Consider the following 144179-nt stretch of genomic DNA (forward strand, 5'->3'; position numbering starts at 1 on the left):
TTTTGAAACACACTAAATCGACCTAGAAGCCAGACTTGTCAATTTTGGTAACATTTTGTCAGCTCTACGGAAAAGCTAGACAGATAGAATGCAAACTAGCAGTCCTAACTGTTCAAGGGGTCATGTCAGCTCTTTAAGGTTGAAGCCTCCGAAACCAACAGGAACCATGAAATAACTTTTGGAAACATGGAATAACCCCCAACCTTGGATACACTTGTGCATGTGGTGCCCTGTATCCCAATGACACCTACTGGCCAATGTTGGCATTTCAAGGGGTAACATCCCTCTCTAGGAAAATACAAGAGGAAACAAACCAAATATATACATTTAGGTTTGAATCCAAAAGCACCTAGAGGCATTCTAGCTAGGAGAATCCTGCTGCAGTTATGCTAGTCTATTGAGAACCAGGTGTTTTTCTATCAGTGTTGAGAACGCTTAATCATCCGATCCTGTAGTTTAAAGCCATTTAACGCAACCAAGTCTGCACCCCCATGATATAGTGCCCCCGGGGGCTTGACTCAAGTGAAAGACCATCCACATAAGCTGTGTCTTTAATGTCATTGGCGACTTTTACAGTTCAGTTCACTTTCTGACTTGTACTATTTATCTTCACTGTCTTGAAAAACTGAAGCCTAATACAGATTCATGTTCAGTCAAAGATTCCCCTCACTTACCACACTCCCTTCACCCCAGGGAAGACATAAACACAACATTTGCTGAATCTAGCGGAAGGACATCGTTTCTAGGTGTGAGCTAAGTATTCAATTTTATCTATTTCAGCCGAGACTATTTGACCTTTAAGGTGTTCACTGTTGTTCACAGAGAGTGAAGCTGGAGGAACTCTGATTCTAGGAGGGGCTTGCTCTTCTCATAATGGCTTCATTGCAGCTCAGGTACTGATCCTTCAAAATGGATGCCTGAGCGGAGGGGATGGAAGGGCAATTGCTTGCTAGCTAGGCCCAACCTGGGAAAAGTTTTACCTGGGCTTGGTGAATTCTGGTCGGAATGGCTTGTGAATGCCCCTTTGGACGTGTGGATTCTCACGACCACTTCCAAGAACAGTAGCGTTTTGATCATCTCTGCCATGTCTTCTCTTTCAGACGTCAGAAACGTTGGACCCATTCTTGGAGAAGAGAATTGAGGAACTTCCTCGAGTCCACGTTGGCACTCCGTATGTTTCTGCCAGTATCAGCGAGGTTCAATATGTCTCATGAATGTCTTTTGAGCCTGGTATCCTCTACAGCTGTCTCCACGCCAGTATTCTCCATTGTAGCAGAACATCTCTCATCCATCTGTTCGCATCTCTCCTCAATCCGTGCAGCCAGCTTTTCGGCCAGCTTGTCTTCGTGTCTCCCCTAAAGTCGACTTCACCAGGACTGGGCAAGTCTGAAAGTACCTTGGAGCCTGACCAGTAAGCTGATGACAGGCAGATCTTCCACTGTCTGCCCTTTCAGTTTCTGGAAACTGACCTGTGAACTCAGGTCTTTGGGCAGCAGCAGTATCTCGAACTTACACAGCTTCCCGGACCAAACACCTAAGCCAAGCTCCACAGAGGGCGGCAGCCCCTCCATCACACTGATCCACCCACAGAACTCTGCCCGGTTACCTAGGATCCAACAGCCACAACAAGCCTCGCGGTACACACCAACATTCCACCTGGAATCCAACCGCTAACTGCCATCCCCAATGGCTGCTGCATCTTGTCAGTGTTGGGGGAGGGGCTGCATCCGACGAGAGGTTCCTAAGGTAAATGTGATTCTACCCACTAGCGTCCCATGGGCCTTTCTTCTTCCCTCTTTCCTTTTGTTCAGAGCTCTATGCACCGTACCAATGGAGGGAAGTGTGTCCCTTTTCAGTTGATGGTTTCACACGTCTTTAAACTTTCTAACAGTTCACAGTACACAGGGACCCACTAAAGGAGACTTATGTTCCTATAATATCCGTACACCCGGAATACATATGCGTCGCCTGATTTCTGCTGAAACACCCACACTCTCAGGACATGGATCCATTGGATTCATGGGGGCTGAAATTCCAAGAAATGAAACCAACCCCAATGTGCACTTTGCTGTCGGTCTCTTTTGCACTTAGTACACTTTGGCAGAGCTACTTGCCTTTGTTATAGGCTTCTTACATTTCTTCTCTACGTAGCCTAGAATATGGCATTCCTTCATCCTGTTGGAAGACATACAAGTCTACATCACGGACTAGGAATCCATTTGATTCCAAATCGGCATTAGTGTTAGGTCACGATATGCTCTTATGAATCAAAATTTACGAATATGAATGCACGCTTCTGATTTCCGAATACAAGTGTGCTGAGTACATGCAAGCCACGATACTGGGTCGATGCGTTCTGAATGACCCTTGACCTCACCTTGAGTATTTTCTTTTGAATAATCATGGTTCCCTTTGTATATGTCAGCCAACCATACCATTTTGGTGCTTGTTTGTTGGTTTGATTCTTTGTTGGTCTTCTTCTCGCTTGTTTTGCAAACACGTCAGGCCATGCATCTCTCCTTTCGCTTCAAACAGAGTCAAATAAGCTGATTCACTTAAGAGAGTGCTTCCAATCACCTATGATTTCCTGCTTCCCTCTCCCATCTTTAGGGTTTTGATGTCCTCCTTAAGTTCTTCTTCTTTCTTCTCTGCCACACATGCTCTTCTTGCATTTCCAATAATGGTTTCTTCTTTCCATTCCATCTTGCTGCTTTTCTATTCAGGGGAGTTTTCTCAACCTTTCTTTTAGAAAAACTTTTGAACTGCTGAATTCTTTTAAGATTTGCCGGTCTGTAGAATTCTCTAGCTCTGCCGTTATTTGAAATGGTGTTCATGTGGCATAGGCTACCCTAGGTGGCAGCATTTGGCCATTCAGGATATGGTCTGTGTCCTGGCACTCCTCCCTGTCCTGCAATATTGCTGCCGAGATATCAGCTGAAACCCCTCTGGAGGTTTCCTTGTGACTATGTTGTTTCCTCCAGGTGCATTTTAAATCACTCGGATATTCGTGAACTTTGTTGATTTGAATCATACAGCTGCTGGTAGGTCTATTGGGATTCCACCTCCTTCGGATGCTGTGTAATTCCTGAATTCGCATAGATGATTCTTTCTTGGCTTTCAGCAAGTTTCAGTCTGATTTTTCTACAGATAAATTTTCAGACACTTTTTGTTTCTTTATCTCTTGCTTTTCCATCTGGGACTCATGATTTCTATTCTTTCATGCCCTGTCTTAACCCAGGGTTCAACTGCAATGTTTTCATTTGTTGGCACTTGCTTTCCTATGTCTGCTTCTGACCGAGGTTTTTCTCTTCCCCTGTCTTCACAGTCATTCACGCGTCCCTCTGCATTATCTAGTCTGCTAAGGACTGAATTTTAGCCCTGATATTATCACAACCATTGAGTTTCCTGATATTTTTGGCTCGTGTTGAGACTTTCTCTTCCCCTTTTCTGGTATTCTGCCTTTTGTGATTCTGAGACACTGGTGTTCTTCAGTGTTTTCCTGACCTTCATTTTCAACACTTGTTCTGGATAGCGTTTTGCAGACTAGTTGTTTGAAAGCTTATCTTTTGCGCCTTCAATATCTTTGGAACTGAAAATGGTACTTCCTGTTTCTTTTACTGTTCTTCTTCATCTCTACTGGTCAGGTAATATCAGGTATCTAATGTAGACTTCTAGGGCTTTGTTAATTGAAAATTTTAGACTCTTGTCTCTACGCAATTCCATGGGATTTCTGTGAGGACAATTTCTCCTAGGCATTGATGCCATAACCTGTACCTGTGTGTGTTGTTTGGTATATCTCCAATTGCTGGTGTTGCATTAGTTGTGATGAACAACCCATTCTACTTCGATTAGCATAACTTCATTTTGATTATACTTATCTCACACTTCTGAAAGTGCACAGGACACTTCCTCTTGTGGAAATGAAGCTTCTAAAAGTTCTCAGCTCTGCATTCTTCTCTATGTCATTTTGGAGTGTTTCCAAAACAGCAAACTGAGAGTGCTCTTCTGCTTTTTATTGCCACGGGAATGTCCCAATGAAATGAGTTCTTTCCAGAGCTTCTCTGTCTACAGAAACACCAGTGGAAGCATATCTATGGATGTCACATATCAGGGCCTGCTGGAATGATCCCGCAGACCTTCCTTGTTGTCCTAGGTGCCGTACCGTGCCGATGCCATCCAAAATGTAGCATCCGCTTTTGGGAGATAGTGCTGAAGGGAATGCTTCCTCTTCTCGCGCTGTGGACTTGGACCACTCTCCCTTGTCCTCTCATCCTTGTGGCACGGGTGCACGAAGGCAACCACAGAGTTGTTGCGCATCCTGTGACTCAAACCAAACCATAATCCCAGCCCAGGTTATGAATGTAGCATATCCTAAGGCTTTTCATTCTGATTTCAAATTCAAGGCCCCCTGGATCCCTCAGACCAGATGCACGATATCTCTGATTCAGCCCCACACGTGCTCTATTGGCAAAATGCCCAATTGGTCCCTGGTCCTGCAGATGTACTGGGTGTGGCCATGGACATATCGGTAATCGCAACCGCGCGACCAGTGTGGTTGATTTATTATTGGTACACAGTTCGGTTTGCTCTCTTGATTCGACCCACCACATCCCACAACGCACTCCAGATCCCTGAGACTCAGCGTGTGCCATCATCCGTAGCTCTATGCCTCACTGACCATTGCCTCTGCTACCTCAAATTTGGCAGCTTGGATCTTGGTCTCAGAATTAACTGTGGGGATATTTTGCGCTGGTTTCTTTGAGTTCTCTCAGCCAAGCATCTGCTGTGCACTCTTGTAAATCTCAGCACATCACCTTCAAACCCATGTCTCCTGTCCGCTTGAGAGTGTGCGTCCAAGTTAAACAGAGTTTCACCCTTGTTGCTCCATCACCAGGGGTCCGAACCTGCACTGGTTTCCATTCCCTGCTTTGCCTTCTCCTGCTTCCAGGTGTCCTGAGGCCTCATCCTGTCTTTGGGAGTAACAGACCTCTCTTCGGCCAGTGTCCTATGCTAAGGGCTGGGTGAGTGGATGTTTCCATTGCTCTGTACATGGGAGCGAGTGAGTGCAGGTTGCACTTCTTCTCTGCCAACTGGGCATCGATGAATCAACACTATCCAGATACATTTCACAGAAATGTGATATTTGCTTAGCTCTTTGTTTCTATACAGCCGTGGTGGGAGGGATTGTCCGAAGACAACTATTTTGACATTGTGTTGATATCCCATTTGCAGTCTTTAAGAAGTTTAACAGAACTCATTTACATGTTTTGGGAGTTATACGAAAATGGAGTTATTTTTTGAAACACACTAAATCGACCTAGAAGCCAGACTTGTCAATTTTGGTAACATTTTGTCAGCTCTACGGAAAAGCTAGACAGATAGAATGCAAACTAGCAGTCCTAACTGTTCAAGGGGTCATGTCAGCTCTTTAAGGTTGAAGCCTCCGAAACCAACAGGAACCATGAAATAACTTTTGGAAACATGGAATAACCCCCAACCTTGGATACACTTGTGCATGTGGTGCCCTGTATCCCAATGACACCTACTGGCCAATGTTGGCATTTCAAGGGGTAACATCCCTCTCTAGGAAAATACAAGAGGAAACAAACCAAATATATACATTTAGGTTTGAATCCAAAAGCACCTAGAGGCATTCTAGCTAGGAGAATCCTGCTGCAGTTATGCTAGTCTATTGAGAACCAGGTGTTTTTCTATCAGTGTTGAGAACGCTTAATCATCCGATCCTGTAGTTTAAAGCCATTTAACGCAACCAAGTCTGCACCCCCATGATATAGTGCCCCCGGGGGCTTGACTCAAGTGAAAGACCATCCACATAAGCTGTGTCTTTAATGTCATTGGCGACTTTTACAGTTCAGTTCACTTTCTGACTTGTACTATTTATCTTCACTGTCTTGAAAAACTGAAGCCTAATACAGATTCATGTTCAGTCAAAGATTCCCCTCACTTACCACACTCCCTTCACCCCAGGGAAGACATAAACACAACATTTGCTGAATCTAGCGGAAGGACATCGTTTCTAGGTGTGAGCTAAGTATTCAATTTTATCTATTTCAGCCGAGACTATTTGACCTTTAAGGTGTTCACTGTTGTTCACAGAGAGTGAAGCTGGAGGAACTCTGATTCTAGGAGGGGCTTGCTCTTCTCATAATGGCTTCATTGCAGCTCAGGTACTGATCCTTCAAAATGGATGCCTGAGCGGAGGGGATGGAAGGGCAATTGCTTGCTAGCTAGGCCCAACCTGGGAAAAGTTTTACCTGGGCTTGGTGAATTCTGGTCGGAATGGCTTGTGAATGCCCCTTTGGACGTGTGGATTCTCACGACCACTTCCAAGAACAGTAGCGTTTTGATCATCTCTGCCATGTCTTCTCTTTCAGACGTCAGAAACGTTGGACCCATTCTTGGAGAAGAGAATTGAGGAACTTCCTCGAGTCCACGTTGGCACTCCGTATGTTTCTGCCAGTATCAGCGAGGTTCAATATGTCTCATGAATGTCTTTTGAGCCTGGTATCCTCTACAGCTGTCTCCACGCCAGTATTCTCCAATGTAGCAGAACATCTCTCATCCATCTGTTCGCATCTCTCCTCAATCCGTGCAGCCAGCTTTTCGGCCAGCTTGTCTTCGTGTCTCCCCTAAAGTCGACTTCACCAGGACTGGGCAAGTCTGAAAGTACCTTGGAGCCTGACCAGTAAGCTGATGACAGGCAGATCTTCCACTGTCTGCCCTTTCAGTTTCTGGAAACTGACCTGTGAACTCAGGTCTTTGGGCAGCAGCAGTATCTCGAACTTACACAGCTTCCCGGACCAAACACCTAAGCCAAGCTCCACAGAGGGCGGCAGCCCCTCCATCACACTGATCCACCCACAGAACTCTGCCCGGTTACCTAGGATCCAACAGCCACAACAAGCCTCGCGGTACACACCAACATTCCACCTGGAATCCAACCGCTAACTGCCATCCCCAATGGCTGCTGCATCTTGTCAGTGTTGGGGGAGGGGCTGCATCCGACGAGAGGTTCCTAAGGTAAATGTGATTCTACCCACTAGCGTCCCATGGGCCTTTCTTCTTCCCTCTTTCCTTTTGTTCAGAGCTCTATGCACCGTACCAATGGAGGGAAGTGTGTCCCTTTTCAGTTGATGGTTTCACACGTCTTTAAACTTTCTAACATTTCACAGTACACAGGGACCCACTAAAGGAGACTTATGTTCCTATAATATCCGTACACCCGGAATACATATGCGTCGCCTGATTTCTGCTGAAACACCCACACTCTCAGGACATGGATCCATTGGATTCATGGGGGCTGAAATTCCAAGAAATGAAACCAACCCCAATGTGCACTTTGCTGTCGGTCTCTTTTGCACTTAGTACACTTTGGCAGAGCTACTTGCCTTTGTTATAGGCTTCTTACATTTCTTCTCTACGTAGCCTAGAATATGGCATTCCTTCATCCTGTTGGAAGACATACAAGTCTACATCACGGACTAGGAATCCATTTGATTCCAAATCGGCATTAGTGTTAGGTCACGATATGCTCTTATGAATCAAAATTTACGAATATGAATGCACGCTTCTGATTTCCGAATACAAGTGTGCTGAGTACATGCAAGCCACGATACTGGGTCGATGCGTTCTGAATGACCCTTGACCTCACCTTGAGTATTTTCTTTTGAATAATCATGGTTCCCTTTGTATATGTCAGCCAACCATACCATTTTGGTGCTTGTTTGTTGGTTTGATTCTTTGTTGGTCTTCTTCTCGCTTGTTTTGCAAACACGTCAGGCCATGCATCTCTCCTTTCGCTTCAAACAGAGTCAAATAAGCTGATTCACTTAAGAGAGTGCTTCCAATCACCTATGATTTCCTGCTTCCCTCTCCCATCTTTAGGGTTTTGATGTCCTCCTTAAGTTCTTCTTCTTTCTTCTCTGCCACACATGCTCTTCTTGCATTTCCAATAATGGTTTCTTCTTTCCATTCCATCTTGCTGCTTTTCTATTCAGGGGAGTTTTCTCAACCTTTCTTTTAGAAAAACTTTTGAACTGCTGAATTCTTTTAAGATTTGCCGGTCTGTAGAATTCTCTAGCTCTGCCGTTATTTGAAATGGTGTTCATGTGGCATAGGCTACCCTAGGTGGCAGCATTTGGCCATTCAGGATATGGTCTGTGTCCTGGCACTCCTCCCTGTCCTGCAATATTGCTGCCGAGATATCAGCTGAAACCCCTCTGGAGGTTTCCTTGTGACTATGTTGTTTCCTCCAGGTGCATTTTAAATCACTCGGATATTCGTGAACTTTGTTGATTTGAATCATACAGCTGCTGGTAGGTCTATTGGGATTCCACCTCCTTCGGATGCTGTGTAATTCCTGAATTCGCATAGATGATTCTTTCTTGGCTTTCAGCAAGTTTCAGTCTGATTTTTCTACAGATAAATTTTCAGACACTTTTTGTTACTTTATCTCTTGCTTTTCCATCTGGGACTCATGATTTCTATTCTTTCATGCCCTGTCTTAACCCAGGGTTCAACTGCAATGTTTTCATTTGTTTGCACTTGCTTTCCTATGTCTGCTTCTGACCGAGGTTTTTCTCTTCCCCTGTCTTCACAGTCATTCACGCGTCCCTCTGCATTATCTAGTCTGCTAAGGACTGAATTTTAGCCCTGATATTATCACAACCATTGAGTTTCCTGATATTTTTGGCTCGTGTTGAGACTTTCTCTTCCCCTTTTCTGGTATTCTGCCTTTTGTGATTCTGAGACACTGGTGTTCTTCAGTGTTTTCCTGACCTTCATTTTCAACACTTGTTCTGGATAGCGTTTTGCAGACTAGTTGTTTGAAAGCTTATCTTTTGCGCCTTCAATATCTTTGGAACTGAAAATGGTACTTCCTGTTTCTTTTACTGTTCTTCTTCATCTCTACTGGTCAGGTAATATCAGGTATCTAATGTAGACTTCTAGGGCTTTGTTAATTGAAAATTTTAGACTCTTGTCTCTACGCAATTCCATGGGATTTCTGTGAGGACAATTTCTCCTAGGCATTGATGCCATAACCTGTACCTGTGTGTGTTGTTTGGTATATCTCCAATTGCTGGTGTTGCATTAGTTGTGATGAACAACCCATTCTACTTCGATTAGCATAACTTCATTTTGATTATACTTATCTCACACTTCTGAAAGTGCACAGGACACTTCCTCTTGTGGAAATGAAGCTTCTAAAAGTTCTCAGCTCTGCATTCTTCTCTATGTCATTTTGGAGTGTTTCCAAAACAGCAAACTGAGAGTGCTCTTCTGCTTTTTATTGCCACGGGAATGTCCCAATGAAATGAGTTCTTTCCAGAGCTTCTCTGTCTACAGAAACACCAGTGGAAGCATATCTATGGATGTCACATATCAGGGCCTGCTGGAATGATCCCGCAGACCTTCCTTGTTGTCCTAGGTGCCGTACCGTGCCGGTGCCATCCAAAATGTAGCATCCGCTTTTGGGAGATAGTGCTGAAGGGAATGCTTCCTCTTCTCACGCTGTGGACATGGACCACTCTCCCTTGTCCTCTCATCCTTGTCGCACGGGTGCACGAAGGCAACCACAGAGTTGTTGCGCATCCTGTGACTCAAACCAAACCATAATCCCAGCCCAGGTTATGAATGTAGCATATCCTAAGGCTTTTCATTCTGATTTCAAATTCAAGGCCCCCTGGATCCCTCAGACCAGATGCACGATATCTCTGATTCAGCCCCACACGTGCTCTATTGGCAAAATTCCCAATTGGTCCCTGGTCCTGCAGATGTACTGGGTGTGGCCATGGGACATATCGGTAATCGCAACCGCGCGACCAGTGTGGTTGATTTATTATTGGTACACAGTTCGGTTTGCTCTCTTGATTCGACCCACCACATCCCACAACGCACTCCAGATCCCTGAGACTCAGCGTGTGCCATCATCCGTAGCTCTATGCCTCACTGACCATTGCCTCTGCTACCTCAAATTTGGCAGCTTGGATCTTGGTCTCAGAATTAACTGTGGGGATATTTTGCGCTGGTTTCTTTGAGTTCTCTCAGCCAAGCATCTGCTGTGCACTCTTGTAAATCTCAGCACATCACCTTCAAACCCATGTCTCCTGTCCGCTTGAGAGTGTGCGTCCAAGTTAAACAGAGTTTCACCCTTGTTGCTCCATCACCAGGGGTCCGAACCTGCACTGGTTTCCATTCCCTGCTTTGCCTTCTCCTGCTTCCAGGTGTCCTGAGGCCTCATCCTGTCTTTGGGAGTAACAGACCTCTCTTCGGCCAGTGTCCTATGCTAAGGGCTGGGTGAGTGGATGTTTCCATTGCTCTGTACATGGGAGCGAGTGAGTGCAGGTTGCACTTCTTCTCTGCCAACTGGGCATCGATGAATCAACACTATCCAGATACATTTCACAGAAATGTGATATTTGCTTAGCTCTTTGTCTCTATACAGCCGTGGTGGGAGGGATTGTCCGAAGACAACTATTTTGACATTGTGTTGATATCCCATTTGCAGTCTTTAAGAAGTTTAACAGAACTCATTTACATGTTTTGGGAGTTATACGAAAATGGAGTTATTTTTTGAAACACACTAAATCGACCTAGAAGCCAGACTTGTCAATTTTGGTAACATTTTCTCAGCTCTACGGAAAAGCTAGACAGATAGAATGCAAACTAGCAGTCCTAACTGTTCAAGGGGTCATGTCAGCTCTTTAAGGTTGAAGCCTCCGAAACCTACAGGAACCATGAAATAACTTTTGGAAACATGGAATAACCCCCAACCTTGGATACACTTGTGCATGTGGTGCCCTGTATCCCAATGACACCTACTGGCCAATGTTGGCATTTCAAGGGGTAACATCCCTCTCTAGGAAAATACAAGAGGAAACAAACCAAATATATACATTTAGGTTTGAATCCAAAAGCACCTAGAGGCATTCTAGCTAGGAGAATCCTGCTGCAGTTATGCTAGTCTATTGAGAACCAGGTGTTTTTCTATCAGTGTTGAGAACGCTTAATCATCCGATCCTGTAGTTTAAAGCCATTTAACGCAACCAAGTCTGCACCCCCATGATATAGTGCCCCCGGGGGCTTGACTCAAGTGAAAGACCATCCACATAAGCTGTGTCTTTAATGTCATTGGCGACTTTTACAGTTCAGTTCACTTTCTGACTTGTACTATTTATCTTCACTGTCTTGAAAAACTGAAGCCTAATACAGATTCATGTTCAGTCAAAGATTCCCCTCACTTACCACACTCCCTTCACCCCAGGGAAGACATAAACACAACATTTGCTGAATCTAGCGGAAGGACATCGTTTCTAGGTGTGAGCTAAGTATTCAATTTTATCTATTTCAGCCGAGACTATTTGACCTTTAAGGTGTTCACTGTTGTTCACAGAGAGTGAAGCTGGAGGAACTCTGATTCTAGGAGGGGCTTGCTCTTCTCATAATGGCTTCATTGCAGCTCAGGTACTGATCCTTCAAAATGGATGCCTGAGCGGAGGGGATGGAAGGGCAATTGCTTGCTAGCTAGGCCCAACCTGGGAAAAGTTTTACCTGGGCTTGGTGAATTCTGGTCGGAATGGCTTGTGAATGCCCCTTTGGACGTGTGGATTCTCACGACCACTTCCAAGAACAGTAGCGTTTTGATCATCTCTGCCATGTCTTCTCTTTCAGACGTCAGAAACGTTGGACCCATTCTTGGAGAAGAGAATTGAGGAACTTCCTCGAGTCCACGTTGGCACTCCGTATGTTTCTGCCAGTATCAGCGAGGTTCAATATGTCTCATGAATGTCTTTTGAGCCTGGTATCCTCTACAGCTGTCTCCACGCCAGTATTCTCCATTGTAGCAGAACATCTCTCATCCATCTGTTCGCATCTCTCCTCAATCCGTGCAGCCAGCTTTTCGGCCAGCTTGTCTTCGTGTCTCCCATAAAGTCGACTTCACCAGGACTGGGCAAGTCTGAAAGTACCTTGGAGCCTGACCAGTAAGCTGATGACAGGCAGATCTTCCACTGTCTGCCCTTTCAGTTTCTGGAAACTGACCTGTGAACTCAGGTCTTTGGGCAGCAGCAGTATCTCGAACTTACACAGCTTCCCGGACCAAACACCTAAGCCAAGCTCCACAGAGGGCGGCAGCCCCTCCATCACACTGATCCACCCACAGAACTCTGCCCGGTTACCTAGGATCCAACAGCCACAACAAGCCTCGCGGTACACACCAACATTCCACCTGGAATCCAACCGCTAACTGCCATCCCCAATGGCTGCTGCATCTTGTCAGTGTTGGGGGAGGGGCTGCATCCGACGAGAGGTTCCTAAGGTAAATGTGATTCTACCCACTAGCGTCCCATGGGCCTTTCTTCTTCCCTCTTTCCTTTTGTTCAGAGCTCTATGCACCGTACCAATGGAGGGAAGTGTGTCCCTTTTCAGTTGATGGTTTCACACGTCTTTAAACTTTCTAACATTTCACAGTACACAGGGACCCACTAAAGGAGACTTATGTTCCTATAATATCCGTACACCCGGAATACATATGCGTCGCCTGATTTCTGCTGAAACACCCACACTCTCAGGACATGGATCCATTGGATTCATGGGGGCTGAAATTCCAAGAAATGAAACCAACCCCAATGTGCACTTTGCTGTCGGTCTCTTTTGCACTTAGTACACTTTGGCAGAGCTACTTGCCTTTGTTATAGGCTTCTTACATTTCTTCTCTACGTAGCCTAGAATATGGCATTCCTTCATCCTGTTGGAAGACATACAAGTCTACATCACGGACTAGGAATCCATTTGATTCCAAATCGGCATTAGTGTTAGGTCACGATATGCTCTTATGAATCAAAATTTACGAATATGAATGCACGCTTCTGATTTCCGAATACAAGTGTGCTGAGTACATGCAAGCCACGATACTGGGTCGATGCGTTCTGAATGACCCTTGACCTCACCTTGAGTATTTTCTTTTGAATAATCATGGTTCCCTTTGTATATGTCAGCCAACCATACCATTTTGGTGCTTGTTTGTTGGTTTGATTCTTTGTTGGTCTTCTTCTCGCTTGTTTTGCAAACACGTCAGGCCATGCATCTCTCCTTTCGCTTCAAACAGAGTCAAATAAGCTGATTCACTTAAGAGAGTGCTTCCAATCACCTATGATTTCCTGCTTCCCTCTCCCATCTTTAGGGTTTTGATGTCCTCCTTAAGTTCTTCTTCTTTCTTCTCTGCCACACATGCTCTTCTTGCATTTCCAATAATGGTTTCTTCTTTCCATTCCATCTTGCTGCTTTTCTATTCAGGGGAGTTTTCTCAACCTTTCTTTTAGAAAAACTTTTGAACTGCTGAATTCTTTTAAGATTTGCCGGTCTGTAGAATTCTCTAGCTCTGCCGTTATTTGAAATGGTGTTCATGTGGCATAGGCTACCCTAGGTGGCAGCATTTGGCCATTCAGGATATGGTCTGTGTCCTGGCACTCCTCCCTGTCCTGCAATATTGCTGCCGAGATATCAGCTGAAACCCCTCTGGAGGTTTCCTTGTGACTATGTTGTTTCCTCCAGGTGCATTTTAAATCACTCGGATATTCGTGAACTTTGTTGATTTGAATCATACAGCTGCTGGTAGGTCTATTGGGATTCCACCTCCTTCGGATGCTGTGTAATTCCTGAATTCGCATAGATGATTCTTTCTTGGCTTTCAGCAAGTTTCAGTCTGATTTTTCTACAGATAAATTTTCAGACACTTTTTGTTACTTTATCTCTTGCTTTTCCATCTGGGACTCATGATTTCTATTCTTTCATGCCCTGTCTTAACCCAGGGTTCAACTGCAATGTTTTCATTTGTTTGCACTTGCTTTCCTATGTCTGCTTCTGACCGAGGTTTTTCTCTTCCCCTGTCTTCACAGTCATTCACGCGTCCCTCTGCATTATCTAGTCTGCTAAGGACTGAATTTTAGCCCTGATATTATCACAACCATTGAGTTTCCTGATATTTTTGGCTCGTGTTGAGACTTTCTCTTCCCCTTTTCTGGTATTCTGCCTTTTGTGATTCTGAGACACTGGTGTTCTTCAGTGTTTTCCTGACCTTCATTTTCAACACTTGTTCTGGATAGCGTTTTGCAGACTAGTTGTTTGAAAGCTTATCTTTTGCGCCTTCAATATCTTTGGAACTGAAAATGGTACTTCCTGTTTCTTTTACTGTTCTTCTTCATCTCTACTGGTCAGGTAATATCAGGTATCTAATGTAGACTTCTAGGGCTTTGTTAATTGAAAATTTTAGACTCTTGTCTCTACGCAATTCCATGGGATTTCTGTGAGGACAATTTCTCCTAGGCATTGATGCCATAACCTGTACCTGTGTGTGTTGTTTGGTATATCTCCAATTGCTGGTGATGCATTAGTTGTGATGAACAACCCATTCTACTTCGATTAGCATAACTTCATTTTGATTATACTTATCTCACACTTCTGAAAGTGCACAGGACACTTCCTCTTGTGGAAATGAAGCTTCTAAAAGTTCTCAGCTCTGCATTCTTCTCTATGTCATTTTGGAGTGTTTCCAAAACAGCAAACTGAGAGTGCTCTTCTGCTTTTTATTGCCACGGGAATGTCCCAATGAAATCAGTTCTTTCCAGAGCTTCTCTGTCTACAGAAACACCAGTGGAAGCATATCTATGGATGTCACATATCAGGGCCTGCTGGAATGATCCCGCAGACCTTCCTTGTTGTCCTAGGTGCCGTACCGTGCCGGTGCCATCCAAAATGTAGCATCCGCTTTTGGGAGATAGTGCTGAAGGGAATGCTTCCTCTTCTCACGCTGTGGACATGGACCACTCTCCCTTGTCCTCTCATCCTTGTCGCACGGGTGCACGAAGGCAACCACAGAGTTGTTGCGCATCCTGTGACTCAAACCAAACCATAATCCCAGCCCAGGTTATGAATGTAGCATATCCTAAGGCTTTTCATTCTGATTTCAAATTCAAGGCCCCCTGGATCCCTCAGACCAGATGCACGATATCTCTGATTCAGCCCCACACGTGCTCTATTGGCAAAATTCCCAATTGGTCCCTGGTCCTGCAGATGTACTGGGTGTGGCCATGGGACATATCGGTAATCGCAACCGCGCGACCAGTGTGGTTGATTTATTATTGGTACACAGTTTGGTTTGCTCTCTTGATTCGACCCACCACATCCCACAACGCACTCCAGATCCCTGAGACTCAGCGTGTGCCATCATCCGTAGCTCTATGCCTCACTGACCATTGCCTCTGCTACCTCAAATTTGGCAGCTTGGATCTTGGTCTCAGAATTAACTGTGGGGATATTTTGCGCTGGTTTCTTTGAGTTCTCTCAGCCAAGCATCTGCTGTGCACTCTTGTAAATCTCAGCACATCACCTTCAAACCCATGTCTCCTGTCCGCTTGAGAGTGTGCGTCCAAGTTAAACAGAGTTTCACCCTTGTTGCTCCATCACCAGGGGTCCGAACCTGCACTGGTTTCCATTCCCTGCTTTGCCTTCTCCTGCTTCCAGGTGTCCTGAGGCCTCATCCTGTCTTTGGGAGTAACAGACCTCTCTTCGGCCAGTGTCCTATGCTAAGGGCTGGGTGAGTGGATGTTTCCATTGCTCTGTACATGGGAGCGAGTGAGTGCAGGTTGCACTTCTTCTCTGCCAACTGGGCATCGATGAATCAACACTATCCAGATACATTTCACAGAAATGTGATATTTGCTTAGCTCTTTGTCTCTATACAGCCGTGGTGGGAGGGATTGTCCGAAGACAACTATTTTGACATTGTGTTGATATCCCATTTGCAGTCTTTAAGAAGTTTAACAGAACTCATTTACATGTTTTGGGAGTTATACGAAAATGGAGTTATTTTTTGAAACACACTAAATCGACCTAGAAGCCAGACTTGTCAATTTTGGTAACATTTTCTCAGCTCTACGGAAAAGCTAGACAGATAGAATGCAAACTAGCAGTCCTAACTGTTCAAGGGGTCATGTCAGCTCTTTAAGGTTGAAGCCTCCGAAACCTACAGGAACCATGAAATAACTTTTGGAAACATGGAATAACCCCCAACCTTGGATACACTTGTGCATGTGGTGCCCTGTATCCCAATGACACCTACTGGCCAATGTTGGCATTTCAAGGGGTAACATCCCTCTCTAGGAAAATACAAGAGGAAACAAACCAAATATATACATTTAGGTTTGAATCCAAAAGCACCTAGAGGCATTCTAGCTAGGAGAATCCTGCTGCAGTTATGCTAGTCTATTGAGAACCAGGTGTTTTTCTATCAGTGTTGAGAACACTTAATCATCCGATCCTGTAGTTTAAAGCCATTTAACGCAACCAAGTCTGCACCCCCATGATATAGTGCCCCCGGGGGCTTGACTCAAGTGAAAGACCATCCACATAAGCTGTGTCTTTAATGTCATTGGCGACTTTTACAGTTCAGTTCACTTTCTGACTTGTACTATTTACCTTCACTGTCTTGAAAAACTGAAGTCTAATACAGATTCATGTTCAGTCAAAGATTCCCCTCACTTACCACACTCCCTTCACCCCAGGGAAGACATAAACACAACATTTGCTGAATCTAGTGGAAGGACATCGTTTCTAGGTGTGAGCTAAGTATTCAATTTTATCTATTTCAGCCGAGACTATTTGACCTTTAAGGTGTTCACTGTTGTTCACAGATTGTGAAGCTGGAGGAACTCTGATTCTAGGAGGGGCTTGCTCTTCTCGTAATGGCTTCATTGCAGCTCAGGTACTGATCCTTCAAAATGGATGCCTAAGCGGAGGGGATGGATGGGCAATTGCTTGCTAGCTAGGCCCAACCTGGGAAAAGTTTTACCTGGGCTTGGTGAATTCTGGTCGGAATGGCTTGTGAATGCCCCTTGGGACGTGTGGATTCTCACGACCACTTCCAAGAACAGTAGCGTTTTGATCATCTCTGCCATCTCTTCTCTTTCAGACGTCAGAAACTTTGGACCCATTCTTGGAGAAGAGAATTGAGGAACTTCCTGGAGTCCACGTTGGCACTCCGTATGTTTCTGCCAGTATCAGCGAGGTTCAATATGTCTCATGAATGTCTTTTGAGCCTGGTATCCTCTACAGCTGTCTCCACGCCAGTATTCTCCATTGTAGCAGAACATCTCTCATCCATCTGTTCGCATCTCTCCTCAATCCGTGCAGCCAGCTTTTCGGCCAGCTTGTCTTCGTGTCTCCCCTAAAGTCGACTTCACCAGGACTGGGCAAGTCTGAAAGTACCTTGGAGCCTGACCAGTAAGCTGATGACAGGCAGATCTTCCACTGTCTGCCCTTTCAGTTTCTGGAAACTGACCTGTGAACTCAGGTCTTTGGGCAGCAGCAGTATCTCGAACTTACACAGCTTCCCGGACCAAACACCTAAGCCAAGCTCCACAGAGGGCGGCAGCCCCTCCATCACACTGATCCACCCACAGAACTCTGCCCGGTTACCTAGGATCCAACAGCCACAACAAGCCTCGCGGTACACACCAACATTCCACCTGGAATCCAACCGCTAACTGCCATCCCCAATGGCTGCTGCATCTTGTCAGTGTTGGGGGAGGGGCTGCATCCGACGAGAGGTTCCTAAGGTAAATGTGATTCTACCCACTAGCGTCCCATGGGCCTTTCTTCTTCCCTCTTTCCTTTTGTTCAGAGCTCTATGCACCGTACCAATGGAGGGAAGTGTGTCCCTTTTCAGTTGATGGTTTCACACGTCTTTAAACTTTCTAACAGTTCACAGTACACAGGGACCCACTAAAGGAGACTTATGTTCCTATAATATCCGTACACCCGGAATACATATGCGTCGCCTGATTTCTGCTGAAACACCCACACTCTCAGGACATGGATCCATTGGATTCATGGGGGCTGAAATTCCAAGAAATGAAACCAACCCCAATGTGCACTTTGCTGTCGGTCTCTTTTGCACTTAGTACACTTTGGCAGAGCTACTTGCCTTTGTTATAGGCTTCTTACATTTCTTCTCTACGTAGCCTAGAATATGGCATTCCTTCATCCTGTTGGAAGACATACAAGTCTACATCACGGACTAGGAATCCATTTGATTCCAAATCGGCATTAGTGTTAGGTCACGATATGCTCTTATGAATCAAAATTTACGAATATGAATGCACGCTTCTGATTTCCGAATACAAGTGTGCTGAGTACATGCAAGCCACGATACTGGGTCGATGCGTTCTGAATGACCCTTGACCTCACCTTGAGTATTTTCTTTTGAATAATCATGGTTCCCTTTGTATATGTCAGCCAACCATACCATTTTGGTGCTTGTTTGTTGGTTTGATTCTTTGTTGGTCTTCTTCTCGCTTGTTTTGCAAACACGTCAGGCCATGCATCTCTCCTTTCGCTTCAAACAGAGTCAAATAAGCTGATTCACTTAAGAGAGTGCTTCCAATCACCTATGATTTCCTGCTTCCCTCTCCCATCTTTAGGGTTTTGATGTCCTCCTTAAGTTCTTCTTCTTTCTTCTCTGCCACACATGCTCTTCTTGCATTTCCAATAATGGTTTCTTCTTTCCATTCCATCTTGCTGCTTTTCTATTCAGGGGAGTTTTCTCAACCTTTCTTTTAGAAAAACTTTTGAACTGCTGAATTCTTTTAAGATTTGCCGGTCTGTAGAATTCTCTAGCTCTGCCGTTATTTGAAATGGTGTTCATGTGGCATAGGCTACCCTAGGTGGCAGCATTTGGCCATTCAGGATATGGTCTGTGTCCTGGCACTCCTCCCTGTCCTGCAATATTGCTGCCGAGATATCAGCTGAAACCCCTCTGGAGGTTTCCTTGTGACTATGTTGTTTCCTCCAGGTGCATTTTAAATCACTCGGATATTCGTGAACTTTGTTGATTTGAATCATACAGCTGCTGGTAGGTCTATTGGGATTCCACCTCCTTCGGATGCTGTGTAATTCCTGAATTCGCATAGATGATTCTTTCTTGGCTTTCAGCAAGTTTCAGTCTGATTTTTCTACAGATAAATTTTCAGACACTTTTTGTTTCTTTATCTCTTGCTTTTCCATCTGGGACTCATGATTTCTATTCTTTCATGCCCTGTCTTAACCCAGGGTTCAACTGCAATGTTTTCATTTGTTGGCACTTGCTTTCCTATGTCTGCTTCTGACCGAGGTTTTTCTCTTCCCCTGTCTTCACAGTCATTCACGCGTCCCTCTGCATTATCTAGTCTGCTAAGGACTGAATTTTAGCCCTGATATTATCACAACCATTGAGTTTCCTGATATTTTTGGCTCGTGTTGAGACTTTCTCTTCCCCTTTTCTGGTATTCTGCCTTTTGTGATTCTGAGACACTGGTGTTCTTCAGTGTTTTCCTGACCTTCATTTTCAACACTTGTTCTGGATAGCGTTTTGCAGACTAGTTGTTTGAAAGCTTATCTTTTGCGCCTTCAATATCTTTGGAACTGAAAATGGTACTTCCTGTTTCTTTTACTGTTCTTCTTCATCTCTACTGGTCAGGTAATATCAGGTATCTAATGTAGACTTCTAGGGCTTTGTTAATTGAAAATTTTAGACTCTTGTCTCTACGCAATTCCATGGGATTTCTGTGAGGACAATTTCTCCTAGGCATTGATGCCATAACCTGTACCTGTGTGTGTTGTTTGGTATATCTCCAATTGCTGGTGTTGCATTAGTTGTGATGAACAACCCATTCTACTTCGATTAGCATAACTTCATTTTGATTATACTTATCTCACACTTCTGAAAGTGCACAGGACACTTCCTCTTGTGGAAATGAAGCTTCTAAAAGTTCTCAGCTCTGCATTCTTCTCTATGTCATTTTGGAGTGTTTCCAAAACAGCAAACTGAGAGTGCTCTTCTGCTTTTTATTGCCACGGGAATGTCCCAATGAAATGAGTTCTTTCCAGAGCTTCTCTGTCTACAGAAACACCAGTGGAAGCATATCTATGGATGTCACATATCAGGGCCTGCTGGAATGATCCCGCAGACCTTCCTTGTTGTCCTAGGTGCCGTACCGTGCCGATGCCATCCAAAATGTAGCATCCGCTTTTGGGAGATAGTGCTGAAGGGAATGCTTCCTCTTCTCGCGCTGTGGACTTGGACCACTCTCCCTTGTCCTCTCATCCTTGTGGCACGGGTGCACGAAGGCAACCACAGAGTTGTTGCGCATCCTGTGACTCAAACCAAACCATAATCCCAGCCCAGGTTATGAATGTAGCATATCCTAAGGCTTTTCATTCTGATTTCAAATTCAAGGCCCCCTGGATCCCTCAGACCAGATGCACGATATCTCTGATTCAGCCCCACACGTGCTCTATTGGCAAAATTCCCAATTGGTCCCTGGTCCTGCAGATGTACTGGGTGTGGCCATGGACATATCGGTAATCGCAACCGCGCGACCAGTGTGGTTGATTTATTATTGGTACACAGTTCGGTTTGCTCTCTTGATTCGACCCACCACATCCCACAACGCACTCCAGATCCCTGAGACTCAGCGTGTGCCATCATCCGTAGCTCTATGCCTCACTGACCATTGCCTCTGCTACCTCAAATTTGGCAGCTTGGATCTTGGTCTCAGAATTAACTGTGGGGATATTTTGCGCTGGTTTCTTTGAGTTCTCTCAGCCAAGCATCTGCTGTGCACTCTTGTAAATCTCAGCACATCACCTTCAAACCCATGTCTCCTGTCCGCTTGAGAGTGTGCGTCCAAGTTAAACAGAGTTTCACCCTTGTTGCTCCATCACCAGGGGTCCGAACCTGCACTGGTTTCCATTCCCTGCTTTGCCTTCTCCTGCTTCCAGGTGTCCTGAGGCCTCATCCTGTCTTTGGGAGTAACAGACCTCTCTTCGGCCAGTGTCCTATGCTAAGGGCTGGGTGAGTGGATGTTTCCATTGCTCTGTACATGGGAGCGAGTGAGTGCAGGTTGCACTTCTTCTCTGCCAACTGGGCATCGATGAATCAACACTATCCAGATACATTTCACAGAAATGTGATATTTGCTTAGCTCTTTGTTTCTATACAGCCGTGGTGGGAGGGATTGTCCGAAGACAACTATTTTGACATTGTGTTGATATCCCATTTGCAGTCTTTAAGAAGTTTAACAGAACTCATTTACATGTTTTGGGAGTTATACGAAAATGGAGTTATTTTTTGAAACACACTAAATCGACCTAGAAGCCAGACTTGTCAATTTTGGTAACATTTTGTCAGCTCTACGGAAAAGCTAGACAGATAGAATGCAAACTAGCAGTCCTAACTGTTCAAGGGGTCATGTCAGCTCTTTAAGGTTGAAGCCTCCGAAACCAACAGGAACCATGAAATAACTTTTGGAAACATGGAATAACCCCCAACCTTGGATACACTTGTGCATGTGGTGCCCTGTATCCCAATGACACCTACTGGCCAATGTTGGCATTTCAAGGGGTAACATCCCTCTCTAGGAAAATACAAGAGGAAACAAACCAAATATATACATTTAGGTTTGAATCCAAAAGCACCTAGAGGCATTCTAGCTAGGAGAATCCTGCTGCAGTTATGCTAGTCTATTGAGAACCAGGTGTTTTTCTATCAGTGTTGAGAACGCTTAATCATCCGATCCTGTAGTTTAAAGCCATTTAACGCAACCAAGTCTGCACCCCCATGATATAGTGCCCCCGGGGGCTTGACTCAAGTGAAAGACCATCCACATAAGCTGTGTCTTTAATGTCATTGGCGACTTTTACAGTTCAGTTCACTTTCTGACTTGTACTATTTATCTTCACTGTCTTGAAAAACTGAAGCCTAATACAGATTCATGTTCAGTCAAAGATTCCCCTCACTTACCACACTCCCTTCACCCCAGGGAAGACATAAACACAACATTTGCTGAATCTAGCGGAAGGACATCGTTTCTAGGTGTGAGCTAAGTATTCAATTTTATCTATTTCAGCCGAGACTATTTGACCTTTAAGGTGTTCACTGTTGTTCACAGAGAGTGAAGCTGGAGGAACTCTGATTCTAGGAGGGGCTTGCTCTTCTCGTAATGGCTTCATTGCAGCTCAGGTACTGATCCTTCAAAATGGATGCCTGAGCGGAGGGGATGGAAGGGCAATTGCTTGCTAGCTAGGCCCAACCTGGGAAAAGTTTTACCTGGGCTTGGTGAATTCTGGTCGGAATGGCTTGTGAATGCCCCTTTGGACGTGTGGATTCTCACGACCACTTCCAAGAACAGTAGCGTTTTGATCATCTCTGCCATGTCTTCTCTTTCAGACGTCAGAAACGTTGGACCCATTCTTGGAGAAGAGAATTGAGGAACTTCCTCGAGTCCACGTTGGCACTCCGTATGTTTCTGCCAGTATCAGCGAGGTTCAATATGTCTCATGAATGTCTTTTGAGCCTGGTATCCTCTACAGCTGTCTCCACGCCAGTATTCTCCATTGTAGCAGAACATCTCTCATCCATCTGTTCGCATCTCTCCTCAATCCGTGCAGCCAGCTTTTCGGCCAGCTTGTCTTCGTGTCTCCCCTAAAGTCGACTTCACCAGGACTGGGCAAGTCTGAAAGTACCTTGGAGCCTGACCAGTAAGCTGATGACAGGCAGATCTTCCACTGTCTGCCCTTTCAGTTTCTGGAAACTGACCTGTGAACTCAGGTCTTTGGGCAGCAGCAGTATCTCGAACTTACACAGCTTCCCGGACCAAACACCTAAGCCAAGCTCCACAGAGGGCGGCAGCCCCTCCATCACACTGATCCAACCACAGAACTCTGCCCGGTTACCTAGGATCCAACAGCCACAACAAGCCTCGCGGTACACACCAACATTCCACCTGGAATCCAACCGCTAACTGCCATCCCCAATGGCTGCTGCATCTTGTCAGTGTTGGGGGAGGGGCTGCATCCGACGAGAGGTTCCTAAGGTAAATGTGATTCTACCCACTAGCGTCCCATGGGCCTTTCTTCTTCCCTCTTTCCTTTTGTTCAGAGCTCTATGCACCGTACCAATGGAGGGAAGTGTGTCCCTTTTCAGTTGATGGTTTCACACGTCTTTAAACTTTCTAACATTTCACAGTACACAGGGACCCACTAAAGGAGACTTATGTTCCTATAATATCCGTACACCCGGAATACATATGCGTCGCCTGATTTCTGCTGAAACACCCACACTCTCAGGACATGGATCCATTGGATTCATGGGGGCTGAAATTCCAAGAAATGAAACCAACCCCAATGTGCACTTTGCTGTCGGTCTCTTTTGCACTTAGTACACTTTGGCAGAGCTACTTGCCTTTGTTATAGGCTTCTTACATTTCTTCTCTACGTAGCCTAGAATATGGCATTCCTTCATCCTGTTGGAAGACATACAAGTCTACATCACGGACTAGGAATCCATTTGATTCCAAATCGGCATTAGTGTTAGGTCACGATATGCTCTTATGAATCAAAATTTACGAATATGAATGCACGCTTCTGATTTCCGAATACAAGTGTGCTGAGTACATGCAAGCCACGATACTGGGTCGATGCGTTCTGAATGACCCTTGACCTCACCTTGAGTATTTTCTTTTGAATAATCATGGTTCCCTTTGTATATGTCAGCCAACCATACCATTTTGGTGCTTGTTTGTTGGTTTGATTCTTTGTTGGTCTTCTTCTCGCTTGTTTTGCAAACACGTCAGGCCATGCATCTCTCCTTTCGCTTCAAACAGAGTCAAATAAGCTGATTCACTTAAGAGAGTGCTTCCAATCACCTATGATTTCCTGCTTCCCTCTCCCATCTTTAGGGTTTTGATGTCCTCCTTAAGTTCTTCTTCTTTCTTCTCTGCCACACATGCTCTTCTTGCATTTCCAATAATGGTTTCTTCTTTCCATTCCATCTTGCTGCTTTTCTATTCAGGGGAGTTTTCTCAACCTTTCTTTTAGAAAAACTTTTGAACTGCTGAATTCTTTTAAGATTTGCCGGTCTGTAGAATTCTCTAGCTCTGCCGTTATTTGAAATGGTGTTCATGTGGCATAGGCTACCCTAGGTGGCAGCATTTGGCCATTCAGGATATGGTCTGTGTCCTGGCACTCCTCCCTGTCCTGCAATATTGCTGCCGAGATATCAGCTGAAACCCCTCTGGAGGTTTCCTTGTGACTATGTTGTTTCCTCCAGGTGCATTTTAAATCACTCGGATATTCGTGAACTTTGTTGATTTGAATCATACAGCTGCTGGTAGGTCTATTGGGATTCCACCTCCTTCGGATGCTGTGTAATTCCTGAATTCGCATAGATGATTCTTTCTTGGCTTTCAGCAAGTTTCAGTCTGATTTTTCTACAGATAAATTTTCAGACACTTTTTGTTTCTTTATCTCTTGCTTTTCCATCTGGGACTCATGATTTCTATTCTTTCATGCCCTGTCTTAACCCAGGGTTCAACTGCAATGTTTTCATTTGTTGGCACTTGCTTTCCTATGTCTGCTTCTGACCGAGGTTTTTCTCTTCCCCTGTCTTCACAGTCATTCACGCGTCCCTCTGCATTATCTAGTCTGCTAAGGACTGAATTTTAGCCCTGATATTATCACAACCATTGAGTTTCCTGATATTTTTGGCTCGTGTTGAGACTTTCTCTTCCCCTTTTCTGGTATTCTGCCTTTTGTGATTCTGAGACACTGGTGTTCTTCAGTGTTTTCCTGACCTTCATTTTCAACACTTGTTCTGGATAGCGTTTTGCAGACTAGTTGTTTGAAAGCTTATCTTTTGCGCCTTCAATATCTTTGGAACTGAAAATGGTACTTCCTGTTTCTTTTACTGTTCTTCTTCATCTCTACTGGTCAGGTAATATCAGGTATCTAATGTAGACTTCTAGGGCTTTGTTAATTGAAAATTTTAGACTCTTGTCTCTACGCAATTCCATGGGATTTCTGTGAGGACAATTTCTCCTAGGCATTGATGCCATAACCTGTACCTGTGTGTGTTGTTTGGTATATCTCCAATTGCTGGTGTTGCATTAGTTGTGATGAACAACCCATTCTACTTCGATTAGCATAACTTCATTTTGATTATACTTATCTCACACTTCTGAAAGTGCACAGGACACTTCCTCTTGTGGAAATGAAGCTTCTAAAAGTTCTCAGCTCTGCATTCTTCTCTATGTCATTTTGGAGTGTTTCCAAAACAGCAAACTGAGAGTGCTCTTCTGCTTTTTATTGCCACGGGAATGTCCCAATGAAATGAGTTCTTTCCAGAGCTTCTCTGTCTACAGAAACACCAGTGGAAGCATATCTATGGATGTCACATATCAGGGCCTGCTGGAATGATCCCGCAGACCTTCCTTGTTGTCCTAGGTGCCGTACCGTGCCGATGCCATCCAAAATGTAGCATCCGCTTTTGGGAGATAGTGCTGAAGGGAATGCTTCCTCTTCTCGCGCTGTGGACTTGGACCACTCTCCCTTGTCCTCTCATCCTTGTGGCACGGGTGCACGAAGGCAACCACAGAGTTGTTGCGCATCCTGTGACTCAAACCAAACCATAATCCCAGCCCAGGTTATGAATGTAGCATATCCTAAGGCTTTTCATTCTGATTTCAAATTCAAGGCCCCCTGGATCCCTCAGACCAGATGCACGATATCTCTGATTCAGCCCCACACGTGCTCTATTGGCAAAATTCCCAATTGGTCCCTGGTCCTGCAGATGTACTGGGTGTGGCCATGGGACATATCGGTAATCGCAACCGCGCGACCAGTGTGGTTGATTTATTATTGGTACACAGTTCGGTTTGCTCTCTTGATTCGACCCACCACATCCCACAACGCACTCCAGATCCCTGAGACTCAGCGTGTGCCATCATCCGTAGCTCTATGCCTCACTGACCATTGCCTCTGCTACCTCAAATTTGGCAGCTTGGATCTTGGTCTCAGAATTAACTGTGGGGATATTTTGCGCTGGTTTCTTTGAGTTCTCTCAGCCAAGCATCTGCTGTGCACTCTTGTAAATCTCAGCACATCACCTTCAAACCCATGTCTCCTGTCCGCTTGAGAGTGTGCGTCCAAGTTAAACAGAGTTTCACCCTTGTTGCTCCATCACCAGGGGTCCGAACCTGCACTGGTTTCCATTCCCTGCTTTGCCTTCTCCTGCTTCCAGGTGTCCTGAGGCCTCATCCTGTCTTTGGGAGTAACAGACCTCTCTTCGGCCAGTGTCCTATGCTAAGGGCTGGGTGAGTGGATGTTTCCATTGCTCTGTACATGGGAGCGAGTGAGTGCAGGTTGCACTTCTTCTCTGCCAACTGGGCATCGATGAATCAACACTATCCAGATACATTTCACAGAAATGTGATATTTGCTTAGCTCTTTGTTTCTATACAGCCGTGGTGGGAGGGATTGTCCGAAGACAACTATTTTGACATTGTGTTGATATCCCATTTGCAGTCTTTAAGAAGTTTAACAGAACTCATTTACATGTTTTGGGAGTTATACGAAAATGGAGTTATTTTTTGAAACACACTAAATCGACCTAGAAGCCAGACTTGTCAATTTTGGTAACATTTTGTCAGCTCTACGGAAAAGCTAGACAGATAGAATGCAAACTAGCAGTCCTAACTGTTCAAGGGGTCATGTCAGCTCTTTAAGGTTGAAGCCTCCGAAACCAACAGGAACCATGAAATAACTTTTGGAAACATGGAATAACCCCCAACCTTGGATACACTTGTGCATGTGGTGCCCTGTATCCCAATGACACCTACTGGCCAATGTTGGCATTTCAAGGGGTAACATCCCTCTCTAGGAAAATACAAGAGGAAACAAACCAAATATATACATTTAGGTTTGAATCCAAAAGCACCTAGAGGCATTCTAGCTAGGAGAATCCTGCTGCAGTTATGCTAGTCTATTGAGAACCAGGTGTTTTTCTATCAGTGTTGAGAACGCTTAATCATCCGATCCTGTAGTTTAAAGCCATTTAACGCAACCAAGTCTGCACCCCCTTGATATAGTGCCCCCGGGGGCTTGACTCAAGTGATAGACGATCCACATAAGCTGTGTCTTTAATGTCATTGGCGAATTTTACAGTTCAGTTCACTTTCTGACTTGTACTATTTACCTTCACTGTCTTGAAAAACTGAAGCCTAATACAGATTCATGTTCAGTCAAAGATTCCCCTCACTTACCACACTCCCTTCACCCCAGGGAAGACATAAACACAACATTTGCTGAATCTAGCGGAAGGACATCGTTTCTAGGTGTGAGCTAAGTATTCAATTTTATCTATTTCAGCCGAGACTATTTGACCTTTAAGGTGTTCACTGTTGTTCACAGAGAGTGAAGCTGGAGGAACTCTGATTCTAGGAGGGGCTTGCTCTTCTCGTAATGGCTTCATTGCAGCTCAGGTACTGATCCTTCAAAATGGATGCCTGAGTGGAGGGGAGGCAAGGGCAAGTGCTCACTAGCTAGGCCCAAACCTGGGAAAAGGCTTACCTGGGCTTGTTGAATTTTGGTCTGAATGGCTTGGGAATGCCCCTTGGGACGTGTGGATTCTCACGACCTCTTCCAAGAACAGGAGCGTTTTGATCATCTCTGCCATTTCTTCTCCTTCAGACGTCAGGGACCTTGGACCCGTTATTGGAGAAGAGAATTGAGGAACTTCCTCAAGTCCACGTTGGCACTCCGTATGTTTCTGCCTGTATCAGTGAGTTTCAATATGTCTCATGAATGTCTTTTGAGCCTGGTATCCTCTACAGCTGTCTCCACGCCAGTATTCACCATTGTAGCAGAACATCTCTCATCCATGTGTTCGCATCTCTCCTCAATCCGTGCAGCCAGCTTACCGGCCAGCTTCTCTTCGTGTCTCCCCTAAAGTCGACTTCACCAGGACTGGGCAAGTCTGAAAGTACCTCGGAGCCTGACCAGTAAGCTGATGACAGGCAGATCTTCCACTGTCTGCCCTTTCAGGTTCTGGAAACTGACCTGTGACCTCAGGTCTTTGGGCAGCAGCAGTATCTCGAACTTACACAGCTTCCCGGACCAAAGACCTAAGCCAAGCTCCACAGAGGGCGGCAGCCCCTCCATCACACTGATCCACCGACAGAACTCTGCCCGGTTACCTAGGATCCAACAGCCACAACAAGCCTCGCGGTAAACACCAACATTCCACCTGGAATCCAACCGCTAACTGCCATCCCCAATGGCTGCTGCATCTTGTCAGTGTTGGGGGAGGGGCTGCATCCGACGAGAGGTTCCTAAGGTAAATGTGATTCTACCCACTAGCGTCCCATGGGCCTTTCTTCTTCCCTCTTTCCTTTTGTTCAGAGCTCTATGCACCGTACCAATGGAGGGAAGTGTGTCCCTTTTCAGTTGATGGTTTCACACGTCTTTAAACTTTCTAACAGTTCACAGTACACAGGGACCCACTAAAGGAGACTTATGTTCCTATAATATCCGTACACCCGGAATACATATGCGTCGCCTGATTTCTGCTGAAACACCCACACTCTCAGGACATGGATCCATTGGATTCATGGGGGCTGAAATTCCAAGAAATGAAACCAACCCCAATGTGCACTTTGCTGTCGGTCTCTTTTGCACTTAGTACACTTTGGCAGAGCTACTTGCCTTTGTTATAGGCTTCTTACATTTCTTCTCTACGTAGCCTAGAATATGGCATTCCTTCATCCTGTTGGAAGACATACAAGTCTACATCACGGACTAGGAATCCATTTGATTCCAAATCGGCATTAGTGTTAGGTCACGATATGCTCTTATGAATCAAAATTTACGAATATGAATGCACGCTTCTGATTTCCGAATACAAGTGTGCTGAGTACATGCAAGCCACGATACTGGGTCGATGCGTTCTGAATGACCCTTGACCTCACCTTGAGTATTTTCTTTTGAATAATCATGGTTCCCTTTGTATATGTCAGCCAACCATACCATTTTGGTGCTTGTTTGTTGGTTTGATTCTTTGTTGGTCTTCTTCTCGCTTGTTTTGCAAACACGTCAGGACATGCATCTCTCCTTTCGCTTCAAACAGAGTCAAATAAGCTGATTCACTTAAGAGAGTGCTTCCAATCACCTATGATTTCCTGCTTCCCTCTCCCATCTTTAGGGTTTTGATGTCCTCCTTAAGTTCTTCTTCTTTCTTCTCTGCCACACATGCTCTTCTTGCATTTCCAATAATGGTTTCTTCTTTCCATTCCATCTTGCTGCTTTTCTATTCAGGGGAGTTTTCTCAACCTTTCTTTTAGAAAAACTTTTGAACTGCTGAATTCTTTTAAGATTTGCCGGTCTGTAGAATTCTCTAGCTCTGCCGTTATTTGAAATGGTGTTCATGTGGCATAGGCTACCCTAGGTGGCAGCATTTGGCCATTCAGGATATGGTCTGTGTCCTGGCACTCCTCCCTGTCCTGCAATATTGCTGCCGAGATATCAGCTGAAACCCCTCTGGAGGTTTCCTTGTGACTATGTTGTTTCCTCCAGGTGCATTTTAAATCACTCGGATATTCGTGAACTTTGTTGATTTGAATCATACAGCTGCTGGTAGGTCTATTGGGATTCCACCTCCTTCGGATGCTGTGTAATTCCTGAATTCGCATAGATGATTCCTTCTTGGCTTTCAGAAAGTTTCAGTCTGATTTTTCTACAGATAAATTTTCAGACACTTTTTGTTTCTTTATCTCTTGCTTTTCCATCTGGGACTCATGATTTCTATTCTTTCATGCCCTGTCTTAACCCAGGGTTCAACTGCAATGTTTTCATTTGTTGGCACTTGCTTTCCTATGTCTGCTTCTGACCGAGGTTTTTCTCTTCCCCTGTCTTCACAGTCATTCACGCGTCCCTCTGCATTATCTAGTCTGCTAAGGACTGAATTTTAGCCCTGATATTATCACAACCATTGAGTTTCCTGATATTTTTGGCTCGTGTTGAGACTTTCTCTTCCCCTTTTCTGGTATTCTGCCTTTTGTGATTCTGAGACACTGGTGTTCTTCAGTGTTTTCCTGACCTTCACTTTCAACACTTGTTCTGGATAGCGTTTTGCAGACTAGTTGTTTGAAAGCTTATCTTTTGCGCCTTCAATATCTTTGGAACTGAAAATGGTACTTCCTGTTTCTTTTACTGTTCTTCTTCATCTCTACTGGTCAGGTAATATCAGGTATCTAATGTAGACTTCTAGGGCTTTGTTAATTGAAAATTTTAGACTCTTGTCTCTACGCAATTCCATGGGATTTCTGTGAGGACAATTTCTCCTAGGCATTGATGCCATAACCTGTACCTGTGTGTGTTGTTTGGTATATCTCCAATTGCTGGTGTTGCATTAGTTGTGATGAACAACCCATTCTACTTCGATTAGCATAACTTCATTTTGATTATACTTATCTCACACTTCTGAAAGTGCACAGGACACTTCCTCTTGTGGAAATGAAGCTTCTAAAAGTTCTCAGCTCTGCATTCTTCTCTATGTCATTTTGGAGTGTTTCCAAAACAGCAAACTGAGAGTGCTCTTCTGCTTTTTATTGCCACGGGAATGTCCCAATGAAATGAGTTCTTTCCAGAGCTTCTCTGTCTACAGAAACACCAGTGGAAGCATATCTATGGATGTCACATATCAGGGCCTGCTGGAATGATCCCGCAGACCTTCCTTGTTGTCCTAGGTGCCGTACCGTGCCGATGCCATCCAAAATGTAGCATCCGCTTTTGGGAGATAGTGCTGAAGGGAATGCTTCCTCTTCTCGCGCTGTGGACTTGGACCACTCTCCCTTGTCCTCTCATCCTTGTGGCACGGGTGCACGAAGGCAACCACAGAGTTGTTGCGCATCCTGTGACTCAAACCAAACCATAATCCCAGCCCAGGTTATGAATGTAGCATATCCTAAGGCTTTTCATTCTGATTTCAAATTCAAGGCCCCCTGGATCCCTCAGACCAGATGCACGATATCTCTGATTCAGCCCCACACGTGCTCTATTGGCAAAATTCCCAATTGGTCCCTGGTCCTGCAGATGTACTGGGTGTGGCCATGGACATATCGGTAATCGCAACCGCGCGACCAGTGTGGTTGATTTATTATTGGTACACAGTTCGGTTTGCTCTCTTGATTCGACCCACCACATCCCACAACGCACTCCAGATCCCTGAGACTCAGCGTGTGCCATCATCCGTAGCTCTATGCCTCACTGACCATTGCCTCTGCTACCTCAAATTTGGCAGCTTGGATCTTGGTCTCAGAATTAACTGTGGGGATATTTTGCGCTGGTTTCTTTGAGTTCTCTCAGCCAAGCATCTGCTGTGCACTCTTGTAAATCTCAGCACATCACCTTCAAACCCATGTCTCCTGTCCGCTTGAGAGTGTGCGTCCAAGTTAAACAGAGTTTCACCCTTGTTGCTCCATCACCAGGGGTCCGAACCTGCACTGGTTTCCATTCCCTGCTTTGCCTTCTCCTGCTTCCAGGTGTCCTGAGGCCTCATCCTGTCTTTGGGAGTAACAGACCTCTCTTCGGCCAGTGTCCTATGCTAAGGGCTGGGTGAGTGGATGTTTCCATTGCTCTGTACATGGGAGCGAGTGAGTGCAGGTTGCACTTCTTCTCTGCCAACTGGGCATCGATGAATCAACACTATCCAGATACATTTCACAGAAATGTGATATTTGCTTAGCTCTTTGTTTCTATACAGCCGTGGTGGGAGGGATTGTCCGAAGACAACTATTTTGACATTGTGTTGATATCCCATTTGCAGTCTTTAAGAAGTTTAACAGAACTCATTTACATGTTTTGGGAGTTATACGAAAATGGAGTTATTTTTTGAAACACACTAAATCGACCTAGAAGCCAGACTTGTCAATTTTGGTAACATTTTGTCAGCTCTACGGAAAAGCTAGACAGATAGAATGCAAACTAGCAGTCCTAACTGTTCAAGGGGTCATGTCAGCTCTTTAAGGTTGAAGCCTCCGAAACCAACAGGAACCATGAAATAACTTTTGGAAACATGGAATAACCCCCAACCTTGGATACACTTGTGCATGTGGTGCCCTGTATCCCAATGACACCTACTGGCCAATGTTGGCATTTCAAGGGGTAACATCCCTCTCTAGGAAAATACAAGAGGAAACAAACCAAATATATACATTTAGGTTTGAATCCAAAAGCACCTAGAGGCATTCTAGCTAGGAGAATCCTGCTGCAGTTATGCTAGTCTATTGAGAACCAGGTGTTTTTCTATCAGTGTTGAGAACGCTTAATCATCCGATCCTGTAGTTTAAAGCCATTTAAGGCAACCAATACTGCACCCCCATGATATAGTGCCCCCGGGGGCTTTACTCAAGTGAAAGACCATCCACATAAGCTGTGTCTTTAATGTCATTGGCGACTTTTACAGTTCAGTTCACTTTCTGACTTGTACTATTTACCTTCACTGTCTTGAAAAACTGAAGCCTAATACAGATTCATGTTCAGTCAAAGATTCCCCTCACTTACCACACTCCCTTCACCCCAGGGAAGACATAAACACAACATTTGCTGAATCTAGCGGAAGGACATCGTTTCTAGGTGTGAGCTAAGTATTCAATTTTATCTATTTCAGCCGAGACTATTTGACCTTTAAGGTGTTCACTGTTGTTCACAGAGAGTGAAGCTGGAGGAACTCTGATTCTAGGAGGGGCTTGCTCTTCTCGTAATGGCTTCATTGCAGCTCAGGTACTGATCCTTCAAAATGGATGCCTGAGTGGAGGGGAGGCAAGGGCAAGTGCTTACTAGCTAGGCCCAAACCTGGGAAAAGGCTTACCTGGGCTTGTTGAATTTTGGTCTGAATGGCTTGGGAATGCCCCTTGGGACGTGTGGATTCTCACGACCTCTTCCAAGAACAGGAGCGTTTTGATCATCTCTGCCATTTCTTCTCTTTCAGACGTCAGGGACCCTGGACCCGTTATTGGAGAAGAGAATTGAGGAACTTCCTCAAGTCCACGTTGGCACTCCGTATGTTTCTGCCTGTATCAGTGAGTTTCAATATGTCTCATGAATGTCTTTTGAGCCTGGTATCCTCTACAGCTGTCTCCACGCCAGTATTCACCATTGTAGCAGAACATCTCTCATCCATGTGTTCGCATCTCTCCTCAATCCGTGCAGCCAGCTTACCGGCCAGCTTCTCTTCGTGTCTCCCCTAAAGTCGACTTCACCAGGACTGGGCAAGTCTGAAAGTACCTCGGAGCCTGACCAGTAAGCTGATGACAGGCAGATCTTCCACTGTCTGCCCTTTCAGGTTCTGGAAACTGACCTGTGACCTCAGGTCTTTGGGCAGCAGCAGTATCTCGAACTTACACAGCTTCCCGGACCAAAGACCTAAGCCAAGCTCCACAGAGGGCGGCAGCCCCTCCATCACACAGATCCACCCACAGAACTCTGCCCGGTTACCTAGGATCCAACAGCCACAACAAGCCTCGCGGTAAACACCAACATTCCACCTGGAATCCAACCGCTAACTGCCATCCCCAATGGCTGCTGCATCTTGTCAGTGTTGGGGGAGGGGCTGCATCCGACGAGAGGTTCCTAAGGTAAATGTGATTCTACCCACTAGCGTCCCATGGGCCTTTCTTCTTCCCTCTTTCCTTTTGTTCAGAGCTCTATGCACCGTACCAATGGAGGGAAGTGTGTCCCTTTTCAGTTGATGGTTTCACACGTCTTTAAACTTTCTAACAGTTCACAGTACACAGGGACCCACTAAAGGAGACTTATGTTCCTATAATATCCGTACACCCGGAATACATATGCGTCGCCTGATTTCTGCTGAAACACCCACACTCTCAGGACATGGATCCATTGGATTCATGGGGGCTGAAATTCCAAGAAATGAAACCAACCCCAATGTGCACTTTGCTGTCGGTCTCTTTTGCACTTAGTACACTTTGGCAGAGCTACTTGCCTTTGTTATAGGCTTCTTACATTTCTTCTCTACGTAGCCTAGAATATGGCATTCCTTCATCCTGTTGGAAGACATACAAGTCTACATCACGGACTAGGAATCCATTTGATTCCAAATCGGCATTAGTGTTAGGTCACGATATGCTCTTATGAATCAAAATTTACGAATATGAATGCACGCTTCTGATTTCCGAATACAAGTGTGCTGAGTACATGCAAGCCACGATACTGGGTCGATGCGTTCTGAATGACCCTTGACCTCACCTTGAGTATTTTCTTTTGAATAATCATGGTTCCCTTTGTATATGTCAGCCAACCATACCATTTTGGTGCTTGTTTGTTGGTTTGATTCTTTGTTGGTCTTCTTCTCGCTTGTTTTGCAAACACGTCAGGACATGCATCTCTCCTTTCGCTTCAAACAGAGTCAAATAAGCTGATTCACTTAAGAGAGTGCTTCCAATCACCTATGATTTCCTGCTTCCCTCTCCCATCTTTAGGGTTTTGATGTCCTCCTTAAGTTCTTCTTCTTTCTTCTCTGCCACACATGCTCTTCTTGCATTTCCAATAATGGTTTCTTCTTTCCATTCCATCTTGCTGCTTTTCTATTCAGGGGAGTTTTCTCAACCTTTCTTTTAGAAAAACTTTTGAACTGCTGAATTCTTTTAAGATTTGCCGGTCTGTAGAATTCTCTAGCTCTGCCGTTATTTGAAATGGTGTTCATGTGGCATAGGCTACCCTAGGTGGCAGCATTTGGCCATTCAGGATATGGTCTGTGTCCTGGCACTCCTCCCTGTCCTGCAATATTGCTGCCGAGATATCAGCTGAAACCCCTCTGGAGGTTTCCTTGTGACTATGTTGTTTCCTCCAGGTGCATTTTAAATCACTCGGATATTCGTGAACTTTGTTGATTTGAATCATACAGCTGCTGGTAGGTCTATTGGGATTCCACCTCCTTCGGATGCTGTGTAATTCCTGAATTCGCATAGATGATTCTTTCTTGGCTTTCAGCAAGTTTCAGTCTGATTTTTCTACAGATAAATTTTCAGACACTTTTTGTTTCTTTATCTCTTGCTTTTCCATCTGGGACTCATGATTTCTATTCTTTCATGCCCTGTCTTAACCCAGGGTTCAACTGCAATGTTTTCATTTGTTGGCACTTGCTTTCCTATGTCTGCTTCTGACCGAGGTTTTTCTCTTCCCCTGTCTTCACAGTCATTCACGCGTCCCTCTGCATTATCTAGTCTGCTAAGGACTGAATTTTAGCCCTGATATTATCACAACCATTGAGTTTCCTGATATTTTTGGCTCGTGTTGAGACTTTCTCTTCCCCTTTTCTGGTATTCTGCCTTTTGTGATTCTGAGACACTGGTGTTCTTCAGTGTTTTCCTGACCTTCATTTTCAACACTTGTTCTGGATAGCGTTTTGCAGACTAGTTGTTTGAAAGCTTATCTTTTGCGCCTTCAATATCTTTGGAACTGAAAATGGTACTTCCTGTTTCTTTTACTGTTCTTCTTCATCTCTACTGGTCAGGTAATATCAGGTATCTAATGTAGACTTCTAGGGCTTTGTTAATTGAAAATTTTAGACTCTTGTCTCTACGCAATTCCATGGGATTTCTGTGAGGACAATTTCTCCTAGGCATTGATGCCATAACCTGTACCTGTGTGTGTTGTTTGGTATATCTCCAATTGCTGGTGTTGCATTAGTTGTGATGAACAACCCATTCTACTTCGATTAGCATAACTTCATTTTGATTATACTTATCTCACACTTCTGAAAGTGCACAGGACACTTCCTCTTGTGGAAATGAAGCTTCTAAAAGTTCTCAGCTCTGCATTCTTCTCTATGTCATTTTGGAGTGTTTCCAAAACAGCAAACTGAGAGTGCTCTTCTGCTTTTTATTGCCACGGGAATGTCCCAATGAAATGAGTTCTTTCCAGATCTTCTCTGTCTACAGAAACACCAGTGGAAGCATATCTATGGATGTCACATATCAGGGCCTGCTGGAATGATCCCGCAGACCTTCCTTGTTGTCCTAGGTGCCGTACCGTGCCGATGCCATCCAAAATGTAGCATCCGCTTTTGGGAGATAGTGCTGAAGGGAATGCTTCCTCTTCTCGCGCTGTGGACTTGGACCACTCTCCCTTGTCCTCTCATCCTTGTGGCACGGGTGCACGAAGGCAACCACAGAGTTGTTGCGCATCCTGTGACTCAAACCAAACCATAATCCCAGCCCAGGTTATGAATGTAGCATATCCTAAGGCTTTTCATTCTGATTTCAAATTCAAGGCCCCCTGGATCCCTCAGACCAGATGCACGATATCTCTGATTCAGCCCCACACGTGCTCTATTGGCAAAATTCCCAATTGGTCCCTGGTCCTGCAGATGTACTGGGTGTGGCCATGGGACATATCGGTAATCGCAACCGCGCGACCAGTGTGGTTGATTTATTATTGGTACACAGTTCGGTTTGCTCTCTTGATTCGACCCACCACATCCCACAACGCACTCCAGATCCCTGAGACTCAGCGTGTGCCATCATCCGTAGCTCTATGCCTCACTGACCATTGCCTCTGCTACCTCAAATTTGGCAGCTTGGATCTTGGTCTCAGAATTAACTGTGGGGATATTTTGCGCTGGTTTCTTTGAGTTCTCTCAGCCAAGCATCTGCTGTGCACTCTTGTAAATCTCAGCACATCACCTTCAAACCCATGTCTCCTGTCCGCTTGAGAGTGTGCGTCCAAGTTAAACAGAGTTTCACCCTTGTTGCTCCATCACCAGGGGTCCGAACCTGCACTGGTTTCCATTCCCTGCTTTGCCTTCTCCTGCTTCCAGGTGTCCTGAGGCCTCATCCTGTCTTTGGGAGTAACAGACCTCTCTTCGGCCAGTGTCCTATGCTAAGGGCTGGGTGAGTGGATGTTTCCATTGCTCTGTACATGGGAGCGAGTGAGTGCAGGTTGCACTTCTTCTCTGCCAACTGGGCATCGATGAATCAACACTATCCAGATACATTTCACAGAAATGTGATATTTGCTTAGCTCTTTGTTTCTATACAGCCGTGGTGGGAGGGATTGTCCGAAGACAACTATTTTGACATTGTGTTGATATCCCATTTGCAGTCTTTAAGAAGTTTAACAGAACTCATTTACATGTTTTGGGAGTTATACGAAAATGGAGTTATTTTTTGAAACACACTAAATCGACCTAGAAGCCAGACTTGTCAATTTTGGTAACATTTTGTCAGCTCTACGGAAAAGCTAGACAGATAGAATGCAAACTAGCAGTCCTAACTGTTCAAGGGGTCATGTCAGCTCTTTAAGGTTGAAGCCTCCGAAACCAACAGGAACCATGAAATAACTTTTGGAAACATGGAATAACCCCCAACCTTGGATACACTTGTGCATGTGGTGCCCTGTATCCCAATGACACCTACTGGCCAATGTTGGCATTTCAAGGGGTAACATCCCTCTCTAGGAAAATACAAGAGGAAACAAACCAAATATATACATTTAGGTTTGAATCCAAAAGCACCTAGAGGCATTCTAGCTAGGAGAATCCTGCTGCAGTTATGCTAGTCTATTGAGAACCAGGTGTTTTTCTATCAGTGTTGAGAACGCTTAATCATCCGATCCTGTAGTTTAAAGCCATTTAACGCAACCAAGTCTGCACCCCCATGATATAGTGCCCCCGGGGGCTTGACTCAAGTGAAAGACCATCCACATAAGCTGTGTCTTTAATGTCATTGGCGAATTTTACAGTTCAGTTCACTTTCTGACTTGTACTATTTACCTTCACTGTCTTGAAAAACTGAAGCCTAATACAGATTCATGTTCAGTCAAAGATTCCCCTCACTTACCACACTCCCTTCACCCCAGGGAAGACATAAACACAACATTTGCTGAATCTAGCGGAAGGACATCGTTTCTAGGTGTGAGCTAAGTATTCAATTTTATCTATTTCAGCCGAGACTATTTGACCTTTAAGGTGTTCACTGTTGTTCACAGAGAGTGAAGCTGGAGGAACTCTGATTCTAGGAGGGGCTTGCTCTTCTCGTAATGGCTTCATTGCAGCTCAGGTACTGATCCTTCAAAATGGATGCCTGAGTGGAGGGGATGGAAGGGCAAGTGCTTGCTAGCTAGGCCCAACCTGGGAAAAATTTTACCTGGGCTTGGTGAATTCTGGTCTGAATGGCTTGGGAATGCCCCTTGGGACGTGTGGATTCTCACGACCACTTCCAAGAACAGTAGCGTTTTGATCATCTCTGCCATATCTTCTCATTCAGACGTCAGAAACGTTGGACCCATTCTTGGAGAAGAGAATTGAGGAACTTCCTCAAGTCCACGTTGGCACTCCGTATGTTTCTGCCAGTATCAGCGAGGTTCAATATGTCTCATGAATGTCTTTTGAGCCTGGTATCCTCTACAGCTGTCTCCACGCCAGTATTCTCCATTGTAGCAGAACATCTCTCATCCATCTGTTCGCATCTCTCCTCAATCCGTGCAGCCAGCTTTTCGGCCAGCTTGTCTTCGTGTCTCCCCTAAAGTCGACTTCACCAGGACTGGGCAAGTCTGAAAGTACCTTGGAGCCTGACCAGTAAGCTGATGACAGGCAGATCTTCCACTGTCTGCCCTTTCAGTTTCTGGAAACTGACCTGTGAACTCAGGTCTTTGGGCAGCAGCAGTATCTCGAACTTACACAGCTTCCCGGACCAAACACTTAAGCCAAGCTCCACAGAGGGCGGCAGCCCCTCCATCACACTGATCCACCCACAGAACTCTGCCCGGTTACCTAGGATCCAACAGCCACAACAAGCCTCGTGGTACACACCAACATTCCACCTGGAATCCAACCGGTAACTGAAATCCCCAATGGCTGCTGCATCTTGTCAGTGTTGGGGGAGGGGCTGCATCCGACGAGAGGTTCCTAAGGTAAATGTGATTCTACCCACTAGCGTCCCATGGGCCTTTCTTCTTCCCTCTTTCCTTTTGTTCAGATCTCTATGCACCGTAACAATGGAGGGAAATGTGTCCCTTTTCAGTTGATGGTTTCACACGTCTTTAAACTTTCTAACAGTTCACAGTACACAGGGACCCAATAAAGGAGACTTATGTTCCTGTAATATCCGTACACCCGGAATACAGATGCATCACCTGATTTCTGCCGAAACACCCGCACTCTCAGGACATGGATCCATTGGTTTCATGGGGGCTGAAATTCCAAGAAATGAAACCAACCCGAATGTGCACTTTGCTGTCGGTCTCTTTTGCTCTTAGTACACTTTGGCAGAGCTATTTTCCTTTGTTATAGGCTTCTTACAATTCTTCTCTACGTAGCCTAGAATATGGCATTCCTTCATCCTTTTGGAAGACATACAAGTCTACATCACGGACTAGGAATCCATTTGATTCCAAATCGGCATTAGGGTTAGGTCACGATATGTTCTTATGAATCAAAATTTACGAATATGAATGCACGCCTCCGAATACAAGTGTGCTGAGTACATGCAAGCCGCGTTAATGGGTCGATGCATGCTGAATGATCCTTGACATCACCTTAAGTATTTTCTTTTGAATAATCATGGTTCCCTTGTTAAATATCAGCCAACCGTACCATTTTGGTGTTTCTTTGTTGGTTTGATTCTTTGTTGGTCTGCTTCTCGCTTGTATTGCAAACACGACAGGCCATGCATCTCTCCTTAAGCTTGAAACAGAGAGTCAAATAAGCTGATTCACTTAAGAGAGTGCTTCCAATCACCTATGATTTCCTGCTTCCCTCTCCCATCTTTAGGGTTTTGATGTCCTCCTTGCCTTCTTCTTGTTTCTTCTTTGCCACTCATGCTCTTCTTGCATTTCCAAAAATGGTTTCTTCTTTCCATTTCATCTTGCTGCTTTTCTATTCAGGGTAGATTTCTCAACCATTCTTGTAGGATAAGTTTTGAACTGCTGAATTCTTTTAAGATTTGCCGGTTTGTGGAATTTTCTAGCTCTGCCGTTATTAGGAATGGCGGTCATGTGGCATAGGCTCCCCTAGGTGGCAGCATTTGGCCATTCAGGATATGGTCTGTGTCCTGGCACTCCTCCCTCTCCTGCAATATTGCTGCCGAGATATCAGCTGAATCCCCTCTTGAGGTTCCCTTGTGACTATGTTGTTTCCTCCAGGTGCATTTTAAATCACTGTGATATTCGTGAGCTTTGTTGATTTGAATCATACAGCTGCTGGTAGGTCTATTGGGATTCCACCTCCTTTGGATGCTGTGTAATTCCTGAATTCGCATACATGATTCTTTCTTGGCTTTCATGAAGTTTCTGTCTGATTTTTCTACAGATAAATTTTCAGACATTTTTTGTTTCCTTATCTCTTGCTTTTCCATCTGGGACCCTTATGAATTCTAGTCTTTCATGCCCTGTCTTAACCCAGGGTTCAACAGCAATGTTTACATTGCTTTGCACTTGCTTTCCTATGTCTGCTTCTGACCGAGGTTTTTCTGATCCCATGTCTTCACAGTCATTCACGCGTCCCTCTGCATTATCTAGTCTGCTTACGACTAAATTTTATCCCTGATATTATCACATCCATTGAGTTTCCTGATATTTTTTGGCTCGTCTTTAGACTTTCTCTTCCCCTTTTCCGGTATTCTGCCTTATGTGATTCTGAGACACTGTTGTTTTTCAGTGATTTCCTGACCTCCATTTTCAACACATGGTCTGGATAGCGTTTTGCAGTCTAGTTGTTTGAAAGCTTATCTTTTGGGCCTTCAATATCTTTGGAACTGAAAATGGTACTTCCTGTTTCTTTTACTGTACTTCTTCACCTCTACTGCTCAGGTAATATCAGGTATGTAATGTGGACTTCTAGGGCTTTGTTAAGTGAGAATTTTAGACTTTTGGCTCTACGCAATTCCATGGGATTTCTGTGCGGACAATTTCTCCTAGACATTGATGCCATATCATGTTCCTGTGTGTGTTGTCTGGTATATCTCCAATTGCTGTTGTTGCATTAGTTTTGATGAAAAACCAATACTATTTCGATTTGCATAACATCATTTTGATAATGCTTATCTCACAATTCTGAAAGTGCGCAGGACACTTCCTCTTGTGGAAATGAAGCTTCTAAAGGTTCTCAGCTCTGCATTCTGCTCTATGTCATTTTGGAGTGTTTCCAAAACAGCAAACTGAGAGTGCGCTTGTGCTTTGTAGTTCCACGGGAATGTCCCAATGAAAGCAGATCTTCTCAGAGCTTCTCTGTCTACAGAAACACCAGTGGAAGCATATCTATGGATGTCCCATATCAGGGCCTGCTGGAATGATCCCGCAGACCTACCTTGGTGTCCTCGGTGCTGTACCGTGCTGGTGCCATCCAAAATGTAGCATCCGCTTTAGAGAGATAATGCTGTAGGTAATGCTTCCTCTTCCAACGCTGTGGACTTGGACCACTCTTCCTTTTCCTCTCATCCTTGTGGCACGGGTGCACGAAGGCAACCACACAGCTGTTGCGTATCCTGTGCCTCAAACCAAACCATAATCCCAGCCCAGGTTATGAATGTAGCAGATCATAAGTCTTTTCATTCTGATTTCAAAACCAAGGCCCCCTGGATCCCTCAGACCAGATGAACGATATCTCTGATTTAGCCCCACACGTGCTCTATTGGCAAAATGCCCAATTGGTCCCTGGTCCTGCAGATGCACTGGGTGTGGCCATGGGACATATCAGTAATCTCAACCACGTGACCAGTTTTGATGCTTTATCATTGGTACACATTTTGGTTTGCTCTCTTGATTCGACCCACCACATCCCACAATGCACTCCAGATCCCTGAGACTCAGCGTGTGCCATCATTCGTAGCCCTATCCCTCACAGAACGTTGCCTCTGCTACCTCAAATTTGGCAGCTGGGATCTTAGTCTCAGAATCAACTGTGGGGATATTTTGCGCTGGTTACTTTGAGTTCTGTCAGCCAAGAATCTGCTGTGCACTCTTGTAAATCTCAGCACATTACCTTCTATCCCATGTCTCCTGTCCGCTTGAGAGTGTGCGTCCAAGTTAAACAGAGTTTCACCCTTGTTGCTCCATCACCAGGGGTCAGACCCTCACTGGATTCCATTTCCTTCTTTGCTTTCTCCTGCTTCCAGGTGTCCTGAGGCCTCATCCTGTCTTTGGAAGTAACAGACCTCTCTTCGGCAAGTGTCCTGTGCCAAGGGCTGGGTGAGTGGATGTTTCCATTGCTCTGTTCATGGGAGCGAGTGAGTGCAGGTTGCACTTCTTCTCTGCCAACTGGGCATCGATGAATCAACACTATCCAGATACATTTCACAGAAATGTGATATTTGCTTAGCTCTTTGTTTCTATACAGCCGTGGTGGGAGGGATTGTCCGAAGACAACTATTTTGACATTGTGTTGATATCCCATTTGCAGTCTTTAAGAAGTTTAACAGAACTCATTTACATGTTTTGGGAGTTATACGAAAATGGAGTTATTTTTTGAAACACACTAAATCGACCTAGAAGCCAGACTTGTCAATTTTGGTAACATTGTGTCAGCTCTACGGAAAAGCTAGACAGATAGAATGCAAATTAGCAGTCCAAACTGTTCAAGGGGTCATGTCAGCTCTTAACGGTTGAAGCCTCCGAACACAACAGGAACCATGAAATAACTATTTAAAATATGAAATATCCCCCAACCTTGGATATACTTGTGCATGTGATGCCCTTTACTCCAAATGACACCTACTGGCCAATGTTGGCATTTCAAGGAGTAACATCCCTCTCTAGGAAATTACTAGAGAAAACAAAACAAATATATACATTTAGGTTTGAATCCAAAAGCACCTTGAGGCATTAGAGCTATGAGAACTCTGCCTCAGCTATGGTAGTCTATTGAGAACCAGGTGTTCTTCTATCAGTGATGAGAACGCTTAATCATCCGATCATGTTTGGTAAAGCCATTTAACGCAACCATGTTGCACCCGCATAATATAGTGCCCACGGGGGCTTGACTCAAGTGAAAGACGATCCACATAAGCTGTGTCTTTAATATCATTGGCGACTTTTACAGTACAGTTCACTTTCTGACTTGTACTATTAACCTATACTGTCTGGAAAAACTGAGGCCTAATACAGATTCAAGTTCAGTCAAAGATTCCCCTCACTTACCACACTCCCTTCACCCCAGGGAAGACATAAAAACAACATTTGCTGAATCTAGCGGAAGGCCATCGTTTCTAGGTTTGAGCTAAGTATTCAATTCCTATCTATTTCAGCCGAGATTATTTGACCTTTAAGGAGTTCACTGTTGTTCACAGATTGTGAAGCTGGAGGAACTCTGATTCTAGGAGGGGCTTGCTCTTCTCGTAATGGCTTCATTGCAGCTCAGGTACTGATCCTTCAAAATGGATGCCTGAGTGGAGGGGATGGAAGGGCAAGTGCTTGCTAGCTAGGCCCAACCTGGGAAAAATTTTACCTGGGCTTGGTGAATTCTGGTCTGAATGGCTTGGGAATGCCCCTTGGGACGTGTGGATTCTCACGACCACTTCCAAGAACAGTAGCGTTTTGATCATCTCTGCCATCTCTTCTCTTTCAGACGTCAGAAACGTTGGACCCATTCTTGGAGAAGAGAATTGAGGAACTTCCTCAAGTCCACGTTGGCACTCCGTATGTTTCTGCCAGTATCAGCGAGGTTCAATATGTCTCATGAATGTCTTTTGAGCCTGGTATCCTCTACAGCTGTCTCCACGCCAGTATTCTCCATTGTAGCAGAACATCTCTCATCCATCTGTTCGCATCTCTCCTCAATCCGTGCAGCCAGCTTTTCGGCCAGCTTGTCTTCGTGTCTCCCCTAAAGTCGACTTCACCAGGACTGGGCAAGTCTGAAAGTACCTTGGAGCCTGACCAGTAAGCTGATGACAGGCAGATCTTCCACTGTCTGCCCTTTCAGTTTCTGGAAACTGACCTGTGAACTCAGGTCTTTGGGCAGCAGCAGTATCTCGAACTTACACAGCTTCCCGGACCAAACACTTAAGCCAAGCTCCACAGAGGGCGGCAGCCCCTCCATCACACTGATCCACCCACAGAACTCTGCCCGGTTACCTAGGATCCAACAGCCACAACAAGCCTCGCGGTACACACCAACATTCCACCTGGAATCCAACCGGTAACTGAAATCCCCAATGGCTGCTGCATCTTGTCAGTGTTGGGGGAGGGGCTGCATCCGACGAGAGGTTCCTAAGGTAAATGTGATTCTACCCACTAGCGTCCCATGGGCCTTTCTTCTTCCCTCTTTCCTTTTGTTCAGATCTCTATGCACCGTAACAATGGAGGGAAATGTGTCCCTTTTCAGTTGATGGTTTCACACGTCTTTAAACTTTCTAACAGTTCACAGTACACAGAGACCCAATAAAGGAGACTTATGTTCCTGTAATATCCGTACACCCGGAATACAGATGCGTCACCTGATTTCTGCCGAAACACCCGCACTCTCAGGACATGGATCCATTGGTTTCATGGGGGCTGAAATTCCAAGAAATGAAACCAACCCGAATGTGCACTTTGCTGTCAGTCTCTTTTGCTCTTAGTACACTTTGGCAGAGCTATTTTCCTTTGTTATAGGCCTCTTACAATTCTTCTCTACGTAGCCTAGAATATGGCATTCCTTCATCCTTTTGGAAGACATACAAGTCTACATCACGGACTAGGAATCCATTTGATTCCAAATCGGCATTAGGGTTAGGTCACGATATGTTCTTATGAATCAAAATTTACGAATATGAATGCACGCCTCCGAATACAAGTGTGCTGAGTACATGCAAGCCGCGTTAATGGGTCGATGCATGCTGAATGATCCTTGACATCACCTTAAGTATTTTCTTTTGAATAATCATGGTTCCCTTGGTAAATATCAGCCAACCGTACCATTTTGGTGTTTCTTTGTTGGTTTGATTCTTTGTTGGTCTGCTTCTCGCTTGTATTGCAAACACGACAGGCCATGCATCTCTCCTTAAGCTTGAAACAGAGAGTCAAATAAGCTGATTCACTTAAGAGAGTGCTTCCAATCACCTATGATTTCCTGCTTCCCTCTCCCATCTTTAGGGTTTTGATGTCCTCCTTGCCTTCTTCTTGTTTCTTCTTTGCCACTCATGCTCTTCTTGCATTTCCAAAAATGGTTTCTTCTTTCCATTTCATCTTGCTGCTTTTCTATTCAGGGTAGATTTCTCAACCATTCTTGTAGGATAAGTTTTGAACTGCTGAATTCTTTTAAGATTTGCCGGTTTGTGGAATTTTCTAGCTCTGCCGTTATTAGGAATGGCGGTCATGTGGCATAGGCTCCCCTAGGTGGCAGCATTTGGCCATTCAGGATATGGTCTGTGTCCTGGCACTCCTCCCTCTCCTGCAATATTGCTGCCGAGATATCAGCTGAATCCCCTCTTGAGGTTCCCTTGTGACTATGTTGTTTCCTCCAGGTGCATTTTAAATCACTGTGATATTCGTGAGCTTTGTTGATTTGAATCATACAGCTGCTGGTAGGTCTATTGGGATTCCACCTCCTTTGGATGCTGTGTAATTCCTGAATTCGCATACATGATTCTTTCTTGGCTTTCATGAAGTTTCTGTCTGATTTTTCTACAGATAAATTTTCAGACATTTTTTGTTTCCTTATCTCTTGCTTTTCCATCTGGGACCCTTATGAATTCTAGTCTTTCATGCCCTGTCTTAACCCAGGGTTCAACAGCAATGTTTACATTGCTTTGCACTTGCTTTCCTATGTCTGCTTCTGACCGAGGTTTTTCTGATCCCATGTCTTCACAGTCATTCACGCGTCCCTCTGCATTATCTAGTCTGCTTACGACTAAATTTTATCCCTGATATTATCACATCCATTGAGTTTCCTGATATTTTTTGGCTCGTCTTTAGACTTTCTCTTCCCCTTTTCCGGTATTCTGCCTTATGTGATTCTGAGACACTGTTGTTTTTCAGTGATTTCCTGACCTCCATTTTCAACACATGGTCTGGATAGCGTTTTGCAGTCTAGTTGTTTGAAAGCTTATCTTTTGGGCCTTCAATATCTTTGGAACTGAAAATGGTACTTCCTGTTTCTTTTACTGTACTTCTTCACCTCTACTGCTCAGGTAATATCAGGTATGTAATGTGGACTTCTAGGGCTTTGTTAAGTGAGAATTTTAGACTTTTGGCTCTACGCAATTCCATGGGATTTCTGTGCGGACAATTTCTCCTAGACATTGATGCCATATCATGTTCCTGTGTGTGTTGTCTGGTATATCTCCAATTGCTGTTGTTGCATTAGTTTTGATGAAAAACCAATACTATTTCGATTTGCATAACATCATTTTGATAATGCTTATCTCACAATTCTGAAAGTGCGCAGGACACTTCCTCTTGTGGAAATGAAGCTTCTAAAGGTTCTCAGCTCTGCATTCTGCTCTATGTCATTTTGGAGTGTTTCCAAAACAGCAAACTGAGAGTGCGCTTGTGCTTTGTAGTTCCACGGGAATGTCCCAATGAAAGCAGATCTTCTCAGAGCTTCTCTGTCTACAGAAACACCAGTGGAAGCATATCTATGGATGTCCCATATCAGGGCCTGCTGGAATGATCCCGCAGACCTACCTTGGTGTCCTCGGTGCTGTACCGTGCTGGTGCCATCCAAAATGTAGCATCCGCTTTAGAGAGATAATGCTGTAGGTAATGCTTCCTCTTCCAACGCTGTGGACTTGGACCACTCTTCCTTTTCCTCTCATCCTTGTGGCACGGGTGCACGAAGGCAACCACACAGCTGTTGCGTATCCTGTGCCTCAAACCAAACCATAATCCCAGCCCAGGTTATGAATGTAGCAGATCATAAGTCTTTTCATTCTGATTTCAAAACCAAGGCCCCCTGGATCCCTCAGACCAGATGAACGATATCTCTGATTTAGCCCCACACGTGCTCTATTGGCAAAATGCCCAATTGGTCCCTGGTCCTGCAGATGCACTGGGTGTGGCCATGGGACATATCAGTAATCTCAACCACGTGACCAGTTTTGATGCTTTATCATTGGTACACATTTTGGTTTGCTCTCTTGATTCGACCCACCACATCCCACAATGCACTCCAGATCCCTGAGACTCAGCGTGTGCCATCATTCGTAGCCCTATCCCTCACAGAACGTTGCCTCTGCTACCTCAAATTTGGCAGCTGGGATCTTAGTCTCAGAATCAACTGTGGGGATATTTTGCGCTGGTTACTTTGAGTTCTGTCAGCCAAGAATCTGCTGTGCACTCTTGTAAATCTCAGCACATTACCTTCTATCCCATGTCTCCTGTCCGCTTGAGAGTGTGCGTCCAAGTTAAACAGAGTTTCACCCTTGTTGCTCCATCACCAGGGGTCAGACCCTCACTGGATTCCATTTCCTTCTTTGCTTTCTCCTGCTTCCAGGTGTCCTGAGGCCTCATCCTGTCTTTGGAAGTAACAGACCTCTCTTCGGCAAGTGTCCTGTGCCAAGGGCTGGGTGAGTGGATGTTTCCATTGCTCTGTTCATGGGAGCGAGTGAGTGCAGGTTGCACTTCTTCTCTGCCAACTGGGCATCGATGAATCAACACTATCCAGATACATTTCACAGAAATGTGATATTTGCTTAGCTCTTTGTTTCTATACAGCCGTGGTGGGAGGGATTGTCCGAAGACAACTATTTTGACATTGTGTTGATATCCCATTTGCAGTCTTTAAGAAGTTTAACAGAACTCATTTACATGTTTTGGGAGTTATACGAAAATGGAGTTATTTTTTGAAACACACTAAATCGACCTAGAAGCCAGACTTGTCAATTTTGGTAACATTGTGTCAGCTCTACGGAAAAGCTAGACAGATAGAATGCAAATTAGCAGTCCAAACTGTTCAAGGGGTCATGTCAGCTCTTAACGGTTGAAGCCTCCGAACACAACAGGAACCATGAAATAACTATTTAAAATATGAAATATCCCCCAACCTTGGATATACTTGTGCATGTGATGCCCTTTACTCCAAATGACACCTACTGGCCAATGTTGGCATTTCAAGGAGTAACATCCCTCTCTAGGAAATTACTAGAGAAAACAAAACAATTATATACATTTAGGTTTGAATCCAAAAGCACCTTGAGGCATTAGAGCTATGAGAACTCTGCCTCAGCTATGGTAGTCTATTGAGAACCAGGTGTTCTTCTATCAGTGATGAGAACGCTTAATCATCCGATCATGTTTGGTAAAGCCATTTAACGCAACCATGTTGCACCCGCATAATATAGTGCCCACGGGGGCTTGACTCAAGTGAAAGACGATCCACATAAGCTGTGTCTTTAATATCATTGGCGACTTTTACAGTACAGTTCACTTTCTGACTTGTACTATTAACCTATACTGTCTGGAAAAACTGAGGCCTAATACAGATTCAAGTTCAGTCAAAGATTCCCCTCACTTACCACACTCCCTTCACCCCAGGGAAGACATAAAAACAACATTTGCTGAATCTAGCGGAAGGCCATCGTTTCTAGGTTTGAGCTAAGTATTCAATTCCTATCTATTTCAGCCGAGATTATTTGACCTTTAAGGAGTTCACTGTTGTTCACAGATTGTGAAGCTGGAGGAACTCTGATTCTAGGAGGGGCTTGCTCTTCTCGTAATGGCTTCATTGCAGCTCAGGTACTGATCCTTCAAAATGGATGCCTGAGTGGAGGGGATGGAAGGGCAAGTGCTTGCTAGCTAGGCCCAACCTGGGAAAAGTTTTACCTGGGCTTGGTGAATTCTGGTCTGAATGGCTTGGGAATGCCCCTTGGGACGTGTGGATTCTCACGACCACTACCAAGAACAGTAGCGTTTTGATCATCTCTGCCATCTCTTCTCTTTCAGACGTCAGAAACGTTGGACCCATTCTTGGAGAAGAGAATTGAGGAACTTCCTCAAGTCCACGTTGGCACTCCGTATGTTTCTGCCAGTATCAGCGAGGTTCAATATGTCTCATGAATGTCTTTTGAGCCTGGTATCCTCTACAGCTGTCTCCACGCCAGTATTCTCCATTGTAGCAGAACATCTCTCATCCATCTGTTCGCATCTCTCCTCAATCCGTGCAGCCAGCTTTTCGGCCAGCTTGTCTTCGTGTCTCCCCTAAAGTCGACTTCACCAGGACTGGGCAAGTCTGAAAGTACCTTGGAGCCTGACCAGTAAGCTGATGACAGGCAGATCTTCCACTGTCTGCCCTTTCAGTTTCTGGAAACTGACCTGTGAACTCAGGTCTTTGGGCAGCAGCAGTATCTCGAACTTACACAGCTTCCCGGACCAAACACTTAAGCCAAGCTCCACAGAGGGCGGCAGCCCCTCCATCACACTGATCCACCCACAGAACTCTGCCCGGTTACCTAGGATCCAACAGCCACAACAAGCCTCGCGGTACACACCAACATTCCACCTGGAATCCAACCGGTAACTGAAATCCCCAATGGCTGCTGCATCTTGTCAGTGTTGGGGGAGGGGCTGCATCCGACGAGAGGTTCCTAAGGTAAATGTGATTCTACCCACTAGCGTCCCATGGGCCTTTCTTCTTCCCTCTTTCCTTTTGTTCAGATCTCTATGCACCGTAACAATGGAGGGAAATGTGTCCCTTTTCAGTTGATGGTTTCACACGTCTTTAAACTTTCTAACAGTTCACAGTACACAGAGACCCAATAAAGGAGACTTATGTTCCTGTAATATCCGTACACCCGGAATACAGATGCGTCACCTGATTTCTGCCGAAACACCCGCACTCTCAGGACATGGATCCATTGGTTTCATGGGGGCTGAAATTCCAAGAAATGAAACCAACCCGAATGTGCACTTTGCTGTCAGTCTCTTTTGCTCTTAGTACACTTTGGCAGAGCTATTTTCCTTTGTTATAGGCTTCTTACAATTCTTCTCTACGTAGCCTAGAATATGGCATTCCTTCATCCTTTTGGAAGACATACAAGTCTACATCACGGACTAGGAATCCATTTGATTCCAAATCGGCATTAGGGTTAGGTCACGATATGTTCTTATGAATCAAAATTTACGAATATGAATGCACGCCTCCGAATACAAGTGTGCTGAGTACATGCAAGCCGCGTTAATGGGTCGATGCATGCTGAATGATCCTTGACATCACCTTAAGTATTTTCTTTTGAATAATCATGGTTCCCTTGGTAAATATCAGCCAACCGTACCATTTTGGTGTTTCTTTGTTGGTTTGATTCTTTGTTGGTCTGCTTCTCGCTTGTATTGCAAACACGACAGGCCATGCATCTCTCCTTAAGCTTGAAACAGAGAGTCAAATAAGCTGATTCACTTAAGAGAGTGCTTCCAATCACCTATGATTTCCTGCTTCCCTCTCCCATCTTTAGGGTTTTGATGTCCTCCTTGCCTTCTTCTTGTTTCTTCTTTGCCACTCATGCTCTTCTTGCATTTCCAAAAATGGTTTCTTCTTTCCATTTCATCTTGCTGCTTTTCTATTCAGGGTAGATTTCTCAACCATTCTTGTAGGATAAGTTTTGAACTGCTGAATTCTTTTAAGATTTGCCGGTTTGTGGAATTTTCTAGCTCTGCCGTTATTAGGAATGGCGGTCATGTGGCATAGGCTCCCCTAGGTGGCAGCATTTGGCCATTCAGGATATGGTCTGTGTCCTGGCACTCCTCCCTCTCCTGCAATATTGCTGCCGAGATATCAGCTGAATCCCCTCTTGAGGTTCCCTTGTGACTATGTTGTTTCCTCCAGGTGCATTTTAAATCACTGTGATATTCGTGAGCTTTGTTGATTTGAATCATACAGCTGCTGGTAGGTCTATTGGGATTCCACCTCCTTTGGATGCTGTGTAATTCCTGAATTCGCATACATGATTCTTTCTTGGCTTTCATGAAGTTTCTGTCTGATTTTTCTACAGATAAATTTTCAGACATTTTTTGTTTCCTTATCTCTTGCTTTTCCATCTGGGACCCTTATGAATTCTAGTCTTTCATGCCCTGTCTTAACCCAGGGTTCAACAGCAATGTTTACATTGCTTTGCACTTGCTTTCCTATGTCTGCTTCTGACCGAGGTTTTTCTGATCCCATGTCTTCACAGTCATTCACGCGTCCCTCTGCATTATCTAGTCTGCTTACGACTAAATTTTATCCCTGATATTATCACATCCATTGAGTTTCCTGATATTTTTTGGCTCGTCTTTAGACTTTCTCTTCCCCTTTTCCGGTATTCTGCCTTATGTGATTCTGAGACACTGTTGTTTTTCAGTGATTTCCTGACCTCCATTTTCAACACATGGTCTGGATAGCGTTTTGCAGTCTAGTTGTTTGAAAGCTTATCTTTTGGGCCTTCAATATCTTTGGAACTGAAAATGGTACTTCCTGTTTCTTTTACTGTACTTCTTCACCTCTACTGCTCAGGTAATATCAGGTATGTAATGTGGACTTCTAGGGCTTTGTTAAGTGAAAATTTTAGACTTTTGGCTCTACGCAATTCCATGGGATTTCTGTGCGGACAATTTCTCCTAGACATTGATGCCATATCATGTTCCTGTGTGTGTTGTCTGGTATATCTCCAATTGCTGTTGTTGCATTAGTTTTGATGAAAAACCAATACTATTTCGATTTGCATAACATCATTTTGATAATGCTTATCTCACAATTCTGAAAGTGCGCAGGACACTTCCTCTTGTGGAAATGAAGCTTCTAAAGGTTCTCAGCTCTGCATTCTGCTCTATGTCATTTTGGAGTGTTTCCAAAACAGCAAACTGAGAGTGCGCTTGTGCTTTGTAGTTCCACGGGAATGTCCCAATGAAAGCAGATCTTCTCAGAGCTTCTCTGTCTACAGAAACACCAGTGGAAGCATATCTATGGATGTCCCATATCAGGGCCTGCTGGAATGATCCCGCAGACCTACCTTGGTGTCCTCGGTGCTGTACCGTGCTGGTGCCATCCAAAATGTAGCATCCGCTTTAGAGAGATAATGCTGTAGGTAATGCTTCCTCTTCCAACGCTGTGGACTTGGACCACTCTTCCTTTTCCTCTCATCCTTGTGGCACGGGTGCACGAAGGCAACCACACAGCTGTTGCGTATCCTGTGCCTCAAACCAAACCATAATCCCAGCCCAGGTTATGAATGTAGCAGATCATAAGTCTTTTCATTCTGATTTCAAAACCAAGGCCCCCTGGATCCCTCAGACCAGATGAACGATATCTCTGATTTAGCCCCACACGTGCTCTATTGGCAAAATGCCCAATTGGTCCCTGGTCCTGCAGATGCACTGGGTGTGGCCATGGGACATATCAGTAATCTCAACCACGTGACCAGTTTTGATGCTTTATCATTGGTACACATTTTGGTTTGCTCTCTTGATTCGACCCACCACATCCCACAATGCACTCCAGATCCCTGAGACTCAGCGTGTGCCATCATTCGTAGCCCTATCCCTCACAGAACGTTGCCTCTGCTACCTCAAATTTGGCAGCTGGGATCTTAGTCTCAGAATCAACTGTGGGGATATTTTGCGCTGGTTACTTTGAGTTCTGTCAGCCAAGAATCTGCTGTGCACTCTTGTAAATCTCAGCACATTACCTTCTATCCCATGTCTCCTGTCCGCTTGAGAGTGTGCGTCCAAGTTAAACAGAGTTTCACCCTTGTTGCTCCATCACCAGGGGTCAGACCCTCACTGGATTCCATTTCCTTCTTTGCTTTCTCCTGCTTCCAGGTGTCCTGAGGCCTCATCCTGTCTTTGGAAGTAACAGACCTCTCTTCGGCAAGTGTCCTGTGCCAAGGGCTGGGTGAGTGGATGTTTCCATTGCTCTGTTCATGGGAGCGAGTGAGTGCAGGTTGCACTTCTTCTCTGCCAACTGGGCATCGATGAATCAACACTATCCAGATACATTTCACAGAAATGTGATATTTGCTTAGCTCTTTGTTTCTATACAGCCGTGGTGGGAGGGATTGTCCGAAGACAACTATTTTGACATTGTGTTGATATCCCATTTGCAGTCTTTAAGAAGTTTAACAGAACTCATTTACATGTTTTGGGAGTTATACGAAAATGGAGTTATTTTTTGAAACACACTAAATCGACCTAGAAGCCAGACTTGTCAATTTTGGTAACATTGTGTCAGCTCTACGGAAAAGCTAGACAGATAGAATGCAAATTAGCAGTCCAAACTGTTCAAGGGGTCATGTCAGCTCTTAACGGTTGAAGCCTCCGAACACAACAGGAACCATGAAATAACTATTTAAAATATGAAATATCCCCCAACCTTGGATATACTTGTGCATGTGATGCCCTTTACTCCAAATGACACCTACTGGCCAATGTTGGCATTTCAAGGAGTAACATCCCTCTCTAGGAAATTACTAGAGAAAACAAAACAAATATATACATTTAGGTTTGAATCCAAAAGCACCTTGAGGCATTAGAGCTATGAGAACTCTGCCTCAGCTATGGTAGTCTATTGAGAACCAGGTGTTCTTCTATCAGTGATGAGAACGCTTAATCATCCGATCATGTTTGGTAAAGCCATTTAACGCAACCATGTTGCACCCGCATAATATAGTGCCCACGGGGGCTTGACTCAAGTGAAAGACGATCCACATAAGCTGTGTCTTTAATATCATTGGCGACTTTTACAGTACAGTTCACTTTCTGACTTGTACTATTAACCTATACTGTCTGGAAAAACTGAGGCCTAATACAGATTCAAGTTCAGTCAAAGATTCCCCTCACTTACCACACTCCCTTCACCCCAGGGAAGACATAAAAACAACATTTGCTGAATCTAGCGGAAGGCCATCGTTTCTAGGTTTGAGCTAAGTATTCAATTCCTATCTATTTCAGCCGAGATTATTTGACCTTTAAGGAGTTCACTGTTGTTCACAGATTGTGAAGCTGGAGGAACTCTGATTCTAGGAGGGGCTTGCTCTTCTCGTAATGGCTTCATTGCAGCTCAGGTACTGATCCTTCAAAATGGATGCCTGAGTGGAGGGGATGGAAGGGCAAGTGCTTGCTAGCTAGGCCCAACCTGGGAAAAATTTTACCTGGGCTTGGTGAATTCTGGTCTGAATGGCTTGGGAATGCCCCTTGGGACGTGTGGATTCTCACGACCACTTCCAAGAACAGTAGCGTTTTGATCATCTCTGCCATCTCTTCTCTTTCAGACGTCAGAAACGTTGGACCCATTCTTGGAGAAGAGAATTGAGGAACTTCCTCAAGTCCACGTTGGCACTCCGTATGTTTCTGCCAGTATCAGCGAGGTTCAATATGTCTCATGAATGTCTTTTGAGCCTGGTATCCTCTACAGCTGTCTCCACGCCAGTATTCTCCATTGTAGCAGAACATCTCTCATCCATCTGTTCGCATCTCTCCTCAATCCGTGCAGCCAGCTTTTCGGCCAGCTTGTCTTCGTGTCTCCCCTAAAGTCGACTTCACCAGGACTGGGCAAGTCTGAAAGTACCTTGGAGCCTGACCAGTAAGCTGATGACAGGCAGATCTTCCACTGTCTGCCCTTTCAGTTTCTGGAAACTGACCTGTGAACTCAGGTCTTTGGGCAGCAGCAGTATCTCGAACTTACACAGCTTCCCGGACCAAACACTTAAGCCAAGCTCCACAGAGGGCGGCAGCCCCTCCATCACACTGATCCACCCACAGAACTCTGCCCGGTTACCTAGGATCCAACAGCCACAACAAGCCTCGCGGTACACACCAACATTCCACCTGGAATCCAACCGGTAACTGAAATCCCCAATGGCTGCTGCATCTTGTCAGTGTTGGGGGAGGGGCTGCATCCGACGAGAGGTTCCTAAGGTAAATGTGATTCTACCCACTAGCGTCCCATGGGCCTTTCTTCTTCCCTCTTTCCTTTTGTTCAGATCTCTATGCACCGTAACAATGGAGGGAAATGTGTCCCTTTTCAGTTGATGGTTTCACACGTCTTTAAACTTTCTAACAGTTCACAGTACACAGAGACCCAATAAAGGAGACTTATGTTCCTGTAATATCCGTACACCCGGAATACAGATGCGTCACCTGATTTCTGCCGAAACACCCGCACTCTCAGGACATGGATCCATTGGTTTCATGGGGGCTGAAATTCCAAGAAATGAAACCAACCCGAATGTGCACTTTGCTGTCAGTCTCTTTTGCTCTTAGTACACTTTGGCAGAGCTATTTTCCTTTGTTATAGGCTTCTTACAATTCTTCTCTACGTAGCCTAGAATATGGCATTCCTTCATCCTTTTGGAAGACATACAAGTCTACATCACGGACTAGGAATCCATTTGATTCCAAATCGGCATTAGGGTTAGGTCACGATATGTTCTTATGAATCAAAATTTACGAATATGAATGCACGCCTCCGAATACAAGTGTGCTGAGTACATGCAAGCCGCGTTAATGGGTCGATGCATGCTGAATGATCCTTGACATCACCTTAAGTATTTTCTTTTGAATAATCATGGTTCCCTTGGTAAATATCAGCCAACCGTACCATTTTGGTGTTTCTTTGTTGGTTTGATTCTTTGTTGGTCTGCTTCTCGCTTGTATTGCAAACACGACAGGCCATGCATCTCTCCTTAAGCTTGAAACAGAGAGTCAAATAAGCTGATTCACTTAAGAGAGTGCTTCCAATCACCTATGATTTCCTGCTTCCCTCTCCCATCTTTAGGGTTTTGATGTCCTCCTTGCCTTCTTCTTGTTTCTTCTTTGCCACTCATGCTCTTCTTGCATTTCCAAAAATGGTTTCTTCTTTCCATTTCATCTTGCTGCTTTTCTATTCAGGGTAGATTTCTCAACCATTCTTGTAGGATAAGTTTTGAACTGCTGAATTCTTTTAAGATTTGCCGGTTTGTGGAATTTTCTAGCTCTGCCGTTATTAGGAATGGCGGTCATGTGGCATAGGCTCCCCTAGGTGGCAGCATTTGGCCATTCAGGATATGGTCTGTGTCCTGGCACTCCTCCCTCTCCTGCAATATTGCTGCCGAGATATCAGCTGAATCCCCTCTTGAGGTTCCCTTGTGACTATGTTGTTTCCTCCAGGTGCATTTTAAATCACTGTGATATTCGTGAGCTTTGTTGATTTGAATCATACAGCTGCTGGTAGGTCTATTGGGATTCCACCTCCTTTGGATGCTGTGTAATTCCTGAATTCGCATACATGATTCTTTCTTGGCTTTCATGAAGTTTCTGTCTGATTTTTCTACAGATAAATTTTCAGACATTTTTTGTTTCCTTATCTCTTGCTTTTCCATCTGGGACCCTTATGAATTCTAGTCTTTCATGCCCTGTCTTAACCCAGGGTTCAACAGCAATGTTTACATTGCTTTGCACTTGCTTTCCTATGTCTGCTTCTGACCGAGGTTTTTCTGATCCCATGTCTTCACAGTCATTCACGCGTCCCTCTGCATTATCTAGTCTGCTTACGACTAAATTTTATCCCTGATATTATCACATCCATTGAGTTTCCTGATATTTTTTGGCTCGTCTTTAGACTTTCTCTTCCCCTTTTCCGGTATTCTGCCTTATGTGATTCTGAGACACTGTTGTTTTTCAGTGATTTCCTGACCTCCATTTTCAACACATGGTCTGGATAGCGTTTTGCAGTCTAGTTGTTTGAAAGCTTATCTTTTGGGCCTTCAATATCTTTGGAACTGAAAATGGTACTTCCTGTTTCTTTTACTGTACTTCTTCACCTCTACTGCTCAGGTAATATCAGGTATGTAATGTGGACTTCTAGGGCTTTGTTAAGTGAAAATTTTAGACTTTTGGCTCTACGCAATTCCATGGGATTTCTGTGCGGACAATTTCTCCTAGACATTGATGCCATATCATGTTCCTGTGTGTGTTGTCTGGTATATCTCCAATTGCTGTTGTTGCATTAGTTTTGATGAAAAACCAATACTATTTCGATTTGCATAACATCATTTTGATAATGCTTATCTCACAATTCTGAAAGTGCGCAGGACACTTCCTCTTGTGGAAATGAAGCTTCTAAAGGTTCTCAGCTCTGCATTCTGCTCTATGTCATTTTGGAGTGTTTCCAAAACAGCAAACTGAGAGTGCGCTTGTGCTTTGTAGTTCCACGGGAATGTCCCAATGAAAGCAGATCTTCTCAGAGCTTCTCTGTCTACAGAAACACCAGTGGAAGCATATCTATGGATGTCCCATATCAGGGCCTGCTGGAATGATCCCGCAGACCTACCTTGGTGTCCTCGGTGCTGTACCGTGCTGGTGCCATCCAAAATGTAGCATCCGCTTTAGAGAGATAATGCTGTAGGTAATGCTTCCTCTTCCAACGCTGTGGACTTGGACCACTCTTCCTTTTCCTCTCATCCTTGTGGCACGGGTGCACGAAGGCAACCACACAGCTGTTGCGTATCCTGTGCCTCAAACCAAACCATAATCCCAGCCCAGGTTATGAATGTAGCAGATCATAAGTCTTTTCATTCTGATTTCAAAACCAAGGCCCCCTGGATCCCTCAGACCAGATGAACGATATCTCTGATTTAGCCCCACACGTGCTCTATTGGCAAAATGCCCAATTGGTCCCTGGTCCTGCAGATGCACTGGGTGTGGCCATGGGACATATCAGTAATCTCAACCACGTGACCAGTTTTGATGCTTTATCATTGGTACACATTTTGGTTTGCTCTCTTGATTCGACCCACCACATCCCACAATGCACTCCAGATCCCTGAGACTCAGCGTGTGCCATCATTCGTAGCCCTATCCCTCACAGAACGTTGCCTCTGCTACCTCAAATTTGGCAGCTGGGATCTTAGTCTCAGAATCAACTGTGGGGATATTTTGCGCTGGTTACTTTGAGTTCTGTCAGCCAAGAATCTGCTGTGCACTCTTGTAAATCTCAGCACATTACCTTCTATCCCATGTCTCCTGTCCGCTTGAGAGTGTGCGTCCAAGTTAAACAGAGTTTCACCCTTGTTGCTCCATCACCAGGGGTCAGACCCTCACTGGATTCCATTTCCTTCTTTGCTTTCTCCTGCTTCCAGGTGTCCTGAGGCCTCATCCTGTCTTTGGAAGTAACAGACCTCTCTTCGGCAAGTGTCCTGTGCCAAGGGCTGGGTGAGTGGATGTTTCCATTGCTCTGTTCATGGGAGCGAGTGAGTGCAGGTTGCACTTCTTCTCTGCCAACTGGGCATCGATGAATCAACACTATCCAGATACATTTCACAGAAATGTGATATTTGCTTAGCTCTTTGTTTCTATACAGCCGTGGTGGGAGGGATTGTCCGAAGACAACTATTTTGACATTGTGTTGATATCCCATTTGCAGTCTTTAAGAAGTTTAACAGAACTCATTTACATGTTTTGGGAGTTATACGAAAATGGAGTTATTTTTTGAAACACAGTAAATCGACCTAGAAGCCAGACTTGTCAATTTTGGTAACATTGTGTCAGTTCTACGGAAAAGCTAGACAGATAGAATGCAAACTAGCAGTCCAAACTGTTCAAGGGGTCATGTCAGCTCTTAACGGTTGAAGCCTCCGAACACAACAGGAACCATGAATTAACTATTTAAAATATGAAATAACCCCCAACCTTGGATATACTTGTGCATGTGATGCCCTTTACTCCAAATGACACCTACTGGCCAATGTTGGCATTTCAAGGAGTAACATCCCTCTCTAGGAAATTACTAGAGAAAACAAAACAAATATATACATTTAGGTTTGAATCCAAAAGCACCTTGAGGCATTAGAGCTATGAGAACTCTGCCTCAGCTATGGTAGTCTATTGAGAACCAGGTGTTCTTCTATCAGTGATGAGAACGCTTAATCATCCGATCATGTTTGGTAAAGCCATTTAACGCAACCATGTTGCACCCGCATAATATAGTGCCCACGGGGGCTTGACTCAAGTGAAAGACGATCCACATAAGCTGTGTCTTTAATATCATTGGCGACTTTTACAGTACAGTTCACTTTCTGACTTGTACTATTAACCTATACTGTCTGGAAAAACTGAGGCCTAATACAGATTCAAGTTCAGTCAAAGATTCCCCTCACTTACCACACTCCCTTCACCCCAGGGAAGACATAAAAACAACATTTGCTGAATCTAGCGGAAGGCCATCGTTTCTAGGTTTGAGCTAAGTATTCAATTCCTATCTATTTCAGCCGAGATTATTTGACCTTTAAGGAGTTCACTGTTGTTCACAGATTGTGAAGCTGGAGGAACTCTGATTCTAGGAGGGGCTTGCTCTTCTCGTAATGGCTTCATTGCAGCTCAGGTACTGATCCTTCAAAATGGATGCCTGAGTGGAGGGGATGGAAGGGCAAGTGCTTGCTAGCTATGCCCAACCTGGGAAAAATTTTACCTGGGCTTGGTGAATTCTGGTCTGAATGGCTTGGGAATGCCCCTTGGGACGTGTGGATTCTCACGACCACTTCCAAGAACAGTAGCGTTTTGATCATCTCTGCCATCTCTTCTCTTTCAGACGTCAGAAACGTTGGACCCATTCTTGGAGAAGAGAATTGAGGAACTTCCTCAAGTCCACGTTGGCACTCCGTATGTTTCTGCCAGTATCAGCGAGGTTCAATATGTCTCATGAATGTCTTTTGAGCCTGGTATCCTCTACAGCTGTCTCCACGCCAGTATTCTCCATTGTAGCAGAACATCTCTCATCCATCTGTTCGCATCTCTCCTCAATCCGTGCAGCCAGCTTTTCGGCCAGCTTGTCTTCGTGTCTCCCCTAAAGTCGACTTCACCAGGACTGGGCAAGTCTGAAAGTACCTCGGAGCCTGACCAGTAAGCTGATGACAGGCAGATCTTCCACTGTCTGCCCTTTCAGTTTCTGGAAACTGACCTGTGAACTCAGGTCTTTGGGCAGCAGCAGTATCTCGAACTTACACAGCTTCCCGGACCAAACACTTAAGCCAAGCTCCACAGAGGGCGGCAGCCCCTCCATCACACTGATCCACCCACAGAACTCTGCCCGGTTACCTAGGATCCAACAGCCACAACAAGCCTCGCGGTACACACCAACATTCCACCTGGAATCCAACCGGTAACTGAAATCCCCAATGGCTGCTGCATCTTGTCAGTGTTGGGGGAGGGGCTGCATCCGACGAGAGGTTCCTAAGGTAAATGTGATTCTACCCACTAGCGTCCCATGGGCCTTTCTTCTTCCCTCTTTCCTTTTGCTCAGATCTCTATGCACCGTAACAATGGAGGGAAATGTGTCCCTTTTCAGTTGATGGTTTCACACGTCTTTAAACTTTCTAACAGTTCACAGTACACAGAGACCCAATAAAGGAGACTTATGTTCCTGTAATATCCGTACACCCGGAATACAGATGCGTCACCTGATTTCTGCCGAAACACCCGCACTCTCAGGACATGGATCCATTGGTTTCATGGGGGCTGAAATTCCAAGAAATGAAACCAACCCGAATGTGCACTTTGCTGTCAGTCTCTTTTGCTCTTAGTACACTTTGGCAGAGCTATTTTCCTTTGTTATAGGCTTCTTACAATTCTTCTCTACGTAGCCTAGAATATGGCATTCCTTCATCCTGTTGGAAGACATACAAGTCTACATCACGGACTAGGAATCCATTTGATTCCAAATCGGCATTAGGGTTAGGTCACGATATGTTCTTATGAATCAAAATTTACGAATATGAATGCACGCCTCCGAATACAAGTGTGCAGAGTACATGCAAGCCGCGATAATGGGTCGATGCATGCTGAATTATCCTTGACATCACCTTAAGTATTTTCTTTTGAATAATCATGTTTCCCTTGGTAAATATCAGCCAACCGTACCATTTTGGTGTTTGTTTGTTGGTTTGATTTTTTGTTGGTCTGCTTCTCGCTTGTATTGCAAACACGACAGGCCATGCATCTCTCCTTAAGCTTGAAACAGAGAGTCAAATAAGCTGATTCACTTAAGAGAGTGCTTCCAATCACCTATGATTTCCTGCTTCCCTCTCCCATCTTTAGGATTTTGATGTCCTCCTTGCCTTCTTCTTGTTTCTTCTTTGCCACTCATGCTCTTCTTGCATTTCCAAAAATGGTTTCTTCTTTCCATTTCATCTTGCTGCTTTTCTATTCAGGGTAGATTTCTCAACCATTCTTGTAGGATAAGTTTTGAACTGCTGAATTCTTTTAAGATTTGCCGGTTTGTGGAATTTTCTAGCTCTGCCGTTATTAGGAATGGCGGTCATGTGGCATAGGCTCCCCTAGGTGGCAGCATTTGGCCATTCAGGATATGGTCTGTGTCCTGGCACTCCTCCCTCTCCTGCAATATTGCTGCCGAGATATCAGCTGAATCCCCTCTTGAGGTTCCCTTGTGACTATGTTGTTTCCTCCAGGTGCATTTTAAATCACTGTGATATTCGTGAGCTTTGTTGATTTGAATCATACAGCTGCTGGTAGGTCTATTGGGGTTCCACCTCCTTTGGATGCTGTGTAATTCCTGAATTCGCATACATGATTCTTTCTTGGCTTTCATGAAGTTTCTGTCTGATTTTTCTACAGATAAATTTTCAGACATTTTTTGTTTCCTTATCTCTTGCTTTTCCATCTGGGACCCTTATGAATTCTAGTCTTTCATGCCCTGTCTTAACCCAGGGTTCAACAGCAATGTTTACATTGCTTTGCACTTGCTATCCTATGTCTGCTTCTGACCGAGGTTTTTCTGATCCCATGTCTTCACAGTCATTCACACGTCCCTCTGCATTATCTAGTCTGCTTACGACTAAATTTTATCCCTGATATTATCACATCCATTGAGTTTCCTGATATTTTTTGGCTCGTCTTTAGACTTTCTCTTCCCCTTTTCCGGTATTCTGCCTTATGTGATTCTGAGGCACTGTTGTTTTTCAGTGATTTCCTGACCTCCATTTTCAACACATGGTCTGGATAGCATTTTGCAGTCTAGTTGTTTGAAAGCTTATCTTTTGGGCCTTCAATATCTTTGGAACTGAAAATGGTACTTCCTGTTTCTTTTACTGTACTTCTTCACCTCTACTGCTCAGGTAATATCAGGTATGTAATGTGGAATTCTAGGGCTTTGTTAAGTGAAAATTTTAGACTTTTGGCTCTACGCAATTCCATGGGATTTCTGTGCGGACAATTTCTCCTAGACATTGATGCCATATCGTGTTCCTGTGTGTGTTGTCTGGTATATCTCCAATTGCTGTTGTTGCATTAGTTTTGATGAAAAACCAATACTATTTCGATTTGCATAACATCATTTTGATAATGCTTATCTCACAATTCTGAAAGTGCGCAGGACACTTCCTCTTGTGGAAATGAAGCTTCTAAAGGTTCTCAGCTCTGCATTCTGCTCTATGTCATTTTGGAGTGTTTCCAAAACAGCAAACTGAGAGTGCGCTTGTGCTTTGTAGTTCCACGGGAATGTCCCAATGAAAGCAGATCTTCTCAGAGCTTCTCTGTCTACAGAAACACCAGTGGAAGCATATCTATGGATGTCCCATATCAGGGCCTGCTGGAATGATCCCGCAGACCTACCTTGGTGTCCTCGGTGCTGTACCGTGCTGGTGCCATCCAAAATGTAGCATCCGCTTTAGAGAGATAATGCTGTAGGTAATGCTTCCTCTTCCAACGCTGTGGACTTGGACCACTCTTCCTTGTCCTCTCATCCTTGTGGCACGGGTGCACGAAGGCAACCACACAGCTGTTGCGTATCCTGTGCCTCAAACCAAACCATAATCCCAGCCCAGGTTATGAATGTAGCAGATCATAAGTCTTTTCATTCTGATTTCAAAACCAAGGCCCCCTGAATCCCTCAGACCAGATGAACGATATCTCTGATTTAGCCCCACACGTGCTCTATTGGCAAAATGCCCAATTGGTCCCTGGTCCTGCAGATGCACTGGGTGTGGCCATGGGACATATCAGTAATCTCAACCACGTGACCAGTTTTGATGCTTTATCATTGGTACACATTTTGGTTTGCTCTCTTGATTCGACCCACCACATCCCACAATGCACTCCAGATCCCTGAGACTCAGCGTGTGCCATCATTCGTAGCCCTATCCCTCACAGAACGTTGCCTCTGCTACCTCAAATTTGGCAGCTGGGATCTTAGTCTCAGAATCAACTGTGGGGATATTTTGCGCTGGTTACTTTGAGTTCTGTCAGCCAAGAATCTGCTGTGCACTCTTGTAAATCTCAGCACATTACCTTCTATCCCATGTCTCCTGTCCGCTTGAGAGTGTTCGTCCAAGTTAAACAGAGTTTCACCCTTGTTGCTCCATCACCAGGGGTCAGACCCTCACTGGATTCCATTTCCTTCTTTGCTTTCTCCTGCTTCCAGGTGTCCTGAGGCCTCATCCTGTCTTTGGAAGTAACAGACCTCTCTTTGGCAAGTGTCCTGTGCCAAGGGCTGGGTGAGTGGATGTTTCCATTGCTCTGTTCATGGGAGCGAGTGAGTGCAGGTTGCACTTCTTCTCTGCCAACTGGGCATCGATTAATCAACAATATCCAGATACATTTCACAGAAATGTGATATTTGCTTAGCTCTTTGTTTCAACACAGCCGTGGTGGGAGGGATGGTCCGAATACACCTGTTTTGACATTGTGTTGATATCTCATTTGCAGTCTTTAAGAAGTTTAAAAGAATTCATTTACATGTTTTGGGAGTTATACGAAAATGAAGTTATTTTTTGAAACACACTCAATCGAACTAGTAGCCAGACTTGTCAATTTTGGTAACATTTTGTCAGCTCGACGGAAAACCTAGACAGATAGAATGCAAATTGGCAGTCCAAACTGTTAAAGGGTTCATGTCGGCTCTTTACGGTTGAAGCCTCCGAAACCAACAGGAACCATGAAATAACTATTGGAAACTTGAAATAACCCCCAAACTTGGATACACTTGTGCATTCGTGCCCTTTACTCCCAATGACACCTACTGGCCAATATTGGCATTTCAAGGGGTAACATCCCTCTCTAGGAAAATACAAGAGGAAAAAACCAAGTATATACATTTAGGTTTGAATCCAAAAGCACCTAGAGGCATTCTAGCTAGGAGAACCCTGCTTCAATTATGCTGGTCTATGGAGAACCAGGTGTTCTTCTATCAGTGATGAGAACGCTTAATCATCCGATCATGTTGGGTAAAGCCATTTAACGCAACCAAGTCTGCACCCGCATGATATAGTGCCCCCGGGTGCTTGACTCAAGTGAAAGACGATCCACATAAGCTGTGTCTTTAATATCATTGGCGACTTTTACAGTACAGTTCTCTTTCTGACTTGTACTATTTACCCATTTACTATTATTACTGTCTTGAAAAACTGAGGCCTAATACAGATTCAAGTTCAGTCAAAGATTCCCCTCACTTACCACACTCCCTTCACCCCAGGGAAGACATAAACACAACATTTGCTGAATCTAGCGGAAGGACATCGTTTCTTGGTGTGAGCTAAGTATTCAATTCCTATCTATTTCAGCCAAGTTTATTTGACCTTTAAGGTGTTCACTGTTGTTCACAGAGAGTGAAGCTGGAGGAACTCTGATTCTAGGAGGGGCTTGCTCTCCTCGTAATGGCTTCATTGCAGCTCAGGTACTGATCCTTCAAAATGGATGCCTGAGTGGAGGGGAGGCAAGGGCAAGTGCTCACTAGCTAGGCCCAAACCTGGGAAAAGGCTTACCTGGGCTTGTTGAATTTTGGTCTGAATGGCTTGGGAATGCCCCTTGGGACGTGTGGATTCTCACGACCTCTTCCAAGAACAGGAGCGATTTGATCATCTCTGCCATTTCTTCTCCTTCAGACGTCAGGGACCTTGGACCCGTTATTGGAGAAGAGAATTGAGGAACTTCCTCAAGTCCACGTTGGCACTCCGTATGTTTCTGCCTGTATCAGTGAGTTTCAATATGTCTCATGAATGTCTTTTGTGCCTGGAATCCTCTACAGCTGTCTCCACGCCAGTATTCTCCATTGTAGCAGAACATCTCTCATCCATGTGTTCGCATCTCTCCTCAATCCGTGCAGCCAGCTTATCGGCCAGCTTCTCTTCGTGTCTCCCCTAAAGTCGACTTCACCAGGACTGGGCAAGTCTGAAAGTACCTCGGAGCCTGACCAGTAAGCTGATGACAGGCAGATCTTCCACTGTCTGCCCTTTCAGGTTCTGGAAACTGACCTGTGACCTCAGGTCTTTGGGCAGCAGCAGTATCTCGAACTTACACAGCTTCCCGGACCAAAGAACTAAGCCAAGCTCCACAGAGGGCGGCAGCCCCTCCATCACACAGATCCACCCACAGAACTCTGCCCGGTTACCTAGGATCCAACAGCCACAACAAGCCTCGCGGTACACACCAACATTCCACCTGGAATCCAACCGCTAACTGCCATCCCCAATGGCTGCTGCATCTTGTCAGTGTTGGGGGAGGGGCTGCATCCGACGAGAGGTTCCTAAGGTAAATGTGATTCTACCCACTAGCATCCCATGGGCCTTTCTTCTTCCCTCTTTCCTTTTGTTCAGAGCTCTATGCACCGTACCAATGGAGGGAAGTGTGTCCCTTTTCAGTTGATGGTTTCACACGTCTTTAAACTTTCTAACAGTTCACAGTACACAGGGACCCACTAAAGGAGACTTATGTTCCTATAATATCCGTACACCCGGAATACATATGCGTCGCCTGATTTCTGCTGAAACACCCACACTCTCAGGACATGGATCCATTGGATTCATGGGGGCTGAAATTCCAAGAAATGAAACCAACCCCAATGTGCACTTTGCTGTCGGTCTCTTTTGCACTTAGTACACTTTGGCAGAGCTACTTGCCTTTGTTATAGGCTTCTTACATTTCTTCTCTACGTAGCCTAGAATATGGCATTCCTTCATCCTGTTGGAAGACATACAAGTCTACATCACGGACTAGGAATCCATTTGATTCCAAATCGGCATTAGTGTTAGGTCACGATATGCTCTTATGAATCAAAATTTACGAATATGAATACATGCTTCTGATTTCCGAATACAAGTGTGCTGAGTACATGCAAGCCACGATACTGGTTCGATGCGTTCTGAATGACCCTTGACCTCACCTTGAGTATTTTCTTTTGAATAATCATGGTTCCCTTTGTATATGTCAGCCAACCATACCATTTTGGTGCTTGTTTGTTGGTTTGATTCTTTGTTGGTCTTCTTCTCGCTTGTTTTGCAAACACGTCAGGCCATGCATCTCTCCTTTCGCTTCAAACAGAGTCAAATAAGCTGATTCACTTAAGAGAGTGCTTCCAATCACCTATGATTTCCTGCTTCCCTCTCCCATCTTTAGGGTTTTGATGTCCTCCTTAAGTTCTTCTTCTTTCTTCTCTGCCACACATGCTCTTCTTGCATTTCCAATAATGGTTTCTTCTTTCCATTCCATCTTGCTGCTTTTCTATTCAGGGGAGTTTTCTCAACCTTTCTTTTAGAAAAACTTTTGAACTGCTGAATTCTTTTAAGATTTGCCGGTCTGTAGAATTCTCTAGCTCTGCCGTTATTTGAAATGGTGTTCATGTGGCATAGGCTACCCTAGGTGGCAGCATTTGGCCATTCAGGATATGGTCTGTGTCCTGGCACTCCTCCCTGTCCTGCAATATTGCTGCCGAGATATCAGCTGAAACCCCTCTGGAGGTTTCCTTGTGACTATGTTGTTTCCTCCAGGTGCATTTTAAATCACTCGGATATTCGTGAACTTTGTTGATTTGAATCATACAGCTGCTGGTAGGTCTATTGGGATTCCACCTCCTTCGGATGCTGTGTAATTCCTGAATTCGCATAGATGATTCTTTCTTGGCTTTCAGCAAGTTTCAGTCTGATTTTTCTACAGATAAATTTTCAGACACTTTTTGTTTCTTTATCTCTTGCTTTTCCATCTGGGACTCATGATTTCTATTCTTTCATGCCCTGTCTTAACCCAGGGTTCAACTGCAATGTTTCCATTTGTTTGCACTTGCTTTCCTATGTCTGCTTCTGACCGAGGTTTTTCTCTTCCCCTGTCTTCACAGTCATTCACGCGTCCCTCTGCATTATCTAGTCTGCTAAGGACTGAATTTTAGCCCTGATATTATCACAACCATTGAGTTTCCTGATATTTTTGGCTCGTGTTGAGACTTTCTCTTCCCCTTTTCTGGTATTCTGCCTTTTGTGATTCTGAGACACTGGTGTTCTTCAGTGTTTTCCTGACCTTCATTTTCAACACTTGTTCTGGATAGCGTTTTGCAGACTAGTTGTTTGAAAGCTTATCTTTTGCGCCTTCAATATCTTTGGAACTGAAAATGGTACTTCCTGTTTCTTTTACTGTTCTTCTTCATCTCTACTGGTCAGGTAATATCAGGTATCTAATGTAGACTTCTAGGGCTTTGTTAATTGAAAAATTTAGACTCTTGTCTCTACGCAATTCCATGGGATTTCTGTGAGGACAATTTCTCCTAGGCATTGATGCCATAACCTGTACCTGTGTGTGTTGTTTGGTATATCTCCAATTGCTGGTGTTGCATTAGTTGTGATGAAAAACCCATTCTACTTCGATTAGCATAACTTCATTTTGATTATACTTATCTCACACTTCTGAAAGTGCACAGGACACTTCCTCTTGTGGAAATGAAGCTTCTAAAAGTTCTCAGCTCTGCATTCTTCTCTATGTCATTTTGGAGTGTTTCCAAAACAGCAAACTGAGAGTGCTCTTCTGCTTTTTATTGCCACGGGAATGTCCCAATGAAATCAGTCATTTCCAGAGCTTCTCTGTCTACAGAAACACCAGTGGAAGCATATCTATGGATGTCACATATCAGGGCCTGCTGGAATGATCCCGCAGACCTTCCTTGTTGTCCTAGGTGCCGTACCATACCGGTGCCATCCAAAATGTAGCATCCGCTTTTGGGAGATAATGCTGTAGGTAATGCTTCCTCTTCTAACGCTGTGGACTTGGACCACTCTTCCTTGTCCTCTCATCCTTGTGGCACGGGTGCACGAAGGCAACCACAGAGTTGTTGCGCATCCTGTGACTCAAACCAAACCATAATCCCAGCCCAGGTTATGAATGTAGCATATCCTAAGGCTTTTCATTCTGATTTCAAATTCAAGGCCCCCTGGATCCCTCAGACCAGATGCACGATATCTCTGATTCAGCCCCACACGTGCTCTATTGGCAAAATTCCCAATTGGTCCCTGGTCCGGCAGATGTACTGGGTGTGGCCATGGGACATATCGGTAATCGCAACCGCGCGACCAGTGTGGTTGATTTATTATTGGTACACAGTTCGGTTTGCTCTCTTGATTCGACCCACCACATCCCACAACGCACTCCAGATCCCTGAGACTCAGCGTGTGCCATCATCCGTAGCTCTATGCCTCACTGACCATTGCCTCTGCTACCTCAAATTTGGCAGCTGGGATCTTGGTCTCAGAATTAACTGTGGGGATATTTTGCGTTGGTTTCTTTGAGTTCTCTCAGCCAAGCATCTGCTGTGCACTCTTGTAAATCTCAGCACATCACCTTCAAACCCATGTCTCCTGTCCGCTTGAGAGTGTGCGTCCAAGTTAAACAGAGTTTCACCCTTGTTGCTCCATCACCAGGGGTCCGAACCTGCACTGGTTTCCATTCCCTGCTTTGCCTTCTCCTGCTTCCAGGTGTCCTGAGGCCTCATCCTGTCTTTGGGAGTAACAGACCTCTCTTCGGCCAGTGTCCTATGCTAAGGGCTGGGTGAGTGGATGTTTCCATTGCTCTGTACATGGGAGCGAGTGAGTGCAGGTTGCACTTCTTCTCTGCCAACTGGGCATCGATGAATCAACACTATCCAGATACATTTCACAGAAATGTGATATTTGCTTAGCTCTTTGTTTCTATACAGCCATGGTGGGAGGGATTGTCCGAAGACAACTATTTTGACATTGTGTTGATATCCCATTTGCAGTCTTTAAGAAGTTTAACAGAACTCATTTACATGTTTTGGGAGTTATACGAAAATGGAGTTATTTTTTGAAACACACTAAATCGACCTAGTAGCCAGACTTGTCAATTTTGGTAACATTTTGTCAGCTCTACGGAAAAGCTAGACAGATAGAATGCAAACTAGCAGTCCAAACTGTTCAAGGGGTCATGTCAGCTCTTTAAGGTTGAAGCCTCCGAAACCAACAGGAACCATGAAATAACTTTTGGAAACATGGAATAACCCCCAACCTTGGATACACTTGTGCATGTGGTGCCCTGTATCCCAATGACACCTACTGGCCAATGTTGGCATTTCAAGGGGTAACATCCCTCTCTAGGAAAATACAAGAGGAAACAAACCAAATATATACATTTAGGTTTGAATCCAAAAGCACCTAGAGGCATTCTATCTAGGAGAATCCTGCTGCAGTTATGCTAGTCTATTGAGAACCAGGTGTTTTTCTATCAGTGTTGAGAACGCTTAATCATCCGATCCTGTAGTTTAAAGCCATTTAACGCAACCAAGTCTGCACCCCCATGATATAGTGCCCCCGGGGGCTTGACTCAAGTGAAAGACCATCCACATAAGCTGTGTCTTTAATGTCATTGGCGACTTTTACAGTTCAGTTCACTTTCTGACTTGTACTATTTACCTTCACTGTCTTGAAAAACTGAAGCCTAATACAGATTCATGTTCAGTCAAAGATTCCCCTCACTTACCACACTCCCTTCACCCCAGGGAAGACATAAACACAACATTTGCTGAATCTAGCGGAAGGACATCGTTTCTAGGTGTGAGCTAAGTATTCAATTTTATCTATTTCAGCCGAGACTATTTGACCTTTAAGGTGTTCACTGTTGTTCACAGAGAGTGAAGCTGGAGGAACTCTGATTCTAGGAGGGGCTTGCTCTTCTCGTAATGGCTTCATTGCAGCTCAGGTACTGATCCTTCAAAATGGATGCCTGAGTGGAGGGGAGGCAAGGGCAAGTGCTCACTAGCTAGGCCCAAACCTGGGGAAAGGCTTACCTGGGCTTGTTGAATTTTGGTCTGAATGGCTTGGGAATGCCCCTTGGGACGTGTGGATTCTCACGACCTCTTCCAAGAACAGGAGCGTTTTGATCATCTCTGCCATTTCTTCTCCTTCAGACGTCAGGGACCTTGGACCCGTTATTGGAGAAGAGAATTGAGGAACTTCCTCAAGTCCACGTTGGCATTCCGTATGTTTCTGCCTGTATCAGTGAGTTTCAATATGTCTCATGAATGTCTTTTGAGCCTGGTATCCTCTACAGCTGTCTCCACGCCAGTATTCTCCATTGTAGCAGAACATCTCTCATCCATGTGTTCGCATCTCTCCTCAATCCGTGCAGCCAGCTTATCGGCCAGCTTCTCTTCGTGTCTCCCCTAAAGTCGACTTCACCAGGACTGGGCAAGTCTGAAAGTACCTCGGAGCCTGACCAGTAAGCTGATGACAGGCAGATCTTCCACTGTCTGCCCTTTCAGGTTCTGGAAACTGACCTGTGACCTCAGGTCTTTGGGCAGCAGCAGTATCTCGAACTTACACAGCTTCCCGGACCAAAGACCTAAGCCAAGCTCCACAGAGGGCGGCAGCCCCTCCATCACACTGATCCACCCACAGAACTCTGCCCGGTTACCTAGGATCCAACAGCCACAACAAGCCTCGCGGTACACACCAACATTCCACCTGGAATCCAACCGCTAACTGCCATCCCCAATGGCTGCTGCATCTTGTCAGTGTTGGGGGAGGGGCTGCATCCGACGAGAGGTTCCTAAGGTAAATGTGATTCTACCCACTAGCGTCCCATGGGCCTTTCTTCTTCCCTCTTTCCTTTTGTTCAGAGCTCTATGCACCGTACCAATGGAGGGAAGTGTGTCCCTTTTCAGTTGATGGTTTCACACGTCTTTAAACTTTCTAACAGTTCACAGTACACAGGGACCCACTAAAGGAGACTTATGTTCCTATAATATCCGTACACCCGGAATACATATGCGTCGCCTGATTTCTGCTGAAACACCCACACTCTCAGGACATGGATCCATTGGATTCATGGGGGCTGAAATTCCAAGAAATGAAACCAACCCCAATGTGCACTTTGCTGTCGGTCTCTTTTGCACTTAGTACACTTTGGCAGAGCTACTTGCCTTTGTTATAGGCTTCTTACATTTCTTCTCTACGTAGCCTAGAATATGGCATTCCTTCATCCTGTTGGAAGACATACAAGTCTACATCACGGACTAGGAATCCATTTGATTCCAAATCGGCATTAGTGTTAGGTCACGATATGCTCTTATGAATCAAAATTTACGAATATGAATGCACGCTTCTGATTTCCGAATACAAGTGTGCTGAGTACATGCAAGCCACGATACTGGGTCGATGCGTTCTGAATGACCCTTGACCTCACCTTGAGTATTTTCTTTTGAATAATCATGGTTCCCTTTGTATATGTCAGCCAACCATACCATTTTGGTGCTTGTTTGTTGGTTTGATTCTTTGTTGGTCTTCTTCTCGCTTGTTTTGCAAACACGTCAGGCCATGCATCTCTCCTTTCGCTTCAAACAGAGTCAAATAAGCTGATTCACTTAAGAGAGTGCTTCCAATCACCTATGATTTCCTGCTTCCCTCTCCCATCTTTAGGGTTTTGATGTCCTCCTTAAGTTCTTCTTCTTTCTTCTCTGCCACACATGCTCTTCTTGCATTTCCAATAATGGTTTCTTCTTTCCATTCCATCTTGCTGCTTTTCTATTCAGGGGAGTTTTCTCAACCTTTCTTTTAGAAAAACTTTTGAACTGCTGAATTCTTTTAAGATTTGCCGGTCTGTAGAATTCTCTAGCTCTGCCGTTATTTGAAATGGTGTTCATGTGGCATAGGCTACCCTAGGTGGCAGCATTTGGCCATTCAGGATATGGTCTGTGTCCTGGCACTCCTCCCTGTCCTGCAATATTGCTGCCGAGATATCAGCTGAAACCCCTCTGGAGGTTTCCTTGTGACTATGTTGTTTCCTCCAGGTGCATTTTAAATCACTCGGATATTCGTGAACTTTGTTGATTTGAATCATACAGCTGCTGGTAGGTCTATTGGGATTCCACCTCCTTCGGATGCTGTGTAATTCCTGAATTCGCATAGATGATTCTTTCTTGGCTTTCAGCAAGTTTCAGTCTGATTTTTCTACAGATAAATTTTCAGACACTTTTTGTTACTTTATCTCTTGCTTTTCCATCTGGGACTCATGATTTCTATTCTTTCATGCCCTGTCTTAACCCAGGGTTCAACTGCAATGTTTCCATTTGTTTGCACTTGCTTTCCTATGTCTGCTTCTGACCGAGGTTTTTCTCTTCCCCTGTCTTCACAGTCATTCACGCGTCCCTCTGCATTATCTAGTCTGCTAAGGACTGAATTTTAGCCCTGATATTATCACAACCATTGAGTTTCCTGATATTTTTGGCTCGTGTTGAGACTTTCTCTTCCCCTTTTCTGGTATTCTGCCTTTTGTGATTCTGAGACACTGGTGTTCTTCAGTGTTTTCCTGACCTTCATTTTCAACACTTGTTCTGGATAGCGTTTTGCAGACTAGTTGTTTGAAAGCTTATCTTTTGCGCCTTCAATATCTTTGGAACTGAAAATGGTACTTCCTGTTTCTTTTACTGTTCTTCTTCATCTCTACTGGTCAGGTAATATCAGGTATCTAATGTAGACTTCTAGGGCTTTGTTAATTGAAAATTTTAGACTCTTGTCTCTATGCAATTCCATGGGATTTCTGTGAGGACAATTTCTCCTAGGCATTGATGCCATAACCTGTACCTGTGTGTGTTGTTTGGTATATCTCCAATTGCTGGTGTTGCATTAGTTGTGATGAACAACCCATTCTACTTCGATTAGCATAACTTCATTTTGATTATACTTATCTCACACTTCTGAAAGTGCACAGGACACTTCCTCTTGTGGAAATGAAGCTTCTAAAAGTTCTCAGCTCTGCATTCTTCTCTATGTCATTTTGGAGTGTTTCCAAAACAGCAAACTGAGAGTGCTCTTCTGCTTTTTATTGCCACGGGAATGTCCCAATGAAATGAGTTCTTTCCAGAGCTTCTCTGTCTACAGAAACACCAGTGGAAGCATATCTATGGATGTCACATATCAGGGCCTGCTGGAATGATCCCGCAGACCTTCCTTGTTGTCCTAGGTGCCGTACCATGCCGGTGCCATCCAAAATGTAGCATCCGCTTTTGGGAGATAGTGCTGAAGGGAATGCTTCCTCTTCTCGCGCTGTGGACTTGGACCACTCTTCCTTGTCCTCTCATCCTTGTGGCACGGGTGCACGAAGGCAACCACAGAGTTGTTGCGCATCCTGTGACTCAAACCAAACCATAATCCCAGCCCAGGTTATGAATGTAGCATATCCTAAGGCTTTTCATTCTGATTTCAAATTCAAGGCCCCCTGGATCCCTCAGACCAGATGCACGATATCTCTGATTCAGCCCCACACGTGCTCTATTGGCAAAATTCCCAATTGGTCCCTGGTCCGGCAGATGTACTGGGTGTGGCCATGGGACATATCGGTAATCGCAACCGCGCGACCAGTGTGGTTGATTTATTATTGGTACACAGTTCGGTTTGCTCTCTTGATTCGACCCACCACATCCCACAACGCACTCCAGATCCCTGAGACTCAGCGTGTGCCATCATCCGTAGCTCTATGCCTCACTGACCATTGCCTCTGCTACCTCAAATTTGGCAGCTGGGATCTTGGTCTCAGAATTAACTGTGGGGATATTTTGCGCTGGTTTCTTTGAGTTCTCTCAGCCAAGCATCTGCTGTGCACTCTTGTAAATCTCAGCACATCACCTTCAAACCCATGTCTCCTGTCCGCTTGAGAGTGTGCGTCCAAGTTAAACAGAGTTTCACCCTTGTTGCTCCATCACCAGGGGTCCGAACCTGCACTGGTTTCCATTCCCTGCTTTGCCTTCTCCTGCTTCCAGGTGTCCTGAGGCCTCATCCTGTCTTTGGGAGTAACAGACCTCTCTTTGGCCAGTGTCCTATGCTAAGGGCTGGGTGAGTGGATGTTTCCATTGCTCTGTACATGGGAGCGAGTGAGTGCAGGTTGCACTTCTTCTCTGCCAACTGGGCATCGATGAATCAACACTATCCAGATACATTTCACAGAAATGTGATATTTGCTTAGCTCTCTGTTTCTATACAGCCATGGTGGGAGGGATTGTCCGAAGACAACTATTTTGACATTGTGTTGATATCCCATTTGCAGTCTTTAAGAAGTTTAACAGAACTCATTTACATGTTTTGGGAGTTATACGAAAATGGAGTTATTTTTTGAAACACACTAAATCGACCTAGTAGCCAGACTTGTCAATTTTGGTAACATTTTGTCAGCTCTACGGAAAAGCTAGACAGATAGAATGCAAACTAGCAGTCCTAACTGTTCAAGGGGTCATGTCAGCTCTTTAAGGTTGAAGCCTCCGAAACCAACAGGAACCATGAAATAACTTTTGGAAACATGGAATAACCCCCAACCTTGGATACACTTGTGCATGTGGTGCCCTGTATCCCAATGACACCTACTGGCCAATGTTGGCATTTCAAGGGGTAACATCCCTCTCTAGGAAAATACAAGAGGAAACAAACCAAATATATACATTTAGGTTTGAATCCAAAAGCACCTAGAGGCATTCTAGCTAGGAGAATCCTGCTGCAGTTATGCTAGTCTATTGAGAACCAGGTGTTTTTCTATCAGTGTTGAGAACGCTTAATCATCCGATCCTGTAGTTTAAAGCCATTTAACGCAACCAAGTCTGCACCCCCATGATATAGTGCCCCCGGGGGCTTGACTCAAGTGAAAGACCATCCACATAAGCTGTGTCTTTAATGTCATTGGCGACTTTTACAGTTCAGTTCACTTTCTGACTTGTACTATTTACCTTCACTGTCTTGAAAAACTGAAGCCTAATACAGATTCATGTTCAGTCAAAGATTCCCCTCACTTACCACACTCCCTTCACCCCAGGGAAGACATAAACACAACATTTGCTGAATCTAGCGGAAGGACATCGTTTCTAGGTGTGAGCTAAGTATTCAATTTTATCTATTTCAGCCGAGACTATTTGACCTTTAAGGTGTTCACTGTTGTTCACAGAGAGTGAAGCTGGAGGAACTCTGATTCTAGGAGGGGCTTGCTCTTCTCGTAATGGCTTCATTGCAGCTCAGGTACTGATCCTTCAAAATGGATGCCTGAGTGGAGGGGAGGCAAGGGCAAGTGCTCACTAGCTAGGCCCAAACCTGGGGAAAGGCTTACCTGGGCTTGTTGAATTTTGGTCTGAATGGCTTGGGAATGCCCCTTGGGACGTGTGGATTCTCACGACCTCTTCCAAGAACAGGAGCGTTTTGATCATCTCTGCCATTTCTTCTCCTTCAGACGTCAGGGACCTTGGACCCGTTATTGGAGAAGAGAATTGAGGAACTTCCTCAAGTCCACGTTGGCATTCCGTATGTTTCTGCCTGTATCAGTGAGTTTCAATATGTCTCATGAATGTCTTTTGAGCCTGGTATCCTCTACAGCTGTCTCCACGCCAGTATTCTCCATTGTAGCAGAACATCTCTCATCCATGTGTTCGCATCTCTCCTCAATCCGTGCAGCCAGCTTATCGGCCAGCTTCTCTTCGTGTCTCCCCTAAAGTCGACTTCACCAGGACTGGGCAAGTCTGAAAGTACCTCGGAGCCTGACCAGTAAGCTGATGACAGGCAGATCTTCCACTGTCTGCCCTTTCAGGTTCTGGAAACTGACCTGTGACCTCAGGTCTTTGGGCAGCAGCAGTATCTCGAACTTACACAGCTTCCCGGACCAAAGACCTAAGCCAAGCTCCACAGAGGGCGGCAGCCCCTCCATCACACTGATCCACCCACAGAACTCTGCCCGGTTACCTAGGATCCAACAGCCACAACAAGCCTCGCGGTACACACCAACATTCCACCTGGAATCCAACCGCTAACTGCCATCCCCAATGGCTGCTGCATCTTGTCAGTGTTGGGGGAGGGGCTGCATCCGACGAGAGGTTCCTAAGGTAAATGTGATTCTACCCACTAGCGTCCCATGGGCCTTTCTTCTTCCCTCTTTCCTTTTGTTCAGAGCTCTATGCACCGTACCAATGGAGGGAAGTGTGTCCCTTTTCAGTTGATGGTTTCACACGTCTTTAAACTTTCTAACAGTTCACAGTACACAGGGACCCACTAAAGGAGACTTATGTTCCTATAATATCCGTACACCCGGAATACATATGCGTCGCCTGATTTCTGCTGAAACACCCACACTCTCAGGACATGGATCCATTGGATTCATGGGGGCTGAAATTCCAAGAAATGAAACCAACCCCAATGTGCACTTTGCTGTCGGTCTCTTTTGCACTTAGTACACTTTGGCAGAGCTACTTGCCTTTGTTATAGGCTTCTTACATTTCTTCTCTACGTAGCCTAGAATATGGCATTCCTTCATCCTGTTGGAAGACATACAAGTCTACATCACGGACTAGGAATCCATTTGATTCCAAATCGGCATTAGTGTTAGGTCACGATATGCTCTTATGAATCAAAATTTACGAATATGAATGCACGCTTCTGATTTCCGAATACAAGTGTGCTGAGTACATGCAAGCCACGATACTGGGTCGATGCGTTCTGAATGACCCTTGACCTCACCTTGAGTATTTTCTTTTGAATAATCATGGTTCCCTTTGTATATGTCAGCCAACCATACCATTTTGGTGCTTGTTTGTTGGTTTGATTCTTTGTTGGTCTTCTTCTCGCTTGTTTTGCAAACACGTCAGGCCATGCATCTCTCCTTTCGCTTCAAACAGAGTCAAATAAGCTGATTCACTTAAGAGAGTGCTTCCAATCACCTATGATTTCCTGCTTCCCTCTCCCATCTTTAGGGTTTTGATGTCCTCCTTAAGTTCTTCTTCTTTCTTCTCTGCCACACATGCTCTTCTTGCATTTCCAATAATGGTTTCTTCTTTCCATTCCATCTTGCTGCTTTTCTATTCAGGGGAGTTTTCTCAACCTTTCTTTTAGAAAAACTTTTGAACTGCTGAATTCTTTTAAGATTTGCCGGTCTGTAGAATTCTCTAGCTCTGCCGTTATTTGAAATGGTGTTCATGTGGCATAGGCTACCCTAGGTGGCAGCATTTGGCCATTCAGGATATGGTCTGTGTCCTGGCACTCCTCCCTGTCCTGCAATATTGCTGCCGAGATATCAGCTGAAACCCCTCTGGAGGTTTCCTTGTGACTATGTTGTTTCCTCCAGGTGCATTTTAAATCACTCGGATATTCGTGAACTTTGTTGATTTGAATCATACAGCTGCTGGTAGGTCTATTGGGATTCCACCTCCTTCGGATGCTGTGTAATTCCTGAATTCGCATAGATGATTCTTTCTTGGCTTTCAGCAAGTTTCAGTCTGATTTTTCTACAGATAAATTTTCAGACACTTTTTGTTTCTTTATCTCTTGCTTTTCCATCTGGGACTCATGATTTCTATTCTTTCATGCCCTGTCTTAACCCAGGGTTCAACTGCAATGTTTTCATTTGTTGGCACTTGCTTTCCTATGTCTGCTTCTGACCGAGGTTTTTCTCTTCCCCTGTCTTCACAGTCATTCACGCGTCCCTCTGCATTATCTAGTCTGCTAAGGACTGAATTTTAGCCCTGATATTATCACAACCATTGAGTTTCCTGATATTTTTGGCTCGTGTTGAGACTTTCTCTTCCCCTTTTCTGGTATTCTGCCTTTTGTGATTCTGAGACACTGGTGTTCTTCAGTGTTTTCCTGACCTTCATTTTCAACACTTGTTCTGGATAGCGTTTTGCAGACTAGTTGTTTGAAAGCTTATCTTTTGCGCCTTCAATATCTTTGGAACTGAAAATGGTACTTCCTGTTTCTTTTACTGTTCTTCTTCATCTCTACTGGTCAGGTAATATCAGGTATGTAATGTAGACTTCTAGGGCTTTGTTAATTGAAAATTTTAGACTCTTGTCTCTACGCAATTCCATGGGATTTCTGTGAGGACAATTTCTCCTAGGCATTGATGCCATAACCTGTACCTGTGTGTGTTGTTTGGTATATCTCCAATTGCTGGTGTTGCATTAGTTGTGATGAACAACCCATTCTACTTCGATTAGCATAACTTCATTTTGATTATACTTATCTCACACTTCTGAAAGTGCACAGGACACTTCCTCTTGTGGAAATGAAGCTTCTAAAAGTTCTCAGCTCTGCATTCTTCTCTATGTCATTTTGGAGTGTTTCCAAAACAGCAAACTGAGAGTGCTCTTCTGCTTTTTATTGCCACGGGAATGTCCCAATGAAATGAGTTCTTTCCAGAGCTTCTCTGTCTACAGAAACACCAGTGGAAGCATATCTATGGATGTCACATATCAGGGCCTGCTGGAATGATCCCGCAGACCTTCCTTGTTGTCCTAGGTGCCGTACCGTGCCGATGCCATCCAAAATGTAGCATCCGCTTTTGGGAGATAGTGCTGAAGGGAATGCTTCCTCTTCTCGCGCTGTGGACTTGGACCACTCTCCCTTGTCCTCTCATCCTTGTGGCACGGGTGCACGAAGGCAACCACAGAGTTGTTGCGCATCCTGTGACTCAAACCAAACCATAATCCCAGCCCAGGTTATGAATGTAGCATATCCTAAGGCTTTTCATTCTGATTTCAAATTCAAGGCCCCCTGGATCCCTCAGACCAGATGCACGATATCTCTGATTCAGCCCCACACGTGCTCTATTGGCAAAATTCCCAATTGGTCCCTGGTCCGGCAGATGTACTGGGTGTGGCCATGGGACATATCGGTAATCGCAACCGCGCGACCAGTGTGGTTGATTTATTATTGGTACACAGTTCGGTTTGCTCTCTTGATTCGACCCACCACATCCCACAACGCACTCCAGATCCCTGAGACTCAGCGTGTGCCATCATCCGTAGCTCTATGCCTCACTGACCATTGCCTCTGCTACCTCAAATTTGGCAGCTTGGATCTTGGTCTCAGAATTAACTGTGGGGATATTTTGCGCTGGTTTCTTTGAGTTCTCTCAGCCAAGCATCTGCTGTGCACTCTTGTAAATCTCAGCACATCACCTTCAAACCCATGTCTCCTGTCCGCTTGAGAGTGTGCGTCCAAGTTAAACAGAGTTTCACCCTTGTTGCTCCATCACCAGGGGTCCGAACCTGCACTGGTTTCCATTCCCTGCTTTGCCTTCTCCTGCTTCCAGGTGTCCTGAGGCCTCATCCTGTCTTTGGGAGTAACAGACCTCTCTTCGGCCAGTGTCCTATGCTAAGGGCTGGGTGAGTGGATGTTTCCATTGCTCTGTACATGGGAGCGAGTGAGTGCAGGTTGCACTTCTTCTCTGCCAACTGGGCATCGATGAATCAACACTATCCAGATACATTTCACAGAAATGTGATATTTGCTTAGCTCTTTGTTTCTATACAGCCGTGGTGGGAGGGATTGTCCGAAGACAACTATTTTGACATTGTGTTGATATCCCATTTGCAGTCTTTAAGAAGTTTAACAGAACTCATTTACATGTTTTGGGAGTTATACGAAAATGGAGTTATTTTTTGAAACACACTAAATCGACCTAGAAGCCAGACTTGTCAATTTTGGTAACATTTTGTCAGCTCTACGGAAAAGCTAGACAGATAGAATGCAAACTAGCAGTCCAAACTGTTCAAGGGGTCATGTCAGCTCTTTAAGGTTGAAGCCTCCGAAACCAACAGGAACCATGAAATAACTTTTGGAAACATGGAATAACCCCCAACCTTGGATACACTTGTGCATGTGGTGCCCTGTATCCCAATGACACCTACTGGCCAATGTTGGCATTTCAAGGGGTAACATCCCTCTCTAGGAAAATACAAGAGGAAACAAACCAAATATATACATTTAGGTTTGAATCCAAAAGCACCTAGAGGCATTCTAGCTAGGAGAATCCTGCTGCAGTTATGCTAGTCTATTGAGAACCAGGTGTTTTTCTATCAGTGTTGAGAACGCTTAATCATCCGATCCTGTAGTTTAAAGCCATTTAAGGCAACCAATTCTGCACCCCCATGATATAGTGCCCCCGGGGGCTTTACTCAAGTGAAAGACCATCCACATAAGCTGTGTCTTTAATGTCATTGGCGACTTTTACAGTTCAGTTCACTTTCTGACTTGTACTATTTACCTTCACTGTCTTGAAAAACTGAAGCCTAATACAGATTCATGTTCAGTCAAAGATTCCCCTCACTTACCACACTCCCTTCACCCCAGGGAAGACATAAACACAACATTTGCTGAATCTAGCGGAAGGACATCGTTTCTAGGTGTGAGCTAAGTATTCAATTTTATCTATTTCAGCCGAGACTATTTGACCTTTAAGGTGTTCACTGTTGTTCACAGAGAGTGAAGCTGGAGGAACTCTGATTCTAGGAGGGGCTTGCTCTTCTCGTAATGGCTTCATTGCAGCTCAGGTACTGATCCTTCAAAATGGATGCCTGAGTGGAGGGGAGGCAAGGGCAAGTGCTCACTAGCTAGGCCCAAACCTGGGGAAAGGCTTACCTGGGCTTGTTGAATTTTGGTCTGAATGGCTTGGGAATGCCCCTTGGGACGTGTGGATTCTCACGACCTCTTCCAAGAACAGGAGCGTTTTGATCATCTCTGCCATTTCTTCTCCTTCAGACGTCAGGGACCTTGGACCCGTTATTGGAGAAGAGAATTGAGGAACTTCCTCAAGTCCACGTTGGCACTCCGTATGTTTCTGCCTGTATCAGTGAGTTTCAATATGTCTCATGAATGTCTTTTGAGCCTGGTATCCTCTACAGCTGTCTCCACGCCAGTATTCTCCATTGTAGCAGAACATCTCTCATCCATGTGTTCGCATCTCTCCTCAATCCGTGCAGCCAGCTTATCGGCCAGCTTCTCTTCGTGTCTCCCCTAAAGTCGACTTCACCAGGACTGGGCAAGTCTGAAAGTACCTCGGAGCCTGACCAGTAAGCTGATGACAGGCAGATCTTCCACTGTCTGCCCTTTCAGGTTCTGGAAACTGACCCGTGACCTCAGGTCTTTGGGCAGCAGCAGTATCTCGAACTTACACAGCTTCCCGGACCAAAGACCTAAGCCAAGCTCCACAGAGGGGGGCAGCCCCTCCATCACACTGATCCACCCACAGAACTCTGCCCGGTTACCTAGGATCCAACAGCCACAACAAGCCTCGCGGTACACACCAACATTCCACCTGGAATCCAACCGCTAACTGCCATCCCCAATGGCTGCTGCATCTTGTCAGTGTTGGGGGAGGGGCTGCATCCGACGAGAGGTTCCTAAGGTAAATGTGATTCTACCCACTAGCGTCCCATGGGCCTTTCTTCTTCCCTCTTTCCTTTTGTTCAGAGCTCTATGCACCGTACCAATGGAGGGAAGTGTGTCCCTTTTCAGTTGATGGTTTCACACGTCTTTAAACTTTCTAACAGTTCACAGTACACAGGGACCCACTAAAGGAGACTTATGTTCCTATAATATCCGTACACCCGGAATACATATGCGTCGCCTGATTTCTGCTGAAACACCCACACTCTCAGGACATGGATCCATTGGATTCATGGGGGCTGAAATTCCAAGAAATGAAACCAACCCCAATGTGCACTTTGCTGTCGGTCTCTTTTGCACTTAGTACACTTTGGCAGAGCTACTTGCCTTTGTTATAGGCTTCTTACATTTCTTCTCTACGTAGCCTAGAATATGGCATTCCTTCATCCTGTTGGAAGACATACAAGTCTACATCACGGACTAGGAATCCATTTGATTCCAAATCGGCATTAGTGTTAGGTCACGATATGCTCTTATGAATCAAAATTTACGAATATGAATGCACGCTTCTGATTTCCGAATACAAGTGTGCTGAGTACATGCAAGCCACGATACTGGGTCGATGCGTTCTGAATGACCCTTGACCTCACCTTGAGTATTTTCTTTTGAATAATCATGGTTCCCTTTGTATATGTCAGCCAACCATACCATTTTGGTGCTTGTTTGTTGGTTTGATTCTTTGTTGGTCTTCTTCTCGCTTGTTTTGCAAACACGTCAGGCCATGCATCTCTCCTTTCGCTTCAAACAGAGTCAAATAAGCTGATTCACTTAAGAGAGTGCTTCCAATCACCTATGATTTCCTGCTTCCCTCTCCCATCTTTAGGGTTTTGATGTCCTCCTTAAGTTCTTCTTCTTTCTTCTCTGCCACACATGCTCTTCTTGCATTTCCAATAATGGTTTCTTCTTTCCATTCCATCTTGCTGCTTTTCTATTCAGGGGAGTTTTCTCAACCTTTCTTTTAGAAAAACTTTTGAACTGCTGAATTCTTTTAAGATTTGCCGGTCTGTAGAATTCTCTAGCTCTGCCGTTATTTGAAATGGTGTTCATGTGGCATAGGCTACCCTAGGTGGCAGCATTTGGCCATTCAGGATATGGTCTGTGTCCTGGCACTCCTCCCTGTCCTGCAATATTGCTGCCGAGATATCAGCTGAAACCCCTCTGGAGGTTTCCTTGTGACTATGTTGTTTCCTCCAGGTGCATTTTAAATCACTCGGATATTCGTGAACTTTGTTGATTTGAATCATACAGCTGCTGGTAGGTCTATTGGGATTCCACCTCCTTCGGATGCTGTGTAATTCCTGAATTCGCATAGATGATTCTTTCTTGGCTTTCAGCAAGTTTCAGTCTGATTTTTCTACAGATAAATTTTCAGACACTTTTTGTTTCTTTATCTCTTGCTTTTCCATCTGGGACTCATGATTTCTATTCTTTCATGCCCTGTCTTAACCCAGGGTTCAACTGCAATGTTTTCATTTGTTGGCACTTGCTTTCCTATGTCTGCTTCTGACCGAGGTTTTTCTCTTCCCCTGTCTTCACAGTCATTCACGCGTCCCTCTGCATTATCTAGTCTGCTAAGGACTGAATTTTAGCCCTGATATTATCACAACCATTGAGTTTCCTGATATTTTTGGCTCGTGTTGAGACTTTCTCTTCCCCTTTTCTGGTATTCTGCCTTTTGTGATTCTGAGACACTGGTGTTCTTCAGTGTTTTCCTGACCTTCATTTTCAACACTTGTTCTGGATAGCGTTTTGCAGACTAGTTGTTTGAAAGCTTATCTTTTGCGCCTTCAATATCTTTGGAACTGAAAATGGTACTTCCTGTTTCTTTTACTGTTCTTCTTCATCTCTACTGGTCAGGTAATATCAGGTATGTAATGTAGACTTCTAGGGCTTTGTTAATTGAAAATTTTAGACTCTTGTCTCTACGCAATTCCATGGGATTTCTGTGAGGACAATTTCTCCTAGGCATTGATGCCATAACCTGTACCTGTGTGTGTTGTTTGGTATATCTCCAATTGCTGGTGTTGCATTAGTTGTGATGAACAACCCATTCTACTTCGATTAGCATAACTTCATTTTGATTATACTTATCTCACACTTCTGAAAGTGCACAGGACACTTCCTCTTGTGGAAATGAAGCTTCTAAAAGTTCTCAGCTCTGCATTCTTCTCTATGTCATTTTGGAGTGTTTCCAAAACAGCAAACTGAGAGTGCTCTTCTGCTTTTTATTGCCACGGGAATGTCCCAATGAAATGAGTTCTTTCCAGAGCTTCTCTGTCTACAGAAACACCAGTGGAAGCATATCTATGGATGTCACATATCAGGGCCTGCTGGAATGATCCCGCAGACCTTCCTTGTTGTCCTAGGTGCCGTACCGTGCCGATGCCATCCAAAATGCAGCATCCGCTTTTGGGAGATAGTGGTGAAGGGAATGCTTCCTCTTCTCGCGCTGTGGACTTGGACCACTCTCCCTTGTCCTCTCATCCTTGTGGCACGGGTGCACGAAGGCAACCACAGAGTTGTTGCGCATCCTGTGACTCAAACCAAACCATAATCCCAGCCCAGGTTATGAATGTAGCATATCCTAAGGCTTTTCATTCTGATTTCAAATTCAAGGCCCCCTGGATCCCTCAGACCAGATGCACGATATCTCTGATTCAGCCCCACGCGTGCTCTATTGGCAAAATTCCCAATTGGTCCCTGGTCCGGCAGATGTACTGGGTGTGGCCATGGGACATATCGGTAATCGCAACCGCGTGACCAGTGTGGTTGATTTATTATTGGTACACAGTTCGGTTTGCTCTCTTGATTCGACCCACCACATCCCACAACGCACTGCAGATCCCTGAGACTCAGCGTGTGCCATCATCCGTAGCTCTATGCCTCACTGACCATTGCCTCTGCTACCTCAAATTTGGCAGCTTGGATCTTGGTCTCAGAATTAACTGTGGGGATATTTTGCGCTGGTTTCTTTGAGTTCTCTCAGCCAAGCATCTGCTGTGCACTCTTGTAAATCTCAGCACATCACCTTCAAACCCATGTCTCCTGTCCGCTTGAGAGTGTGCGTCCAAGTTAAACAGAGTTTCACCCTTGTTGCTCCATCACCAGGGGTCCGAACCTGCACTGGTTTCCATTCCCTGCTTTGCCTTCTCCTGCTTCCAGGTGTCCTGAGGCCTCATCCTGTCTTTGGGAGTAACAGACCTCTCTTCGGCCAGTGTCCTATGCTAAGGGCTGGGTGAGTGGATGTTTCCATTGCTCTGTACATGGGAGCGAGTGAGTGCAGGTTGCACTTCTTCTCTGCCAACTGGGCATCGATGAATCAACACTATCCAGATACATTTCACAGAAATGTGATATTTGCTTAGCTCTTTGTTTCTATACAGCCGTGGTGGGAGGGATTGTCCGAAGACAACTATTTTGACATTGTGTTGATATCCCATTTGCAGTCTTTAAGAAGTTTAACAGAACTCATTTACATGTTTTGGGAGTTATACGAAAATGGAGTTATTTTTTGAAACACACTAAATCGACCTAGAAGCCAGACTTGTCAATTTTGGTAACATTTTGTCAGCTCTACGGAAAAGCTAGACAGATAGAATGCAAACTAGCAGTCCAAACTGTTCAAGGGGTCATGTCAGCTCTTTAAGGTTGAAGCCTCCGAAACCAACAGGAACCATGAAATAACTTTTGGAAACATGGAATAACCCCCAACCTTGGATACACTTGTGCATGTGGTGCCCTGTATCCCAATGACACCTACTGGCCAATGTTGGCATTTCAAGGGGTAACATCCCTCTCTAGGAAAATACAAGAGGAAACAAACCAAATATATACATTTAGGTTTGAATCCAAAAGCACCTAGAGGCATTCTAGCTAGGAGAATCCTGCTGCAGTTATGCTAGTCTATTGAGAACCAGGTGTTTTTCTATCAGTGTTGAGAACGCTTAATCATCCGATCCTGTAGTTTAAAGCCATTTAACGCAACCAAGTCTGCACCCCCATGATATAGTGCCCCCGGGGGCTTGACTCAAGTGAAAGACCATCCACATAAGCTGTGTCTTTAATGTCATTGGCGACTTTTACAGTTCAGTTCACTTTCTGACTTGTACTATTTACCTTCACTGTCTTGAAAAACTGAAGCCTAATACAGATTCATGTTCAGTCAAAGATTCCCCTCACTTACCACACTCCCTTCACCCCAGGGAAGACATAAACACAACATTTGCTGAATCTAGCGGAAGGACATCGTTTCTAGGTGTGAGCTAAGTATTCAATTTTATCTATTTCAGCCGAGACTATTTGACCTTTAAGGTGTTCACTGTTGTTCACAGAGAGTGAAGCTGGAGGAACTCTGATTCTAGGAGGGGCTTGCTCTTCTCGTAATGGCTTCATTGCAGCTCAGGTACTGATCCTTCAAAATGGATGCCTGAGTGGAGGGGAGGCAAGGGCAAGTGCTCACTAGCTAGGCCCAAACCTGGGAAAAGGCTTACCTGGGCTTGTTGAATTTTGGTCTGAATGGCTTGGGAATGCCCCTTGGGACGTGTGGATTCTCACGACCTCTTCCAAGAACAGGAGCGTTTTGATCATCTCTGCCATTTCTTCTCCTTCAGACATCAGGGACCTTGGACCCGTTATTGGAGAAGAGAATTGAGGAACTTCCTCAAGTCCACGTTGGCACTCCGTATGTTTGTGCCTGTATCAGTGAGTTTCAATATGTCTCATGAATGTCTTTTGAGCCTGGTATCCTCTACAGCTGTCTCCACGCCAGTATTCTCCATTGTAGCAGAACATCTCTCATCCATGTGTTCGCATCTCTCCTCAAAACGTGCAGCCAGCTTATCGGCCAGCTTCTCTTCGTGTCTCCCCTAAAGTCGACTTCACCAGGACTGGGCAAGTCTGAAAGTACCTCGGAGCCTGACCAGTAAGCTGATGACAGGCAGATCTTCCACTGTCTGCCCTTTCAGGTTCTGGAAACTGACCTGTGACCTCAGGTCTTTGGGCAGCAGCAGTATCTCGAACTTACACAGCTTCCCGGAACAAAGACCTAAGCCAAGCTCCACAGAGGGGGGCAGCCCCTCCATCACACTGATCCACCCACAGAACTCTGCCCGGTTACCTAGGATCCAACAGCCACAACAAGCCTCGCGGTACACACCAACATTCCACCTGGAATCCAACCGCTAACTGCCATCCCCAATGGCTGCTGCATCTTGTCAGTGTTGGGGGAGGGGCTGCATCCGACGAGAGGTTCCTAAGGTAAATGTGATTCTACCCACTAGCGTCCCATGGGCCTTTCTTCTTCCCTCTTTCCTTTTGTTCAGAGCTCTATGCACCGTACCAATGGAGGGAAGTGTGTCCCTTTTCAGTTGATGGTTTCACACGTCTTTAAACTTTCTAACAGTTCACAGTACACAGGGACCCACTAAAGGAGACTTATGTTCCTATAATATCCGTACACCCGGAATACATATGCGTCGCCTGATTTCTGCTGAAACACCCACACTCTCAGGACATGGATCCATTGGATTCATGGGGGCTGAAATTCCAAGAAATGAAACCAACCCCAATGTGCACTTTGCTGTCGGTCTCTTTTGCACTTAGTACACTTTGGCAGAGCTACTTGCCTTTGTTATAGGCTTCTTACATTTCTTCTCTACGTAGCCTAGAATATGGCATTCCTTCATCCTGTTGGAAGACATACAAGTCTACATCACGGACTAGGAATCCATTTGATTCCAAATCGGCATTAGTGTTAGGTCACGATATGCTCTTATGAATCAAAATTTACGAATATGAATGCACACTTCTGATTTCCGAATACAAGTGTGCTGAGTACATGCAAGCCACGATACTGGGTCGATGCGTTCTGAATGACCCTTGACCTCACCTTGAGTATTTTCTTTTGAATAATCATGGTTCCCTTTGTATATGTCAGCCAACCATACCATTTTGGTGCTTGTTTGTTGGTTTGATTCTTTGTTGGTCTTCTTCTCGCTTGTTTTGCAAACACGTCAGGCCATGCATCTCTCCTTTCGCTTCAAACAGAGTCAAATAAGCTGATTCACTTAAGAGAGTGCTTCCAATCACCTATGATTTCCTGCTTCCCTCTCCCATCTTTAGGGTTTTGATGTCCTCCTTAAGTTCTTCTTCTTTCTTCTCTGCCACACATGCTCTTCTTGCATTTCCAATAATGGTTTCTTCTTTCCATTCCATCTTGCTGCTTTTCTATTCAGGGGAGTTTTCTCAACCTTTCTTTTAGAAAAACTTTTGAACTGCTGAATTCTTTTAAGATTTGCCGGTCTGTAGAATTCTCTAGCTCTGCCGTTATTTGAAATGGTGTTCATGTGGCATAGGCTACCCTAGGTGGCAGCATTTGGCCATTCAGGATATGGTCTGTGTCCTGGCACTCCTCCCTGTCCTGCAATATTGCTGCCGAGATATCAGCTGAAACCCCTCTGGAGGTTTCCTTGTGACTATGTTGTTTCCTCCAGGTGCATTTTAAATCACTCGGATATTCGTGAACTTTGTTGATTTGAATCATACAGCTGCTGGTAGGTCTATTGGGATTCCACCTCCTTCGGATGCTGTGTAATTCCTGAATTCGCATAGATGATTCTTTCTTGGCTTTCAGCAAGTTTCAGTCTGATTTTTCTACAGATAAATTTTCAGACACTTTTTGTTTCTTTATCTCTTGCTTTTCCATCTGGGACTCATGATTTCTATTCTTTCATGCCCTGTCTTAACCCAGGGTTCAACTGCAATGTTTTCATTTGTTGGCACTTGCTTTCCTATGTCTGCTTCTGACCGAGGTTTTTCTCTTCCCCTGTCTTCACAGTCATTCACGCGTCCCTCTGCATTATCTAGTCTGCTAAGGACTGAATTTTAGCCCTGATATTATCACAACCATTGAGTTTCCTGATATTTTTGGCTCGTGTTGAGACTTTCTCTTCCCCTTTTCTGGTATTCTGCCTTTTGTGATTCTGAGACACTGGTGTTCTTCAGTGTTTTCCTGACCTTCATTTTCAACACTTGTTCTGGATAGCGTTTTGCAGACTAGTTGTTTGAAAGCTTATCTTTTGCGCCTTCAATATCTTTGGAACTGAAAATGGTACTTCCTGTTTCTTTTACTGTTCTTCTTCATCTCTACTGGTCAGGTAATATCAGGTATCTAATGTAGACTTCTAGGGCTTTGTTAATTGAAAATTTTAGACTCTTGTCTCTACGCAATTCCATGGGATTTCTGTGAGGACAATTTCTCCTAGGCATTGATGCCATAACCTGTACCTGTGTGTGTTGTTTGGTATATCTCCAATTGCTGGTGTTGCATTAGTTGTGATGAACAACCCATTCTACTTCGATTAGCATAACTTCATTTTGATTATACTTATCTCACACTTCTGAAAGTGCACAGGACACTTCCTCTTGTGGAAATGAAGCTTCTAAAAGTTCTCAGCTCTGCATTCTTCTCTATGTCATTTTGGAGTGTTTCCAAAACAGCAAACTGAGAGTGCTCTTCTGCTTTTTATTGCCACGGGAATGTCCCAATGAAATGAGTTCTTTCCAGAGCTTCTCTGTCTACAGAAACACCAGTGGAAGCATATCTATGGATGTCACATATCAGGGCCTGCTGGAATGATCCCGCAGACCTTCCTTGTTGTCCTAGGTGCCGTACCGTGCCGATGCCATCCAAAATGTAGCATCCGCTTTTGGGAGATAGTGGTGAAGGGAATGCTTCCTCTTCTCGCGCTGTGGACTTGGACCACTCTTCCTTGTCCTCTCATCCTTGTGGCACGGGTGCACGAAGGCAACCACAGAGTTGTTGCGCATCCTGTGACTCAAACCAAACCATAATCCCAGCCCAGGTTATGAATGTAGCATATCCTAAGGCTTTTCATTCTGATTTCAAATTCAAGGCCCCCTGGATCCCTCAGACCAGATGCACGATATCTCTGATTCAGCCCCACGTGTGCTCTATTGGCAAAATTCCCAATTGGTCCCTGGTCCGGCAGATGTACTGGGTGTGGCCATGGGACATATCGGTAATCGCAACCGCGCGACCAGTGTGGTTGATTTATTATTGGTACACAGTTCGGTTTGCTCTCTTGATTCGACCCACCACATCCCACAACGCACTCCAGATCCCTGAGACTCAGCGTGTGCCATCATCCGTAGCTCTATGCCTCACTGACCATTGCCTCTGCTACCTCAAATTTGGCAGCTTGGATCTTGGTCTCAGAATTAACTGTGGGGATATTTTGCGCTGGTTTCTTTGAGTTCTCTCAGCCAAGCATCTGCTGTGCACTCTTGTAAATCTCAGCACATCACCTTCAAACCCATGTCTCCTGTCCGCTTGAGAGTGTGCGTCCAAGTTAAACAGAGTTTCACCCTTGTTGCTCCATCACCAGGGGTCCGAACCTGCACTGGTTTCCATTCCCTGCTTTGCCTTCTCCTGCTTCCAGGTGTCCTGAGGCCTCATCCTGTCTTTGGGAGTAACAGACCTCTCTTCGGCCAGTGTCCTATGCTAAGGGCTGGGTGAGTGGATGTTTCCATTGCTCTGTACATGGGAGCGAGTGAGTGCAGGTTGCACTTCTTCTCTGCCAACTGGGCATCGATGAATCAACACTATCCAGATACATTTCACAGAAATGTGATATTTGCTTAGCTCTTTGTTTCTATACAGCCGTGGTGGGAGGGATTGTCCGAAGACAACTATTTTGACATTGTGTTGATATCCCATTTGCAGTCTTTAAGAAGTTTAACAGAACTCATTTACATGTTTTGGGAGTTATACGAAAATGGAGTTATTTTTTGAAACACACTAAATCGACCTAGAAGCCAGACTTGTCAATTTTGGTAACATTTTGTCAGCTCTACGGAAAAGCTAGACAGATAGAATGCAAACTAGCAGTCCAAACTGTTCAAGGGGTCATGTCAGCTCTTTAAGGTTGAAGCCTCCGAAACCAACAGGAACCATGAAATAACTTTTGGAAACATGGAATAACCCCCAACCTTGGATACACTTGTGCATGTGGTGCCCTGTATCCCAATGACACCTACTGGCCAATGTTGGCATTTCAAGGGGTAACATCCCTCTCTAGGAAAATACAAGAGGAAACAAACCAAATATATACATTTAGGTTTGAATCCAAAAGCACCTAGAGGCATTCTAGCTAGGAGAATCCTGCTGCAGTTATGCTAGTCTATTGAGAACCAGGTGTTTTTCTATCAGTGTTGAGAACGCTTAATCATCCGATCCTGTAGTTTAAAGCCATTTAACGCAACCAAGTCTGCACCCCCATGATATAGTGCCCCCGGGGGCTTGACTCAAGTGAAAGACGATTTACATAAGCTGTGTCTTTAATGTCATTGGCGACTTTTACAGTTCAGTTCACTTTCTGACTTGTACTATTTACCTTCACTGTCTTGAAAAACTGAAGCCTAATACAGATTCATGTTCAGTCAAAGATTCCCCTCACTTACCACACTCCCTTCACCCCAGGGAAGACATAAACACAACATTTGCTGAATCTAGCGGAAGGACATCGTTTCTAGGTGTGAGCTAAGTATTCAATTTTATCTATTTCAGCCGAGACTATTTGACCTTTAAGGTGTTCACTGTTGTTCACAGAGAGTGAAGCTGGAGGAACTCTGATTCTAGGAGGGGCTTGCTCTTCTCGTAATGGCTTCATTGCAGCTCAGGTACTGATCCTTCAAAATGGATGCCTGAGTGGAGGGGAGGCAAGGGCAAGTGCTCACTAGCTAGGCCCAAACCTGGGGAAAGGCTTACCTGGGCTTGTTGAATTTTGGTCTGAATGGCTTGGGAATGCCCCTTGGGACGTGTGGATTCTCACGACCTCTTCCAAGAACAGGAGCGTTTTGATCATCTCTGCCATTTCTTCTCCTTCAGACGTCAGGGACCTTGGACCCGTTATTGGAGAAGAGAATTGAGGAACTTCCTCAAGTCCACGTTGGCACTCCGTATGTTTCTGCCTGTATCAGTGAGTTTCAATATGTCTCATGAATGTCTTTTGAGCCTGGTATCCTCTACAGCTGTCTCCACGCCAGTATTCTCCATTGTAGCAGAACATCTCTCATCCATGTGTTCGCATCTCTCCTCAATCCGTGCAGCCAGCTTACCGGCCAGCTTCTCTTCGTGTCTCCCCTAAAGTCGACTTCACCAGGACTGGGCAAGTCTGAAAGTACCTCGGAGCCTGACCAGTAAGCTGATGACAGGCAGATCTTCCACTGTCTGCCCTTTCAGGTTCTGGAAACTGACCTGTGACCTCAGGTCTTTGGGCAGCAGCAGTATCTCGAACTTACACAGCTTCCCGGACCAAAGACCTAAGCCAAGCTCCACAGAGGGCGGCAGCCCCTCCATCACACTGATCCACCCACAGAACTCTGCCCGGTTACCTAGGATCCAACAGCCACAACAAGCCTCGCGGTACACACCAACATTCCACCTGGAATCCAACCGCTAACTGCCATCCCCAATGGCTGCTGCATCTTGTCAGTGTTGGGGGAGGGGCTGCATCCGACGAGAGGTTCCTAAGGTAAATGTGATTCTACCCACTAGCGTCCCATGGGCCTTTCTTCTTCCCTCTTTCCTTTTGTTCAGAGCTCTATGCACCGTACCAATGGAGGGAAGTGTGTCCCTTTTCAGTTGATGGTTTCACACGTCTTTAAACTTTCTAACAGTTCACAGTACACAGGGACCCACTAAAGGAGACTTATGTTCCTATAATATCCGTACACCCGGAATACATATGCGTCGCCTGATTTCTGCTGAAACACCCACACTCTCAGGACATGGATCCATTGGATTCATGGGGGCTGAAATTCCAAGAAATGAAACCAACCCCAATGTGCACTTTGCTGTCGGTCTCTTTTGCACTTAGTACACTTTGGCAGAGCTACTTGCCTTTGTTATAGGCTTCTTACATTTCTTCTCTACGTAGCCTAGAATATGGCATTCCTTCATCCTGTTGGAAGACATACAAGTCTACATCACGGACTAGGAATCCATTTGATTCCAAATCGGCATTAGTGTTAGGTCACGATATGCTCTTATGAATCAAAATTTACGAATATGAATGCACGCTTCTGATTTCCGAATACAAGTGTGCTGAGTACATGCAAGCCACGATACTGGGTCGATGCGTTCTGAATGACCCTTGACCTCACCTTGAGTATTTTCTTTTGAATAATCATGGTTCCCTTTGTATATGTCAGCCAACCATACCATTTTGGTGCTTGTTTGTTGGTTTGATTCTTTGTTGGTCTTCTTCTCGCTTGTTTTGCAAACACGTCAGGCCATGCATCTCTCCTTTCGCTTCAAACAGAGTCAAATAAGCTGATTCACTTAAGAGAGTGCTTCCAATCACCTATGATTTCCTGCTTCCCTCTCCCATCTTTAGGGTTTTGATGTCCTCCTTAAGTTCTTCTTCTTTCTTCTCTGCCACACATGCTCTTCTTGCATTTCCAATAATGGTTTCTTCTTTCCATTCCATCTTGCTGCTTTTCTATTCAGGGGAGTTTTCTCAACCTTTCTTTTAGAAAAACTTTTGAACTGCTGAATTCTTTTAAGATTTGCCGGTCTGTAGAATTCTCTAGCTCTGCCGTTATTTGAAATGGTGTTCATGTGGCATAGGCTACCCTAGGTGGCAGCATTTGGCCATTCAGGATATGGTCTGTGTCCTGGCACTCCTCCCTGTCCTGCAATATTGCTGCCGAGATATCAGCTGAAACCCCTCTGGAGGTTTCCTTGTGACTATGTTGTTTCCTCCAGGTGCATTTTAAATCACTCGGATATTCGTGAACTTTGTTGATTTGAATCATACAGCTGCTGGTAGGTCTATTGGGATTCCACCTCCTTCGGATGCTGTGTAATTCCTGAATTCGCATAGATGATTCTTTCTTGGCTTTCAGCAAGTTTCAGTCTGATTTTTCTACAGATAAATTTTCAGACACTTTTTGTTTCTTTATCTCTTGCTTTTCCATCTGGGACTCATGATTTCTATTCTTTCATGCCCTGTCTTAACCCAGGGTTCAACTGCAATGTTTTCATTTGTTGGCACTTGCTTTCCTATGTCTGCTTCTGACCGAGGTTTTTCTCTTCCCCTGTCTTCACAGTCATTCACGCGTCCCTCTGCATTATCTAGTCTGCTAAGGACTGAATTTTAGCCCTGATATTATCACAACCATTGAGTTTCCTGATATTTTTGGCTCGTGTTGAGACTTTCTCTTCCCCTTTTCTGGTATTCTGCCTTTTGTGATTCTGAGACACTGGTGTTCTTCAGTGTTTTCCTGACCTTCATTTTCAACACTTGTTCTGGATAGCGTTTTGCAGACTAGTTGTTTGAAAGCTTATCTTTTGCGCCTTCAATATCTTTGGAACTGAAAATGGTACTTCCTGTTTCTTTTACTGTTCTTCTTCATCTCTACTGGTCAGGTAATATCAGGTATCTAATGTAGACTTCTAGGGCTTTGTTAATTGAAAATTTTAGACTCTTGTCTCTACGCAATTCCATGGGATTTCTGTGAGGACAATTTCTCCTAGGCATTGATGCCATAACCTGTACCTGTGTGTGTTGTTTGGTATATCTCCAATTGCTGGTGTTGCATTAGTTGTGATGAACAACCCATTCTACTTCGATTAGCATAACTTCATTTTGATTATACTTATCTCACACTTCTGAAAGTGCACAGGACACTTCCTCTTGTGGAAATGAAGCTTCTAAAAGTTCTCAGCTCTGCATTCTTCTCTATGTCATTTTGGAGTGTTTCCAAAACAGCAAACTGAGAGTGCTCTTCTGCTTTTTATTGCCACGGGAATGTCCCAATGAAATGAGTTCTTTCCAGAGCTTCTCTGTCTACAGAAACACCAGTGGAAGCATATCTATGGATGTCACATATCAGGGCCTGCTGGAATGATCCCGCAGACCTTCCTTGTTGTCCTAGGTGCCGTACCGTGCCGATGCCATCCAAAATGTAGCATCCGCTTTTGGGAGATAGTGGTGAAGGGAATGCTTCCTCTTCTCGCGCTGTGGACTTGGACCACTCTTCCTTGTCCTCTCATCCTTGTGGCACGGGTGCACGAAGGCAACCACAGAGTTGTTGCGCATCCTGTGACTCAAACCAAACCATAATCCCAGCCCAGGTTATGAATGTAGCATATCCTAAGGCTTTTCATTCTGATTTCAAATTCAAGGCCCCCTGGATCCCTCAGACCAGATGCACGATATCTCTGATTCAGCCCCACGTGTGCTCTATTGGCAAAATTCCCAATTGGTCCCTGGTCCGGCAGATGTACTGGGTGTGGCCATGGGACATATCGGTAATCGCAACCGCGCGACCAGTGTGGTTGATTTATTATTGGTACACAGTTCGGTTTGCTCTCTTGATTCGACCCACCACATCCCACAACGCACTCCAGATCCCTGAGACTCAGCGTGTGCCATCATCCGTAGCTCTATGCCTCACTGACCATTGCCTCTGCTACCTCAAATTTGGCAGCTTGGATCTTGGTCTCAGAATTAACTGTGGGGATATTTTGCGCTGGTTTCTTTGAGTTCTCTCAGCCAAGCATCTGCTGTGCACTCTTGTAAATCTCAGCACATCACCTTCAAACCCATGTCTCCTGTCCGCTTGAGAGTGTGCGTCCAAGTTAAACAGAGTTTCACCCTTGTTGCTCCATCACCAGGGGTCCGAACCTGCACTGGTTTCCATTCCCTGCTTTGCCTTCTCCTGCTTCCAGGTGTCCTGAGGCCTCATCCTGTCTTTGGGAGTAACAGACCTCTCTTCGGCCAGTGTCCTATGCTAAGGGCTGGGTGAGTGGATGTTTCCATTGCTCTGTACATGGGAGCGAGTGAGTGCAGGTTGCACTTCTTCTCTGCCAACTGGGCATCGATGAATCAACACTATCCAGATACATTTCACAGAAATGTGATATTTGCTTAGCTCTTTGTTTCTATACAGCCGTGGTGGGAGGGATTGTCCGAAGACAACTATTTTGACATTGTGTTGATATCCCATTTGCAGTCTTTAAGAAGTTTAACAGAACTCATTTACATGTTTTGGGAGTTATACGAAAATGGAGTTATTTTTTGAAACACACTAAATCGACCTAGAAGCCAGACTTGTCAATTTTGGTAACATTTTGTCAGCTCTACGGAAAAGCTAGACAGATAGAATGCAAACTAGCAGTCCAAACTGTTCAAGGGGTCATGTCAGCTCTTTAAGGTTGAAGCCTCCGAAACCAACAGGAACCATGAAATAACTTTTGGAAACATGGAATAACCCCCAACCTTGGATACACTTGTGCATGTGGTGCCCTGTATCCCAATGACACCTACTGGCCAATGTTGGCATTTCAAGGGGTAACATCCCTCTCTAGGAAAATACAAGAGGAAACAAACCAAATATATACATTTAGGTTTGAATCCAAAAGCACCTAGAGGCATTCTAGCTAGGAGAATCCTGCTGCAGTTATGCTAGTCTATTGAGAACCAGGTGTTTTTCTATCAGTGTTGAGAACGCTTAATCATCCGATCCTGTAGTTTAAAGCCATTTAACGCAACCAAGTCTGCACCCCCATGATATAGTGCCCCCGGGGGCTTGACTCAAGTGAAAGACCATCCACATAAGCTGTGTCTTTAATGTCATTGGCGACTTTTACAGTTCAGTTCACTTTCTGACTTGTACTATTTACCTTCACTGTCTTGAAAAACTGAAGCCTAATACAGATTCATGTTCAGTCAAAGATTCCCCTCACTTACCACACTCCCTTCACCCCAGGGAAGACATAAACACAACATTTGCTGAATCTAGCGGAAGGACATCGTTTCTAGGTGTGAGCTAAGTATTCAATTTTATCTATTTCAGCCGAAACTATTTGACCTTTAAGGTGTTCACTGTTGTTCACAGAGAGTGAAGCTGGAGGAACTCTGATTCTAGGAGGGGCTTGCTCTTCTCGTAATGGCTTCATTGCAGCTCAGGTACTGATCCTTCAAAATGGATGCGTGAGTGGAGGGGAGGCAAGGGCAAGTGCTCACTAGCTAGGCCCAAACCTGGGGAAAGGCTTACCTGGGCTTGTTGAATTTTGGTCTGAATGGCTTGGGAATGCCCCTTGGGACGTGTGGATTCTCACGACCTCTTCCAAGAACAGGAGCGTTTTGATCATCTCTGCCATTTCTTCTCCTTCAGACGTCAGGGACCTTGGACCCGTTATTGGAGAAGAGAATTGAGGAACTTCCTCAAGTCCACGTTGGCACTCCGTATGTTTGTGCCTGTATCAGTGAGTTTCAATATGTCTCATGAATGTCTTTTGAGCCTGGTATCCTCTACAGCTGTCTCCACGCCAGTATTCTCCATTGTAGCAGAACATCTCTCATCCATGTGTTCGCATCTCTCCTCAATCCGTGCAGCCAGCTTACCGGCCAGCTTCTCTTCGTGTCTCCCCTAAAGTCGACTTCACCAGGACTGGGCAAGTCTGAAAGTACCTCGGAGCCTGACCAGTAAGCTGATGACAGGCAGATCTTCCACTGTCTGCCCTTTCAGGTTCTGGAAACTGACCTGTGACCTCAGGTCTTTGGGCAGCAGCAGTATCTCGAACTTACACAGCTTCCCGGACCAAAGACCTAAGCCAAGCTCCACAGAGGGCGGCAGCCCCTCCATCACACTGATCCACCCACAGAACTCTGCCCGGTTACCTAGGATCCAACAGCCACAACAAGCCTCGCGGTACACACCAACATTCCACCTGGAATCCAACCGCTAACTGCCATCCCCAATGGCTGCTGCATCTTGTCAGTGTTGGGGGAGGGGCTGCATCCGACGAGAGGTTCCTAAGGTAAATGTGATTCTACCCACTAGCGTCCCATGGGCCTTTCTTCTTCCCTCTTTCCTTTTGTTCAGAGCTCTATGCACCGTACCAATGGAGGGAAGTGTGTCCCTTTTCAGTTGATGGTTTCACACGTCTTTAAACTTTCTAACAGTTCACAGTACACAGGGACCCACTAAAGGAGACTTATGTTCCTATAATATCCGTACACCCGGAATACATATGCGTCGCCTGATTTCTGCTGAAACACCCACACTCTCAGGACATGGATCCATTGGATTCATGGGGGCTGAAATTCCAAGAAATGAAACCAACCCCAATGTGCACTTTGCTGTCGGTCTCTTTTGCACTTAGTACACTTTGGCAGAGCTACTTGCCTTTGTTATAGGCTTCTTACATTTCTTCTCTACGTAGCCTAGAATATGGCATTCCTTCATCCTGTTGGAAGACATACAAGTCTACATCACGGACTAGGAATCCATTTGATTCCAAATCGGCATTAGTGTTAGGTCACGATATGCTCTTATGAATCAAAATTTACGAATATGAATGCACGCTTCTGATTTCCGAATACAAGTGTGCTGAGTACATGCAAGCCACGATACTGGGTCGATGCGTTCTGAATGACCCTTGACCTCACCTTGAGTATTTTCTTTTGAATAATCATGGTTCCCTTTGTATATGTCAGCCAACCATACCATTTTGGTGCTTGTTTGTTGGTTTGATTCTTTGTTGGTCTTCTTCTCGCTTGTTTTGCAAACACGTCAGGCCATGCATCTCTCCTTTCGCTTCAAACAGAGTCAAATAAGCTGATTCACTTAAGAGAGTGCTTCCAATCACCTATGATTTCCTGCTTCCCTCTCCCATCTTTAGGGTTTTGATGTCCTCCTTAAGTTCTTCTTCTTTCTTCTCTGCCACACATGCTCTTCTTGCATTTCCAATAATGGTTTCTTCTTTCCATTCCATCTTGCTGCTTTTCTATTCAGGGGAGTTTTCTCAACCTTTCTTTTAGAAAAACTTTTGAACTGCTGAATTCTTTTAAGATTTGCCGGTCTGTAGAATTCTCTAGCTCTGCCGTTATTTGAAATGGTGTTCATGTGGCATAGGCTACCCTAGGTGGCAGCATTTGGCCATTCAGGATATGGTCTGTGTCCTGGCACTCCTCCCTGTCCTGCAATATTGCTGCCGAGATATCAGCTGAAACCCCTCTGGAGGTTTCCTTGTGACTATGTTGTTTCCTCCAGGTGCATTTTAAATCACTCGGATATTCGTGAACTTTGTTGATTTGAATCATACAGCTGCTGGTAGGTCTATTGGGATTCCACCTCCTTCGGATGCTGTGTAATTCCTGAATTCGCATAGATGATTCTTTCTTGGCTTTCAGCAAGTTTCAGTCTGATTTTTCTACAGATAAATTTTCAGACACTTTTTGTTTCTTTATCTCTTGCTTTTCCATCTGGGACTCATGATTTCTATTCTTTCATGCCCTGTCTTAACCCAGGGTTCAACTGCAATGTTTTCATTTGTTGGCACTTGCTTTCCTATGTCTGCTTCTGACCGAGGTTTTTCTCTTCCCCTGTCTTCACAGTCATTCACGCGTCCCTCTGCATTATCTAGTCTGCTAAGGACTGAATTTTAGCCCTGATATTATCACAACCATTGAGTTTCCTGATATTTTTGGCTCGTGTTGAGACTTTCTCTTCCCCTTTTCTGGTATTCTGCCTTTTGTGATTCTGAGACACTGGTGTTCTTCAGTGTTTTCCTGACCTTCATTTTCAACACTTGTTCTGGATAGCGTTTTGCAGACTAGTTGTTTGAAAGCTTATCTTTTGCGCCTTCAATATCTTTGGAACTGAAAATGGTACTTCCTGTTTCTTTTACTGTTCTTCTTCATCTCTACTGGTCAGGTAATATCAGGTATCTAATGTAGACTTCTAGGGCTTTGTTAATTGAAAATTTTAGACTCTTGTCTCTACGCAATTCCATGGGATTTCTGTGAGGACAATTTCTCCTAGGCATTGATGCCATAACCTGTACCTGTGTGTGTTGTTTGGTATATCTCCAATTGCTGGTGTTGCATTAGTTGTGATGAACAACCCATTCTACTTCGATTAGCATAACTTCATTTTGATTATACTTATCTCACACTTCTGAAAGTGCACAGGACACTTCCTCTTGTGGAAATGAAGCTTCTAAAAGTTCTCAGCTCTGCATTCTTCTCTATGTCATTTTGGAGTGTTTCCAAAACAGCAAACTGAGAGTGCTCTTCTGCTTTTTATTGCCACGGGAATGTCCCAATGAAATGAGTTCTTTCCAGAGCTTCTCTGTCTACAGAAACACCAGTGGAAGCATATCTATGGATGTCACATATCAGGGCCTGCTGGAATGATCCCGCAGACCTTCCTTGTTGTCCTAGGTGCCGTACCGTGCCGATGCCATCCAAAATGTAGCATCCGCTTTTGGGAGATAGTGGTGAAGGGAATGCTTCCTCTTCTCGCGCTGTGGACTTGGACCACTCTTCCTTGTCCTCTCATCCTTGTGGCACGGGTGCACGAAGGCAACCACAGAGTTGTTGCGCATCCTGTGACTCAAACCAAACCATAATCCCAGCCCAGGTTATGAATGTAGCATATCCTAAGGCTTTTCATTCTGATTTCAAATTCAAGGCCCCCTGGATCCCTCAGACCAGATGCACGATATCTCTGATTCAGCCCCACGTGTGCTCTATTGGCAAAATTCCCAATTGGTCCCTGGTCCGGCAGATGTACTGGGTGTGGCCATGGGACATATCGGTAATCGCAACCGCGCGACCAGTGTGGTTGATTTATTATTGGTACACAGTTCGGTTTGCTCTCTTGATTCGACCCACCACATCCCACAACGCACTCCAGATCCCTGAGACTCAGCGTGTGCCATCATCCGTAGCTCTATGCCTCACTGACCATTGCCTCTGCTACCTCAAATTTGGCAGCTTGGATCTTGGTCTCAGAATTAACTGTGGGGATATTTTGCGCTGGTTTCTTTGAGTTCTCTCAGCCAAGCATCTGCTGTGCACTCTTGTAAATCTCAGCACATCACCTTCAAACCCATGTCTCCTGTCCGCTTGAGAGTGTGCGTCCAAGTTAAACAGAGTTTCACCCTTGTTGCTCCATCACCAGGGGTCCGAACCTGCACTGGTTTCCATTCCCTGCTTTGCCTTCTCCTGCTTCCAGGTGTCCTGAGGCCTCATCCTGTCTTTGGGAGTAACAGACCTCTCTTCGGCCAGTGTCCTATGCTAAGGGCTGGGTGAGTGGATGTTTCCATTGCTCTGTACATGGGAGCGAGTGAGTGCAGGTTGCACTTCTTCTCTGCCAACTGGGCATCGATGAATCAACACTATCCAGATACATTTCACAGAAATGTGATATTTGCTTAGCTCTTTGTTTCTATACAGCCGTGGTGGGAGGGATTGTCCGAAGACAACTATTTTGACATTGTGTTGATATCCCATTTGCAGTCTTTAAGAAGTTTAACAGAACTCATTTACATGTTTTGGGAGTTATACGAAAATGGAGTTATTTTTTGAAACACACTAAATCGACCTAGAAGCCAGACTTGTCAATTTTGGTAACATTTTGTCAGCTCTACGGAAAAGCTAGACAGATAGAATGCAAACTAGCAGTCCAAACTGTTCAAGGGGTCATGTCAGCTCTTTAAGGTTGAAGCCTCCGAAACCAACAGGAACCATGAAATAACTTTTGGAAACATGGAATAACCCCCAACCTTGGATACACTTGTGCATGTGGTGCCCTGTATCCCAATGACACCTACTGGCCAATGTTGGCATTTCAAGGGGTAACATCCCTCTCTAGGAAAATACAAGAGGAAACAAACCAAATATATACATTTAGGTTTGAATCCAAAAGCACCTAGAGGCATTCTAGCTAGGAGAATCCTGCTGCAGTTATGCTAGTCTATTGAGAACCAGGTGTTTTTCTATCAGTGTTGAGAACGCTTAATCATCCGATCCTGTAGTTTAAAGCCATTTAACGCAACCAAGTCTGCACCCCCATGATATAGTGCCCCCGGGGGCTTGACTCAAGTGAAAGACCATCCACATAAGCTGTGTCTTTAATGTCATTGGCGACTTTTACAGTTCAGTTCACTTTCTGACTTGTACTATTTACCTTCACTGTCTTGAAAAACTGAAGCCTAATACAGATTCATGTTCAGTCAAAGATTCCCCTCACTTACCACACTCCCTTCACCCCAGGGAAGACATAAACACAACATTTGCTGAATCTAGCGGAAGGACATCGTTTCTAGGTGTGAGCTAAGTATTCAATTTTATCTATTTCAGCCGAAACTATTTGACCTTTAAGGTGTTCACTGTTGTTCACAGAGAGTGAAGCTGGAGGAACTCTGATTCTAGGAGGGGCTTGCTCTTCTCGTAATGGCTTCATTGCAGCTCAGGTACTGATCCTTCAAAATGGATGCGTGAGTGGAGGGGAGGCAAGGGCAAGTGCTCACTAGCTAGGCCCAAACCTGGGGAAAGGCTTACCTGGGCTTGTTGAATTTTGGTCTGAATGGCTTGGGAATGCCCCTTGGGACGTGTGGATTCTCACGACCTCTTCCAAGAACAGGAGCGTTTTGATCATCTCTGCCATTTCTTCTCCTTCAGACGTCAGGGACCTTGGACCCGTTATTGGAGAAGAGAATTGAGGAACTTCCTCAAGTCCACGTTGGCACTCCGTATGTTTCTGCCTGTATCAGTGAGTTTCAATATGTCTCATGAATGTCTTTTGAGCCTGGTATCCTCTACAGCTGTCTCCACGCCAGTATTCTCCATTGTAGCAGAACATCTCTCATCCATGTGTTCGCATCTCTCCTCAATCCGTGCAGCCAGCTTACCGGCCAGCTTCTCTTCGTGTCTCCCCTAAAGTCGACTTCACCAGGACTGGGCAAGTCTGAAAGTACCTCGGAGCCTGACCAGTAAGCTGATGACAGGCAGATCTTCCACTGTCTGCCCTTTCAGGTTCTGGAAACTGACCTGTGACCTCAGGTCTTTGGGCAGCAGCAGTATCTCGAACTTACACAGCTTCCCGGACCAAAGACCTAAGCCAAGCTCCACAGAGGGCGGCAGCCCCTCCATCACACTGATCCACCCACAGAACTCTGCCCGGTTACCTAGGATCCAACAGCCACAACAAGCCTCGCGGTACACACCAACATTCCACCTGGAATCCAACCGCTAACTGCCATCCCCAATGGCTGCTGCATCTTGTCAGTGTTGGGGGAGGGGCTGCATCCGACGAGAGGTTCCTAAGGTAAATGTGATTCTACCCACTAGCGTCCCATGGGCCTTTCTTCTTCCCTCTTTCCTTTTGTTCAGAGCTCTATGCACCGTACCAATGGAGGGAAGTGTGTCCCTTTTCAGTTGATGGTTTCACACGTCTTTAAACTTTCTAACAGTTCACAGTACACAGGGACCCACTAAAGGAGACTTATGTTCCTATAATATCCGTACACCCGGAATACATATGCGTCGCCTGATTTCTGCTGAAACACCCACACTCTCAGGACATGGATCCATTGGATTCATGGGGGCTGAAATTCCAAGAAATGAAACCAACCCCAATGTGCACTTTGCTGTCGGTCTCTTTTGCACTTAGTACACTTTGGCAGAGCTACTTGCCTTTGTTATAGGCTTCTTACATTTCTTCTCTACGTAGCCTAGAATATGGCATTCCTTCATCCTGTTGGAAGACATACAAGTCTACATCACGGACTAGGAATCCATTTGATTCCAAATCGGCATTAGTGTTAGGTCACGATATGCTCTTATGAATCAAAATTTACGAATATGAATGCACGCTTCTGATTTCCGAATACAAGTGTGCTGAGTACATGCAAGCCACGATACTGGGTCGATGCGTTCTGAATGACCCTTGACCTCACCTTGAGTATTTTCTTTTGAATAATCATGGTTCCCTTTGTATATGTCAGCCAACCATACCCTTTTGGTTCTTGTTTGTTGGTTTGATTCTTTGTTGGTCTTCTTCTCACTTGTTTTGCAAACATGTCAGGCCATGCATCTCTCCTTTCGCTTCAAACAGAGTCAAATAAGCTGATTCACTTAAGAGAGTGCTTCCAATCACCTATGATTTCCTGCTTCCCTCTCCCATCTTTAGGGTTTTGATGTCCTCCTTAAGTTCTTCTTCTTTCTTCTCTGCCACACATGCTCTTCTTGCATTTCCAATAATGGTTTCTTCTTTCCATTCCATCTTGCTGCTTTTCTATTCAGGGGAGTTTTCTCAACCTTTCTTTTAGAAAAACTTTTGAACTGCTGAATTCTTTTAAGATTTGCCGGTCTGTAGAATTCTCTAGCTCTGCCGTTATTTGAAATGGTGTTCATGTGGCATAGGCTACCCTAGGTGGCAGCATTTGGCCATTCAGGATATGGTCTGTGTCCTGGCACTCCTCCCTGTCCTGCAATATTGCTGCCGAGATATCAGCTGAAACCCCTCTGGAGGTTTCCTTGTGACTATTTTGTTTCCTCCAGGTGCATTTTAAATCACTCGGATATTCGTGAACTTTGTTGATTTGAATCATACAGCTGCTGGTAGGTCTATTGGGATTCCACCTCCTTCGGATGCTGTGTAATTCCTGAATTCGCATAGATGATTCTTTCTTGGCTTTCAGCAAGTTTCAGTCTGATTTTTCTACAGATAAATTTTCAGACACTTTTTGTTTCTTTATCTCTTGCTTTTCCATCTGGGACTCATGATTTCTATTCTTTCATGCCCTGTCTTAACCCAGGGTTCAACTGCAATGTTTTCATTTGTTGGCACTTGCTTTCCTATGTCTGCTTCTGACCGAGGATTTTCTCTTCCCCTGTCTTCACAGTCATTCACGCGTCCCTCTGCATTATCTAGTCTGCTAAGGACTGAATTTTAGCCCTGATATTATCACAACCATTGAGTTTCCTGATATTTTTGGCTCGTGTTGAGACTTTCTCTTCCCCTTTTCTGGTATTCTGCCTTTTGTGATTCTGAGACACTGGTGTTCTTCAGTGTTTTCCTGACCTTCATTTTCAACACTTGTTCTGGATAGCGTTTTGCAGACTAGTTGTTTGAAAGCTTATCTTTTGCGCCTTCAATATCTTTGGAACTGAAAATGGTACTTCCTGTTTCTTTTACTGTTCTTCTTCATCTCTACTGGTCAGGTAATATCAGGTATCTAATGTAGACTTCTAGGGCTTTGTTAATTGAAAATTTTAGACTCTTGTCTCTACGCAATTCCATGGGATTTCTGTGAGGACAATTTCTCCTAGGCATTGATGCCATAACCTGTACCTGTGTGTGTTGTTTGGTATATCTCCAATTGCTGGTGTTGCATTAGTTGTGATGAACAACCCATTCTACTTCGATTAGCATAACTTCATTTTGATTATACTTATCTCACACTTCTGAAAGTGCACAGGACACTTCCTCTTGTGGAAATGAAGCTTCTAAAAGTTCTCAGCTCTGCATTCTTCTCTATGTCATTTTGGAGTGTTTCCAAAACAGCAAACTGAGAGTGCTCTTCTGCTTTTTATTGCCACGGGAATGTCCCAATGAAATGAGTTCTTTCCAGAGCTTCTCTGTCTACAGAAACACCAGTGGAAGCATATCTATGGATGTCACATATCAGGGCCTGCTGGAATGATCCCGCAGACCTTCCTTGTTGTCCTAGGTGCCGTACCGTGCCGATGCCATCCAAAATGCAGCATCCGCTTTTGGGAGATATTGCTGAAGGGAATGCTTCCTCTTCTCACGCTGTGGACTTGGACCACTCTCCCTTGTCCTCTCATCCTTGTGGCACGGGTGCACGAAGGCAACCACAGAGTTGTTGCGCATCCTGTGACTCAAACCAAACCATAATCCCAGCCCAGGTTATGAATGTAGCATATCCTAAGGCTTTTCATTCTGATTTCAAATTCAAGGCCCCCTGGATCCCTCAGACCAGATGCACGGTATCTCTGATTCAGCCCCACGCGTGCTCTATTGGCAAAATTCCCAATTGGTCCCTGGTCCGGCAGATGTACTGGGTGTGGCCATGGGACATATCGGTAATCGCAACCGCGCGACCAGTGTGGTTGATTTATTATTGGTACACAGTTCGGTTTGCTCTCTTGATTCGACCCACCACATCCCACAATGCACTCCAGATCCCTGAGACTCAGCGTGTGCCATCATCCGTAGCTCTATGCCTCACTGACCATTGCCTCTCCTACCTCAAATTTGGCAGCTTGGATCTTGGTCTCAGAATTAACTGTGGGGATATTTTGCGCTGGTTTCTTTGAGTTCTCTCAGCCAAGCATCTGCTGTGCACTCTTGTAAATCTCAGCACATCACCTTCAAACCCATGTCTCCTGTCCGCTTGAGAGTGTGCGTCCAAGTTAAACAGAGTTTCACCCTTGTTGCTCCATCACCAGGGGTCCGAACCTGCACTGGTTTCCATTCCCTGCTTTGCCTTCTCCTGCTTCCAGGTGTCCTGAGGCCTCATCCTGTCTTTGGGAGTAACAGACCTCTCTTCGGCCAGTGTCCTATGCTAAGGGCTGGGTGAGTGGATGTTTCCATTGCTCTGTACATGGGAGCGAGTGAGTGCAGGTTGCACTTCTTCTCTGCCAACTGGGCATCGATGAATCAACACTATCCAGATACATTTCACAGAAATGTGATATTTGCTTAGCTCTTTGTTTCTATACAGCCGTGGTGGGAGGGATTGTCCGAAGACAACTATTTTGACATTGTGTTGATATCCCATTTGCAGTCTTTAAGAAGTTTAACAGAACTCATTTACATGTTTTGGGAGTTATACGAAAATGGAGTTATTTTTTGAAACACACTAAATCGACCTAGAAGCCAGACTTGTCAATTTTGGTAACATTTTGTCAGCTCTACGGAAAAGCTAGACAGATAGAATGCAAACTAGCAGTCCAAACTGTTCAAGGGGTCATGTCAGCTCTTTAAGGTTGAAGCCTCCGAAACCAACAGGAACCATGAAATAACTTTTGGAAACATGGAATAACCCCCAACCTTGGATACACTTGTGCATGTGGTGCCCTGTATCCCAATGACACCTACTGGCCAATGTTGGCATTTCAAGGGGTAACATCCCTCTCTAGGAAAATACAAGAGGAAACAAACCAAATATATACATTTAGGTTTGAATCCAAAAGCACCTAGAGGCATTCTAGCTAGGAGAATCCTGCTGCAGTTATGCTAGTCTATTGAGAACCAGGTGTTTTTCTATCAGTGTTGAGAACGCTTAATCATCCGATCCTGTAGTTTAAAGCCATTTAACGCAACCAAGTCTGCACCCCCATGATATAGTGCCCCCGGGGGCTTGACTCAAGTGAAAGACGATTTACATAAGCTGTGTCTTTAATGTCATTGGCGACTTTTACAGTTCAGTTCACTTTCTGACTTGTACTATTTACCTTCACTGTCTTGAAAAACTGAAGCCTAATACAGATTCATGTTCAGTCAAAGATTCCCCTCACTTACCACACTCCCTTCACCCCAGGGAAGACATAAACACAACATTTGCTGAATCTAGCGGAAGGACATCGTTTCTAGGTGTGAGCTAAGTATTCAATTTTATCTATTTCAGCCGAGACTATTTGACCTTTAAGGTGTTCACTGTTGTTCACAGAGAGTGAAGCTGGAGGAACTCTGATTCTAGGAGGGGCTTGCTCTTCTCGTAATGGCTTCATTGCAGCTCAGGTACTGATCCTTCAAAATGGATGCCTGAGTGGAGGGGAGGCAAGGGCAAGTGCTCACTAGCTAGGCCCAAACCTGGGGAAAGGCTTACCTGGGCTTGTTGAATTTTGGTCTGAATGGCTTGGGAATGCCCCTTGGGACGTGTGGATTCTCACGACCTCTTCCAAGAACAGGAGCGTTTTGATCATCTCTGCCATTTCTTCTCCTTCAGACGTCAGGGACCTTGGACCCGTTATTGGAGAAGAGAATTGAGGAACTTCCTCAAGTCCACGTTGGCACTCCGTATGTTTCTGCCTGTATCAGTGAGTTTCAATATGTCTCATGAATGTCTTTTGAGCCTGGTATCCTCTACAGCTGTCTCCACGCCAGTATTCTCCATTGTAGCAGAACATCTCTCATCCATGTGTTCGCATCTCTCCTCAATCCGTGCAGCCAGCTTACCGGCCAGCTTCTCTTCGTGTCTCCCCTAAAGTCGACTTCACCAGGACTGGGCAAGTCTGAAAGTACCTCGGAGCCTGACCAGTAAGCTGATGACAGGCAGATCTTCCACTGTCTGCCCTTTCAGGTTCTGGAAACTGACCTGTGACCTCAGGTCTTTGGGCAGCAGCAGTATCTCGAACTTACACAGCTTCCCGGACCAAAGACCTAAGCCAAGCTCCACAGAGGGCGGCAGCCCCTCCATCACACTGATCCACCCACAGAACTCTGCCCGGTTACCTAGGATCCAACAGCCACAACAAGCCTCGCGGTACACACCAACATTCCACCTGGAATCCAACCGCTAACTGCCATCCCCAATGGCTGCTGCATCTTGTCAGTGTTGGGGGAGGGGCTGCATCCGACGAGAGGTTCCTAAGGTAAATGTGATTCTACCCACTAGCGTCCCATGGGCCTTTCTTCTTCCCTCTTTCCTTTTGTTCAGAGCTCTATGCACCGTACCAATGGAGGGAAGTGTGTCCCTTTTCAGTTGATGGTTTCACACGTCTTTAAACTTTCTAACAGTTCACAGTACACAGGGACCCACTAAAGGAGACTTATGTTCCTATAATATCCGTACACCCGGAATACATATGCGTCGCCTGATTTCTGCTGAAACACCCACACTCTCAGGACATGGATCCATTGGATTCATGGGGGCTGAAATTCCAAGAAATGAAACCAACCCCAATGTGCACTTTGCTGTCGGTCTCTTTTGCACTTAGTACACTTTGGCAGAGCTACTTGCCTTTGTTATAGGCTTCTTACATTTCTTCTCTACGTAGCCTAGAATATGGCATTCCTTCATCCTGTTGGAAGACATACAAGTCTACATCACGGACTAGGAATCCATTTGATTCCAAATCGGCATTAGTGTTAGGTCACGATATGCTCTTATGAATCAAAATTTACGAATATGAATGCACGCTTCTGATTTCCGAATACAAGTGTGCTGAGTACATGCAAGCCACGATACTGGGTCGATGCGTTCTGAATGACCCTTGACCTCACCTTGAGTATTTTCTTTTGAATAATCATGGTTCCCTTTGTATATGTCAGCCAACCATACCCTTTTGGTTCTTGTTTGTTGGTTTGATTCTTTGTTGGTCTTCTTCTCACTTGTTTTGCAAACATGTCAGGCCATGCATCTCTCCTTTCGCTTCAAACAGAGTCAAATAAGCTGATTCACTTAAGAGAGTGCTTCCAATCACCTATGATTTCCTGCTTCCCTCTCCCATCTTTAGGGTTTTGATGTCCTCCTTAAGTTCTTCTTCTTTCTTCTCTGCCACACATGCTCTTCTTGCATTTCCAATAATGGTTTCTTCTTTCCATTCCATCTTGCTGCTTTTCTATTCAGGGGAGTTTTCTCAACCTTTCTTTTAGAAAAACTTTTGAACTGCTGAATTCTTTTAAGATTTGCCGGTCTGTAGAATTCTCTAGCTCTGCCGTTATTTGAAATGGTGTTCATGTGGCATAGGCTACCCTAGGTGGCAGCATTTGGCCATTCAGGATATGGTCTGTGTCCTGGCACTCCTCCCTGTCCTGCAATATTGCTGCCGAGATATCAGCTGAAACCCCTCTGGAGGTTTCCTTGTGACTATTTTGTTTCCTCCAGGTGCATTTTAAATCACTCGGATATTCGTGAACTTTGTTGATTTGAATCATACAGCTGCTGGTAGGTCTATTGGGATTCCACCTCCTTCGGATGCTGTGTAATTCCTGAATTCGCATAGATGATTCTTTCTTGGCTTTCAGCAAGTTTCAGTCTGATTTTTCTACAGATAAATTTTCAGACACTTTTTGTTTCTTTATCTCTTGCTTTTCCATCTGGGACTCATGATTTCTATTCTTTCATGCCCTGTCTTAACCCAGGGTTCAACTGCAATGTTTTCATTTGTTGGCACTTGCTTTCCTATGTCTGCTTCTGACCGAGGTTTTTCTCTTCCCCTGTCTTCACAGTCATTCACGCGTCCCTCTGCATTATCTAGTCTGCTAAGGACTGAATTTTAGCCCTGATATTATCACAACCATTGAGTTTCCTGATATTTTTGGCTCGTGTTGAGACTTTCTCTTCCCCTTTTCTGGTATTCTGCCTTTTGTGATTCTGAGACACTGGTGTTCTTCAGTGTTTTCCTGACCTTCATTTTCAACACTTGTTCTGGATAGCGTTTTGCAGACTAGTTGTTTGAAAGCTTATCTTTTGTGCCTTCAATATCTTTGGAACTGAAAATGGTACTTCCTGTTTCTTTTACTGTTCTTCTTCATCTCTACTGGTCAGGTAATATCAGGTATCTAATGTAGACTTCTAGGGCTTTGTTAATTGAAAATTTTAGACTCTTGTCTCTACGCAATTCCATGGGATTTCTGTGAGGACAATTTCTCCTAGGCATTGATGCCATAACCTGTACCTGTGTGTGTTGTTTGGTATATCTCCAATTGCTGGTGTTGCATTAGTTGTGATGAACAACCCATTCTACTTCGATTAGCATAACTTCATTTTGATTATACTTATCTCACACTTCTGAAAGTGCACAGGACACTTCCTCTTGTGGAAATGAAGCTTCTAAAAGTTCTCAGCTCTGCATTCTTCTCTATGTCATTTTGGAGTGTTTCCAAAACAGCAAACTGAGAGTGCTCTTCTGCTTTTTATTGCCACGGGAATGTCCCAATGAAATGAGTTCTTTCCAGAGCTTCTCTGTCTACAGAAACACCAGTGGAAGCATATCTATGGATGTCACATATCAGGGCCTGCTGGAATGATCCCGCAGACCTTCCTTGTTGTCCTAGGTGCCGTACCGTGCCGATGCCATCCAAAATGCAGCATCCGCTTTTGGGAGATAGTGCTGAAGGGAATGCTTCCTCTTCTCGCGCTGTGGACTTGGACCACTCTCCCTTGTCCTCTCATCCTTGTGGCACGGGTGCACGAAGGCAACCACAGAGTTGTTGCGCATCCTGTGACTCAAACCAAACCATAATCCCAGCCCAGGTTATGAATGTAGCATATCCTAAGGCTTTTCATTCTGATTTCAAATTCAAGGCCCCCTGGATCCCTCAGACCAGATGCACGATATCTCTGATTCAGCCCCACGCGTGCTCTATTGGCAAAATTCCCAATTGGTCCCTGGTCCGGCAGATGTACTGGGTGTGGCCATGGGACATATCGGTAATCGCAACCGCGCGACCAGTGTGGTTGATTTATTATTGGTACACAGTTCGGTTTGCTCTCTTGATTCGACCCACCACATCCCACAATGCACTCCAGATCCCTGAGACTCAGCGTGTGCCATCATCCGTAGCTCTATGCCTCACTGACCATTGCCTCTGCTACCTCAAATTTGGCAGCTTGGATCTTGGTCTCAGAATTAACTGTGGGGATATTTTGCGCTGGTTTCTTTGAGTTCTCTCAGCCAAGCATCTGCTGTGCACTCTTGTAAATCTCAGCACATCACCTTCAAACCCATGTCTCCTGTCCGCTTGAGAGTGTGCGTCCAAGTTAAACAGAGTTTCACCCTTGTTGCTCCATCACCAGGGGTCCGAACCTGCACTGGTTTCCATTCCCTGCTTTGCCTTCTCCTGCTTCCAGGTGTCCTGAGGCCTCATCCTGTCTTTGGGAGTAACAGACCTCTCTTCGGCCAGTGTCCTATGCTAAGGGCTGGGTGAGTGGATGTTTCCATTGCTCTGTACATGGGAGCGAGTGAGTGCAGGTTGCACTTCTTCTCTGCCAACTGGGCATCGATGAATCAACACTATCCAGATACATTTCACAGAAATGTGATATTTGCTTAGCTCTTTGTTTCTATACAGCCGTGGTGGGAGGGATTGTCCGAAGACAACTATTTTGACATTGTGTTGATATCCCATTTGCAGTCTTTAAGAAGTTTAACAGAACTCATTTACATGTTTTGGGAGTTATACGAAAATGGAGTTATTTTTTGAAACACACTAAATCGACCTAGAAGCCAGACTTGTCAATTTTGGTAACATTTTGTCAGCTCTACGGAAAAGCTAGACAGATAGAATGCAAACTAGCAGTCCAAACTGTTCAAGGGGTCATGTCAGCTCTTTAAGGTTGAAGCCTCCGAAACCAACAGGAACCATGAAATAACTTTTGGAAACATGGAATAACCCCCAACCTTGGATACACTTGTGCATGTGGTGCCCTGTATCCCAATGACACCTACTGGCCAATGTTGGCATTTCAAGGGGTAACATCCCTCTCTAGGAAAATACAAGAGGAAACAAACCAAATATATACATTTAGGTTTGAATCCAAAAGCACCTAGAGGCATTCTAGCTAGGAGAATCCTGCTGCAGTTATGCTAGTCTATTGAGAACCAGGTGTTTTTCTATCAGTGTTGAGAACGCTTAATCATCCGATCCTGTAGTTTAAAGCCATTTAACGCAACCAAGTCTGCACCCCCATGATATAGTGCCCCCGGGGGCTTGACTCAAGTGAAAGACCATCCACATAAGCTGTGTCTTTAATGTCATTGGCGACTTTTACAGTTCAGTTCACTTTCTGACTTGTACTATTTACCTTCACTGTCTTGAAAAACTGAAGCCTAATACAGATTCATGTTCAGTCAAAGATTCCCCTCACTTACCACACTCCCTTCACCCCAGGGAAGACATAAACACAACATTTGCTGAATCTAGCGGAAGGACATCGTTTCTAGGTGTGAGCTAAGTATTCAATTTTATCTATTTCAGCCGAGACTATTTGACCTTTAAGGTGTTCACTGTTGTTCACAGAGAGTGAAGCTGGAGGAACTCTGATTCTAGGAGGGGCTTGCTCTTCTCGTAATGGCTTCATTGCAGCTCAGGTACTGATCCTTCAAAATGGATGCCTGAGTGGAGGGGAGGCAAGGGCAAGTGCTCACTAGCTAGGCCCAAACCTGAGAAAAGGCTTACCTGGGCTTGTTGAATTTTGGTCTGAATGGCTTGGGAATGCCCCTTGGGACGTGTGGATTCTCACGACCTCTTCCAAGAACAGGAGCGTTTTGATCATCTCTGCCATTTCTTCTCCTTCAGACGTCAGGGACCTTGGACCCGTTATTGGAGAAGAGAATTGAGGAACTTCCTCAAGTCCACGTTGGCACTCCGTATGTTTGTGCCTGTATCAGTGAGTTTCAATATGTCTCATGAATGTCTTTTGAGCCTGGTATCCTCTACAGCTGTCTCCACGCCAGTATTCTCCATTGTAGCAGAACATCTCTCATCCATGTGTTCGCATCTCTCCTCAATCCGTGCAGCCAGCTTATCGGCCAGCTTCTCTTCGTGTCTCCCCTAAAGTCGACTTCACCAGGACTGGGCAAGTCTGAAAGTACCTCGGAGCCTGACCAGTAAGCTGATGACAGGCAGATCTTCCACTGTCTGCCCTTTCAGGTTCTGGAAACTGACCTGTGACCTCAGGTCTTTGGGCAGCAGCAGTATCTCGAACTTACACAGCTTCCCGGACCAAAGACCTAAGCCAAGCTCCACAGAGGGGGGCAGCCCCTCCATCACACTGATCCACCCACAGAACTCTGCCCGGTTACCTAGGATCCAACAGCCACAACAAGCCTCGCGGTACACACCAACATTCCACCTGGAATCCAACCGCTAACTGCCATCCCCAATGGCTGCTGCATCTTGTCAGTGTTGGGGGAGGGGCTGCATCCGACGAGAGGTTCCTAAGGTAAATGTGATTCTACCCACTAGCGTCCCATGGGCCTTTCTTCTTCCCTCTTTCCTTTTGTTCAGAGCTCTATGCACCGTACCAATGGAGGGAAGTGTGTCCCTTTTCAGTTGATGGTTTCACACGTCTTTAAACTTTCTAACAGTTCACAGTACACAGGGACCCACTAAAGGAGACTTATGTTCCTATAATATCCGTACACCCGGAATACATATGCGTCGCCTGATTTCTGCTGAAACACCCACACTCTCAGGACATGGATCCATTGGATTCATGGGGGCTGAAATTCCAAGAAATGAAACCAACCCCAATGTGCACTTTGCTGTCGGTCTCTTTTGCACTTAGTACACTTTGGCAGAGCTACTTGCCTTTGTTATAGGCTTCTTACATTTCTTCTCTATGTAGCCTAGAATATGGCATTCCTTCATCCTGTTGGAAGACATACAAGTCTACATCACGGACTAGGAATCCATTTGATTCCAAATCGGCATTAGTGTTAGGTCACGATATGCTCTTATGAATCAAAATTTACGAATATGAATGCACGCTTCTGATTTCCGAATACAAGTGTGCTGAGTACATGCAAGCCACGATACTGGGTCGATGCGTTCTGAATGACCCTTGACCTCACCTTGAGTATTTTCTTTTGAATAATCATGGTTCCCTTTGTATATGTCAGCCAACCATACCATTTTGGTGCTTGTTTGTTGGTTTGATTCTTTGTTGGTCTTCTTCTCGCTTGTTTTGCAAACACGTCAGGCCATGCATCTCTCCTTTCGCTTCAAACAGAGTCAAATAAGCTGATTCACTTAAGAGAGTGCTTCCAATCACCTATGATTTCCTGCTTCCCTCTCCCATCTTTAGGGTTTTGATGTCCTCCTTAAGTTCTTCTTCTTTCTTCTCTGCCACACATGCTCTTCTTGCATTTCCAATAATGGTTTCTTCTTTCCATTCCATCTTGCTGCTTTTCTATTCAGGGGAGTTTTCTCAACCTTTCTTTTAGAAAAACTTTTGAACTGCTGAATTCTTTTAAGATTTGCCGGTCTGTAGAATTCTCTAGCTCTGCCGTTATTTGAAATGGTGTTCATGTGGCATAGGCTACCCTAGGTGGCAGCATTTGGCCATTCAGGATATGGTCTGTGTCCTGGCACTCCTCCCTGTCCTGCAATATTGCTGCCGAGATATCAGCTGAAACCCCTCTGGAGGTTTCCTTGTGACTATGTTGTTTCCTCCAGGTGCAATTTAAATCACTCGGATATTCGTGAACTTTGTTGATTTGAATCATACAGCTGCTGGTAGGTCTATTGGGATTCCACCTCCTTCGGATGCTGTGTAATTCCTGAATTCGCATAGATGATTCTTTCTTGGCTTTCAGCAAGTTTCAGTCTGATTTTTCTACAGATAAATTTTCAGACACTTTTTGTTTCTTTATCTCTTGCTTTTCCATCTGGGACTCATGATTTCTATTCTTTCATGCCCTGTCTTAACCCAGGGTTCAACTGCAATGTTTTCATTTGTTGGCACTTGCTTTCCTATGTCTGCTTCTGACCGAGGTTTTTCTCTTCCCCTGTCTTCACAGTCATTCACGCGTCCCTCTGCATTATCTAGTCTGCTAAGGACTGAATTTTAGCCCTGATATTATCACAACCATTGAGTTTCCTGATATTTTTGGCTCGTGTTGAGACTTTCTCTTCCCCTTTTCTGGTATTCTGCCTTTTGTGATTCTGAGACACTGGTGTTCTTCAGTGTTTTCCTGACCTTCATTTTCAACACTTGTTCTGGATAGCGTTTTGCAGACTAGTTGTTTGAAAGCTTATCTTTTGCGCCTTCAATATCTTTGGAACTGAAAATGGTACTTCCTGTTTCTTTTACTGTTCTTCTTCATCTCTACTGGTCAGGTAATATCAGGTATCTAATGTAGACTTCTAGGGCTTTGTTAATTGAAAATTTTAGACTCTTGTCTCTACGCAATTCCATGGGATTTCTGTGAGGACAATTTCTCCTAGGCATTGATGCCATAACCTGTACCTGTGTGTGTTGTTTGGTATATCTCCAATTGCTGGTGTTGCATTAGTTGTGATGAACAACCCATTCTACTTCGATTAGCATAACTTCATTTTGATTATACTTATCTCACACTTCTGAAAGTGCACAGGACACTTCCTCTTGTGGAAATGAAGCTTCTAAAAGTTCTCAGCTCTGCATTCTTCTCTATGTCATTTTGGAGTGTTTCCAAAACAGCAAACTGAGAGTGCTCTTCTGCTTTTTATTGCCACGGGAATGTCCCAATGAAATGAGTTCTTTCCAGAGCTTCTCTGTCTACAGAAACACCAGTGGAAGCATATCTATGGATGTCACATATCAGGGCCTGCTGGAATGATCCCGCAGACCTTCCTTGTTGTCCTAGGTGCCGTACCGTGCCGGTGCCATCCAAAATGTAGCATCCGCTTTTGGGAGATAGTGCTGAAGGGAATGCTTCATCTTCTCGCGCTGTGGACTTGGACCACTCTCCCTTGTCCTCTCATCCTTGTGGCACGGGTGCACGAAGGCAACCACAGAGTTGTTGCGCATCCTGTGACTCAAACCAAACCATAATCCCAGCCCAGGTTATGAATGTAGCATATCCTAAGGCTTTTCATTCTGATTTCAAATTCAAGGCCCCCTGGATCCCTCAGACCAGATGCACGATATCTCTGATTCAGCCCCACACGTGCTCTATTGGCAAAATTCCCAATTGGTCCCTGGTCCGGCAGATGTACTGGGTGTGGCCATGGGACATATCGGTAATCGCAACCGCGCGACCAGTGTGGTTGATTTATTATTGGTACACAGTTCGGTTTGCTCTCTTGATTCGACCCACCACATCCCACAACGCACTCCAGATCCCTGAGACTCAGCGTGTGCCATCATCCGTAGCTCTATGCCTCACTGACCATTGCCTCTGCTACCTCAAATTTGGCAGCTTGGATCTTGGTCTCAGTATTAACTGTGGGGATATTTTGCGCTGGTTTCTTTGAGTTCTCTCAGCCAAGCATCTGCTGTGCACTCTTGTAAATCTCAGCACATCACCTTCAAACCCATGTCTCCTGTCCGCTTGAGAGTGTGCGTCCAAGTTAAACAGAGTTTCACCCTTGTTGCTCCATCACCAGGGGTCCGAACCTGCACTGGTTTCCATTCCCTGCTTTGCCTTCTCCTGCTTCCAGGTGTCCTGAGGCCTCATCCTGTCTTTGGGAGTAACAGACCTCTCTTCGGCCAGTGTCCTATGCTAAGGGCTGGGTGAGTGGATGTTTCCATTGCTCTGTACATGGGAGCGAGTGAGTGCAGGTTGCACTTCTTCTCTGCCAACTGGGCATCGATGAATCAACACTATCCAGATACATTTCACAGAAATGTGATATTTGCTTAGCTCTTTGTTTCTATACAGCCGTGGTGGGAGGGATTGTCCGAAGACAACTATTTTGACATTGTGTTGATATCCCATTTGCAGTCTTTAAGAAGTTTAACAGAACTCATTTACATGTTTTGGGAGTTATACGAAAATGGAGTTATTTTTTGAAACACACTAAATCGACCTAGAAGCCAGACTTGTCAATTTTGGTAACATTGTGTCAGCTCTACGGAAAAGCTAGACAGATAGAATGCAAACTAGCAGTCCAAACTGTTCAAGGGGTCATGTCAGCTCTTAACGGTTGAAGCCTCCGAACACAACAGGAACCATGAAATAACTATTTAAAATATGAAATAACCCCCAACCTTGGATATACTTGTGCATGTGATGCCCTTTACTCCCAATGACACCTACTGGCCAATGTTGGCATTTCAAGGTGTAACATCCCTCTCTAGGAAATTACTAGAGAAAACAAAACAAATATATACATTTAGGTTTGAATCCAAAAGCACATTGAGGCATTAGAGCTATGAGAACCCTGCCTCAGCTATGGTAGTCTATTGAGAACCAGGTGTTCTTCTACCAGTGATGAGAACGCTTAATCATCCGATCATGTTTGGTAAAGCCATTTAACGCAACCAAGTTGCACCCGCATGATATAGTGCCCACGGGGGCTTGACTCAAGTGAAAGACGATCAACATAAGCTGTGTCTTTAATATCATTGGCGACTTTTACAGTACAGTTCACTTTCTGACTTGTACTATTTACCTATACTGTCTGGAAAAACTGAGGCCTAATACAGATTCAAGTTCAGTCAAAGATTCCCCTCACTTACAACACTCCCTTCACCCCAGGGAAGACATAAAAACAACATTTGCTGAATCTAGCGGAAGGACATCGTTTCTAGGTGTGAGCTAAGTATTCAATTTTATCTATTTCAGCCGAGACTATTTGACCTTGAAGGTGTTCACTGTTGTTCACAGAGAGTGAAGCTGGAGGAACTCTGATTCTAGGAGGGGCTTGCTCTTCTCGTAATGGCTTCATTGCAGCTCAGGTACTGATCCTTCAAAATGGATGCCTGAGTGGAGGGGAGGCAAGGGCAAGTGCTCACTAGCTAGGCCCAAACCTGGGAAAAGGCTTACCTGGGCTTGTTGAATTTTGGTCTGAATGGCTTGGGAATGCCCCTTGGGACGTGTGGATTCTCACGACCTCTTCCAAGAACAGGAGCGTTTTGATCATCTCTGCCATTTCTTCTCCTTCAGACGTCAGGGACCTTGGACCCGTTATTGGAGAAGAGAATTGAGGAACTTCCTCAAGTCCACGTTGGCACTCCGTATGTTTGTGCCTGTATCAGTGAGTTTCAATATGTCTCATGAATGTCTTTTGAGCCTGGTATCCTCTACAGCTGTCTCCACGCCAGTATTCTCCATTGTAGCAGAACATCTCTCATCCATGTGTTCGCATCTCTCCTCAATCCGTGCAGCCAGCTTATCGGCCAGCTTCTCTTCGTGTCTCCCCTAAAGTCGACTTCACCAGGACTGGGCAAGTCTGAAAGTACCTCGGAGCCTGACCAGTAAGCTGATGACAGGCAGATCTTCCACTGTCTGCCCTTTCAGGTTCTGGAAACTGACCTGTGACCTCAGGTCTTTGGGCAGCAGCAGTATCTCGAACTTACACAGCTTCCCGGAACAAAGACCTAAGCCAAGCTCCACAGAGGGGGGCAGCCCCTCCATCACACTGATCCACCCACAGAACTCTGCCCGGTTACCTAGGATCCAACAGCCACAACAAGCCTCGCGGTACACACCAACATTCCACCTGGAATCCAACCGCTAACTGCCATCCCCAATGGCTGCTGCATCTTGTCAGTGTTGGGGGAGGGGCTGCATCCGACGAGAGGTTCCTAAGGTAAATGTGATTCTACCCACTAGCGTCCCATGGGCCTTTCTTCTTCCCTCTTTCCTTTTGTTCAGAGCTCTATGCACCGTACCAATGGAGGGAAGTGTGTCCCTTTTCAGTTGATGGTTTCACACGTCTTTAAACTTTCTAACAGTTCACAGTACACAGGGACCCACTAAAGGAGACTTATGTTCCTATAATATCCGTACACCCGGAATACATATGCGTCGCCTGATTTCTGCTGAAACACCCACACTCTCAGGACATGGATCCATTGGATTCATGGGGGCTGAAATTCCAAGAAATGAAACCAACCCCAATGTGCACTTTGCTGTCGGTCTCTTTTGCACTTAGTACACTTTGGCAGAGCTACTTGCCTTTGTTATAGGCTTCTTACATTTCTTCTCTACGTAGCCTAGAATATGGCATTCCTTCATCCTGTTGGAAGACACACAAGTCTACATCACGGACTAGGAATCCATTTGATTCCAAATCGGCATTAGTGTTAGGTCACGATATGCTCTTATGAATCAAAATTTACGAATATGAATGCACGCTTCTGATTTCCGAATACAAGTGTGCTGAGTACATGCAAGCCACGATACTGGGTCGATGCGTTCTGAATGACCCTTGACCTCACCTTGAGTATTTTCTTTTGAATAATCATGGTTCCCTTTGTATATGTCAGCCAGCCATACCATTTTGGTGCTTGTTTGTTGGTTTGATTCTTTGTTGGTCTTCTTCTCGCTTGTTTTGCAAACACGTCAGGCCATGCATCTCTCCTTTCGCTTCAAACAGAGTCAAATAAGCTGATTCACTTAAGAGAGTGCTTCCAATCACCTATGATTTCCTGCTTCCCTCTCCCATCTTTAGGGTTTTGATGTCCTCCTTAAGTTCTTCTTCTTTCTTCTCTGCCACACATGCTCTTCTTGCATTTCCAATAATGGTTTCTTCTTTCCATTCCATCTTGCTGCTTTTCTATTCAGGGGAGTTTTCTCAACCTTTCTTTTAGAAAAACTTTTGAACTGCTGAATTCTTTTAAGATTTGCCGGTCTGTAGAATTCTCTAGCTCTGCCGTTATTTGAAATGGTGTTCATGTGGCATAGGCTACCCTAGGTGGCAGCATTTGGCCATTCAGGATATGGTCTGTGTCCTGGCACTCCTCCCTGTCCTGCAATATTGCTGCCGAGATATCAGCTGAAACCCCTCTGGAGGTTTCCTTGTGACTATGTTGTTTCCTCCAGGTGCAATTTAAATCACTCGGATATTCGTGAACTTTGTTGATTTGAATCATACAGCTGCTGGTAGGTCTATTGGGATTCCACCTCCTTCGGATGCTGTGTAATTCCTGAATTCGCATAGATGATTCTTTCTTGGCTTTCAGCAAGTTTCAGTCTGATTTTTCTACAGATAAATTTTCAGACACTTTTTGTTTCTTTATCTCTTGCTTTTCCATCTGGGACTCATGATTTCTATTCTTTCATGCCCTGTCTTAACCCAGGGTTCAACTGCAATGTTTTCATTTGTTGGCACTTGCTTTCCTATGTCTGCTTCTGACCGAGGTTTTTCTCTTCCCCTGTCTTCACAGTCATTCACGCGTCCCTCTGCATTATCTAGTCTGCTAAGGACTGAATTTTAGCCCTGATATTATCACAACCATTGAGTTTCCTGATATTTTTGGCTCGTGTTGAGACTTTCTCTTCCCCTTTTCTGGTATTCTGCCTTTTGTGATTCTGAGACACTGGTGTTCTTCAGTGTTTTCCTGACCTTCATTTTCAACACTTGTTCTGGATAGCGTTTTGCAGACTAGTTGTTTGAAAGCTTATCTTTTGCGCCTTCAATATCTTTGGAACTGAAAATGGTACTTCCTGTTTCTTTTACTGTTCTTCTTCATCTCTACTGGTCAGGTAATATCAGGTATCTAATGTAGACTTCTAGGGCTTTGTTAATTGAAAAATTTAGACTCTTGTCTCTACGCAATTCCATGGGATTTCTGTGAGGACAATTTCTCCTAGGCATTGATGCCATAACCTGTACCTGTGTGTGTTGTTTGGTATATCTCCAATTGCTGGTGTTGCATTAGTTGTGATGAACAACCCATTCTACTTCGATTAGCATAACTTCATTTTGATTATACTTATCTCACACTTCTGAAAGTGCACAGGACACTTCCTCTTGTGGAAATGAAGCTTCTAAAAGTTCTCAGCTCTGCATTCTTCTCTATGTCATTTTGGAGTGTTTCCAAAACAGCAAACTGAGAGTGCTCTTCTGCTTTTTATTGCCACGGGAATGTCCCAATGAAATGAGTTCTTTCCAGAGCTTCTCTGTCTACAGAAACACCAGTGGAAGCATATCTATGGATGTCACATATCAGGGCCTGCTGGAATGATCCCGCAGACCTTCCTTGTTGTCCTAGGTGCCGTACCGTGCCGATGCCATCCAAAATGCAGCATCCGCTTTTGGGAGATAGTGCTGAAGGGAATGCTTCCTCTTCTCGCGCTGTGGACTTGGACCACTCTCCCTTGTCCTCTCATCCTTGTGGCACGGGTGCACGAAGGCAACCACAGAGTTGTTGCGCATCCTGTGACTCAAACCAAACCATAATCCCAGCCCAGGTTATGAATGTAGCATATCCTAAGGCTTTTCATTCTGATTTCAAATTCAAGGCCCCCTGGATCCCTCAGACCAGATGCACGATATCTCTGATTCAGCCCCACACGTGCTCTATTGGCAAAATTCCCAATTGGTCCCTGGTCCGGCAGATGTACTGGGTGTGGCCATGGGACATATCGGTAATCGCAACCGCGCGACCAGTGTGGTTGATTTATTATTGGTACACAGTTCGGTTTGCTCTCTTGATTCGACCCACCACATCCCACAATGCACTCCAGATCCCTGAGACTCAGCGTGTGCCATCATCCGTAGCTCTATGCCTCACTGACCATTGCCTCTGCTACCTCAAATTTGGCAGCTTGGATCTTGGTCTCAGAATTAACTGTGGGGATATTTTGCGCTGGTTTCTTTGAGTTCTCTCAGCCAAGCATCTGCTGTGCACTCTTGTAAATCTCAGCACATCACCTTCAAACCCATGTCTCCTGTCCGCTTGAGAGTGTGCGTCCAAGTTAAACAGAGTTTCACCCTTGTTGCTCCATCACCAGGGGTCCGAACCTGCACTGGTTTCCATTCCCTGCTTTGCCTTCTCCTGCTTCCAGGTGTCCTGAGGCCTCATCCTGTCTTTGGGAGTAACAGACCTCTCTTCGGCCAGTGTCCTATGCTAAGGGCTGGGTGAGTGGATGTTTCCATTGCTCTGTACATGGGAGCGAGTGAGTGCAGGTTGCACTTCTTCTCTGCCAACTGGGCATCGATGAATCAACACTATCCAGATACATTTCACAGAAATGTGATATTTGCTTAGCTCTTTGTTTCTATACAGCCGTGGTGGGAGGGATTGTCCGAAGACAACTATTTTGACATTGTGTTGATATCCCATTTGCAGTCTTTAAGAAGTTTAACAGAACTCATTTACATGTTTTGGGAGTTATACGAAAATGGAGTTATTTTTTGAAACACACTAAATCGACCTAGAAGCCAGACTTGTCAATTTTGGTAACATTTTGTCAGCTCTACGGAAAAGCTAGACAGATAGAATGCAAACTAGCAGTCCAAACTGTTCAAGGGGTCATGTCAGCTCTTTAAGGTTGAAGCCTCCGAAACCAACAGGAAACATGAAATAACTTTTGGAAACATGGAATAACCCCCAACCTTGGATACACTTGTGCATGTGGTGCCCTGTATCCCAATGACACCTACTGGCCAATGTTGGCATTTCAAGGGGTAACATCCCTCTCTAGGAAAATACAAGAGGAAACAAACCAAATATATACATTTAGGTTTGAATCCAAAAGCACCTAGAGGCATTCTAGCTAGGAGAATCCTGCTGCAGTTATGCTAGTCTATTGAGAACCAGGTGTTTTTCTATCAGTGTTGAGAACGCTTAATCATCCGATCCTGTAGTTTAAAGCCATTTAACGCAACCAAGTCTGCACCCCCATGATATAGTGCCCCCGGGGGCTTGACTCAAGTGAAAGACCATCCACATAAGCTGTGTCTTTAATGTCATTGGCGACTTTTACAGTTCAGTTCACTTTCTGACTTGTACTATTTACCTTCACTGTCTTGAAAAACTGAAGCCTAATACAGATTCATGTTCAGTCAAAGATTCCCCTCACTTACCACACTCCCTTCACCCCAGGGAAGACATAAACACAACATTTGCTGAATCTAGCGGAAGGACATCGTTTCTAGGTGTGAGCTAAGTATTCAATTTTATCTATTTCAGCCGAGACTATTTGACCTTTAAGGTGTTCACTGTTGTTCACAGAGAGTGAAGCTGGAGGAACTCTGATTCTAGGAGGGGCTTGCTCTTCTCGTAATGGCTTCATTGCAGCTCAGGTACTGATCCTTCAAAATGGATGCCTGAGTGGAGGGGAGGCAAGGGCAAGTGCTCACTAGCTAGGCCCAAACCTGGGGAAAGGCTTACCTGGGCTTGTTGAATTTTGGTCTGAATGGCTTGGGAATGCCCCTTGGGACGTGTGGATTCTCACGACCTCTTCCAAGAACAGGAGCGTTTTGATCATCTCTGCCATTTCTTCTCCTTCAGACGTCAGGGACTTTGGACCCGTTATTGGAGAAGAGAATTGAGGAACTTCCTCAAGTCCACGTTGGCACTCCGTATGTTTGTGCCTGTATCAGTGAGTTTCAATATGTCTCATGAATGTCTTTTGAGCCTGGTATCCTCTACAGCTGTCTCCACGCCAGTATTCTCCATTGTAGCAGAACATCTCTAATCCATGTGTTCGCATCTCTCCTCAAAATGTGCAGCCAGCTTATCGGCCAGCTTCTCTTCGTGTCTCCCCTAAAGTCGACTTCACCAGGACTGGGCTAGTCTGAAAGTACCTCGGAGCCTGACCAGTAAGCTGATGACAGGCAGATCTTCCACTGTCTGCCCTTTCAGGTTCTGGAAACTGACCTGTGACCTCAGGTCTTTGGGCAGCAGCAGTATCTCGAACTTACACAGCTTCCCGGACCAAAGACCTAAGCCAAGCTCCACAGAGGGGGGCAGCCCCTCCATCACACTGATCCACCCACAGAACTCTGCCCGGTTACCTAGGATCCAACAGCCACAACAAGCCTCGCGGTACACACCAACATTCCACCTGGAATCCAACCGCTAACTGCCATCCCCAATGGCTGCTGCATCTTGTCAGTGTTGGGGGAGGGGCTGCATCCGACGAGAGGTTCCTAAGGTAAATGTGATTCTACCCACTAGCGTCCCATGGGCCTTTCTTCTTCCCTCTTTCCTTTTGTTCAGAGCTCTATGCACCGTACCAATGGAGGGAAGTGTGTCCCTTTTCAGTTGATGGTTTCACACGTCTTTAAACTTTCTAACAGTTCACAGTACACAGGGACCCACTAAAGGAGACTTATGTTCCTATAATATCCGTACACCCGGAATACATATGCGTCGCCTGATTTCTGCTGAAACACCCACACTCTCAGGACATGGATCCATTGGATTCATGGGGGCTGAAATTCCAAGAATTGAAACCAACCCCAATGTGCACTTTGCTGTCGGTCTCTTTTGCACTTAGTACACTTTGGCAGAGCTACTTGCCTTTGTTATAGGCTTCTTACATTTCTTCTCTACGTAGCCTAGAATATGGCATTCCTTCATCCTGTTGGAAGACATACAAGTCTACATCATGGACTTGGAATCCATTTGATTCCAAATCGGCATTAGTGTTAGGTCACGATATGCTCTTATGAATCAAAATTTACGAATATGAATGCACGCTTCTGATTTCCGAATACAAGTGTGCTGAGTACATGCAAGCCACGATACTGGGTCGATGCGTTCTGAATGACCCTTGACCTCACCTTGAGTATTTTCTTTTGAATAATCATGGTTCCCTTTGTATATGTCAGCCAACCATACCATTTTGGTGCTTGTTTGTTGGTTTGATTCTTTGTTGGTCTTCTTCTCGCTTGTTTTGCAAACACGTCAGGCCATGCATCTCTCCTTTCGCTTCAAACAGAGTCAAATAAGCTGATTCACTTAAGAGAGTGCTTCCAATCACCTATGATTTCCTGCTTCCCTCTCCCATCTTTAGGGTTTTGATGTCCTCCTTAAGTTCTTCTTCTTTCTTCTCTGCCACACATGCTCTTCTTGCATTTCCAATAATGGTTTCTTCTTTCCATTCCATCTTGCTGCTTTTCTATTCAGGGGAGTTTTCTCAACCTTTCTTTTAGAAAAACTTTTGAACTGCTGAATTCTTTTAAGATTTGCCGGTCTGTAGAATTCTCTAGCTCTGCCGTTATTTGAAATGGTGTTCATGTGGCATAGGCTACCCTAGGTGGCAGCATTTGGCCATTCAGGATATGGTCTGTGTCCTGGCACTCCTCCCTGTCCTGCAATATTGCTGCCGAGATATCAGCTGAAACCCCTCTGGAGGTTTCCTTGTGACTATGTTGTTTCCTCCAGGTGCATTTTAAATCACTCGGATATTCGTGAACTTTGTTGATTTGAATCATACAGCTGCTGGTAGGTCTATTGGGATTCCACCTCCTTCGGATGCTGTGTAATTCCTGAATTCGCATAGATGATTCTTTCTTGGCTTTCAGCAAGTTTCAGTCTGATTTTTCTACAGATAAATTTTCAGACACTTTTTGTTTCTTTATCTCTTGCTTTTCCATCTGGGACTCATGATTTCTATTCTTTCATGCCCTGTCTTAACCCAGGGTTCAACTGCAATGTTTTCATTTGTTTGCACTTGCTTTCCTATGTCTGCTTCTGACCGAGGTTTTTCTCTTCCCCTGTCTTCACAGTCATTCACGCGTCCCTCTGCATTATCTAGTCTGCTAAGGACTGAATTTTAGCCCTGATATTATCACAACCATTGAGTTTCCTGATATTTTTGGCTCGTGTTGAGACTTTCTCTTCCCCTTTTCTGGTATTCTGCCTTTTGTGATTCTGAGACACTGGTGTTCTTCAGTGTTTTCCTGACCTTCATTTTCAACACTTGTTCTGGATAGCGTTTTGCAGACTAGTTGTTTGAAAGCTTATCTTTTGCGCCTTCAATATCTTTGGAACTGAAAATGGTACTTCCTGTTTCTTTTACTGTTCTTCTTCATCTCTACTGGTCAGGTAATATCAGGTATCTAATGTAGACTTCTAGGGCTTTGTTAATTGAAAAATTTAGACTCTTGTCTCTACGCAATTCCATGGGATTTCTGTGAGGACAATTTCTCCTAGGCATTGATGCCATAACCTGTACCTGTGTGTGTTGTTTGGTATATCTCCAATTGCTGGTGTTGCATTAGTTGTGATGAACAACCCATTCTACTTCGATTAGCATAACTTCATTTTGATTATACTTATCTCACACTTCTGAAAGTGCACAGGACACTTCCTCTTGTGGAAATGAAGCTTCTAAAAGTTCTCAGCTCTGCATTCTTCTCTATGTCATTTTGGAGTGTTTCCAAAACAGCAAACTGAGAGTGCTCTTCTGCTTTTTATTGCCACGGGAATGTCCCAATGAAATGAGTTCTTTCCAGAGCTTCTCTGTCTACAGAAACACCAGTGGAAGCATATCTATGGATGTCACATATCAGGGCCTGCTGGAATGATCCCGCAGACCTTCCTTGTTTTCCTAGGTGCCGTACCGTGCCGATGCCATCCAAAATGTAGCATCCGCTTTTGGGAGATAGTGCTGAAGGGAATGCTTCCTCTTCTCGCGCTGTGGACTTGGACCACTCTCCCTTGTCCTCTCATCCTTGTGGCACGGGTGCACGAAGGCAACCACAGAGTTGTTGCGCATCCTGTGACTCAAACCAAACCATAATCCCAGCCCAGGTTATGAATGTAGCATATCCTAAGGCTTTTCATTCTGATTTCAAATTCAAGGCCCCCTGGATCCCTCAGACCAGATGCACGATATCTCTGATTCAGCCCCACACGTGCTCTATTGGCAAAATTCCCAATTGGTCCCTGGTCCGGCAGATGTACTGGGTGTGGCCATGGGACATATCGGTAATCGCAACCGCGCGACCAGTGTGGTTGATTTATTATTGGTACACAGTTCGGTTTGCTCTCTTGATTCGACCCACCACATCCCACAACGCACTCCAGATCCCTGAGACTCAGCGTGTGCCATCATCCGTAGCTCTATGCCTCACTGGCCATTGCCTCTGCTACCTCAAATTTGGCAGCTTGGATCTTGGTCTCAGAATTAACTGTGGGGATATTTTGCGCTGGTTTCTTTGAGTTCTCTCAGCCAAGCATCTGCTGTGCACTCTTGTAAATCTCAGCACATCACCTTCAAACCCATGTCTCCTGTCCGCTTGAGAGTGTGCGTCCAAGTTAAACAGAGTTTCACCCTTGTTGCTCCATCACCAGGGGTCCGAACCTGCACTGGTTTCCATTCCCTGCTTTGCCTTCTCCTGCTTCCAGGTGTCCTGAGGCCTCATCCTGTCTTTGGGAGTAACAGACCTCTCTTCGGCCAGTGTCCTATGCTAAGGGCTGGGTGAGTGGATGTTTCCATTGCTCTGTACATGGGAGCGAGTGAGTGCAGGTTGCACTTCTTCTCTGCCAACTGGGCATCGATGAATCAACACTATCCAGATACATTTCACAGAAATGTGATATTTGCTTAGCTCTTTGTTTCTATACAGCCGTGGTGGGAGGGATTGTCCGAAGACAACTATTTTGACATTGTGTTGATATCCCATTTGCAGTCTTTAAGAAGTTTAACAGAACTCATTTACATGTTTTGGGAGTTATACGAAAATGGAGTTATTTTTTGAAACACACTAAATCGACCTAGAAGCCAGACTTGTCAATTTTGGTAACATTTTGTCAGCTCTACGGAAAAGCTAGACAGATAGAATGCAAACTAGCAGTCCTAACTGTTCAAGGGGTCATGTCAGCTCTTTAAGGTTGAAGCCTCCGAAACCAACAGGAACCATGAAATAACTTTTGGAAACATGGAATAACCCCCAACCTTGGATACACTTGTGCATGTGGTGCCCTGTATCCCAATGACACCTACTGGCCAATGTTGGCATTTCAAGGGGTAACATCCCTCTCTAGGAAAATACAAGAGGAAACAAACCAAATATATACATTTAGGTTTGAATCCAAAAGCACCTAGAGGCATTCTAGCTAGGAGAATCCTGCTGCAGTTATGCTAGTCTATTGAGAACCAGGTGTTTTTCTATCAGTGTTGAGAACGCTTAATCATCCGATCCTGTAGTTTAAAGCCATTTAACGCAACCAAGTCTGCACCCCCATGATATAGTGCCCCCGGGGGCTTGACTCAAGTGAAAGACCATCCACATAAGCTGTGTCTTTAATGTCATTGGCGACTTTTACAGTTCAGTTCACTTTCTGACTTGTACTATTTACCTTCACTGTCTTGAAAAACTGAAGCCTAATACAGATTCATGTTCAGTCAAAGATTCCCCTCACTTACCACACTCCCTTCACCCCAGGGAAGACATAAACACAACATTTGCTGAATCTAGCGGAAGGACATCGTTTCTAGGTGTGAGCTAAGTATTCAATTTTATCTATTTCAGCCGAGACTATTTGACCTTTAAGGTTTTCACTGTTGTTCACAGAGAGTGAAGCTGGAGGAACTCTGATTCTAGGAGGGGCTTGCTCTTCTCGTAATGGCTTCATTGCAGCTCAGGTACTGATCCTTCAAAATGGATGCCTGAGTGGAGGGGAGGCAAGGGCAAGTGCTCACTAGCTAGGCCCAAACCTGGGGAAAGGCTTACCTGGGCTTGTTGAATTTTGGTCTGAATGGCTTGGGAATGCCCCTTGGGACGTGTGGATTCTCACGACCTCTTCCAAGAACAGGAGCGTTTTGATCATCTCTGCCATTTCTTCTCCTTCAGACGTCAGGGACCTTGGACCCGTTATTGGAGAAGAGAATTGAGGAACTTCCTCAAGTCCACGTTGGCACTCCGTATGTTTGTGCCTGTATCAGTGAGTTTCAATATGTCTCATGAATGTCTTTTGAGCCTGGTATCCTCTACAGCTGTCTCCACGCCAGTATTCTCCATTGTAGCAGAACATCTCTCATCCATGTGTTCGCATCTCTCCTCAATCCGTGCAGCCAGCTTATCGGCCAGCTTCTCTTCGTGTCTCCCCTAAAGTCGACTTCACCAGGACTGGGCAAGTCTGAAAGTACCTCGGAGCCTGACCAGTAAGCTGATGACAGGCAGATCTTCCACTGTCTGCCCTTTCAGGTTCTGGAAACTGACCTGTGACCTCAGGTCTTTGGGCAGCAGCAGTATCTCGAACTTACACAGCTTCCCGGACCAAAGACCTAAGCCAAGCTCCACAGAGGGGGGCAGCCCCTCCATCACACTGATCCACCCACAGAACTCTGCCCGGTTACCTAGGATCCAACAGCCACAACAAGCCTCGCGGTACACACCAACATTCCACCTGGAATCCAACCGCTAACTGCCATCCCCAATGGCTGCTGCATCTTGTCAGTGTTGGGGGAGGGGCTGCATCCGACGAGAGGTTCCTAAGGTAAATGTGATTCTACCCACTAGCGTCCCATGGGCCTTTCTTCTTCCCTCTTTCCTTTTGTTCAGAGCTCTATGCACCGTACCAATGGAGGGAAGTGTGTCCCTTTTCAGTTGATGGTTTCACACGTCTTTAAACTTTCTAACAGTTCACAGTACACAGGGACCCACTAAAGGAGACTTATGTTCCTATAATATCCGTACACCCGGAATACATATGCGTCGCCTGATTTCTGCTGAAACACCCACACTCTCAGGACATGGATCCATTGGATTCATGGGGGCTGAAATTCCAAGAATTGAAACCAACCCCAATGTGCACTTTGCTGTCGGTCTCTTTTGCACTTAGTACACTTTGGCAGAGCTACTTGCCTTTGTTATAGGCTTCTTACATTTCTTCTCTACGTAGCCTAGAATATGGCATTCCTTCATCCTGTTGGAAGACACACAAGTCTACATCACGGACTAGGAATCCATTTGATTCCAAATCGGCATTAGTGTTAGGTCACGATATGCTCTTATGAATCAAAATTTACGAATATGAATGCACGCTTCTGATTTCCGAATACAAGTGTGCTGAGTACATGCAAGCCACGATACTGGGTCGATGCGTTCTGAATGACCCTTGACCTCACCTTGAGTATTTTCTTTTGAATAATCATGGTTCCCTTTGTATATGTCAGCCAACCATACCATTTTGGTGCTTGTTTGTTGGTTTGATTCTTTGTTGGTCTTCTTCTCGCTTGTTTTGCAAACACGTCAGGCCATGCATCTCTCCTTTCGCTTCAAACAGAGTCAAATAAGCTGATTCACTTAAGAGAGTGCTTCCAATCACCTATGATTTCCTGCTTCCCTCTCCCATCTTTAGGGTTTTGATGTCCTCCTTAAGTTCTTCTTCTTTCTTCTCTGCCACACATGCTCTTCTTGCATTTCCAATAATGGTTTCTTCTTTCCATTCCATCTTGCTGCTTTTCTATTCAGGGGAGTTTTCTCAACCTTTCTTTTAGAAAAACTTTTGAACTGCTGAATTCTTTTAAGATTTGCCGGTCTGTAGAATTCTCTAGCTCTGCCGTTATTTGAAATGGTGTTCATGTGGCATAGGCTACCCTAGGTGGCAGCATTTGGCCATTCAGGATATGGTCTGTGTCCTGGCACTCCTCCCTGTCCTGCAATATTGCTGCCGAGATATCAGCTGAAACCCCTCTGGAGGTTTCCTTGTGACTATGTTGTTTCCTCCAGGTGCAATTTAAATCACTCGGATATTCGTGAACTTTGTTGATTTGAATCATACAGCTGCTGGTAGGTCTATTGGGATTCCACCTCCTTCGGATGCTGTGTAATTCCTGAATTCGCATAGATGATTCTTTCTTGGCTTTCAGCAAGTTTCAGTCTGATTTTTCTACAGATAAATTTTCAGACACTTTTTGTTTCTTTATCTCTTGCTTTTCCATCTGGGACTCATGATTTCTATTCTTTCATGCCCTGTCTTAACCCAGGGTTCAACTGCAATGTTTTCATTTGTTGGCACTTGCTTTCCTATGTCTGCTTCTGACCGAGGTTTTTCTCTTCCCCTGTCTTCACAGTCATTCACGCGTCCCTCTGCATTATCTAGTCTGCTAAGGACTGAATTTTAGCCCTGATATTATCACAACCATTGAGTTTCCTGATATTTTTGGCTCGTGTTGAGACTTTCTCTTCCCCTTTTCTGGTATTCTGCCTTTTGTGATTCTGAGACACTGGTGTTCTTCAGTGTTTTCCTGACCTTCATTTTCAACACTTGTTCTGGATAGCGTTTTGCAGACTAGTTGTTTGAAAGCTTATCTTTTGCGCCTTCAATATCTTTGGAACTGAAAATGGTACTTCCTGTTTCTTTTACTGTTCTTCTTCATCTCTACTGGTCAGGTAATATCAGGTATCTAATGTAGACTTCTAGGGCTTTGTTAATTGAAAATTTTAGACTCTTGTCTCTACGCAATTCCATGGGATTTCTGTGAGGACAATTTCTCCTAGGCATTGATGCCATAACCTGTACCTGTGTGTGTTGTTTGGTATATCTCCAATTGCTGGTGTTGCATTAGTTGTGATGAACAACCCATTCTACTTCGATTAGCATAACTTCATTTTGATTATACTTATCTCACACTTCTGAAAGTGCACAGGACACTTCCTCTTGTGGAAATGAAGCTTCTAAAAGTTCTCAGCTCTGCATTCTTCTCTATGTCATTTTGGAGTGTTTCCAAAACAGCAAACTGAGAGTGCTCTTCTGCTTTTTATTGCCACGGGAATGTCCCAATGAAATGAGTTCTTTCCAGAGCTTCTCTGTCTACAGAAACACCAGTGGAAGCATATCTATGGATGTCACATATCAGGGCCTGCTGGAATGATCCCGCAGACCTTCCTTGTTGTCCTAGGTGCCGTACCGTGCCGGTGCCATCCAAAATGTAGCATCCGCTTTTGGGAGATAGTGCTGAAGGGAATGCTTCCTCTTCTCGCGCTGTGGACTTGGACCACTCTCCCTTGTCCTCTCATCCTTGTGGCACGGGTGCACGAAGGCAACCACAGAGTTGTTGCGCATCCTGTGACTCAAACCAAACCATAATCCCAGCCCAGGTTATGAATGTAGCATATCCTAAGGCTTTTCATTCTGATTTCAAATTCAAGGCCCCCTGGATCCCTCAGACCAGATGCACGATATCTCTGATTCAGCCCCACACGTGCTCTATTGGCAAAATTCCCAATTGGTCCCTGGTCCGGCAGATGTACTGGGTGTGGCCATGGGACATATCGGTAATCGCAACCGCGCGACCAGTGTGGTTGATTTATTATTGGTACACAGTTCGGTTTGCTCTCTTGATTCGACCCACCACATCCCACAACGCACTCCAGATCCCTGAGACTCAGCGTGTGCCATCATCCGTAGCTCTATGCCTCACTGACCATTGCCTCTGCTACCTCAAATTTGGCAGCTTGGATCTTGGTCTCAGAATTAACTGTGGGGATATTTTGCGCTGGTTTCTTTGAGTTCTCTCAGCCAAGCATCTGCTGTGCACTCTTGTAAATCTCAGCACATCACCTTCAAACCCATGTCTCCTGTCCGCTTGAGAGTGTGCGTCCAAGTTAAACAGAGTTTCACCCTTGTTGCTCCATCACCAGGGGTCCGAACCTGCACTGGTTTCCATTCCCTGCTTTGCCTTCTCCTGCTTCCAGGTGTCCTGAGGCCTCATCCTGTCTTTGGGAGTAACAGACCTCTCTTCGGCCAGTGTCCTATGCTAAGGGCTGGGTGAGTGGATGTTTCCATTGCTCTGTACATGGGAGCGAGTGAGTGCAGGTTGCACTTCTTCTCTGCCAACTGGGCATCGATGAATCAACACTATCCAGATACATTTCACAGAAATGTGATATTTGCTTAGCTCTTTGTTTCTATACAGCCGTGGTGGGAGGGATTGTCCGAAGACAACTATTTTGACATTGTGTTGATATCCCATTTGCAGTCTTTAAGAAGTTTAACAGAACTCATTTACATGTTTTGGGAGTTATACGAAAATGGAGTTATTTTTTGAAACACACTAAATCGACCTAGAAGCCAGACTTGTCAATTTTGGTAACATTTTGTCAGCTCTACGGAAAAGCTAGACAGATAGAATGCAAACTAGCAGTCCTAACTGTTCAAGGGGTCATGTCAGCTCTTTAAGGTTGAAGCCTCCGAAACCAACAGGAACCATGAAATAACTTTTGGAAACATGGAATAACCCCCAACCTTGGATACACTTGTGCATGTGGTGCCCTGTATCCCAATGACACCTACTGGCCAATGTTGGCATTTCAAGGGGTAACATCCCTCTCTAGGAAAATACAAGAGGAAACAAACCAAATATATACATTTAGGTTTGAATCCAAAAGCACCTAGAGGCATTCTAGCTAGGAGAATCCTGCTGCAGTTATGCTAGTCTATTGAGAACCAGGTGTTTTTCTATCAGTGTTGAGAACGCTTAATCATCCGATCCTGTAGTTTAAAGCCATTTAACGCAACCAAGTCTGCACCCCCATGATATAGTGCCCCCGGGGGCTTGACTCAAGTGAAAGACCATCCACATAAGCTGTGTCTTTAATGTCATTGGCGACTTTTACAATTCAGTTCACTTTCTGACTTGTACTATTTACCTTCACTGTCTTGAAAAACTGAAGCCTAATACAGATTCATGTTCAGTCAAAGATTCCCCTCACTTACCACACTCCCTTCACCCCAGGGAAGACATAAACACAACATTTGCTGAATCTAGCGGAAGGACATCGTTTCTAGGTGTGAGCTAAGTATTCAAATTTATCTATTTCAGCCGAGACTATTTGACCTTTAAGGTGTTCACTGTTGTTCACAGAGAGTGAAGCTGGAGGAACTCTGATTCTAGGAGGGGCTTGCTCTTCTCGTAATGGCTTCATTGCAGCTCAGGTACTGATCCTTCAAAATGGATGCCTGAGTGGAGGGGAGGCAAGGGCAAGTGCTCACTAGCTAGGCCCAAACCTGGGGAAAGGCTTACCTGGGCTTGTTGAATTTTGGTCTGAATGGCTTGGGAATGCCCCTTGGGACGTGTGGATTCTCACGACCTCTTCCAAGAACAGGAGCGTTTTGATCATCTCTGCCATTTCTTCTCCTTCAGACGTCAGGGACCTTGGACCCGTTATTGGAGAAGAGAATTGAGGAACTTCCTCAAGTCCACGTTGGCACTCCGTATGTTTGTGCCTGTATCAGTGAGTTTCAATATGTCTCATGAATGTCTTTTGAGCCTGGTATCCTCTACAGCTGTCTCCACGCCAGTATTCTCCATTGTAGCAGAACATCTCTCATCCATGTGTTCGCATCTCTCCTCAATCCGTGCAGCCAGCTTATCGGCCAGCTTCTCTTCGTGTCTCCCCTAAAGTCGACTTCACCAGGACTGGGCAAGTCTGAAAGTACCTCGGAGCCTGACCAGTAAGCTGATGACAGGCAGATCTTCCACTGTCTGCCCTTTCAGGTTCTGGAAACTGACCTGTGACCTCAGGTCTTTGGGCAGCAGCAGTATCTCGAACTTACACAGCTTCCCGGACCAAAGACCTAAGCCAAGCTCCACAGAGGGGGGCAGCCCCTCCATCACACTGATCCACCCACAGAACTCTGCCCGGTTACCTAGGATCCAACAGCCACAACAAGCCTCGCGGTACACACCAACATTCCACCTGGAATCCAACCGCTAACTGCCATCCCCAATGGCTGCTGCATCTTGTCAGTGTTGGGGGAGGGGCTGCATCCGACGAGAGGTTCCTAAGGTAAATGTGATTCTACCCACTAGCGTCCCATGGGCCTTTCTTCTTCCCTCTTTCCTTTTGTTCAGAGCTCTATGCACCGTACCAATGGAGGGAAGTGTGTCCCTTTTCAGTTGATGGTTTCACACGTCTTTAAACTTTCTAACAGTTCACAGTACACAGGGACCCACTAAAGGAGACTTATGTTCCTATAATATCCGTACACCCGGAATACATATGCGTCGCCTGATTTCTGCTGAAACACCCACACTCTCAGGACATGGATCCATTGGATTCATGGGGGCTGAAATTCCAAGAAATGAAACCAACCCCAATGTGCACTTTGCTGTCGGTCTCTTTTGCACTTAGTACACTTTGGCAGAGCTACTTGCCTTTGTTATAGGCTTCTTACATTTCTTCTCTACGTAGCCTAGAATATGGCATTCCTTCATCCTGTTGGAAGACACACAAGTCTACATCACGGACTAGGAATCCATTTGATTCCAAATCGGCATTAGTGTTAGGTCACGATATGCTCTTATGAATCAAAATTTACGAATATGAATGCACGCTTCTGATTTCCGAATACAAGTGTGCTGAGTACATGCAAGCCACGATACTGGGTCGATGCGTTCTGAATGACCCTTGACCTCACCTTGAGTATTTTCTTTTGAATAATCATGGTTCCCTTTGTATATGTCAGCCAACCATACCATTTTGGTGCTTGTTTGTTGGTTTGATTCTTTGTTGGTCTTCTTCTCGCTTGTTTTGCAAACACGTCAGGCCATGCATCTCTCCTTTCGCTTCAAACAGAGTCAAATAAGCTGATTCACTTAAGAGAGTGCTTCCAATCACCTATGATTTCCTGCTTCCCTCTCCCATCTTTAGGGTTTTGATGTCCTCCTTAAGTTCTTCTTCTTTCTTCTCTGCCACACATGCTCTTCTTGCATTTCCAATAATGGTTTCTTCTTTCCATTCCATCTTGCTGCTTTTCTATTCAGGGGAGTTTTCTCAACCTTTCTTTTAGAAAAACTTTTGAACTGCTGAATTCTTTTAAGATTTGCCGGTCTGTAGAATTCTCTAGCTCTGCCGTTATTTGAAATGGTGTTCATGTGGCATAGGCTACCCTAGGTGGCAGCATTTGGCCATTCAGGATATGGTCTGTGTCCTGGCACTCCTCCCTGTCCTGCAATATTGCTGCCGAGATATCAGCTGAAACCCCTCTGGAGGTTTCCTTGTGACTATGTTGTTTCCTCCAGGTGCATTTTAAATCACTCGGATATTCGTGAACTTTGTTGATTTGAATCATACAGCTGCTGGTAGGTCTATTGGGATTCCACCTCCTTCGGATGCTGTGTAATTCCTGAATTCGCATAGATGATTCTTTCTTGGCTTTCAGCAAGTTTCAGTCTGATTTTTCTACAGATAAATTTTCAGACACTTTTTGTTTCTTTATCTCTTGCTTTTCCATCTGGGACTCATGATTTCTATTCTTTCATGCCCTGTCTTAACCCAGGGTTCAACTGCAATGTTTTCATTTGTTGGCACTTGCTTTCCTATGTCTGCTTCTGACCGAGGTTTTTCTCTTCCCCTGTCTTCACAGTCATTCACGCGTCCCTCTGCATTATCTAGTCTGCTAAGGACTGAATTTTAGCCCTGATATTATCACAACCATTGAGTTTCCTGATATTTTTGGCTCGTGTTGAGACTTTCTCTTCCCCTTTTCTGGTATTCTGCCTTTTGTGATTCTGAGACACTGGTGTTCTTCAGTGTTTTCCTGACCTTCATTTTCAACACTTGTTCTGGATAGCGTTTTGCAGACTAGTTGTTTGAAAGCTTATCTTTTGCGCCTTCAATATCTTTGGAACTGAAAATGGTACTTCCTGTTTCTTTTACTGTTCTTCTTCATCTCTACTGGTCAGGTAATATCAGGTATCTAATGTAGACTTCTAGGGCTTTGTTAATTGAAAATTTTAGACTCTTGTCTCTACGCAATTCCATGGGATTTCTGTGAGGACAATTTCTCCTAGGCATTGATGCCATAACCTGTACCTGTGTGTGTTGTTTGGTATATCTCCAATTGCTGGTGTTGCATTAGTTGTGATGAACAACCCATTCTACTTCGATTAGCATAACTTCATTTTGATTATACTTATCTCACACTTCTGAAAGTGCACAGGACACTTCCTCTTGTGGAAATGAAGCTTCTAAAAGTTCTCAGCTCTGCATTCTTCTCTATGTCATTTTGGAGTGTTTCCAAAACAGCAAACTGAGAGTGCTCTTCTGCTTTTTATTGCCACGGGAATGTCCCAATGAAATGAGTTCTTTCCAGAGCTTCTCTGTCTACAGAAACACCAGTGGAAGCATATCTATGGATGTCACATATCAGGGCCTGCTGGAATGATCCCGCAGACCTTCCTTGTTGTCCTAGGTGCCGTACCGTGCCGGTGCCATCCAAAATGTAGCATCCGCTTTTGGGAGATAGTGCTGAAGGGAATGCTTCCTCTTCTCGCGCTGTGGACTTGGACCACTCTCCCTTGTCCTCTCATCCTTGTGGCACGGGTGCACGAAGGCAACCACAGAGTTGTTGCGCATCCTGTGACTCAAACCAAACCATAATCCCAGCCCAGGTTATGAATGTAGCATATCCTAAGGCTTTTCATTCTGATTTCAAATTCAAGGCCCCCTGGATCCCTCAGACCAGATGCACGATATCTCTGATTCAGCCCCACACGTGCTCTATTGGCAAAATTCCCAATTGGTCCCTGGTCCGGCAGATGTACTGGGTGTGGCCATGGGACATATCGGTAATCGCAACCGCGCGACCAGTGTGGTTGATTTATTATTGGTACACAGTTCGGTTTGCTCTCTTGATTCGACCCACCACATCCCACAACGCACTCCAGATCCCTGAGACTCAGCGTGTGCCATCATCCGTAGCTCTATGCCTCACTGACCATTGCCTCTGCTACCTCAAATTTGGCAGCTGGGATCTTGGTCTCAGAATTAACTGTGGGGATATTTTGCGCTGGTTTCTTTGAGTTCTCTCAGCCAAGCATCTGCTGTGCACTCTTGTAAATCTCAGCACATCACCTTCAAACCCATGTCTCCTGTCCGCTTGAGAGTGTGCGTCCAAGTTAAACAGAGTTTCACCCTTGTTGCTCCATCACCAGGGGTCCGAACCTGCACTGGTTTCCATTCCCTGCTTTGCCTTCTCCTGCTTCCAGGTGTCCTGAGGCCTCATCCTGTCTTTGGGAGTAACAGACCTCTCTTCGGCCAGTGTCCTATGCTAAGGGCTGGGTGAGTGGATGTTTCCATTGCTCTGTACATGGGAGCGAGTGAGTGCAGGTTGCACTTCTTCTCTGCCAACTGGGCATCGATGAATCAACACTATCCAGATACATTTCACAGAAATGTGATATTTGCTTAGCTCTTTGTTTCTATACAGCCGTGGTGGGAGGGATTGTCCGAAGACAACTATTTTGACATTGTGTTGATATCCCATTTGCAGTCTTTAAGAAGTTTAACAGAACTCATTTACATGTTTTGGGAGTTATACGAAAATGGAGTTATTTTTTGAAACACACTAAATCGACCTAGAAGCCAGACTTGTCAATTTTGGTAACATTTTGTCAGCTCTACGGAAAAGCTAGACAGATAGAATGCAAACTAGCAGTCCTAACTGTTCAAGGGGTCATGTCAGCTCTTTAAGGTTGAAGCCTCCGAAACCAACAGGAACCATGAAATAACTTTTGGAAACATGGAATAACCCCCAACCTTGGATACACTTGTGCATGTGGTGCCCTGTATCCCAATGACACCTACTGGCCAATGTTGGCATTTCAAGGGGTAACATCCCTCTCTAGGAAAATACAAGAGGAAACAAACCAAATATATACATTTAGGTTTGAATCCAAAAGCACCTAGAGGCATTCTAGCTAGGAGAATCCTGCTGCAGTTATGCTAGTCTATTGAGAACCAGGTGTTTTTCTATCAGTGTTGAGAACGCTTAATCATCCGATCCTGTAGTTTAAAGCCATTTAACGCAACCAAGTCTGCACCCCCATGATATAGTGCCCCCGGGGGCTTGACTCAAGTGAAAGACCATCCACATAAGCTGTGTCTTTAATGTCATTGGCGACTTTTACAGTTCAGTTCACTTTCTGACTTGTACTATTTACCTTCACTGTCTTGAAAAACTGAAGCCTAATACAGATTCATGTTCAGTCAAAGATTCCCCTCACTTACCACACTCCCTTCACCCCAGGGAAGACATAAACACAACATTTGCTGAATCTAGCGGAAGGACATCGTTTCTAGGTGTGAGCTAAGTATTCAATTTTATCTATTTCAGCCGAGACTATTTGACCTTTAAGGTGTTCACTGTTGTTCACAGAGAGTGAAGCTGGAGGAACTCTGATTCTAGGAGGGGCTTGCTCTTCTCGTAATGGCTTCATTGCAGCTCAGGTACTGATCCTTCAAAATGGATGCCTGAGCGGAGGGGATGGAAGGGCAAGTGCTTGCTAGCTAGGCCCAACCTGGGAAAAGTTTTACCTGGGCTTGTTGAATTTTGGTCTGAATGGCTTGGGAATGCCCCTTGGGACGTGTGGATTCAAACGACCACTTCCAAGAACAGTAGCGTTTTGATCATCTCTGCCATCTCTTCTCTTTCAGACGTCAGAAACGTTGGACCCATTATTGGAGAAGAGAATTGAGGAACTTCCTCGAGTCCACGTTGGCACTCCGTATGTTTCTGCCAGTATCAGCGAGGATCAATATGTCTCATGAATGTCTTTTGAGCCTGGTATCCTCTACAGCTGTCTCCACGCCAGTATTCTCCATTGTAGCAGAACATCTCTCATCCATCTGTTCGCATCTCTCCTCAATCCGTGCAGCCAGCTTTTCGGCCAGATTGTCTTCGTGTCTCCCCTAAAGTCGACTTCACCAGGACTGGGCATGTCTGAAAGTACCTTGGAGCCTGACCAGTAAGCTGATGACAGGCAGATCTTCCACTGTCTGCCCTTTCAGTTTCTGGAAACTGACCTGTGAACTCAGGTCTTTGGGCAGCAGCAGTATCTCGAACTTACACAGCTTCCCGGACCAAACACCTAAGCCAAGCTCCACAGAGGGCGGCAGCCCCTCCATCACACTGATCCACCCACAGAACTCTGCCCGGTTACCTAGGATCCAACAGCCACAACAAGCCTCGCGGTACACACCAACATTCCACCTGGAATCCAACCGCTAACTGCCATCCCCAATGGCTGCTGCATCTTGTCAGTGTTGGGGGAGGGGCTGCATCCGACGAGAGGTTCCTAAGGTAAATGTGATTCTACCCACTAGCGTCCCATGGGCCTTTCTTCTTCCCTCTTTCCTTTTGTTCAGAGCTCTATGCACCGTACCAATGGAGGGAAGTGTGTCCCTTTTCAGTTGATGGTTTCACACGTCTTTAAACTTTCTAACAGTTCACAGTACACAGGGACCCACTAAAGGAGACTTATGTTCCTATAATATCCGTACACCCGGAATACATATGCGTCGCCTGATTTCTGCTGAAACACCCACACTCTCAGGACATGGATCCATTGGATTCATGGGGGCTGAAATTCCAAGAAATGAAACCAACCCCAATGTGCACTTTGCTGTCGGTCTCTTTTGCACTTAGTACACTTTGGCAGAGCTACTTGCCTTTGTTATAGGCTTCTTACATTTCTTCTCTACGTAGCCTAGAATATGGCATTCCTTCATCCTGTTGGAAGACATACAAGTCTACATCACGGACTAGGAATCCATTTGATTCCAAATCGGCATTAGTGTTAGGTCACGATATGCTCTTATGAATCAAAATTTACGAATATGAATGCACGCTTCTGATTTCCGAATACAAGTGTGCTGAGTACATGCAAGCCACGATACTGGGTCGATGCGTTCTGAATGACCCTTGACCTCACCTTGAGTATTTTCTTTTGAATAATCATGGTTCCCTTTGTATATGTCAGCCAACCATACCATTTTGGTGCTTGTTTGTTGGTTTGATTCTTTGTTGGTCTTCTTCTCGCTTGTTTTGCAAACACGTCAGGCCATGCATCTCTCCTTTCGCTTCAAACAGAGTCAAATAAGCTGATTCACTTAAGAGAGTGCTTCCAATCACCTATGATTTCCTGCTTCCCTCTCCCATCTTTAGGGTTTTGATGTCCTCCTTAAGTTCTTCTTCTTTCTTCTCTGCCACACATGCTCTTCTTGCATTTCCAATAATGGTTTCTTCTTTCCATTCCATCTTGCTGCTTTTCTATTCAGGGGAGTTTTCTCAACCTTTCTTTTAGAAAAACTTTTGAACTGCTGAATTCTTTTAAGATTTGCCGGTCTGTAGAATTCTCTAGCTCTGCCGTTATTTGAAATGGTGTTCATGTGGCATAGGCTACCCTAGGTGGCAGCATTTGGCCATTCAGGATATGGTCTGTGTCCTGGCACTCCTCCCTGTCCTGCAATATTGCTGCCGAGATATCAGCTGAAACCCCTCTGGAGGTTTCCTTGTGACTATGTTGTTTCCTCCAGGTGCATTTTAAATCACTCGGATATTCGTGAACTTTGTTGATTTGAATCATACAGCTGCTGGTAGGTCTATTGGGATTCCACCTCCTTCAGATGCTGTGTAATTCCTGAATTCGCATAGATGATTCTTTCTTGGCTTTCAGCAAGTTTCAGTCTGATTTTTCTACAGATAAATTTTCAGACACTTTTTGTTTCTTTATCTCTTGCTTTTCCATCTGGGACTCATGATTTCTATTCTTTCATGCCCTGTCTTAACCCAGGGTTCAACTGCAATGTTTTCATTTGTTGGCACTTGCTTTCCTATGTCTGCTTCTGACCGAGGTTTTTCTCTTCCCCTGTCTTCACAGTCATTCACGCGTCCCTCTGCATTATCTAGTCTGCTAAGGACTGAATTTTAGCCCTGATATTATCACAACCATTGAGTTTCCTGATATTTTTGGCTCGTGTTGAGACTTTCTCTTCCCCTTTTCTGGTATTCTGCCTTTTGTGATTCTGAGACACTGGTGTTCTTCAGTGTTTTCCTGACCTTCATTTTCAACACTTGTTCTGGATAGCGTTTTGCAGACTAGTTGTTTGAAAGCTTATCTTTTGCGCCTTCAATATCTTTGGAACTGAAAATGGTACTTCCTGTTTCTTTTACTGTTCTTCTTCATCTCTACTGGTCAGGTAATATCAGGTATCTAATGTAGACTTCTAGGGCTTTGTTAATTGAAAATTTTAGACTCTTGTCTCTACGCAATTCCATGGGATTTCTGTGAGGACAATTTCTCCTAGGCATTGATGCCATAACCTGTACCTGTGTGTGTTGTTTGGTATATCTCCAATTGCTGGTGTTGCATTAGTTGTGATGAACAACCCATTCTACTTCGATTAGCATAACTTCATTTTGATTATACTTATCTCACACTTCTGAAAGTGCACAGGACACTTCCTCTTGTGGAAATGAAGCTTCTAAAAGTTCTCAGCTCTGCATTCTTCTCTATGTCATTTTGGAGTGTTTCCAAAACAGCAAACTGAGAGTGCTCTTCTGCTTTTTATTGCCACGGGAATGTCCCAATGAAATGAGTTCTTTCCAGAGCTTCTCTGTCTACAGAAACACCAGTGGAAGCATATCTATGGATGTCACATATCAGGGCCTGCTGGAATGATCCCGCAGACCTTCCTTGTTGTCCTAGGTGCCGTACCGTGCCGATGCCATCCAAAATGTAGCATCCGCTTTTGGGAGATAGTGCTGAAGGGAATGCTTCCTCTTCTCGCGCTGTGGACTTGGACCACTCTCCCTTGTCCTCTCATCCTTGTGGCACGGGTGCACGAAGGCAACCACAGAGTTGTTGCGCATCCTGTGACTCAAACCAAACCATAATCCCAGCCCAGGTTATGAATGTAGCATATCCTAAGGCTTTTCATTCTGATTTCAAATTCAAGGCCCCCTGGATCCCTCAGACCAGATGCACGATATCTCTGATTCAGCCCCACACGTGCTCTATTGGCAAAATTCCCAATTGGTCCCTGGTCCGGCAGATGTACTGGGTGTGGCCATGGGACATATCGGTAATCGCAACCGCGCGACCAGTGTGGTTGATTTATTATTGGTACACAGTTCGGTTTGCTCTCTTGATTCGACCCACCACATCCCACAACGCACTCCAGATCCCTGAGACTCAGCGTGTGCCATCATCCGTAGCTCTATGCCTCACTGACCATTGCCTCTGCTACCTCAAATTTGGCAGCTGGGATCTTGGTCTCAGAATTAACTGTGGGGATATTTTGCGCTGGTTTCTTTGAGTTCTCTCAGCCAAGCATCTGCTGTGCACTCTTGTAAATCTCAGCACATCACCTTCAAACCCATGTCTCCTGTCCGCTTGAGAGTGTGCGTCCAAGTTAAACAGAGTTTCACCCTTGTTGCTCCATCACCAGGGGTCCGAACCTGCACTGGTTTCCATTCCCTGCTTTGCCTTCTCCTGCTTCCAGGTGTCCTGAGGCCTCATCCTGTCTTTGGGAGTAACAGACCTCTCTTCGGCCAGTGTCCTATGCTAAGGGCTGGGTGAGTGGATGTTTCCATTGCTCTGTACATGGGAGCGAGTGAGTGCAGGTTGCACTTCTTCTCTGCCAACTGGGCATCGATGAATCAACACTATCCAGATACATTTCACAGAAATGTGATATTTGCTTAGCTCTTTGTTTCTATACAGCCGTGGTGGGAGGGATTGTCCGAAGACAACTATTTTGACATTGTGTTGATATTCCATTTGCAGTCTTTAAGAAGTTTAACAGAACTCATTTACATGTTTTGGGAGTTATACGAAAATGGAGTTATTTTTTGAAACACACTAAATCGACCTAGAAGCCAGACTTGTCAATTTTGGTAACATTGTGTCAGCTCTACGGAAAAGCTAGACAGATAGAATGCAAACTAGCAGTCCAAACTGTTCAAGGGGTCATGTCAGCTCTTAACGGTTGAAGCCTCCGAACACAACAGGAACCATGAAATAACTATTTAAAATATGAAATAACCCCCAACCTTGGATATACTTGTGCATGTGATGCCCTTTACTCCCAATGACACCTACTGGCCAATGTTGGCATTTCAAGGGGTAACATCCCTCTCTAGGAAATTACTAGAGAAAACAAAACAAATATATACATTTAGGTTTGAATCCAAAAGCACATTGAGGCATTAGAGCTATGAGAACCCTGCCTCAGCTATGGTAGTCTATTGAGAACCAGGTGTTCTTCTACCAGTGATGAGAACGCTTAATCATCCGATCATGTTTGGTAAAGCCATTTAACGCAACCAAGTTGCACCCGCATGATATAGTGCCCACGGGGGCTTGACTCAAGTGAAAGACGATCAACATAAGCTGTGTCTTTAATATCATTGGCGACTTTTACAGTACAGTTCACTTTCTGACTTGTACTATTTACCTATACTGTCTGGAAAAACTGAGGCCTAATACAGATTCAAGTTCAGTCAAAGATTCCCCTCACTTACCACACTCCCTTCACCCCAGGGAAGACATAAAAACAACATTTGCTGAATCTAGCGGAAGGCCATCGTTTCTAGGTTTGAGCTAAGTATTCAATTCCTATCTATTTCAGCCGAGACTATTTGACCTTTAAGGAGTTCACTGTTGTTCACAGATTGTGAAGCTGGTGGAACTCTTATTCTAGGAGGGGCTTGCTCTTCTCGTAATGGCTTCATTGCAGCTCAGGTACAGATCCTTCAAAATGGATGCCTCAGCGGAGGGGATGGAAGGGCAAGTGCTTGCTAGCTAGGCCCAACCTGGGAAAAGTTTTACCTGGGCTTGGTGAATTCTGGTCTGAATGGCTTGGGAATGCCCCTTGGGACGTGTGGATTCTCACGACCACTTCCAAGAACAGTAGCGTTTTGATCATCTCTGCCATCTCTTCTCTTTCAGACGTCAGAAACGTTGGACCCATTCTTGGAGAAGAGAATTGAGGAACTTCCTCGAGTCCACGTTGGCACTCCGT

General features: G+C 44.9%; 7 long non-coding RNA genes across 9 annotated transcripts; all 7 read left to right on the plus strand.

The window, feature by feature from the left end:
* Positions 1-11370: 11370 nt before the first annotated feature.
* Positions 11371-27986, plus strand: LOC140695326 (uncharacterized). Its single transcript, XR_012071044.1, has 3 exons — positions 11371-11484; positions 27580-27650; positions 27753-27986. It is a non-coding gene; the product is annotated as an uncharacterized lncRNA (long non-coding RNA).
* Positions 27987-38708: 10722 nt separating this feature from the next.
* Positions 38709-43688, plus strand: LOC140695310 (uncharacterized). The gene is made up of 4 exons (XR_012071016.1): positions 38709-38817; positions 42018-42090; positions 43146-43258; positions 43466-43688. It is a non-coding gene; the product is annotated as an uncharacterized lncRNA (long non-coding RNA).
* Positions 43689-43965: 277 nt separating this feature from the next.
* Positions 43966-48982, plus strand: LOC140695304 (uncharacterized). Its single transcript, XR_012071009.1, has 4 exons — positions 43966-44111; positions 47312-47384; positions 48440-48552; positions 48760-48982. It is a non-coding gene; the product is annotated as an uncharacterized lncRNA (long non-coding RNA).
* Positions 48983-49259: 277 nt separating this feature from the next.
* LOC140695305 (uncharacterized) lies at positions 49260-54276 on the plus strand. Its single transcript, XR_012071010.1, has 4 exons — positions 49260-49405; positions 52606-52678; positions 53734-53846; positions 54054-54276. It is a non-coding gene; the product is annotated as an uncharacterized lncRNA (long non-coding RNA).
* Positions 54277-54553: 277 nt separating this feature from the next.
* Positions 54554-59570, plus strand: LOC140695307 (uncharacterized). Its single transcript, XR_012071013.1, has 4 exons — positions 54554-54699; positions 57900-57972; positions 59028-59140; positions 59348-59570. It is a non-coding gene; the product is annotated as an uncharacterized lncRNA (long non-coding RNA).
* A 14226-nt stretch (positions 59571-73796) lies between these two features.
* LOC140695317 (uncharacterized) lies at positions 73797-118050 on the plus strand. 2 transcript variants are annotated; one of them, XR_012071028.1, is made up of 4 exons: positions 73797-73871; positions 117302-117414; positions 117623-117713; positions 117844-118050. It is a non-coding gene; the product is annotated as an uncharacterized lncRNA (long non-coding RNA). The 2 variants fall into 2 exon arrangements; XR_012071027.1 differs by lacking the exon at positions 117844-118050 and having other exon boundaries at positions 117623-117789.
* On the plus strand, positions 106580-107409 carry LOC140695330 (uncharacterized). Of its 2 annotated transcripts, none has more exons than XR_012071050.1 (3): positions 106580-106820; positions 107029-107119; positions 107250-107409. It is a non-coding gene; the product is annotated as an uncharacterized lncRNA (long non-coding RNA). The 2 variants fall into 2 exon arrangements; XR_012071051.1 differs by having other exon boundaries at positions 107029-107099; positions 107202-107409.
* Positions 118051-144179: the final 26129 nt, after the last annotated feature.

Source organism: Vicugna pacos, unplaced genomic scaffold (assembly GCF_048564905.1).
Source record: "Vicugna pacos unplaced genomic scaffold, VicPac4 scaffold_195, whole genome shotgun sequence".
Classification (NCBI taxonomy): domain Eukaryota; kingdom Metazoa; phylum Chordata; class Mammalia; order Artiodactyla; family Camelidae; genus Vicugna; species Vicugna pacos.